The following is a 125,156-nucleotide window of genomic DNA, read 5'->3' as shown; positions in this document are numbered from 1 at the left end:
TGAAAACTTCCCTGGTCAAGTTTGGAAACTCCTGGGTGGTGATGACAGTGGAGGGGACGGCACTGTAGATTACAGTTCTTCCCCTGGGTTCTCTGCATCGAGATCTGAGATGGGGAAGCCACTGCTTCTTAGGCAAAACTGGGGGGTTTTACACAGTTCTGGCTCTTCCCATAAACTTTGAAATGTTAGAGGAGAGGTAAGGACCTCACTCAGAATTTGTATATTCTAGTTACTGAGCCATGAGGAAGGCAAACATAGAGAAGGAGAAAAATTTCTTCAGCTGCTTTTCTGGCAATGTGTAACTAGTTATTTTACCAACATGTTATACAGAATGATCTTTTACTCCGACTTTTTATGTCTTTGTTGAAAGAGAGAAGGCAGCCTAGAATGGTATAAAAAGCTTTTAAGTAGTTAGGCAGTGCCATGAAACTGCCATCTCTCCCATTTTTATCCTTTATGGTTAGGACTTACTTCCTCTTCAAATCTGATAGAAAATACAGTATTAAATTATATATTATACTGAAAATATATTATGGTTAAATTATATTTTCCTTAAAATTATCTCTTTGTCTGGAACAGTTGGTTAGTTTTATCAGAGAATTAAAAATTCTTATTGGAGTTTTACTTCTTTTTTTCAAGAGCATCTGTCTACTTTTGATCTGAAAATTCTCCCACTTTTCTAGCCAACTGTGCTACTATATTAAAGGATTTTAATAGCAGTAGTATCTGGAAACTAAAAATTACTAAGAACTTTTTTCATCATGAAAGTTTCTTTAATCTTGTGTGAGCTTTTTTTAGGTAACCCCTTGATTTGGAGAGGAAAAAGAAAACAGGCTTAAGATTTTGAAAAGCCTTGGGCTAGCAAAAAGGTGCAGGAATCTGTAGTTTTAGAATTCTTGTTTCATGGGAATAGTTTTTTTCTTGTATCTCCTTTTTTTCTGTTTATTGGGAAGACTAGTAAGTGATAAAAAATGCAGTATATAGAGAACATTAATAAAATGCAGAATCTCAAATCTATATGAGAAACTGTGAGTTCTGTGGCAGTGCTAGTCCAATTTGAGGCAGTAGTAGGTGTTTTTTAATGATTTGTGTGGAACAGCATGAGCTATAATGTCTGCCAATTTTCCTGCCCTATTCCTTTGCTCCAACACACTTCTCCGCTACCTTGACACAGACCACGGAGGCTGCAAACATGCCAAAAAATAAGTGGCTTCAAGAGAAAGTGTGTGCTTGCACACTCACAGCTTTCATCAGGAAAAATAGAAGATGCATGCAGAGACCATGAAAGTGCTGCTTAACCCTGTACAGGCTGTTTTGGTGGAGTATTTGTTTAGCTCTGGCTTTTTGATACTCTTTTGTGTTTAATTTCTAGGTAAAAGAGACATTGTGAAACTAATTATTTCACATGTAAGACGAAGGCATGAATAGCAGATTTCAGCTACCTCTCTTAACCAGTTGGTTAACTCTCTCAGTGACAAAACAATGAGAAGGTGAACTGAACCTCCTGCCAGCCTGCAGAGTGGCAGGTGGTCCCTTACAGGTTGCTTTTCAGTAGTACCAAAGGACCTCTGGCCTGACAGACAGCTTCACGTAGAATTTACATAGAGCACTTTGCTGCTACTCCTCTCCTTCTCTTTAAATGTTTGTAAGGCAGTTCTCTGTCAGTAGCTAAGCACCATTTGGTCTGACTACCAAATTTTGCGTGTCAGAAAAGGTGCAGTAAAAGTTTTCCTTTTTTACTGGAAATCTGAAATAGAAAAAATTTCTAGTGCTTTAAAGTATAACAAGACCAAGAAAGCCACGTGGATAAAAGAACAGAAGTTGCTCAAAATGAAAGTATTTCCTTCATGTAGAAAACAAAATCCTCAGAGAAAACTCTCCAAACTTAATTAGCAACCTGTTGATTCTAGAATTCTGCCTCTCCTAAGTGTTGCAGCATTTAGCATTAATTTGGTTTACTCTGCTTTACATTAAAAGCTTCAATGAGGTGAAAAGCAGTTTTGACTTAGATACTAGGTGATTCTTCATTAGGAGTTTAAACCCCTCATAAATACGTACTCCATTGTACTCCTACAGAAACATCACGAGATCTGCAGACATGTCAAATGTATTAACAGCGTGTTCGAGGCTGACTGCTACATAGGAAATTCTCCCACAAACAAGACTAGACTATGTATTTGCTTCCTCACACACTTCAGTGATGAGGAACTTGTGGGTTACCCTTTCCACCAGCTTAGTTAATTTGGATCACACTCCAGCTCTATGTTTCTCCTTTTTTTCTGACCATAGTTTGACAAATTCTTGGTGATTTGCTTGTAGAATATATATATATAACAGCAATTACATCATGAAAGAAAGGTACATGGAAGATATCATGAAAGATACATATATGTATATGTTTGTAAATATCTGTTCATGTGGGCTTGACATGAATAGCTACCAAAGTGAAGTATTGGGCTAATAATCAAACAGATCCATACACATGAGTTTTTATTATCAATGTCTCTGTGAAATTCTGGTATTAGTTTTCTAGTTTTCTGATGTTTTGAAAAATTAAGTTGCTGTAAGCTCCAGTATCCAGAATATGAAGGCAGAAATCAGGAGCATGATTTCTCCTCCAGCTGTATTAGCCTTAGTACTTTTCACCTGCAAAGTGCTAGATAAATGACATTAAGTAGGTAGGTTTTATGGCCTCATTTTACTGGTGAGGAAGCTTGGGATCAGACAACACAGGTAATTTTTGTGAGTACATACAGCATCATAAAAAGCCTCTTCTGTGTTCTACATTAAAACAGAGATCCCAAGAGAGATGGTGTCTTAAGGAATACAAGTTTTGTGGTGGGGTGAGCCAGTGTGCCTTTCACACTTACTGTGTTGTGAACTCATATTTGTGCTTGATGACCACTGAAGATGAGCATGAGGATAAAGAATAACAACCGAGTAACACTGATAGGTCAATGATTTTTGGTATTGTATGGCACTGAAACTGAAGGTTAGAAGCCGTGTCCCTTACTTGGAGCAACATAGTTGTGTGGGTTACAGACACACAGAGGCAGTTTTAGAAGAATCCTATTAGTGCTAGAAAAACTGTAATAGAGGAATTCTCTGATTTGAGACAAAAAAAGAATGTTAGACTTTCAGCCAAGTCACTTGGTTGAACTGGTTGAATTTTATCAGCCTGTCAGCACTACTGATTTGGAAATTCCTGTCCATGTTTAATCAGGAAAATACTTCCTAGGATGATATAATGCAAGATTCACCTGTTTTTTCAACCAAATCAGTTACAGAGCAAATTTACCATATTTGCTTAAGATGGGCTTTGTCTGCTTGTAAAGGTCTGAGCACATTACCCATGCTTTATTGGTCTCCTTTTCCCACATAAACCTTCATAGCATGTATCTTACAGGCTAAGAACTGTTCATCTTTCTTTGGATGTCATGGCTGTCTTTCCTTGGGGGCTTTATACAGATGGTGTTACAGGAAACAGTGAAGTCAGAAACAAATTAAGAGATTCATGCTTTACAGGACAGCTGCCCCTGATCTGCTGGAATGATGGACCTTGCCTTACATGGGAATCCACATGTTGTAGTAGAGAGAAAGGAGCAGAAAGCTAGCATAGCTGTTGGAACTGGTTGCAAAGATGCTGCCTTCTGGGGATCCCCACAGTTTGTACAGCAGTCAGTGTTGGTGCCTTCTCTCAGCTCTGTCCTCAGAGCAGCAGTGAGAGGGGATACCCCTGTAAAGCAGCACACAGGGTTGCATTCACCTCTCTGCTCTCTGGGTTGCAGGGAAGCAGGTGAGATACTATGGAAGAAAAACTTTGTTACCTTTCTGTTGTGTTTGAGTAACTGTTGTGTTATGACAGAGTGTGTGCTTCTAGGGACGGCCTTTTTCAGTCTGGATTTGGGATATCTCTTCTCTTGTTACCTCTGGTAGATTCAGGGTGGTAACTTTTTCAACCCAAAACTTCCCCTGGAGTGTGCCTGTATAGTTCTACCTATCTGTTTACTTGAACACTTGCTTTAAGACCCCAATTTAATTATTATATTTTTATAAGTACTTTCTTTGCCTAATCAGGTACTAGCCATTCACAGTGAGACTAAGGTGCTTTACTGTTGCATGGGAGGGTTGTGTAAACTGAAAGCATTCAATGAAAATGTATTCAGAAATTGGATTAACTGTCTGTGACTGAGATAAATTCATACAGATTTGAAGGCTGGTTGCTGCAATAACCAAAGTCCTCATTTTGTATGCAGCTGGAATGTGCTAAATTAGTATCTGTCTTATTTATTTATTATACATTTGCACACTCAATTTATAAGGCTGCTTTTGAAAGTTTAGTCTAAGTTATATAAGTCTAATACAGGTATTGCATCTGATAAAGCATGGTGAGAAAGTTTATAATCAAACTTTCCTCAGAGCCTCTAAGGAGTAGCTAAAACACCCTTCTTGGAGAACAACACCCTGTAAGAGGCAAATAATTTAACAACAGTCAGAAAGTAGTTTTAACACACAATACCTATATGTGTTGAGGAGAGGGATTTTACTGTATGCTATTATCATGATGTGAAGCCAATACACCAGCTGAATTTAATTGAATATGGATTAGGCTTTCTGGAAGTAATTAATGACTATTTAGAAGTCATCATTTCAGTAAATGTGAAGCTGCTGGTTTTGCCACAAGATTTTTTTATTTTATTATTATTACTGCTGTTGATAAATGATTAAGGAATGATAATTTCCAAATGCCTGAAGTATCTTTTCTTGTACATAAATGAAGAAAACACAGAAGCTCTGTGATGTCCTAGGCCTGTATGTTAATAATGAACTGTTTGGCATATAGGCATCTGTTCTTGGACAAAATCTGTCAGGTAGATATGAAAGGAAAAAAACTTTCTATGTGTTTGGAGATTTTCCTGGATAGTTTGTAATTTTTTTTTTTTTCTAAAACAGATGAAATATTTTATTTATTTTGAAACATAACTTAATATCTTGTATGTTGTGAACATTTCACAAAGAAACAAGAAAAGGATAAATAACTTGTTTGACTGAGAAAATTATATTCACTTCAAAATGTTGACAGCCTTGTCTATAAACATAAAAAAAGAAAAATAGAGTGAGTGCTTCTCACTCTGGCATCTGAGCAGTTCCTTTTTTGTCAGTGTCCTTTTTGGCAAAATGTGCTGTGCGTGAATGAACAGGATTATTCTCAAGAGCATATCCATATGTCTGTAAATTATATAACGTGTATGAGTACCTATTACATAACATGTATGAAATACAGATATATACACACACACCTAATTTTTATTGTTGATTTAGCAGCATGGCAAAAGATCAGAGGCAAATCTCTCAAAACTCCATGGAATAAAATGCTGACACTTTAAAATATGGTAGAATTATTTTCTTCAGGCAGGAGTGTAATGTCAGATCACTTAATCTCATTTACACTGCTTTAGGATTATTCCTTTACTTTCAAACTTTTAATTTACGGGATGTTGGTATTGTTTGAGAGCTCAGACTGCTTCATCTTATTCAGAACACTTTTGACCTGATGTATTGTTGTATTTAAATACAACAGGTATTTTAAAAAAAAATAGAAAACAAAACAGACCCCTAACAACAACAACAACAACAACAAAACCAGGCCAGTTAGGATTGCATTTTTGTGGTAGAATTTCCCTTTCTTTTCTTTAGTCCCTTTAAAGTTTTCTTCTTATAGCTAGGAATTTTTACATGATTGTTTTCTACCTTATCTCATGTATTTTTAATAAAAATTAATGTACCTTTAATGAATACTTGTGAGTGCTGCTGGCTGAGATGAGGTTGCAGATATCATAGACTTAGTTTAAATTTGGATGTTTGGAATTGGGGGTTTAAAGATTTTATTATTGTTTCTAAGGAGTTCCTCGTATTTGTTCATGATTCCTGGTCATAAATGACCTGATCTCAGGTGTCCCTGCTTTGAGGAGGATGTCATAACAGATGTCTTCCACCATTAGAGTTTTCTGTTTGTGCAGAAACAGGAAATCCACATCTGGGAACAGCTTAAGGGCTACGAGGCTACACCTGAGATTTCTTGCAAAGGCTGAGGAAGCTCACTTAGCAGTTTGTTCTGCAGACGTGGCAGTCTCAGGTGGCAGAATCAGCCCTGCAACCATATTTATCCCTGCAGTAACCCCAAAGGCTTCAGCCATGGTGATGCTCGATCAGCTTTGCTAGTTGTTTGTGTTTACTCATAGACTTCCTGATAACGTATTAATTAAAATTAGGTGTGCATAACAGCATGGATGTTGGATTAGACCCTTTTGCTGCTTGGAGAGTCAGTGAATTCTGTTTTATTCTTGTTTTCACTTTCTATTTTTTCAATAGAGGCACAATATTATAAGTATGATGCTTAAGAAAACAAGTAATTAGAAAGCAAGTTCATATTTCTTCATTATTTTTCACAAAACGGAAGCCAGATCAATTCCCTCTTCTTCCTTTTGCTTGTGGTTCTTGTCCTAAAATCTTAGTTTGGCATCTGGAGTGGTAGACCTTTACTAGTTCTGATTCACTTTCTGTGCATTTACTCCGTCGTTTTTGAGAGTTAGGATTTTGCCAAATACTGAGGCATTTCTTACTCTACAGCAGTTCAGTCATACATTTAAATTCTAAAATTGGACTTGAAATGAGAGATGTGAATGCAGAAAGGTGTATTAGCCCAGAGGTTCTTCGTAACTTTGCGCTCTACAGGACAGAGCTGTCTGCACAGAAAGGCTTTTGAAATATAGGGTGGCATGAGATCCTAGAGTAGATGGCTATAATAATTGACTAATAAGAGAAGTAGACATAAAAGGAATTCTTTCATATTAAATGACTTTGTAAAAAAATACATGTATTATTTAATATTCTGGATGCTCAAGCACAGAGGTAGTGCTGCTGTGTCTATTCATGCTATTCAAGGTTTCCTTTTATGGATAATAAATCTCAAAATTGTATTATCTTAACAGACATTTAATTTAATTGAACTACACACATACATGTAGCTGGTCACACTATAAAGCCTTTAAGAAAACATAAAGATAAGGTAATATAAATTACTAGAATAAGCAATGGGTTTTTTTCCTTCATTATTGAGGGTAAGTGTTCATCATTAAATGCAAAGGAAGTTTTTTTATTTCAATTATAGAACTTTTTGGGGAAAGGAGAACTGCATTTTAAGGGCAATATGGGTGTTGAATCTGTTTAGATTATTCTGTGAAGTCTTAAAAGAAGCAGATGTTTGAAAAACTGTCAGTAGCAGGTTCAGTAATATTCCCCTAAAGAGCTAGGTCTCTGTTTTTAGAAGTCTAGTAGAGAAAGGCAGGGCATATGCGTGCAGAATGCAGCTGGAACCAGCATCCTTCGGAGAGCTGCCTAGCTTACGATAAATACAGCTGACTTATGCATCAGTATGCAACTTTGTTTGATCTTGATTGAGCTTGTCAGTTAGTTCGCTGGAAGTGGACTTTTCAGAAGGACTGACGGGTGTGTTTACACTGTGGTCACTCCTATGGACACACCTGAGTTAAGCTATTGAAAGGGATGCTGCTGGCAGAACTGCAGCACTGAATGCAGTGCAGGCCACTGCACGAATGTTTACGCAGCTGGTGGAGTGGAAGGTTTGCAGTCTGCTGAATTTCGTGCTACCACTGCCACTGGCATGCAAATATTTTAAGGGATGTGGATGTACAAACACTGTCCAGCTGTCCAAAACTTGGTCTTGGTCTCCTTTGGAGGATGTGGAACTGCTAAAACTGTATTAAAATGAGTTGCAAAGATCTTCCATGTGGCACTGAATGAGTAAGTTTCAGAACCTTTTGACAATCAGTCTGAGAGATGGATCCGGTTAGCTGGGGTTAACAGTGGTAAACAGAATAATGTGGCTTCTGAGACCGGACCTAGAACCTAAACTCAAGGAGTAGTTATACTATTGACCTGACTGGTTTTCTTGATTCCACTGACAGACTAAGTGTAATTTTATGTAGAATTGCTTCAGAATAGCTGAGTGCTCCTGAAACTGCTGCCTTTTTAACTTTTCGAAGAGCAGCTACTTCTTCCATAGTGTTAACACCCGTCAAGCAGAATTTAAATCCTAATGCAACCTACCAGACTGAAATTTTACAGTGAAACTTATTGCAAATTCCACCCCTTTCTCACGATCTTCAACATGACTCTAAAAGATAGAAAACAGTATTTTGCAATCTCTTTTGACAGGAATCTACTGGTCTCATGATGCCCGCACCCATCATGGGAGCAAGTAATTCAGTTTTTCATTATCAATGTGGCTTGCACAGGTGATTGCCAAAACAAACATAGGGTTGTGTTGCTGAATGGAGAGATTACATCTGTAGGATTGTAACCACTCCCAAGTTTGGTGGTAGAAATAATTACTAGTGTCCTGCATGTGCACATCCTATTCTTTGAGGGGTTTTGGTTTGGATTTTGAAGTATTGTAGGGGCCTGAGGAGAGCAGAAACACTTGTCATAGGAGAATTGCCCTGGCGTCAGTGACATTTAGGTAAAATGTATCTTCTTTCTTAACATGTAGTCTTAGTGAAATCCGAGATCTCTATCCACGGATGGAGGTATTGCTTTATACTGAAAAACACTTTTGGGACATCTTTTTGTTGTTATACAACATTATATTGGATTCTCAACTGCAGTTTGGAAGAAATGCAAAAATACTGCGTAACTGTAGTCCATTTGGAGTCCATTTCAAAGGTACATGTTTGATGAAGGTCTAATGCATAAACATCAGCCAGCTTGCTCTGAGGACCTGTTTCAAACACTGGCCCAGTACTGACACAAAAGTGTGTGTCATTCTAAGACTATAACTACAATAAATAAGCTGCAATCTCTAATATGAGTATGTTGGACACACTTAGGTAAGCATTTCATAAGCCAGAAAATACTCTGGTTTACCTTTCTTACCTATGAGTACCTATGAGAATTTATTAGCTGGACTTCCCAGATCATTAGTGTATGACAGATGCAGGATAATTGTAGGTGACATACCCTTTCCTTTTGGAATCCTTTTTTATTTATAAATATTGGAAGAATGGGAGTATCTGGTGGCTTTTTCCTTAAACAGTGTGTCACACCTTTAGAAGAGAGTTTCCTTGATTTAGACTCTCATGATTTGTCCTAGTTGCAGTAAATCTGTGGGACCCTTTAGAAAGCACTGCAGTCTGACTGCATTCAATGTGTTTGTTACCACTGACCACCATTAATTGAAATATAGATTAAAGGAGCCCTTGTCAAGTCTCATATTTCTCTTAAATAAGCAGAATTAAAGTATTGGGAATTTTCTTTGGAGAAGTACTGTAGCTTTACTTTCCATTCTTGCTTTAGTAATTGTTCAGGAACAATTAGAGAAACAGATTCATCATGAGCATTGTTTAACTTGTGTAACCTACTTCTGTACACTTGTGTGTTACAAAGAAACCCCTGGGTTTCATTCAGATAGATAGTAAAGTCTGTTTGAAAAAACACATCAATTTGTTTCATAAGAAAGTCTGTACAATGTATATCAAATTGTCTCAAAAAAAGGAGCCAGAACTACTACATGAAAGCATGACAGCCAACATTAATGTACATTGTACGCTTCACATTATCTCAGTAACTTCTCATGCTTACTGGGACATGTTCTCTGTTTGCAATAACCTGATTTTTCTGTCTTACCTAACTTTCTTTCATTTTTAACCAACAACTAGCTCTGATACTAATCATATATAATGCTTCCTTCATTCATGATAGAGATCCTCTTTTAGCTGAAGTGATTAAATACTCAGGAATGCCTCCTTCTGAGTGTCTTGTCCTTATCTTAAAATTCTTTAATCTTAAAAATTAAATTCATTAAATACTTTGATTTAAAATCTTAAAATATTATCTTAAAATCCTTATCTTTAAAATATTTAAATACATTTTAAAATTCATAAACTTTCAATCACTTATATATTTGCTCAGTTTTATCTTGAAAATGTCCCATGGTCTCCTTCAATTTGAGATCCGAATGAAAAGTAAACACAGTTTTCTACTATCAATAGCACTTAAAGTGTGATGGGCTACCAATTAGAGAAAATGAATTAAAATAATTAATTCACAATTTATTGTAATGTATTAATAACATGCTGTGATAAGCAGATGCTTTGTGTGAGTGAGATCATGAGTTGCAATAAATAGCTGATGCCTGATACTGAATTTTTAATATTTATTTCTTCTCAGATTTCAAGACACATAGTACATCGTATAAAGCAGAGGGTAAAAAAAAGTTAGTTTTGTAATTCTGGAGATCTACAGACTTGAGCAATGGTACTTTGATTACTCTTACTGTGAAGGCATTCCTTCAATTTGGAGAGTAGTGATGGAAGTGAAAAAGTGGTGAAAGGGATTTATTGTCTGCAATTATTCTCATTAAAAGTGATCCTAAAAGACAGTGGAGATCCCTCTGGTTCCTCTCACTCTTGGCTTTTTTCTACCGTGCCTCTTGTCTGCTTACAAACCTCTGTAAGCGTATGGACAAAGGTAAGACACTATTTCTTTCAAAACCAGGGGTAGAAAACTGTTAACGCTTTTCCCCTTATGCAATCGTAAGGCTTTGTAAACAAGTTTGAAGGAGTTATGGAGTGTAGAGCCAAGAAGCAAGGGAAAAGAGTGAAGCAGAGCAGTCTGGAGCTGAAGAGGAGTTTTTCATTCAGCAGTGTGTGTCAGAGAGGCAGCTGGCTTCCTCAGTCCTTTCCTTGGAGACCACAAATAAGACAAAACCAGGTCAGGAGTCTGCTTGTGATCTTCTGTGGGATAGTGTTTCCCCACTAGTTGCTCATGGGGGCACCAATCAGTTTCCTCTTGTAAGGCCACTGTAATGGTGGGCTGAGTAAAACCTTACTGGGGCCCAGGATGGAGTAAATTGGTAGGGGAATAAGTCAACACGTGCAGAGTGCACACTACCTCATTTTATAATAGGTTCCCACATAGGAAAACTTGCACCTCCAAACAACACATGCAGCCAAGTTCTCTAGATGACTTCAGCTGGTGACAGCCTCGATTGTTTGTGCTCTTTAAGTGTGGTTCTGCCCTTGCAATCTTCTGCGTGGAAGAATAGAGTTGCCTCATTTACTATTTTTTCTGCTCTTTGTAGTCAGCCCTTTCTGACAGCTAGCTAATAAAAAAGTTCACTGTCTTTCTTCTGGTGATGCTGATGTATCAGACACAATTAAATGTAATAAATCAAGTGTTCTATGGTTCTGGGGAATAGGTTTTCCTGTGGAATAACTTACATACATACTCAGTGGTTTTTCAAGTATCAGTTGTCCCCACTCTCATTTCAACTCTTATCTTCTGTAAAATGTAACAATTACTAGGAAGACCAGATTCTCTACTGTACCTTATTTAAGTCTTCACTTTTGCATTCTGTTGACTGAGTGATACAAAAACCTATCAGGTTTGTATTGTAAAGACAACCTTTCTTATTACTGAAAGCATGGTGTAGTTCTTGCCTTCCCCTAAGTTGTTGCTATTTTTCTCTTATGGTGTAGATTTTTTTTCTTCTCTTATGGGTAACAAATATGGTTCAAAGTCTTTTAAATTCTTTTGAAGAACATAATCACTCTTTCATTTATGGGACCTATGGGAGAAGTCTTGTTTAGTCATGATTATTTTAATTTATGAAGTTTATACTTAGAATCTTCTGGAAAAATATTTATCTGCACATATGTTGACATGTTTCCCTTTAATAATAATTAACATCTTGCATTTGGTAACTGGCTATGAATTTGGGCATTTCCTGCTTTCTCAAGAGACAAGCTTATCTGAGATTTAAGGTTATGGTTAGTATCATATCCCGTAGGAAATGTCCTAAGGATGTTATCAAGAACGTCTTAAAGATTTCTACATTGGAAGAACAGATCAAGTCCTGCATTTTTACCCTGTAATTGCTTATTCATAGAATCTTTTGAGCTGTCAATGCATGATAAGGAATATTCTCATTAAAACTATAAAGTTATTGCCTATATATTTTAAGTGTTGTAGTTACCCTTTTAAGGTGATTTTAAACTACTTGAAGGAGGTAGATGATTTTCTTTCCACCCTTGAAACCTTAATGCATTTTCTTACTAATACAAATGATCCAAGAAAGGAGTTACTATTGATGCTAGCTCAATCCTTTTTTTACTCTGAAAGACCTGTTTCAGTTTGGATGGCTTGTTATGTCACTCGACTCAGCTGTGTGAACACTTCCAGCTGAAGGCTTTGTCTCGAGGAGCTTCAATACAGAAGCTTTTATTTGCAGTTCATTTTCTGTCGTATTCAATGAAATTCAACAGATTTCTGAGTTAGGATCAGGCCCACAGTTTATTTCAAATATTTTTCTTATGATCTGGCATTTGTGGTCTTGGAGGAAATGCATGCATTTTAACTACCAGGTGAAAAGAAAAATACGCTCCACAGAGCTGCAGTCTTCATCACCGTGTCTTGGTAATTAATGGCTTATTATATATACCTGGGGAAATTGCACAGTCCATGAAATATATAAATAGTTTCCAAATAGTTTCCAAAGCTGAAAGAAAATAACTACCTTTTGAATGGATATTGAACACCTTCAATCCTTAGCAACTTTTGCAGGACAAAAGAAGGCATGGCACAAACAGGAGATGCTTAATATCTTACAAGGTCAAATGGAATGAAATTAAAATAAAAGAAATACCTTACATAAATCCATCTAGACATGCAGTATCTCTTAGACACATTTTTGTCTATTTAATGAATCCAAGGATGTTAAACAAGTCAATGTCATCCAGTCTGAATTGAGATCAGTGATTTCTGTGTTTTACATTTCTTTTACTTGTGGCTAGAATTTAGCCTGCATGTCAATGAATACTTTGAGTTTTACAGAGTCAATGCCATATCATAGGTATGTCCTGTAGAAATGACACAAGCCCTGCACTGTAAACAGTCATTAGTGGATCAATAGTAAGTCTATCTTTGCTGTTTGCTGTAGCCTTTACTATCAATAATAATTCTCAGCAGTAAATTCCTTTATGCAGCACCTAACAAAAGGGTTTGGTAGTGATTTTCCAAATACAGTAGACAGAAGTTTTCAAAGATATCCAAATACGTTTGTGCTAAAAAAACCTAAATCATCCTGTGTGGCCTTTTTCAGTAAGGGCAATTTGTATAAATCACCCTGAAAATCATATTAAATTGGGTTAATTTTTGGCTTTTAAAAAATTTCACCCTAATTTTATTTGGATGTAGGTTTGCTTCTATCTAGAACAAAATTCTTTAGCACTTCTCTGTACACAGAAAAGGACCTTACAGTAACCGCAAATTAATGTGAAATCTCCCTTTAGCTGTGTACATACTGTGCTTTAGCTCCCTTTAACGTGAAAGGCAGAAATGGATGTCTTGGTGATTATAACTGAGAGGTCTTTTATAGAAAGACCCTCTCCTAAGTCTCCTAGGCTCTTAAGCTTCAGTGGAAACACAATAGGGAGCAACAGGTAGTTGTGCTTCTACATTTCTTCTAAAAACAATACTTGCCACCAGATTTTAATTAATAATTAAATAATTAATAATTAATTAATAATTAATCTGTACTTTGGAAGTTTTTTACCATTAGCATAGAGCTGTAGCATGTTTTTTCCTCAGAAGGCTTAGACCAGATATATGGGCCATCCAGTCCTCTGAAGAAAGGGTTTAATCTGAGAAATGCTCTCTTTTAGAGGAAAAATCAAGTGGAGTTTTTTCTGAAACAGTCTCTTAAACCAGTGTTGTCCACTTGGGTAAAAAATATGGAAAGTCACCTATCATGTGTGAGCCCTGTCTGAGTTTGCAAGGCTTTTTATGCAATCGGAAGTGTCCTTTTTCCGTACAAAAGGGGCATTCTAAAGCCTTGCTTTTATGAACATCTAACTGAAAGCATGTTTAGGAGACAAAGTCATGTAATTTAGTGTACTAGATTACTAACGTTTATCATTCCTCTGCCACCCCAAAACATGGTGTTTTGCTCTAAATGGCCTAGAGACCAAAACTAGTATTTCACCATGTGTTTTTCTGAAAGTAGCTTGAGTGGCCAAATATTTTAAAAGCATTTCTTCTTATGTCAGCAATCTGATAAAAAGCAGTTGTTCCAGTGTGGAGCTGCTGAGATTGATCAGAAGCAATAAACTTCTATCAAAATACATCAGTGAAGACACTGCTAACCAGGAGGCTCTTCATCCTAAAGAGGTGAACTTCTTTTCTGGTTCCTCCTAATTCTGATCACTGGCTACACCTGAATTATCTTTGTGGAGCCAAGTTAAAATCTATGATTAAACTGTAAAAGTTTGTATTGTCTGTTGCACCAAAGTCTACTATCCTGAATATTTCTGAAAATTTTAGCTCTTTGTACTGCTATATAAGGTTCTGCCTTGTTTTTTCATACTCTCATCAGCATGCCCTGGGTTAAGCTACCTGTAGCCTGCAAGTAATCAAACAGCTTTAGCCATAGAGGAAGCAAGGTTTCTGCTGTAGTTGGCTCTCTCCTTTTCCAGTACATTTTGTCAAGATGCTTCTGATGAAAGTCCCATCTGGTTATAACTGTATGGCTGCAAGGCAAAAGTCAACTCCTCCTGCTTTTCTTTCTTTTTTTTTTTTTATTCATTTCCCTCTCACGTGCCTCTTTGTGCTAGCTAGACAATAATCTTGGTATGGAGACTTCTCCTTTCACCCTGCAGCAGGAGAAAAACATTTCAGAGGCAGCACTTAAGGCAGATTTTTATAGCTATTAATACTTTAAGATCCTGCCGTTGGCAGGAATTTGGAAAGTACCACGTTCTTGGTGGGGCTGTAGGAGACAAGGTGGGGTTTCTTCAGCTGCAGAGTGATTGACACACATGCTGGAACAGCAATTACTACTGTGAGTTACCCTAGGGTTGAGCACCTGAACTAATAAACAAAAAAGCACTCTAAAAAGTCTTCTGCTTATAGATACAGGCTAGATTGGTCTATTTATCTATGTTAAACATCTGTATGCTGTAGTGAACGTATATGGGTCAGTTCCAGTTTTAAACCTGCTTTGAGCTGCTAATCATTGTGGATTTCCATTACAGATATCTGTTTTGATTTCTACATCTTTCATAAAATTATTATTATTAATTCACTAAGCTGCCACCTGCTTCTAATATCTGCCCATTCTGTAAGATTAAATTTATTGAGGTGCAAGCAAGGCATCTGCAGGGTGTTTTTAAAGGTGAAGGGTAGCAAGGTGTCCCTGTTTCAACTGATTTAACATTTATTGCATTGATGTGCTGTTGTTATGTACATGACTGTCATAAGAAAAAAACCCCTAAGACTAGATGTGACTGTAGACCATGTGGAGTCACTAAATATATATTTTATTTAATCTCTACTGGTTTCCTGATTACTGCTATCTGGAGCATAAGAATTGACCCAACCTGTCTGAGATTTTGCTGGTAAAGCCTGACAGATGAGATCAAGTGGCACATCTGTACATCCCCCACAAAAGGCCAAGAAAAGCTTGCATTAGGTATTCCTAGGTCTGTTATGCAGACACTGTACAACCAATTGTTCAGCCTTGGGCTTAATAAAGGAATGAGATCGTCTCCTGAATTTCAAAAGTGAAGCTAAGACCTACAGTAGTACACTTACTACACTTAGAGTAGTACACTTACTAATATCTAAGACGTTGAATAAAAGTGTTTTTTCTCAAATTACCTGAAGTATTTTGAAAAATATCATTTACTGAACTGATAAATCAGGGTGTAACATAGCTCAAGCAGAAGTGCATTAGCACTTTCTGTGCATTAGCACAGAAAGAACTTTTGTGATTTTTCTTACTGAAGTTTAAAAACAGCTGAGCAACTTTTTAAAATGTATGCATTCTCTTGTGCAATTTTTGTAGAAAAAAAGTTTTTCATATATTTAGAGTGCTTTTGGCTTTTCTACACAAAGGTGTGAAGTTATGCTTTTCAGAGTATGTGGCATACTGCAGCATTGTTTTCCTTTGTATTAAAAAGTTTGTTCCAAACTCAGAGGTAAAAAATAATAAAAGTGCAGCACATTAACAGATGTGCAGGTTTGTTTTTTTCATAATATCTTTCCTTCCAGAAAAGAAATCAGCTGCCAGATTGAGCAAAACATGCAGCACAAAAATTTTTAATGCAGAAAAAAAAGATTAACTTCTTTCTGGGTAAGCATTTCATTCTTTAGGTGTTGCAGTTAGTTTCTCCTGGACTGTTCATATTTATTTATTTGGAGTTTCATTTAAAGCCAAGGGCTTTTTCTCTCTTTTATTAAGCAGACTTTGTCCACAGAAAGATGTCTGCAGGTATTAGCTTTACATGTGTGATTACTACAGTTGATATGGAACAATGTTCATGCTGAATGTAGAGAGCTGATTTTTTTCTTAGAAAAAGGATTCCAGGAATACATAGTGAGTTTAAATGTACAAATTAGTGTTATTTGAGACTTAAGTACCAGAGTAATTTCCAAAGCCAGCTGTAAAATGTAAAAGACCCTGCTGATATATACACAAAGTCACCATCCATGACATGAAGGCAAATGGAGCTCAAGCTGAATAAGCATTAAGCACACATCACAACACACACAGTTATTTATTTGCACAAGTGAGATGTTTATGTTCAATATGTATTTATATATATTTATATATATTCAGTAGATATTATATTGAATTTAGTAGGATTTGTCAGAGGTGGACAACAGCAGTAAACAGCACCTGTTGTCATTTTTAACCGGAATCACATTTTCTCCAAATCATAGAGATCTAAATTAGATCACAAAATATAATATCCTATCTGAATATGGAATATTTTCTAGTGTGCATTTTAAACTAAACTGAGGGTATGAAATATGTGACCATTTAATCATTCTGATTCTGAAAGTACTTACAAATCTGAAGTTTTCAGAATAGCACCCTGGCCTGTTAAATATAAGTGTGATTTAAACAGTAAAGGGGATATAGATCTACATCTTACAGTTAGCAGGGATGAGGAAGGCTAGGAATAATTTCTTTATCATATTTTAAAAAAATATTCACGACCAAGGATATCTGCTCAAACCATATCAGTTTTTATATGAACCTTGTTATTTTTGCAAGTCTCTGCTGTTTAGTTGACGTGTTCAAAGTTATTAAGGACTTTGAGGCCAGTAACCTTGGATGCTAAATGAGGATAAAGTGAGAATGGACTGATCTTAATACTGTGTTTTAGGAAAGAAAACTACCAAAAAAGTCATGGAAGGGTAGGTAAATGAATGGATGGTTTTAAATTAATTCAAAGGTGCATTTTCCCATATCATAGGAAAGTTGAGAGAGATACTATGCTATATATAAAATTTTGCTCAAGTAAAAACCAGTTTGTCCTAAAATTGCTATAATCTTGGAATGTTTACTAGCACTGCCCTGAATATTTCCATTACCAGACATGCTCACAAAAAGACAGCAAAAATGCCCACATGCAAATATATATGATATCCATATTAATATTTTAGAATTGCACAGAATGGGCTTCAGTGCTCCACTTAAAAAAAAAAAAAAAAAAATCAAAGAAATGTTGCTCTTACCTTTTAGTGATGGTTGTTGAACTGTCTTTCAATCTGATGGCATTATTAGTGCTGGTTGTTCCTAAAATTTGCAATATACTTATTCTTCTGCTTTGTTTCCCATTCATGCTTGCATTTTGGCTGACCAGACAAATATGAACTGCAGACAGGTTCAGGTAGGTTTGAAATTGAGCAGAATGAGTCCATCCCTCCACAACTGAGAACTTTTGAGCCATGGCCTTTGGAGACACGTAATTATTAGTCAACAAGTAGTCCTCTCACTGGTGATTGATGTACTATGATCCTTCTCACTAATCCTTTCTGTGATTCTTCTAATTAATTGATGAGGGAGATTAGTAGAAGTGTTTATGGACCAAGGGAAAACCCAGCCTTAAGGGAATATATTTCTGATGTTTTCTTTTACCCTTTCTTTTTTCCTCTTTCATGTAACTACTACGTAGGAAGAAAATATTGACTCATATCCTCAGTTTGCCAGGTACAACTCACTGCTGTGGTTTTTTTACACCTACACCTGAATCTAAAGAATGACAAATTCTGAACCTATTGTCTCAGGAAGCAGATACGTTTTCATGTCAGTGTGCTGCTGGGTCCAGTTGAGGCACAATCAAACAAGAACAAGTCCAATGACTTTGGAATTACTCGTGAGCCTTTCTTCCTGATCCAAGGTCTTTGGCTGTAATCCTGTCCTCATTCAAATAATATTGGGCACATAGCTGCCTTTTTGTAAAACTGCTACTCAATATAGTGAGTAGCATCAGCTTTATGTATCATTAGTGATACGTGATATAACATAAAATTAGATTTGTGTGGATTGACCATACTTAATCTTGACTGCAGTCTTTCATACAAAATTAAAGTTTCAAAGTTTTCTGTATTAATTTGAACCAGCAGAATTGCTTTATACTACATCAGCACTTTGCCACATGTGACTGTATCATTTTTCATGTGACAGGAGAAACCCCAAAGACAAATTTATCTTTTTACAAAACCATCATTTCTTACATGAAACCATGGTACATGTTTTTCTCAGAGAGAAGTGTCAGCTTACGAGATGCAAAAGTTATCAGAGTATGTACAATGAGCCCATTTTCATGGTCTTTGAACAATTTACATGCTTGCTACACTGGTTACAATAGCTCTTTTACATCCTGTGAAGGTTTCATGTAATTTCCTACAATAGCTCTTTTACATCCTGTGAAGGTTTCATGTAATTTCCTATACCTGTATCTCCTTTTTAAAGTTTCTAATTTTGCAAGCTATACATGGAATATTTTTTCAAAAAAATAGCAGTAGATGTAATTTTTAAATGTAATATCTGGGAAATAATAGCTGGGAAATAAATAGAGAGAACAACTTACTTTTTATTATTAAGTTTCTCTTAAGAGGTAATTTTTTATGTGATGTAGTATCTCAGTGAAGTAGGCCTATTCTCCTTAAAGCAGAAGAGCATTTTCTGGTTAAGAAAAACCTTTTCTCCTTTGAAGGATTCTGAGATTTTCTGTTTTGCTTCACATGACTGCATGCTAGTTTGCATATTCCAAATTCAGAGTAATATGAACAAGGTGTCCCCAGCAGCTGGTCTGTATTCCCAAAACCAATACAACAGGAATAAATTTTATTAGATTTGAATTTGCTACTAATTTGGCTTTTGCCCATGAGAGGAGTGCAGGCAGTGGCTTCAACAGTATGGTATTCAACTTGTTTGTGCCACCAAAAATCCCTTCAGAGAGCTTCTGTCTAAAAATAACTGGTTATTATTGAGTGTTGGCTTGAGATCAGTGTTCCCTGCAGAGAATGTGGTGGTGTGTATGGGGTAACCATTGCTACACCAGAGATGAAGGAAGGAAGCTTGCTTAATGATATGGCTGAGATAAGGTTGTTGAGCCTCAGTCTAGGAGAAAGGAGAAGGGAAACAGGGAAATATGGCACAAGGACAGAACAAGGCTTCACTTCAAACCACTTCATTTTGAATGTATTGGGATTTTTCTGCTCAAAGCCTTATCTTTTAAGCTGTCCTGACAGCCTTCTCTACAGCTAGTCCCATCTAAGAGGATGCTGAATTATTCATTCTTCAGAACTGAATTTACAAATATATTTAATATATTTAATATATTATTAAATATAGCCATATACAAAAATATAAATCTGTCATCTCACAGGGATGTAAGGGACACAATGAGACTTCTGACTGGAAATATTTCAGCTGCCTTATTACCTAAACCTTCATTATTTACACCTTTACGAAGACAGTTATACATATGGCCTTGCAAGCAGAGGTAGAAAGATGGATTTGTTCTTGTTGCCATATGTAAAATCCATAGTCACCTCAAAAGCAAGTATTTTCAAGCCTAGCAATGTATGGTGAAATTATGACATTTTAACTCTTTCAGAGTAGATAGGAAAACAGTCAAGCAAAACCTGAGATACCAGATATTTTTGTGAGAAAAAACCAGAGTTCTAAGTGGTATATCCAATAATGGGGAACTAACTGAGAAATTAGACTTTACATCTTCAGTAGGTCTGGCACACTGGTGTCCCTGGAGCCAGAATCAAAACCATGACCATAATAATGAGTCCATCACCCAAAACTACTTGTCCTTTTTGCAGTGGGATAATCTGCATAGCTCTATTTCTGACAATCCTGACACTTTTTCATGCTTGGGATTCAAACTGTATCTGGAAAGAGAGGCCTGGCAATCTACTGAGACTCACAACAAATAGAAACACACTGAATTTTCTGGGAAAGTTGAGCTGGAATCAGTCTGAATCAGAGTTACTCCACAGCAAAGGGTACAAAAGGAACAAGAATGCTGCCAAAGGAAGTGATGCAAGGCCGGAAAGGCTTAGAGTCACTTTGCATACTGAACATTTGTCTTCTCCCTTCAAAGTAATGAATCAACATTAATTTCCCACACCTTTACATCTCATTGAGTTCCTGGGACAAGCGTTATCTCCCCTGATTTAAGGTTGTGCAATAAGCTGGTTAATGTGCACAGATACAGGTGGTTACACTCCTATTGTCACTGCCCTTAAGTGTTTGCTTTAAGCCCCTGTTACATTCAAGTGGAAGCCTATCTCTTTTTACAGGTATTAATCATCCCTTAGTCAGAAATCCCGGTGTGGGGGCAGGTGAGCTGTGCTCAGGAGGCATCGCCCTCAGCAAAGGTGTTGCCTCACAAACGTGTGCCAGTTGTGCCGCTGCTAGGCCCAAGAGGAGCAGTTAAAGGTAAGGCCCAAAATAAAGCCCTGCCTGGATTAAAGACACTTAGGCTTAATGTAGGATTGAAATTAGGAAATGAGATATTCATTGGCGGATGATGTCTCTCAGGAACTAGGGTGGAAATAGAGTTGTGCTACCAATACAACATGCAGTTGGGGTCTGTTGCCTCTGGTGGAAGAGCTGCTTGTCTTTTGCTTTTTGATGTCTTTGTGCACATCTCTGTTCCTGCTCTCAAGGTAGTGCATTACATGACTGTGACTTGAAGAACAATATTCATTCAAGGATGGCTGTGTGAAGGATGTTGTATGTAGATGTGGCTTCATGTAAGAAACTCTTCATAAGGTATCTGAACTGCCTGCTGGAAGAGATTCTCTATCCCCATTCACTGTTTATTTGTAAGCCAATTTTAATTTTTGACAAAGCTTTAGTGCTTTAGTACTTTTCAGCCACCTTGCATGTTTTACTGGGGTATTTTTGCTTCCTTTCATTCTATAAATATTTTTCCTCACTTTGAAAGGAATTAATTTATTTTAATTTATTATTACAAGTATGGTAGCACTGATACTACATTTGAATTGTGTTCTCTTCGGCCTCAGCAATAAATAGACAGTTTGGGGCAATGTTGTTTCGGCAGCAGTATTCCAGTCCTAGCAAAATCATGGTCCTGAACGGTTATTTTTAATACAACATGTGAGATCTGGGAGATCAGGACCAGCAGGCATAAAATGCATCCTCAGCAAGATGAGTGCTCCACTCTAAATGATCCTCAGAGCTTGACAATACCATGGCTACTCAAGATGTGGTAAGAACTGAAGCTGACCTGTTTGGCTGTAGTTCATGTCCTTTCAAAGTGTGAAGAATTTTGGGAGTTCCCTTCCAAAAGATACACTGGCTACAGAAAAATCAGACAGTGGTGTGAAATGTGAATAGTGGAAATCAGGAATCCTGTTTCCCTCTGAGTCTGTGCTTCAAGTCTGAGTCTTTAAGGACTGAGCTCTAGCCCTGAAAGACATAAGCATATTTTTTTATTTTTCTGTCCTTGAATACCTGTTACGAAAACTCTAGCAGTGTGGTATTTCTGAGGCCTCCGTCCCATTTAGGTTTCCTTGCACATTAATTCAAATGTTTTTCAGTGAAGTCAGACATGTTCAGCCCTTTACCCTGATTCCAGTGTACAATTTCCTTATGATTTTCTCAGTGCTGTGCACTGAAAAAATGTTGTTATACTTTTAGCTTCCCTTTGCATCCATCCTTCCTGCTTAGAAAATGAGAGGGATGGGGGTTTTTTGCTTAATAAAGGATCAAGAGATCTTCATCCACATTCATAAACCCTATTTGAGATCTTTTAGATGAGAATAAAAGGAAATGTTTGTAAATTTTTGTCCTGCAACATTCTTAGGAGGCTGCATTACACTGTACCTTAGAGTGAGATTTCACAGTATGGTTTCTGGGTGAAAAATCTAGTTAAAAGCTTTTCATCAGACCACTACCCTCGGTAACCTGTGGGGAGTGTGTTCTGTGCCAGTGAGTGAAATGAACTGGGTTGTAAACAGCTTTCTAAAATACAGAACAGAAACCTTGGCAACTCAGTCTTTAACGTGTTCTTGATGACTGGCTCGTCCTGAATCACAGGGGTATTTCTTGTGGGTGAAGTGTGTTTTGTAAGCTATAAGAAATCTCTGTCATTATTTTTGTTTGTTTGTTTCCTTTTTTCTCTTTCAGTCTTTGTTGTACATTAATTTTTTAGTCACTTTAATATCTGGGAGAGTTACAGTGTCTGACCTTCTCCAGAAAAATACTTTAATTATTTGTATCTTATTTTGATGATTGCTTAGTCTCCATATATAGTTAGTTAATATATAAAATAACAAAATAATAAGTCACATCTTTGTGATTTGAATAACAAATCAGATGCTTGTAGATTGGTCTCTAGATTGTCAAAATTAGTAAGAAATCTTATAAATCTTACAATCATAGAGTAATAGCACAAAATCTTACAAGCATAAGATGTCATGAATTAATTTACCATGCTCCCTTCCTTGTGGTCATTTATCAGTCAGTGCTAGACAAAATGCCACACAGAAATTATGTAAATTGCAGTCTTTGAAGCACATAATAATAACTTCAGGTCAGGAGTAAAGTAATGGGTTGTGTAAAGATATGTAAGCACATTATCTTGGATTAAAGAAATTGTTGTGAGGAACAAATTATTTCCAGTTATTTTCATTATTCCTCCTCCATGTCTTCAAACTCTTTTCCATTAAATATTTTCACTGCAAATGGCATGAAAGCAGGAAAAAAAAGAATGGTAGCAGAACGTTAGCTTCACAGGGAAAGCAGATGAATTTATCAATGGATGCCATAACTTCTCCATCAGGAGGGGCAGGGAGGGAGTCTCTGACAAAAGGTACCTGTGTGATAGCTCTTTTGAGGGACCCACAGCCAATACTGTCCCAGCAAAATGAAATCAGGAGCTCTCTCCTGTAAAACTGCAGACCTGTTTCTGCTTAAATAGTTCAACTATCACAGGATACATGGATTTCCTGTATGTGATGCTGTTCCTCGGCTTGTTTATGGGAGTGATGGAATTTGGGGGCTCCACTGCTACCAGACACAGTGACAGCACAATTATTCCTCTCTGCTCTTGATTTTTTGACTTAATTCACTGCACAACTTTTGTACAAAGAGCTTGCAATATTCAGAATTTCTCCCCTGTATTGTGAGATCAAGCCTGAAGCAGAATTTTCAAAACTGTATTCAGGGAGGGCCAAATAGGGAATGGGACATTATGCTCTGTGGATTGAGATGGTGAAGATTTATAAAGTACTTTTCTGAGCTCTTGTAAAAGTTCTGCAGTATATGCTTGAGATTCCCTGCTGTCACCCTGAGGAAAGCCCATATATTGCAACAGTTTTAACTCAAGGGCATCTGTGTCCAAGTCATTAAGCAGACAAAATACTCTTATGAATAGAGACCATAGGATCAAGCAGCATATGTAATATAACTGTCTCCTTTGAGAATTGGAAAAAAGTACTCAAGTTTTAACATTGGATGGGTGTTGTCATTTCTGACGGCAGCAGAGCTCTGGAATTTGTATTAATTGTCAAAAGTGAAATGACTGTACTGTTTTAACAGTTGGGATAAGGAAATCCTCATTGAGAACAAATGAGTCATAAAAAGAACAAGGTTTATGCACGGTAATTAACTTCTTGTTGTCCTAGCGTATGATCTATCAGATACTGGCACTAGGCCATCATGATAGAGGACATCAGAGTACCTGCTATGCCCATTTCTCCTTTTTAGGTGAAAAGAGCAAAAAATCTACACATCCTTAATATTCAAAGTTTTGGGTATTTTTTTTTTTTAGTTACAAAACCTTTTTTCCTGTTAGTTACAAAATCTAATACAAGAATAGTGACGAGAAGAAAGAATTCACTAAATACTGGAGAGAACAGCAAAAGTTCAATGCAGAATGTGTACAGGATAGGACATATATACAGTGCATTCAGTGTATTTCGTAAATCCTAACCTTTAAGCAAGTTCTAAAATGCGTGATTATACTGAGTCTCCCTCCTTGCAGAAATTTTATTGGCCTCTGTGAAATATCTCTGTGTGCAAGGAGGTAAAAAAACCTTGCAGGTCTATTTAACCTATTTATTTAATGGATATCTTTGGAATTGTAAGCAAAATTTCTCTTCTGACTACATTTAGCAGAGCTGAGGTGCTCTGTAGGGAAAGAGAAAAGGAATGTACGTGAAATAGGCACATAGGTTTCCATTTAAGACAACAATATTAATATAAATTTTGTAAGGGTAATATATTTTATAACCCCTGCTCACTGTTAGCAAATTAAAACAAGATATGTGATAACATTAAAATGGTGAGAACTTTGTGACTGATATAATTTTGCTGTCAAGAGATGACATACAAAAAAAAAAGTTGGATAAATTAATCTCATGTTTAAATTGTAAATATTTGTCTTAAGCTCATGCATTATGCTAGTGTCAAAAGTAATATGTGTGTGTGTTAAAACACCTTTTTATCCATACGGTGTGTGTGTATAGTTTCCTTATACTTCGTTAAGGAGCTAAACAACATGCTTCACTTAGTGTTTATTTTGAAAGCAAAGTCTCATCACCATACTTTGATTTGTACCTGTGGCCTGTCAAAACATGCTGGGAAGAGGTGGGTGAGAAAGGCCTGGAAGCATCCACTGGACTGGAAGGGTGTCCAAGCAGCATCACTGGCTGGCATGTGACCCAAGGGGACAGCAGCTACAGAGGTATCCATTAGCTAACCCTGTGACATCAAAATGACTCTTCCCAGACCCTTCTGGACAAAGGAAGAGATGTGTTATGCACAGCTGGGATTGCAGTAGCAGTCTGTGACTTTGGGGCTTCCAAGCCTCTGTCTGCGGTGCAGGTCCTGCTGCCAGCATCCTTGGCAGTGCAGCAGCAGGACCTCATGAGGGGCTGACCACCCCAAAACTGAACAGTATTTTCAGAACAGGGAGTAAATTTAGTGCTTGGTTGAAAGCAGTCAGAAAGGAAGTAGTGTTTTGTTCCACCCCACAATGCTTTGGGGTTTAAAATGGTTCCCTACTGACTTCTTTAAAAAGGGTTGATTTGCTTTCTGTTTGGTTTTTGGTTGTTTTGTTGGTTTGTTTTTGTTTTTTTTTCTTGACAAAGTACCCTTGTATAGGAAGATTGCATAAAGAAGTGAATGTCAGAGTAATTTTCTTTGTGGGTGAGCATTTTCCAGTGTGTGACTGAAATGTGTCCCGCAAGGTCCCCGGCATGTTGCTGCATATTGCTGCTGTGGTGAATTGGACTGCTATTGCCCCTAGGGTTATGCACACATTTATGTGCTTTGCTCAGTCAGGGCCTAATTTTAGATAATTTTTGGTTCTTTCAGCTCTCGGTCTACTGATATTAACAATACCCTTTATGAAAGGTAGCTTTGCTATGATTATGTCATGAGCCACACTATGGGCATGAAATTTTTGGAGTAGGTGGTACTTTTTTCTATATGACAGTTTATATTTTGTCTTACTCCTGACATGTTTACTCTTTTCCAATTAACATAGAAATGAAATATTAATACTTGGGATGAGTATAGAATTTTCTTCTTCATAAGTATTCTCTATATTGATGTTTCCCAGAGGAAATATTTTTAAAAATTAAGTTACAACAATAATTTTCTGTATATTTTGTTTCAACCCAGAGGTTTAAGACCCTGAGTCCCTTTTTTTTCTGTTTATTTTTCATTTTATCAAAAGAGTCATTTTTTAGGGGACTTACTGATTTTCCCATAACTGTGCAATATTCTCATAAAGTAACTATTTCTGTTGTTACTCAGACTTGGCCTTTAACTGTATTCTGGCATCTAGAAATGCCAAGTTAAACAAATTATTTGTCCTTTGCAGAAAGCTCTGCTTTTGGAAGGGTTCAAGGCCAGTGTGGATGTAGCTTTGAACACACTGGTCTAGTGGAGGGTGTCTCTGGCCACAGCAAGGGAGTTGGAACTGGATGATCTTGAAGGGCGCTTCCAACCAAACCATTATGTGACCTCTATATATAGAAGTATGCTGTAACAGACTCAGACCTATCTGACTGATTTCTCTCTTTCTTTTTTTAATCCATACTCTGAGACTTTCTGTTATGGTGTTTGGAACCCCCCATTTTGTTAGAAATATTTCTTTCTAATTATTAAAAATAATTATGCTGCTCTTAGTTAATTCTCTACTTTGTTTCTTTCAGCTTGAATGTTTGAGTACCGAGACATCCAGTCTAAATTTTTACCAAAGTTTCTAGATTATTGACTTCATTGATTTTTTTTGCATTTGTGGCAGTGTTTATATTGTAAGTGCTCTGAGAGACTATTTGCTTTTAAACTGGATTTTGCCTTAAATCACAAAACAGATTTTCATTTGTCCTAGGCACTGTAAAATTTGTGTTTATTAGCTGTCAGTTTTATATAAAGTCTCAACTGATTTTCCTAGTTCAAGGATCACAGATAAATTAGATGATGATCTATTCTTTTTTATTTTCTACCTCAAATAAAAAAAAAGTAAGAAAAAACAATTTTTAACGAATCAAAAGGGAGGAATTAGTACTAAAATGTATGTGAAATAGAAAAAGCAGAAATTGATGGAAATTGTGAATAGAATTCTTGTAAGGTACAAATAAATCTAGTATAGACTTTATATTTGTGCTCTAAGTTTGGAGCACATGTAAGAAGTTACGACCTCACTGAATGCCAAATCCTTCACCCACTCCAGAAGCCCTTATATAAGAATTACATTCTGGAGTGAAAAATTACTAAGTCATCAACAGAGAAAACATAGATTGGCGTCTACGCCTCACTTCAAGGATATGATGAATCTCACTGAAACTAATGCTGTAAAACAACATTAATAATATCTCCTTCATATTTAAATTTAAACATGCTTTAATCTGTGTGTTATGCAGTACTCTTTCCAAAAAGAAGTGTCTGTAGGTTTGGGATTTAATCGTGACTTTGTTGTGTAGTGCTATATATCCATTCCTAATAGCATGAATAACTTAATGATAATAAAGTTATCTTGTGACTGTTCTCTTTGATTAAAAGCAGGTATCCATTGCTTGAGAACAGTTCGTGTCCATCCCAAGCTATGCTAAGATTTAAAAACCAGAAACTAGTCATTGCAGCACCTAGAGTAAACTACTTGTGTTATGACTATTATCTGTTATTGAGGATTTTCTCATTTGGTATGCAGAACATTCATGTACTTTACTAAATTATAGGCAACAACTTTTTTTGGTTTTTTTGTTGTTTTTTTTTTTAATATAAGCAACCTGAAAGCAGAATAGGCACTGTCTTGTTGTGGTGTTTTTTCTTCTTGCTGAGTTAAATTTCTTTGCTGAGTAAAATAACAGACAGTTACTGTGTAAAATGCAAAAGAAGGGAGAGAGTTAGACCTTGAGGTAACAATATTCATGTGGACTACAGAAATCAACATTCTTTTTGAAGTTTATCCTTGTGTAGATCAGGCCTGCTTGTGTTACCCTGCTTCTTGGAGGAGTATGTGGAAGTGTAAATATTGCATAAATGAAATGCCATACCCTGCTCAGGCTTGTATTTTACTCACAGTTAGTATTTCAGCTCTGGAATTTAATATTTGCTTTTCTCGATCTTTTTCTTTTCCTACCCCCAAGAAAACACAATAGCTCATCTATAAATCCAAAATTAAAAGAGTGCTTAAATTCAATTGTTTTGAAGTGGTCCCTTCCACTAAACCCTGTCAGATTTTTTTTTATTCTTGTTGTACAAAGCTTGTTTTTGTGACCAGACAGAAAAAATTTCAATACTATACTGGTGCATGTTCTTGCCAAGTAAATGTACTAGTTGCATTCCTTATCATAATAGAGATTCCTATTCCCAAATGCTACGTAATACGCTGAGGAAAAGCTATGGATCTGTGCATTTGATTTCAATTTCCTAGTGCTCTTTAACCATTTTGTTTTATGCATAACAGGATTAACACATTTCCATGAGATAAATGAGAATATGAAGGAACTTTAAGACCTGTTAATGTGTTTTGTTTTTTTCTGTGCCTGCTCTACAAGAAGCCAAGTGGAGTTGTTGTTTTTGTGTTTTTTTGCAGGGCTGTGTTTAACATAAAGTGGTTACTTCTAAATGCATTGTGTTCATACGATAATCCAGACTCTTGCACAACTATACTGTTTTCTGCTCCTTGGAATGTAATTCAAGGGACTCAGTTTCAGAGGTTGCCTTAGCTCCTCCCAATCAACAGTAATTAATTCTAGAACCCTCACGAATCAGCAGAGGGGTGCGTGCCACTTAAAAGCAGGGACATGATGGTTGTCCAGTGTTTTTCATGGGAAAGCCCCATGGATTTTTTTGCCTCCGCATGGAACAGCCCCAAAGCTCCTTTGCTAAGGAATTTGCAGGAGTGGGCTCTTGATTATGTTAAGTAAGATGTATCACAGCACTGATGGTTCATTTATCTCACTCTGAATTCCAAATTTCCTGGAGACAGAAGGATGAGAAGGATTTTTGATATTGACAGAAAATGACAAGAACTTTGAAAGTCAAGAAGAACTAATCAAGTGACCTACTTGATGCTCTTTTTCATCAAGTGGTCAACTAATAGGGCTTGAATACAATTGTCAATTAAATTGAAAGCCTCATATACCTCATTTCAGCAGATGAGGAATAGTCAAACTCTAGTGTTCAATAAAATTCAGCTCTGAATTAGGTTCCATGAAGTGAGATGGACTTGTCTCACATTGTCTTTCCAAAGCGTGAGAAGGGAATGAATTTGTCTACTGTTTCTGGTTCACATCCATCTGCCTTAGTATTCATACATTTAGCAGAGAAGCAGGAGGTGATAGCTAACAAGAACTCCCACAGATTTGGGCTAAAAGCAGCTTTTCTAACAGCAAAAGACACAAAGGGGATCTGACTCCTTTCTCTGTCCTCCTTCTCTTTGAGTGCAACTTCACCAGCTCATGCAGCAGGGCCATGCTGCAGTCATCACACGCTGATATCTTCAGAAGACTGATACACGTTCAGACAAAGAGTTTGCTTTGTAGCCTCTTGTCTTTTGACATACAGCAGGTTGCAGCCTGTCCTTTAATAAGGTCCAGTACTGTTCTGCTATTTAACCAACCTATGGGTGGATGTACATGGTGACTTTTCCTTTTGATTAAGGTCACCTCTTCAGTTCGTTCTTGTCTGTTTGTTGGAAACTGGGCAAGGACAGTGGTTGTACCACTTATGGAGAATACATGGTTATAAAACATCAGAACTTTGTGTAATGACTTGTAATGGCATTTTTCTTCCCTTCTTTTAAGGCAGTAGTGGTCAAGCCTGGGGACACATTGTACCAATGAAGACCAGGAAAATTTCTACATTTCTTCTGAGTATGTTTTATATATTGATTTTCTGGAAATTCATTTTTTTTCAGTAGTCTTTGAGGTCCTACTTGAAACCTTGCGCTGGTGTTATTTAATACACTACCTACCAACAGTGAGGGATACAAACCTCTAGCGGATGTCTTGGACTTGAGGATCACAAAATCTGAATTTTCAGTCATTTTGACAGTGTCATTGCTTCCTTGCGCTGCCACTCACACATCTCCTAAATCTTTCTTCTTCTCTATGTCAAACAAACTCTTATTTTCACATTGCTTCCTGCACCAGTCCTTGATGTTCCCCTCCGTTTCCCCTAGGACAAAATCTGCCTTATGTCTGACTCAATGCCATGTTTTTCCCTCTCATGTTGAGTGTTTGTCCCACAGAACCGAGATTGTTTCCTCACCCCAACCCTTGCTTTGTGGCTGTACCCAATCTATTCCTCGTATTCAACCTCTCTCAGAGACTTCTCTATACCTCTTTGAAGATTACCCATCATTAAAAGTCATAATTAACATAAATGATAAAATAAGCATTAGTAGGAGACAAAACTCTTAAGAGCTGTTTCATACTGACTGTATCTCAGTATTCAGGTTTCTTCTGCAAGTCTAAGCAAGCAACTCAGTAAGCTCAAAGTATTTAATATTGTATATGTTGTTCTTTGCCTCGGTTTGCATTATTTGACAACCATTTTTTAGGTTTGTTTGTAAGAAATTTTCAGTAGTGCCAAGTTCTCTTGAAAACTCAGTACACTCCACTGAAGTACTTTTGAGTATGTGTCTGTGCATGTGTGACTACATACATACAAATATTATATATACTCCTGTACATGTATTTACCCCTCCAATATCTTGATGCCTTTTATATTTCCTTGTCTAAGGTAACTGGTGCAGATATTCAGGATAAATAGAGCAGTTGATGTTGTTTAAGAAACATGTTGTTTCAGAGTGATTGCTGATATATGTCAAACAGTTTATGTGGTTGCTAATATTTTAAAGTTAGTAATTATTATTTAATGAGGATATCTGGTGAGAAATGGCCAGAAGCGAACAATATCCATCATGATTGTTAAGCTGCAGGCTCTTACGTGTTATACTACCAGAAAAAGCTGCAAACTGGAATACAGCCTTAATTACAGAAATCCTCTTATTTTTTGTTTTTCTTCAGATAACCTTTCCCAGTTATTTGGGTAAAATTTTCAGTACTAAGAGCAAGCTGTTTTGTTTTCTTCTAAAAGGCACAGTTTGGTACTTGCTGACAGTGGATCTTGGCGCTTTGGGAATTTTTGCACTGTGGGTAGGGTCAGGAAGGACAAAAGAACATCTTCTCTATGCAAAGTTTGGGCTTTAGCGAGATTTCTGACTTACTAGGAATCTCTAATTATGGACTATGGACTTAAAGTTTTTGTGATACCTTGACAATACTGTAAGTTATTGTACAACTTCTGGCACATCACTCAAGGTTCTTGATAGGATGCAAATCTGGGTTTGCAAGAAAGTCCTCAAGGTGGCAAGGCAGAACTGCCCTCTTTGTTTCTTTCCCTTTTGTAATTCATTCATTCTGCTGCAAACTTTTTACAGAAACAAGACCCTTTGCATAGCATCCCTTATCTTCAAGAAAAGATTCTGTTGAATCAACTTCATCCTTTTTGTTTTCTGTCTCCTCTTTTCACACTCCTTGCTCAAGTGTTGGCTTGCTTAGCATGATTTAAGTGGACTCAGTTAAAACTCAGCTCCTTTTGTATATCACCTTGCAGTCTAAGGGAGACTTGTTTTAAAAGAATCAGTCTATTAGTTTTGCATTAGTTACCTGCAGGCATGAAGTCAAGTTTGCTTTCTTCCTGTGGTTAGTCTCTGGTTCATATTTATGTGCTATATTTTGATGCTACCTGATAAGAATTGCCAGTGTAAATTAAAGTAGCCATGGCACAGTGAATTCAACATCCACGCCTCTGTCCCCAAGGGACCACCCCAGAAGTGAGACTAGTCGGATGCCGTGAGTGTCTCAAAGGACATTCACCTTCACTGGCCCCTGACACAAAAGCTCAGGAGAGAGTGTTTAAAAATTTCCTATGCCAAAGGCATCATTTGATGGGTGGCTGAGGTAGGTTTTGAAATGTGTAATACCACTGGAGCTGGTGCAAAGCATGTGGAACAGACCCAAAATTAGCCCACAGACTTTAATTGCATGATGACTCAGGTAATACTTCTTGCAGATGAGGTTTTTCTCCTCCTACTTCCTCCCTCTACTTAAAAAAATATTGTACTCCATATTTTTATGTACTTACCAAACCCCAATTGCTTGCATTGAGCCATTTCAGGCTCCACTTTATCTTTATTTAGATTTGTATTTAATTTTAATTTCTGTTTTTCTAGGCAGGTGTCTAAAGAGCATGTTGGTTCTGAGTTAGGGTGGACATATTAATAGTGAAATTAAAAGACTTGTGTCTGGCTTCTCTTTTAGAAGATCTCTAACCTTTACTTTGCAATGACACAGACATAGACAAACCTACCTCACCTCATAGTATTTTCTAATCAGAAGATCAGGAGTATACTTTGTTAATGAACTAAGTAGCAGTTAATTTCTCCAAAAAAACCCCATTGGATTGTTTTTAAAAATAAACATTGAAAGGTAATAATGATTTCTATCATTAGAGATGTTTTCCTAGCATTGGAACTCTCCATCAGGTTTGACAACTTGAACACAAAAGGCTTTTAAGTTTAAAGAAATTCAATTTACTTACAAAGGCTTTTCTCAAAATTAAATAAAATAACCTTGGTTTCAAACATTCAAACCAAATGTTCTGGAAGGCTGGGTGAAAACTACATGAAGAGACATCATTTTCCTGGCAAATATTTGCTTTCAATGAATTGTCATTTTCTGATGAAACAGAAGCATTTTGAAAAGTTCCAAGCTTGATGCTTTCTTGATCAACCTGCCTCACAATTACACATAACATGTGTGTTTTTGAAACCATCCCTTACTAACTGGGAACTCCAAGTTCCTCTTTGTGTAGTCAGTAGGCATCAAGCTATTGCATCCATATTATGACACCTCTACCTGGAGGTATCTTGGTATCATCTGACACCATATCACCTTTTAAGTCTGACACTTGTTATACTGGGGCCATTTCTAGGGCCTCCCCTGCTTTTATAAAGATGCTAGTTTTCCTATCCAAACTCCAACCAGGTATATGGTTTCCCACAAAGCTGCTTTTCCTCACACAGCTGGTCTATCTAACAAACTCAAGAAAAGTCATAGATTTTCCAATGTCCTGCAGAAGGAGTTTAGTAAAATGTAATGTACTTTCCCATGTCCGCAGGCTGCTATGCATGTAAAATTCTTGTCTCCTAAACACCCTTCTGCAGGACTCTCAGCCTGCCTTGGTGACACAGGATTAAGCTCATTTGAGAATTTACTTGTTAGAGGTTGCATGCCAGGGATTTTCGTGGATATGAGTCACCAAGAAATCTCGTAGTTACTGGGTCTGTGATTTGTTAATAATGAGTAGATAGCCGGGGACAAAGAAAGTCTTGAAGCTCATCCAGCTCTTTAGATTTAGATTTCAAACTGGTATTCATGGTCACTTTCCCATCTTGGGCAAGCTTACTTACTTATTTCAAGTAATCACAGCTGAGAAGGTGTCATTTCTTCTTTCTGTGTAATTTCTGTCTTCAAAGAATGCCGATAATTGCAGTGGAGCAGTTCATATGTTATGTGTTGACAGCCAGTAACAGTCCTGTCTGTTGGATGTCAGTGGTGGGAAGGGAATGAGTTTGTTAACCCTGCCATTGAAAAGCAAATCACATCAATGGCATTTGTGTCTCTTGGCAGTATTTAACTACCAAGATGTACTGGGATGCCATAAGAAGAGAACAGTCACCTTTTGCAATTGTTACCAGATGATAAATTGTGTACACCTGGTGAGCTAACACAATCCCTCTTCTCCAAAACTACTGACCTATGAAACTGCACAATACCCATTGTGTAAAAAGGGGAACTGGAAGTTCACCAGCCCCAGTGCCCTGCCAGCTCAGCCAGGTCAACTGGAACATTGGGGTCTCCAACCACTACGGACCACCAGAGTGACCCTGAGGACAGAAGAATGCATGTGTAAAGGCGAGGGAAAACATGTTAATGAATTTGGGGAAATTATTATGTATATGTTTGGTCTGGGACAATCAATGAATATGTATGTAGAATGCATATAAACAGAAACTTCCCTGTAGTCAGTATGCATGGATTTGGAAGGATCTATTGTCCCATGCATCTGGCCAAATATAGAATGCCTGCTTCTTAATGCTATTGGTGTTAAGTTACCAAATTTTCAGTAACACAATGAATGAATGTGAGACCCTAAAGTATGAAAGAAAAGGCTTAGGATAACAGGTGTAATCTTATAGAAAGCCCCACTATCTACTCAATGTTGTTTGCTAATGGACACTGATAGATTATTTTAAGGGACACTTAAAGGCCTATTTCTGGCCTGCTAGGATTTTTACAAATAGAATTTTATGACTGTCCTGCCTGAAAACAAAGGTATCCAAAATATTTACTGCAAAAGAGATTTAGCTGCAAGTAAGAAAGATGATTTTTTTGCTGTTATGGTACTCTCAGGTGTTTGAGAAATGACTGGAAATAAGCAAGTTTTTCACATCTTCCACTCCACATAGTGGTTTTGAAGTCAGCCTGTGGGCAGCACGTCTAAGTGCACCTAATGGCCTCCCGACAGCCTAAATCCATCCCTCATGTGCCAGACAGACTCAAGGAAAGCAGTCCTTGCCTGGGCTGGGGACTGCACTGACAGGTTTGTTGCCTTCATATGCAGCTGATCTGGCCCTGAGAGTGGCCTTGCAGTACTCTCGAGGAGACAGCCCATGGATATTCACCAAGTCCAAATCAGAATTTGTGCTGCTCCTTCACAGGTGGGGAGCTACAGAGGGCTAATTTTGGTTATCACAACTCAGAAAGAAAAGGTTACATGCTGTTAGTGACAGAAGGAATCCCTGAAGCTACCACACTATGACCACCACCTTTGTGCACTGGCTCATCTCTTCACACAAGATGTGGCTCCAGATATGTGGAAGCATCTCCAGAATGATGGATATGTGCCATGGTGTTCTTTGGGTTGAGCCATGTGCCTTTTGGAGTAGAATCTGTCCTAGCTGTGGGTTTGTGTCTGTACATATATATTTCACATATATATATGAACTATATATATATATTTCTATATATTTCACTATATATTTCACATGTATTTTTTTTTTTAAAACATTAGATTATCGGAGGCAATTTGCCCTTCAGCCAAGTACAAAATCTCCCAAAGTCTTTTCATACAATAAATATTCTTCTGAAAATTCCACCATGTGCAAAATGCCCTTCCTATCTTCTTCCCTGAATGGCTGCTAATCAGATGAGGGGAATAAATATTCATATTTGGACTCACTTCCCTGTTGTCATTTAGTCCTGGCTGGCACTTATGAAAAAAAGCAAAAAAATCCCAAGCAACAACATCAACAAATGGTCACAAGTAACACAATTGCAAAGATTGGACAGTTTTTAGGAAGATTAAAAAGAAAAGGACAAATGAAACAGATGTTGGGTTTTCTCTGCCACTGGAAAGACAGCATTTTTGCCATCTCATCAATAAAATCTTTTTAAGGGAGAAAAGGCAATGATTGTGGTGCTAAGGATTGAAGGCCATAAGAGAGAAAATTCATGAACAGGTGAAGCAATGATTTACTTGCAGGCTTCCTGCTACCAATAATATTTTGCATCTTTATAAGCTAATAGATATGATGGTAAGCAAATTCGGAGACAGTACAAATTGGTAAGTTAGCTCTAAAAAAAGCAGCAGAAAAATGTGGTTTACTCTCTTCTGTAGAATTATGTTGAAGGCCCTGTTGATTCTCCCATGAAAACCCCACATTCTCGCATTGCAGACATTGTAGAATGGAATCACAGCCCACTGAATACATTAAAAAAGGGAGAGGGGGAAGATGTGCAAGGATTTATTGATAAAGCATAAATAAAATCCAGCCCTTCTTCCAAGGGCATCTGTAAGTTGTCTCATCACTGTGCACTGGCTTCAGAATTGGTTCCAGGAGCACCTCTGAGCACCAGCGCACAGCACTGAAGTTTGTTCAAAACAGAGAGGAGCCCAGGGCCTTTCCAAATCCACCTACACAGAAACATTTAAATGAGGAATAAAGACACAGTCTATCTGTAATTGAAATTGGGTGTGTTTACGGCAAACCTCACTACTAAAGAGAGACTGGTCACAGTTAGCAAAGCACCATGCTGGGATGCATGAGGGGTACCTGAGGAATGGATGGACTACTCAGAGTAGGCACTAGGGACCATGGGAGGCTCTTCCCAAGTTAAGTGCTGCTCTGGGACTGAAACTCAGAAAGATATCCCCTAAAAACCATGTGTAACTTCTGCTCTGTGTGTTTGAATGGAAAGGTCTGTGTTTGGCAGCCCTGCTCTGATGGACTGCCTTACTTTCAGTTATGGGGCCAGGAATTCCCCACTCACATCCCTTAGGGATCTCCTCCTCTGACTGATGGCTCTACCTGGGGCCTCTGTGTGTGAAGGTGAATATATTATATTATTTGCATGCGGTTGAGTCTGCGTCCCTGCATGTTCAGACTCAAGTCCTGCAGTTGGAGATGGTGAGTGGAAGCTTTTATTTCATATCTTAACAGATGACTCTACTGGACCTATAATCAAGCTAATAGCCTGCTGGTGAGAATGTCAGAGACATCAACAGACCTTGAGCTTAGCCGTAGGTTGAAATAGGGGACAGCAAGCGTCTGCTTGATCTAAGATCTAAATTAAAACGGAAAGAAAATCACTTTTTCATGAATGAAAAGTGAACGGGACTATGCCTTAGGGTGGGATCATATTCAGGAGGTGGTACTGTCCATAAGGAGGCCAAGAAAGGAGTTGTGACTGTCCAGTGTCCTCAGAAGCAAAAGTCCACGGTGGCCTTACCATCCTGCACTACCACCTGGCACCACAGATTCTCAGAATATACAAGGATCATCAAACCCAGCTTTTAAGTAAAGGGCCTAACAGGGATTGAACCCACAATCCTGGTCTTACTGACACCTTGCTCTAACCAACAGAGCCAGTCTCAGCTGCTCTTCAACATGGTCCAGCCTCCAGCTATGGTACACAAGACAAAAGTGCCCCAAAAACTGGCTTTAGCCTGTTTCCACCAAGTCTGATTTCCTGCATTTAATGTGCACACTTTTTTTGAGCGAAAAACCATTTTTACTGTCTTTTGACCTGTCCTGTTGAAATTATTTTCCTTTTGCAAAATTCTGTGGCACCCTCTTCTTCTTCCATGTTTTTGTGGAGAGGGTTCAACCTCCTCTTGAAAGTCTGATTTTCCACATGTGTCATTTTACTCTCTGCACAGTACTTTCTGTATTCTTCCTTCTCAGAGTCATCCACTGTAAGGTTTTTTGGAAACTGTGACAGTTTGTGCTATGTTTCTCTGTGATTGCTGTCTGTTTTAAAAATACATTTCTGTGATAAGGACATGTAGCTGCTCAGCATTTTGGCACTGCCTTTCCCTTAAAATATGTTACTGGAAGAGCAAACAGCAGAATGTGTCATTCACATTCTCTGCAGGTCAGAATAGATTTAAATTTTCTTTCTGTGCAATTGTTAAAGTACTGTTTACAATTCAGTACCTTGTGATATTTCTTTGTGGTTTTGTAATGCTTCTTAGAGGGACTTGCTGACTGGAGAAAAAATTAATATGCTGATTACAACTATCAGTTGGTTTTGGCATCTTAAGACATTACTGGATATTACAAAGTCACAGAATTGCCACTTCACAGCTGTGAATGTGATATTTGTAAAAGACACAAATATCCTCCCAATTCGAGAGTAACATTTGAACATACAGCATCCCAGTTAAATACACTTTTGGTTTTAGAGGAAAATACACCACTGGGATGATTCTGGTTCTTCTATTTAGTTTCTATTTACTTTGAATTAATTAAGTAACTTACAATAAGAGCACTATTTGCTTCTGTGGTGATTTTTAACCTCTGCCTATAATATGTATCAGAAAGATGTTAAAATTGCTAGAGATCTCTAAGTAGTTTCCATATTTCAAGTCAGTTAAAGCAATTTTAGATACGCTACAGAAGATAAAGCTATATTACAAAAATACATAGTATTGTGTACAAAATGGGGGAGGTGCGTGTTTACTTTGTACTTTTTTTTGCATTGAAGTGTTAGAGTCATTATCAATCAGATTTTATTTACAGAGTACTTGGAGAGCAAGACAGTTGGATTTGCCTGGACTTAACTTTTTGCTGCATTTGTGAAAATTGGAAGTGCCTCAGCTTTGATTTTTACTTTGTATTACTTGTCAGTTTGTGAAGAAACATCTGTGTTAGCCTGCAGAAAGCCTAAACTCCAGATGCTCATTGTGTCTATGGTAAAAAAGCACATAAACATTTACAGCTGGAGCACATTTTTTTTAAGAAATATAATACTACCATTTCAGTAATTCTGCACTTTTTCCATTTACTTATCAAAGAGATCAAAAAGTACTGCCTGCTGCTAAAATTTTAGCTTTCCTTCCTTTGTATTCAGTAGTATCTAATTTTTACCAATGAATTATTAAATCATTTACAGAAGTTATCCACCAAAAGCTCCTGAGCTATGTTATCTTACGTGGCTTCTATTTTATTCCTTCCACCTATTCCACAAAAAGATTCCAGATGAATTTATTTTCCAGCACTTAATTACCACCAGAGATCAGATGTTTGGCTGATTCATAGACAAACTTCAAGACTTCCTCACAGCTGTGGTTTTTCAAGTAGGAACTAGCTTCCTGATTTCACCTTCTTCCCTCTTGTGATCTGATTCTCTTTATGAGTAAGGGCTTCATCTCTCTTCATTCTTATATGACTGCAAGATTTTTCACTGTAGGTAAGGCTGGGGTTTACTTTTTTATATATATAGATTTATATATCTATGTGTGTGTATATATACTTTCATATACACACTGAGAAATTTTTATAAAAATATATTGCTGATTTGAGTTCTCTATAGATTTTTTTTTTAATTAGCTTGCTTTTCTTTTTAAGGTGGTGTGGTAAAAAATTGTAACAGGCCTTATAAGTAAAAGTGGCAATATTTTTTAAAGAATTCATTTTAGTAAAAGGCACTGTTATCCTTTGCATAGTAACTCTTGAAAGAGCTGACATGATAAAATTTTATAATAAGCATTAAAAAAACTGCAGTTTTTCAACTGTTTCCACTTTTTTCCCAGTTTTTCATATTCTTTCAAAGCTGACATTTTGTTGTTGTTAGGAAAGTAAGTAAGCACTGTGTTCTCTCCAAAGGAAATCAGGGGTAAAATGGCTTTTGAAAAGATCGCTGCCTGCATTGAAGAGTTGTGTAATGTGTCCTCTGATCAGACACCCTGATTATTTATTCTTCAATAATGAGCTTTCAAAGTGATAATCTGCAAAGGGTAATCCGATAATTCGAAAAATAATAGTGCTTCTACTAAACTTGTATGCACAGTTAGGCAGAAAAGCAACATATAAACTCTGGAGAATACAGTGAAACTCATAGCAGCATTCGTTTATTCCATCCTACAGGACAAAAAGGGATTGCATGCCTAAACCTCACAGGGTAATCTCTAAACTTTGCTGCTCAAACGGCTATCTTTATACATTACTTGCTTTTATCTTATTGCTGTCGCTCAGAGGTTTCTCTCCCACCTATCAGACATTCAAGATTATTCCTAACAAGCTTATACAGGATCCCCGACCGTACTGTGCAGATACAAATTTTTTTTTAAAAATCACTTTACAGATGGTTTGTTGGTTGGGGTTTGGATTTTTGGTGTTGGTTTGTTGTTTTTTTTTTTAAACGGCAACAGACTTTTGATACTTCAGCAGAGCCATGAGTTAATTACAGTTATTATTGTTGATAAGTGAAATAGAGCATAGTTGGAACATCGCAGTCTTCTGTGGGCGGCATAAATGGCTTTTGGTCTGGTGATTTTCATATCCAGAAACTCACTTTAAATAAGGGGTGGAGTGCTTTATGGCAGCTTTGCATTTGTTGTAACAAGAAAAAGACACAAAGCTCTCTCTTCAACACACAGGATCAGCCATTTAAACGCTAATGCTTTTCTTCCTTCATTCAAAGCATTTTTTCCTTGCATTTTTAAAGTACAAAATAAAGTAAATGAAGAACAATTGTGTGTCCGCTTCCCAAGGAGTCTCAGAGCTTCTTCCTTGAAGAGGTAGCTTAAACTAGACAAATCAAAACAAAAGTTTCACAGTCTTATTCTGAATATAAAAAAATGTCTGGTATTCTCAGAGGCTTATGTTTTTCACTTTATTCAAGCCAGCAACTGCCAAACCTCTGTGAGTTTTCTGCTGGCTGTAAAGTAATTGGTCCTGCTCTTCATTTGGCAAATGATTAGCTGACACATCTCCAAATTACATAGATATCCCTGACTCCTGCAGTCTTCCTCTTGTGCTCAACAGTCCTTCCCTGGAACAAACCCAGCATCTCTCCCCCTTTTCTGTCCCTTCACCTGTGTTCCCTCCCACCCAACCCTTTACAGATGTTCTGTGCCACACTGTCCCTTGCTGCAAGCATCATCTCTTCACACTGCCATGAGCTGCCTTCCTCGCTCCTTTCAAAATTAAGGCCAGAATGATCTTCCTTCTGCTGTCCATAGAGATTAGCTTTGAGAATGCCAAAGTTTTAGCCAGGAGAATAGTAGGAATGGTATTTTTTATGGCCCTCATCTGAAACAATGTTCATCAAGGGTTTCAGATTTTCAGCACAAATGTTCAGAAAGTAATCAGAAAGTTGGATTTCAGGGACACATCTTATGGTAACATTTTGCCCTTCCTGCTTTTTATAGAAACAATTTTCTACCAGTAGGGTGTTTTCCATAACCAGATAAATTAAATCTTTATGACACAATGGCAGGTTTTCTTTCATCCGTGTTGCTTACTGAGTAACTCAGATGAGCTTCCCTTGTTAATATTTCTGATACCTTTTCTCCTCTGCCACTGCTTAAAAAAATACGTGTCTATTGATAGGCATCAGTCAAAAAAATTACTTTCTCCAACCTAAAATGGTAACAGTTGGACATCTGTGGATTTGTACTCCTAGACGTGAAATCCAAATGTTAAATGAATGTATTAACAATGTTTATAGTTTTATTACCCTGTAATTATATCATACCTCCTGATTGTTTTTCTTTTCATCCCTGTCTATAAAAGGTAGTTGCCTGAACGTGTTGTGAATGTCTGCACTTCTAGTGTTAGTCCTAGTGATGTTTTGCCAGGTTCACTGGAAGAAAAGGCAGTTGTAGGCATGGAATTGTTATACTGGAGGATCTATCAGATGGTGAATTAGACAGCTGGAGACTTGATCTGGCCCTGTAGCTATGCTTGGCATCCTTTCTGCCAAAAGGCTACGTGGAAGGGGTCATTAAATGTAGTCTTGAAGAGTGGTGGCTGGGAAGTTACAGCAAGGCTAAGCTGTGTGGTATCAGGTAATTAACAGATGGCAATAGCACGGGGAGTAGGGAATTGTCAGGGTCTTCTCAAATGCAGAGTCATCTGAGCATACGGTTGACTGACTTTATGCTGTTGTTCTCTTTCTGCTAGATTCCAGGAAAAGCATCCTTTGCATATATCTATATTTTTTCATCTTCCTAATCAAAATAACGCTGCAGAAGTCAACATATTGGCTAATCACTGAAGCCTGAGATGAAACATTATCATTGTTTGATTGTAGCAAGGGAGTCCTTCTGACATCTTTGTGACAACAGAGACTGGGCTTGGCTTTGTTCACACCTGTGGTGCAATTGCTATTTCACTATAAAACTCTGCTTTCATGACAAGGAAGATATTTTGTACTAATTATTCCTTATTTCTTTAAAATGCCAACAAGTATTTTACTTTTATTTTCTGACTGCAATTAAATATTTATAAATATTAAAATATAGGTTATTCACTAATTATATTGGATGAGTGTCTGAGTTTTTACTGTTGATTTTGGACAGCAGTTTCTGAAATGAATGTTGAGAAGAGCTTCATGGAAAACAATCCCATTATCCACATAATTTCACAGAGGCAAGGAAGCATTTTGCCATTGCTACCTCTATCTGCTTCAGCTGCCTGTGGGATGGAAAATGGGAGTGGTTTGGCACCCAATCTATGATAATTTTTAGAAGTACAAATCAGTGTTTTCTCCTGAAAATAAATGCAGGATAGTTGGGCCAATGAAATAACAGAGATGTTCCAAGCTACAAGACATATAATGATTATTTGTAAGCAACACTTTTTTTTTGTGTTCCACCTGATGGTCTTGGAAATGTTTATGGGTAAGTTTTATAACTCCTGCTATATAGTTAATAGAAGCAAAGCATTGTCCCGTCAGATACACTTGCCTTCAGTGAGGACAACTGCCTTCAAGAGGGTCATTTAATAGAGCTAGAAGATAAATCTCTGAGTTCTGGTTAAATTAGTATGACAATCCTGAAATTGGAGGATACTTGGCTTTCTAGATTTAATATGATATTAGAGATTCAGTAGTGGGAGCTACAGCAAAAAATATAAACAGATAAAATTCCTTCTCTTCAGCTTCAGTTCATTTAAGGATGTTTTCAACACCTTGGTTAAGTTTTTCTACTAGTGTTCCTGAAACAACCTCATCAGCTGATTTGCATTTTAAGGGAGCCTATGGCTGAATTTAGTAGAAGATCCTGACTTACTGGAGAACTGGAGAGAGTTTTAGCTAATAACTGGTCATCTGATATATTCCCATAAGCCAGAATTGGTGTTGCTTAGCTGAAGGACTTCCAGCTCAAGCTGTCTGTCAGTTTTGGCCTATTGCATGAGAGAAGTCATCTGCACACTGCTGGAGACAGAACTGTCACCTGAATTCTTACAGCCAATCCGTGCTCTTTTCTTGATGCCTTTCAGGGATTGCCTGCCTGAAATTCAGGAATGGCAGAAATCAAATGTTGAGCACTGGGCAAAACTGTTGAGTAACTTGACCAGAGCTGTAGAGGGGTGGTTAGGAAGGATTGGTAAGCTGGTGAATAAAATGCTTCAGCAGAGGGAGGCCACATTTCCTCCTTTTCTTTTACCCCATGTTCCCCAGACAGTCCATCAGAGTCTCTCTAGCTAGGACAAGATGCAGAGAAATATCAAGATGTGTGCAGCTATTTGTTGCTACAAAAGACAGAAGACTCAGCTCTGCCCTTCACACAAGTGGCAGAGCTGCACAAATCTTAAAGGTGCAATTTCCATTGCTACCTGTGGGAATTTTACCATTCATTTACCAGGGAAGAGAGCAGGTCTGGGCCCAGCATATGAGATTGGTCTGTGTTGGTTCTGTTGACATTGAAGTTCCTAAAGAGAGATAACCATTATGATGGCCAACTGATACTTAACAGAGTTCTGTCTGGGCTTGCCTGGATGAGTGATTCACTTGAAATGCTTTTTACTTTGAGTCAATTGTACGGCTTTTGGCACAGAAATTTTTAGCAGAGAGATGAATTTGCTGATTTTGAGATCTTTTGAACATGCAAGTAATGCATAAATTTTTGGGGTCACAAACATAATCTTGGTGTGATGGGGAAAATTTTGCACTGTCATCTTAGAGGTGTAATGAACTTGAAACCAAGCATGGTAACTTTAAATGGTGCAGCTCAGGGTTGAGGTTCAGGAGCTGCTGTTGCTGCCTTGGCACCTCTATTCTTCCTCTGACAGCGCTCCAGTCATTATTGTGGAATTTCCTCTTTCCTCTCCTATAGATGTAGTTCTTGGCCTCAGATCCATCTACATATTTTGCATGGGAGTTACTGTGTTTGTTCCTATTGGACTTTTCATGTATACTTAAAGAAACACATGTGGTAGAGGCTTTGAGTCCCCAAAATCCCCTTACAAGGATGGCTACATTACCAATCAGAGCAACATGAGAGCTGCCAAACTGTGTGGCTGATGTACCACTAGTTAGATTTTCAAAGCACTGCATTTGGAGAGGTTTCTTCCTGGAAAATGAAATAGAAAAAAAGAGAATAAACAGATTAAAGAGAATAATGTGGGCAGACTTCACTCCACAACTGGGGTTTGGTTGATTCTTTGATTTTGGTTGATTCTTTGATCCACCTTCCAATTGCCATGTTAAATACCATTTATGCTGGGCATTAATATGAGAGATCTCCTATTTATTCCTTTATTGTTTTAAGGTTTGGAATGATTGTTCAATTAGTACCTTGGTTTGCAGGACTGTAGTCATAAAATAGCTATTGTCAGATTTAACTTATTAAGGACAAGGAATGGATGTGTTAATTAAATATGAAGTGTATGTAAAAATCACAATTCTGATCTTTTCTTTTTCCCAAAACCCAATCCCCAATTTTATACACATTTATGTATAACAATGAATGGATGAATTAACATGAATAAAATACATATTTATATGCTCATTTAATATAATTTTATTGCAATCCGATTTTTAAAAATAATGTCATCTGCATCCCAGTTTCTCCATTTTAAAAATCTTGCATAGCATCTTGTAGTACAACCCCCTTGTCAGTGTAAGAAGCAATAAAGAATCTGCCTTTCAACTCTTATATTTGGAATGTGATTCTAGATCCTGAACTTTGAATTTATTTGCTCATGAGATTTTATTTATGTAAAAGTGTCACTTGAAACTATTAAATGTTTAGGTAGCTAAGGGTTGTCCACATGCGATCAAATTTTCAGGACTGACGTTTTACTATATCCCATGCGAAAAACAAAAACGTGTTTGAGACCAATTTGCCCTATAGAGAATGACTGGTTAAAATCAAGTCTCCATAAATGAGGAGGTGCTTCCATAATCATTAACAAGTTTTTTTAAACAAGCATTTGGGGAGAGGTTGAGGAGGGAATAACTACTAAACAAAACTTGTCATTAATATTTATTGGGAAATTATTACATACAGCTTAATTTTTTTTTTGTTTTAACCTTTAGGCTGGAATACTCAGAATGGAAAAACTTCAGAAACGTTTATTTTTTACTTTCTTTGAATTAGTTTCCCGGGTTTGATAAAACTGAGACTGTGATCAAGAAACATTTCTCCCTGTTAGATGATAAAATACACAGGCACACTTCTTTCATGCATTCAGATCTTGAGCCAAAATTAACTGAAGCCTACGTCAAGATTCACATTTTCTTGACTGTATTTTTCTCAGATTTATCAGTGGAGAACATTTTTAGAAGTCTAGCAAATTATGCAAATGGAGCCCAAGCTGTGCTGCTGTAACTGTAGTGGTCCTTACTGTATCCCCAGAATCTCCTCAAACAAAAAGGTTTAAGATGCAGTGACAGAAACATAAAGCTGAAAGTCTCTACAAAAGACTATGCTTCTGTAAGTTTCTGTTAAAAGCCTCCATGGCAGCTGATCACACACTGCTTTGGAAAACTTATTTGACTGATTTCATACAGATTTTTTTTGCTGCTAATTAAGTCAATCTCTTCTTTCTGCATGGAGAGCGATTGATCACTTCATTAAACACTTCTTTACATATTCTCCCATCTCTGTACTTTTATATCCAAGTTAAACATATCCACTCATCTCACTTTTTCTATACAGCTTGTTTTCCCAGTCTAGATGTTACCATTCATATTTTTGGAGCACAGTGCAATTAATCTCTCCTTCAAAGTCAGATCCAAGAAAGGATACAGCAGTAAATCTGTAATGAATATTAGAATAATTAACTTCCAAGTCTGATATACACCACTCCTCTGAATAATATCCTAGGACAGGTTCCTTCTTCTCATTCTTTCTAGGGATTCTGTGCTCTGCTCCATCTCATTTTATTTCTGCCACATTTTTCTGAGCAAATGCTTATTACATTAATTCGTCAGTTTCAACAAAATTTGACTGATGAATGCATGAGTATCCATAATTCTTAAGAATTTTTGTGAAAATCTGTGTCTAGACAAGTAACTGAGAGTACAGCTACCCTCCTAGACACAAACACCTGACAGGCTGGGTGGTTAGCATGTATGCCCTGTCCACTCTGTTATTGCAATCCACATCCAGCTTCCTCTTCCTCTAGCATGTGAGGCAAAAAAGGGAGCAGAAAGAGAGGGATTTGATGAGCATGAGAGTATATTGCAAAAAATTTTGGGTGAAATTGATATTTAGGAAGAAATACCTGCAGGTTTTGATTTGGAAGAGGCTAAATACAAGTTAATATTTCATTAGTTTCATTCCACCACTGACAGCAATTTAGAGGGGATTTTTTTGTTTGTTTTATTTCATGTTTGAGTTTGGTCATTCGTTTGCATGTTGTTCCAAGCTTTTACCTGCTTGCTAATTTTCAGATTTCTGTGCACTGTAATTGTTATATGATTTCCTTCAATTATGCTCCTGGACACCTGGTGTTTTATGCCTTCTTCCCAGGTGCAGTTTGCATTTTGAAGTATATACTCTCAAAAAAAAAAAAAAAAAAAATTAAAAATTGGGGGGATTTTACTGAAATGCAGCATTTTTATGCACTTGATGGGAAGTTTCAGTTGTTGTACATTATAGGACAGAAAATAAAAATGTTGCAAGAATCATCTTCCTATACCCTCACTTTTTTTCAGAGGAAATCTGGACATCTTTTCAGCAGCTGGAGTTTACTTTGCCCATGCTTTTATGAAGTTTGTACTGAAATATTTAACTTACAGCATTGCTTGCTTATCCCAAAAGTTGTGCAGACTGCATGAAAACCCCTCTGAAATATGAATATGTTAGATCAGTCTGCTGAAAATTCTGTTGCCTTGAGGAGTGGAACCAACTGAGCAGAGAGGGAGACTGACAATATTCTCACTACTTTACAATGATCCCCTCTAACTCTGAGGTTACCCGTGCACTTGGAAGTGCCAGCAAAGAGTTTCACTTCGCTGTCTGCAAAGGACAGGTTGTTTGGATAGAGAATCCCAGCCTGCAAACATCAATATTTCCAAAAGGGATGGGATAATTCAATTGTTAACAGCAAAATAGACTATAAAGTCAACAGTTGCAATAATAGCACAGCTTAGTTGTTTTGCCTTGACATAAATTAACTGCTGGTTCAGGTTACTTATATTCTGCTTCATTTTCCACTCTTACCAGTCTGATGCTGTACTCATAATTCAGACAAACTAGAATACAATAAATGACAAAAATGGACTAATTCCAACTGTAAATATTAACATGTGCAAATGCTATATACAGCTGCAATATCTGCATTTACACTGCTTATGCATTATGCCTGAGTAGAACAAAAGGTGCACAGGCATTCTATTCGTGGCTTAATTTTGGAATGATAAGAAAACATTAATTTGAGTTTTGCTGATTTTTTTAATAGAAAATTAAAGCATTTCCCTAGATATTGGCAGGCTAGACATCAGTTCAAGAGCAAAAGAATATTTTTTTTTTATTTGTATGACTTGAAATGATCTACTTTATTATATTAGGTGCTCAGTGTGGTGCAAAAGTTGTTGCACTTTTTACATTGTTTTTAATGTCAAAGATTAATTTGAAGCATGTTACATTGTTAGAGGTGAACCTCTTGCTGTTTTTAAAAGAGCAAGCATTAGTCTGGAAAAATAACTTTGAAACTAGGCATCATTGCATGTCATGTCTACCTTGAGAACGAAACTGGGAGGATGTAAATGGCCAAAGATGTCCATCACTGAAAACAAGGTCTTCTACATGTGCAGTGTCACAATAATCCACAGGACTTTCACTTTACTTGTTAATTATGTTGGATAGAAGAACAGCAAAAATATGTGATCATTTAAGACTCATGCAATTCATCAAAAATCAAAACAGATACTAATGTTTAGTAAGCAGAGTGGGTATGCTGACTCTTGCTCCCAGGTCAAATCTCCCCTTAAACGGGAGTCACAAGGATGAGAATGTTACCTCTCCTTTATCTAAGCATACATGCATGCACATATCTGTATACAAGTGTATGGGTATTTCTATCTAGGTACCAACTTAAACGAAAGCACTAAAACCATATTTATGGTAAAAGGCCTCTTTATAAGCTATTATATCATCATTTTGTGAATGAGGAAAGGAGGGGAAGCTGGTATGTTTCTGTGCTTCTCTTTATGCACCAAACACAGAAATACACACATGAAAGTGTTTGTATTTAAATATAAGCATACATAAAATAGAAAAAAGTAAAGGCTTGACTGTAAAGTTAAAAATCTGAAAGCGAATGTGTCTTTTCCTTGAAGTGAGACTTTGTGGGCTGCAAAACCACTTTTTGTTATTTTTGAGTCATCCCGTGTCATAATGTTGGACATTCAGATTAGATTCACTTGTTATCTTTCCCCTTTGTTCTTGGGTCCTACATAGTGCTGAGAGGCACTTTGCAAAGAAAAAGGCAGCATATAAATCTTCAAAGAGATGGATAGAATCCAGAGTGGCAAAGGGAATCATGGCTTGAACAGAGCAACCTCCAGGCACAGTGTGGCTGTGTGGGACCCTCCTCACTGATGTCTGATACAGCTGTTGTATACAGCTATTTGTGTTACTGCTCTGCATGTCTCAGAGCCACCACGGGCTGTTGGGTTTGGACAAGTGGTATCCAAGATTAAATTACTCTTGCAGGTCTTTGGAAGAGAGTTCAGTTCCCAGACACTTTCCTGATTTTGGTCCACATTTTGTGTCCCAAAGAGCTATAGGATGGAGCCTGTGTTTTTTACATAATAGCTCGTGGTTTCTCTGAAGTGTCATAGCTCTTCCTCTTCTGTTTCTTCCACTTATGCCAATGCTCTTACAAACTTAATGTATTTGAAGCAGATTATTTTTCTTATCCCAAATTCAGAACACTGGGTTCTGGAAGAAATTAATTTAGGTAGTATTTTTGTTGGGTTTCTAGTTAGTTAGTTAGTTAGTTAGTTACTGTTTTATTCCTTTTTCTGCATAGACCATTCAGAAAAAACACACAGCAATGCAGACTTTTGAATGCTTTTACAGGGGAGGTCAAAGTCTTGGGAAAAAATAAATTTATCTTCTTTCCTGACACACTTAGCATATTTTTAAATTTGCACTTTAGGTCTCCCTTATTTCTACATTTTCTGCTATCACTAATGTCACATTTATTATTTTACAGGCTCTATTGTACTGAAAGAGTGTTTCTCTGTAGGTCTGATGAAAAATCCCTGGCTATTTTTTGGTTTGACAGATCTCCATAATTATCTGTAAGGCTATGTAATACTGCAATTGAACTTCATATTCATGCTTTAATTTGTAACATTTTAGGACATATTCCTTCGCACCTAACAAGTAGGCACACGGTAAACAAGGTAGTAATTTTATTTTTAAAAAAAATCAAAAGAGGTATAATTGCAGTGCCTCTACCATCCCTTTACACCAAAAACAGGTTGTTTGGATGAGTAAGAATGACTCACGAGAGCATACTGATGCTTAAAAAACCTGACATTACATTTAACCTAATTTATAACAGACATTATTAACAGACATTTCAGAAATAATTCAGGTTGCTATGGGATCCTTTATAAAAGCAGTCATGGTATGTAATGTCTGGGACTGTGTTACATAACTTGCTTAAGTCTTTTTCCTCCCTCCTGTTTATAAATTATTGGTGGGGTTAGACACAAAGGTTTCCACAAAATCTCTGGCCTTTCTTGGGGAGCTTGTTCATATCTTCTCAGTACTCTGTGTGTGTGAATTTACTGTGGCCTGTCCACATAATCAAGTTCACCTTGCCCACTCTGGCATCACCAGCTGCTTTCATTTTTTCAGTGAAATTCTGTGGAAGCTTGAAATAGGCTTTCTTTAGTAAATAACTTTTATCATGTGTGGTTGTTCTCTCACATGGCTTTTGAAAATTTCTTTACAGGCAGATAAGTTTCTCTTTTCCAATTATTACATTTTTTATTAGGGATTGAAATAGTTTTTATATAAGGAACACAGGCATGTTGATTGTATTGTTACCATTATCTATTTTGGGACAGAAAAATACCATCATGAAGTAAATTTTTAAAAATAAGATGGAAAAAATTGTGAACTACATATTTGTATGTCTGCTTGTGGGAAAAAAAAAAGTAATTTTTTTTAGTCATTCTTAAAACCATAAATCAGGAGGAACATTACAGAAAAGCTGAGTTTTGACACGTGAAGAGTGAGCCCCAGAAATCACACTTTTGTCTTAGGCAATGTAAAGAATATAACTCTAATTTCTGAAGAAAAGCACTCAGAGGATCGTATGTTACCTTTGAGTTTCCAACTAACACCCTGCCAGCCAAATCAACTGAAAGATTTTGAAAAACAATCAATAACATGACATGAAAGCAGGTTATGTAAGTAGGAGTGCCTAACTTTTAAGCAATGTTTATTAGTAAGCAGTAAGAGAAACATAGGCAAGTATCAATTCTGTTTGAATTCAGAAGGGCTTATTTCTGATTTTAGTCAATACATAATAAGCTCAGGCCCTTTGTAGCACAATGCTTTGATGCTGCACAGATCTGTTTTTGAAGCTGCTTCTACAAACTGTAATTAAAAATCAGAAAACAAACTTCCTTACAGTTAGGTAAAATTTACTGTATATACTTGTTCTAAAACAGCAACAAGTGCATTAGAATTCCATAACTATCATGTTATCATGAAAATAAATAGATTTCTTATATTGTTACAGATTTTTGCTCTGGTTTCTGGAAAGAGCAATTTATAGTATTCATTTGCCCAGGCATGCATCCAGAACGGTGATTTTCAACAAGCCAAATAATTCTGTCTTTTCCCTCCTGACTGACTATGTCTTGCCCTCACTAGGAAAATAAAAAAAAATAAATTATGTATTCTGAAATTTCATGCTGAGACTTTTTCATGACCAAGATGACCATCTTTGCAGATTTTCTGCAAACCTCAAAACCTGAAGAAAACAAAACATGTGCACTCAATGTTAAACATGACTCAAAAGAAAATAAAGATGTGGAGAACTGATGTAAAAAAAAAAAATTCAGAATCAGCTAAAAAGAGCTTTTTGGGTTTATCAAGTGTGGTTCTACGAAACAGTGAATTCTGGAAAATTGAAAAATTGATAGCTCTACTGTACAGTGGTGGTGACTGAAAGCAAGGGGATTTTTGCTTGTATATTACCCATTTCTTTATTAAACTCATCTGTCTTTATTAAATTCATCAAAGACATAAATATATTTATATTACCAATATTTTATATTTTATTTTTATGCATGAATTTTTAAAAATCACAATAGCATTGGAGTTAAGACGTCAAACACATACGAGCTGATTTAGGAATCTTGATTTTGGTAGTAGGGATAATTTGTACTGTCATACCTCCGTTCAGTAATGCATTTAAGCTCACCTTTGCTCCAAGATGAGCTGCCTGCAGCATTTGCCCATTAATTTGGCTCTGTAGTTTTTACTTCTCTTCCCTTAAAACCATTTGCAGCTGCTCATCACAGAGCATTGTGCTCTAATATGAACAAGAGGCTCTTCCAGCTTTTTTAACCTCTTCTTGGGTGCACACTGCTAACAAGAATAAAATTTTCACTGAAGATAATTGGAGAAAAACTTCATAATCACTGTAGGTTTTAAAATACTCAATAGCCACTAGGCTCCCATGCAATGACAGACCTATTGGTAAAAATCCTACTAAAACCTATGCAATAGAAATCCAGAAAATTAAATCTAAAGCCATTAATTTATTGTCTAGTTCCCAAGGCACTCACAAGTTTTTAAAAACTGCTAGTTAAAAACATGAAATTAAGGATTTTTGTCTTTTCTACATTTTTCTCTCTCTCTCTAGTCACAGGCAACTCATGGCCACATGAGACATGCTGTGAGCTTGTCCCTGGTGGTGTATCAGATGGCCTCAGCTGAAGGCTGGGTGAAGTGGTGGACGTTCTCCAGCATGTTTGGCAGCCCACCTTGGAGACTGCTGCTCGCAAGAGAAGGGAACGTGCCAGCTTTCGCAGATCTGTACTTGCAGGAGGAGACCTAGACCTGTGAGGCAGCACCCTGCCATCTGGCTCCTGGCTGGCAACCAGACTCTGTGAGTAATCCTCCAGTGGGGGAGGCTTTCCAGCTGGAGGGAGCCATCTCTCATTCCTTAAGCCCCCAGCAAAAACCCCAAATGAGCAGCTGTTTCCACAGGAAGACTTAGGGGCTCACTGGGCACATGGGGCTCCCATGATCTGTTCTTTGGAGGATTTTGAGGAGCACTGGTATCACCAAATGCATAGGTAGAATGGGAGAACTTCCTGTGATTTGAAGGAGTCAGGATTGCAGATCTCCTGGCCACCCTCAGCTTTTTGGGCCTTCAGCTGATTTCAAGCCCCAGCTGGATGTGAAATATGTGAAAAAGAGTGTGACACACTCTTCCTTGTCACCAGGCCGACAGCATAGAAGTGTAGACAGCTATGCTAAGTCCAAGAAGCTGGGAAGCCCAGGTTTCTGGTGCTCACCAGCAGTGTCACCTTGGTGGTCCGTGGGCAGGCTCAGCAGTAGTCATGGTGTGCCCACATCACACATAGCCAAGCCCAACATCCATAAGGCACATGAGGCAAACCTCAGGGCTCTGGGCTCCAAAGGTGAGCAAGCAGTTCAGCCATGCCAGCACTCACCCTTACGCCTGCAAGCAAAACTCTTTTTCCACATATTCTTTATTCCACTGCCAGTCCTCTGAATCACCATGTCATTCCTTGCTTCCCCCTCACTTGTAAGCACATCCAGCTTGCTTATGTTTTTTAAAAGACAAAAAAGGTCCAGAGTTTTCTGCCTACAGATGTTTTGGGACATTCCTGACTTTGCCAGTTTCATTGGGCAAGGCACACAGTGCAGCAGGAACGAAAACGTGGGTTTTTCTTGGGGTTTTTTATTTTGATTTTTTTCCTTGGTCTTTATGCTAAAAATTTCATACTAAACAGCAGAATTTTTTTTCAAAATACCAGGAAAGCAATTAAAAGAAAAAAACCCAACTTGACATGTAATAAATCATTTAACATCTCACCCTAATGCAACCTGCAGTGTCTTTCAGTCACGTTATGGGTGTACACTCATCAGTTTTTGTGGTGCTTTGCATAAATTTCATTAGTATGAACAGAGTAATATTAAAACACACACATAGACACAATTTTCTGGCTTTTCAGTTCATTATGAAATACTTTACCTCTGGGCAGATGACTAATATGCTATTAAATTTCTCTATCCTTGAGTTGTGTCATAGCCAAAAAAAGGGTGCAGTCACTCATAATCTTTATTAAATGAGTTGAATACACCCACTCAGGGAAAATGCTGTTGTATGAGTTTAATGTGTCCTGCAGCAGCATTAACATGCTTTTAGGTCATTCAGCTCCATGTTGTGAAGCTACAATGATAAATCCATGGTGAAAACTGGGGGAAATTCCCTGCCTGTTCTGAGTAGTTTGAGAGGCATTACCCAGATGATTTAAATTCCGGCTTAGAAGAAGGAAAATTTTGCCTCATGTTGTATTGTGAACGCTACAGACCAGTACAGATGAGAGCTGTTCACTGTCATAACAAGGCAGTTGCTTTTATTTGGGAATAAAAAAGAGGTCTGCAAAGTTGTACCCCAACATTAGCCAAATTTCCATAATCCTAGTTCAGATCTCCTCTCTACCAAAGATCCCTCATATAATTTTTCTTATTTCCTGGACTGTTGTTTTCCTGTATGGAAACCAGGATAATTAAATTGCTTCTTTTGCTGCTCTCACTTGCAGTGGATTGATGTGAGCCTGGTCTGCAAAGGCTAGCATGGCCCTTCTCCAGCACACTGGGGCTGTGCCTGGAAGTAGGGAGTTTGATTTGTACTGAGGTGTCAAGGTGCAGCAGCGCTGCAGCTAATTCCCCTTATGTTGATACATAAGGGAGGGACAAAACAATAAAACTCATGATGAGTTTTTAGTGTAGCAGGTCACGGCCGCAAACTACGGATTTTATGTATCTGTGAATACAGTGAACTTTAACAAACCATTTATACGGGACAATATAATTCTGAATAAATTTTTAGTTTTACCTGTTTCATGAAAAAAGGTTTGTTAAAAATTGTAGTCTTCTTATGGATTAATCTTTAGCAGAATAGACAATTAAATTTGAATTGTTTCTTATTGATTTTATTATTTGAATCTGTCTAGAACTAGACATGAATTGCTATGTTGTTTGCTATTTTTTTTTAAATTTAAATTCAATTTAAATTTTTTTAAATTAAAAATTCTAAAATTTTTAGATTTTTAAATTTAAATTTTAAAATTAATTTTTAAAAATTTTTTTAAATTTTTAAATTTAAGAACAATCAATATCAATCATAAATAGGAAATCCAAACGTTTACATAACATAAAAGTATGTCATAAAACCTTTTGTGAATATAATTTAGGCCAGAACCAGCCTATTTTCAAGGTGGAATAGAAAACATTTTACCAGCCATTAAAATGCCTCTATAAATATTAGCTGGATTAAGCTAGTAATTTCAACTGGAAAAGAGTTTTCTCCGGTAACTTGCAATAAAGAAATTCCCTTGTCACTGTAACTTCTTTGTCTACCCTTAGAAGTAGTCCTACTGAAAGTTGCATGAATGATCCAAAGACATTTAGAAGAACAACACAAATCTATTTGCCCATGCAGGAAATTTGGGATATATTCTGGTAGCTGACAGTGGCCACACTGGAAATTAATTAAACTTATGAGAAAACCTGAAACAGTGTCTTGTTCTGAATGGAGAATCATCTGGTTTGCTTATATTTAGGGGTATATTTTTGCTTGGTTAAGGAAATTGGTTTTAAGTTACAAAAAGCTAAAATTCAGACAGTTATTTCTAATTTTTGTAGTTTTTTTCCTTTCCAAGCCTGCACTTATTGAAATGAAATTGGAATATATTAGACATTTTATTCTGTAATTGAGAGGTTCATTATCCTCTCGTTGGGGCATATTCTAGAGAAAATGCTGTAAATTCTAGGAATAGATAATATAATATAATATAATATAATATAATATAATATAATATAATATAATATAATATAATATAATATAATATAATATATCATAATATAATATAATATAATATATCATAATATAATATAATATATCATAAAATGTAAAATATAATATGATATAATAATAATATGTAATCTCTAGTCATTCTAAGAAAAATCTATTGCAGCAAAAGAACAACATGGAAATTAAATATAGCTCTTTTCAAGAAAGAAAAAGCAAAATACTCTTAATAATTTCATCAGTAAGAACTCCTTCCTTTATCCCTACTCATTGTACATTGGATTACAGTAAAAGTGCCTGAATTGATGAAACAAAGGAACATGAACATGAACAGCATCAACAAAGGAACAGCTATAAGGATGATAATGAATCAAGGCCTAGTTAAAAATTGCTCTTCAAGATCCACATTTATTGTGAATGTCTTGGATTTATGACTTTCATCCTTAGCCTTACAATGATATATAATAAATCCTTAATTTTCTGTGCAGCAATGTTTCTCCTCCCATTTCTTGGACATAAATTGCCTAAGGTTGATCTTTGAGATCTAAAGAACTTTTAAAGTGTCTAAATGCATAATGGGGGAGATAAGAAATATGGCTGTGACTAGAATTCCACTGAGATAAAGATTAGATTGCTAAAACTACTCTACTAATGAAAGGCAAAACCACCATCTTTATCTCATTATGATTGTCACAACAGTAAAAGTTCATTCCACATTGCTATTTTAATTTATTCTTCTGTTTTAATAACTTGCAAATTCATTCAAAACAGATGCAATTAAAAATGAAACAAAAACTGAAAACAAGACAAACAAACAAAAAAAACCCCAACAATCAACCCCCCCCCCCAAACCACTATGTGAATCAAAACAAAGTAAATATTCAAACACAGTAAATATTTCAAATCCTTCTTTGTCAAAATCACTTGGTCTTAAGGGTTGTTAGTAAACGCAAGTGATTAAAAACCATAGTCCTATGAATAACTGTTATTTCATAATGCCAGGCTAAAGACCAAGCCAAGAGAGGAGCCATACAATTGTACAGTTCTTATTAAAGTAGCAAACCAGCAACTCATAAGCACATTAGAAAAAAGATGAATAATTTAGATGTCAAGCTGACACATACTGGACTAGCTTCCTTACCTCTTAAAATTCATAAGTCTATACAGGTCTTATAGGATGATTCAGATCTCATAATTTAATGAAACAAACTTAAGAGGCATTCATTAAATAACAATTCTGATAGAGAGATAATTAAGAATGACGAATTGAAAATCTACTTTCTTTTCCTCTATCATTCTGTGAAAAGTTCTACAAAGGTGTAATTTGCTAATTAAATCATGTGATCCAAATCAATGTTTCAGGCATGTAATTGCTTGGTGGTTTGCTCTTCTTGAAGAAATCATGGAAATTTCCAGAGAATTTCCAGAGAATTGAGAATGTACTTCCTTTTTGCTACTTTTTTAAACTATTTTCTCATTGAAGATGTTGATAACATCTTTTTCTGTACTGTCTTAAAAAGAAATGGAGAAAAAGCAGGAAACTATTTGGATTATATCAAGATTGGGTGTGCTTATAGTTGTGTATTTGCAAGAATCTTTCAGGAGTAAGCTGGTCTTTAGCTTAAGCACACCAAAGTACTTAACTGCACTCTCATTTCTATCCCTGTTCATGGAAGGACAAAAGCACATATTCTACATGACAGGTGTTATCTCTGCAATTCTGCACAGCTACTCAAATTTTGTTTTCCTCCCCTTTCCTCCGTGTTTTTACGTGCAAAATAATGTCTTAAAAATTAGTGAAGACTAATTGAAACTAGTGAACATTTTAGATGTTTTTGCTGTTTCTTCCTGATGCAGATAACTTCTGCAAGCATGAATGAAATATTATTTTGTATTGCATGCTGCTGTGAGTGGAGGTGGCTACTGTCTATCTTTGAGAAGCTCCACCATCAAAAGGTTAGTTGATAATTTGATTTGTTAAAAAGTACAGGATGTATTTAATATCTTTCATAGACGGATAGAATTTATCCCTCAAAACTGCAAATATGGCTGAGTGCAGTGAATAATTTTTAATGATAAGGGAAATTACAAACTAGAAATCATCCATTCCAGTAAAAAACTCCATAATCCTACTTTAATAACAGATTTTAAGGGATATATGTAAAATTTCTGGCTTATTGAAGAAAGGTTTCTAGTTTATTCAAGAACAGACATTTCTTACTTAAAGAGTGTATGTGTCCTGTGGTCAGTTCACTGCTTTTCTGTTTGTCTGTTTTGCTTTGGGTTTTTTTTGTGTTTCTAGCATTATTGTCATTACAGAAATCTGACACATCTAATGTGACATGTCTTTATGACACCACTAATAATAATAATTAAACACCACTAATTAATAAGAAGAGGGGGAAAAATCAATTAGACTCACATTTAACTATAGTTAAATCTTTATTACACAATTTTTTTTTACAAATTGCCCATATGCAAACCATTTTTCCAGCTGCTGGTTCCTACCATCCTGTTCCCCAGCTGGCAAATGGAAAAGCTAAGAACAAGTGGCACAGAGACTGCAGTTTCTGTACTTTCCCAGAAATTTTCTCTTTGTTTTAGTGCCTTGTATTAATACTTACTTTTTCTGATTTGTGATTAGCTACTTGTATACTCTATTATTTTCAGGAATTGCTTAGGCAGCCACAGTTTGAGATTAGCCCTTCCTTAGAAATGTGATTAGCAATCCAGTTGTAGTTATTTAGCTTCCAGTTGGTGGAAGTGAGTCAACCATTACCTTAGCAGCAGGAGTTCAATTCTGTGTTAGGAGGGCTCTCTGGATTTTCCAGTTTTCAGAAAAGTTTTCCAGAGACAATACTGCCATGGGCTGCAGATACTCAAGGAAGACAGATCTTCAACCTTGCAGCAATTAGGGTGTCATGCTGATTTTCACATGCATCCCTATAACTCAAAAATATTTAGCACCTACCCATCACAACTTTGCTCAGCCAGTGTTATTAATCCTTATCTGGAGAGCAGTTAAAATCACCTGTTTTGTACATGTGTTTTTGTTTACTGGGGCTGCTCTTCTCTGAGCAAAATCTTATGATTTTGCTCTAACATGTCTTGGTGGAATCATTGACTTCCTGAAACTTGGGAGTAATGGGATAACAATACCTGGGTATGCCTCTCCTCCATGTCTGTTGTCCTGGCTGTTTACACATGTGGTTGTCAAGCTGAATTAAGCACACCCTAGGAAAGTGTATTTGACTAGAAACCATGAAACTGGAATATCATCCAGTAGACATTCCAATTGCTTTACAGCTTTGCATTTTCTTTATATATTTATTTTTAATTTTAATTTTAATTTTAATTTTAAGTTTTATTTTATATATATGCTTCTTAGCTAGATGTAAAGGACACAAAACTCACAGACTTCATATCTCAATGTCTCCATACTTTTACAAGAGAGGTGACGTAAAGGCACGAAATCATATTACCATCATGGAAAATCCCAAGAACTTTGATTAATGACAGAATGAATCATTTATACTAAAGTATACATGGCTTCTACCACTTAAGTATCCATTTGTAAAATTTTCTTATCTGAAACTGTGTAAGCATGGTCCTATGCCCTGAAAAAAATCTGTCCCAGCTATCTCTGAAATTTCTGGGGTTAATATGATGGTGGCAAGATTAACAATATCAGATCATCTCCTGTTTAGTACGAACAGTGATAAACTCCTAAGTACTACTGGAGCAGAACTTTTATTAGACATGATCTGACCAGACTTGTTCTTCTATTGTAGCTCAAGATTAAAGCATTTGTTGCAACATTTTTTTAAGTAATCTACTCTCTGGCTGACTCATAACAGCTGTTAAATAACTAGATATTTAGCTTAAGATGAACTGAACCTATAAATTTAAAAGTGATACAATAACCAACCCCTTTACGCATAGCAAAATGCTTCTGTCATCATTTGAATGCTTTATGCTGACCTCACTGTCTACATCTGATTGAACTGATTTAATAGTGTAGTTGACAAAAGATGGTAACAATAGTGATTACGTACTTCTGATGCATTATGGAGGAGGACAGACACCACATATTAGTGAGAGGCACTGTCTGGTGGGAGATGGAAAAGTTGACATAATATTTTTGAAATGTCCAAAAGATTGTTTGATGTTTGTTGCTGAGTGTTTCAATGACAGCACATGCAAAAAAAGCACACATGCTTTGTTTTTCCTTATTTTCTTTACCCCCTTTGCCAGTTATCTGGTAGTCTCTTTCCTTCCACAGGACTGACCATTAAATCATACTTTTGTTATGAATGTAATGGTGGCATAGTCACCATTTTTTCTGCCCCCCAAGAGGTTCTGATTTGTCAGGAACTTCTTAACAGTAATACTACCTAGTGCTCTGGCAGCAGCTCATTCTTTCTTGACCACAGTGCCTCAGAAGAGCTGACTTTTTTCTGATGGGAGAGGCTGACACCTAGAGAAGTAAAATGACTTGTGTAGGGCAGATTCAGTCTTTTTATTCATAGCCACCCCCTGACTTACATCACAAGGAGTCCGCATGGGGTTTTTTCTCCAATGAAGAGACAGCTTGCATATAAGGCTTTTATTAAAACAAATCTATGTAAACACTCAACCAGATGAAAAAAAGCTTTTTTTTCCTCTTGTTGACTAAAGTAATTTGCTTCCTTTCCACATATTATCTTGGTTTAATTTGCATTGGTTCTAAGGTCTCCTTTAACCTTTGCAATAATATTTGAAAATCCATCATCTACTGTTGGAATTAAATCTAGGAAGTGAGAGGGTTTTTTTCTATGTGCACAGGTTTTATGAAGATGGAAGTAAAGTGACTATTTTAAAGATCACTGGCACATTCCTGAAACCTTTTAAAAAGACACTCAGCTTTAAGCCTGTGTAAAGTGCCTTAGAACTTAAAGGTTAATGATTTGAATAATGTGTTGTCTCAGTACAGACCTAAATTTGTAAGAAATAATTCACACACAGAAGTGAAATTGCTCAGTTTTAGTAAAGATGAGACCACCAGTGTTTGTGGGTACCCATGGTTTCAGGACAGGTAATTTTCTTCTGTTTTGAGCTACATTAGTATTGTTGGGAAGTCTAAGAGTGCTTACTTACATTGTACTGTGTGCAAACATAGCATGAAATAACAGATTTTTTGAGACCTGATAGAGCACAATAAGGCAGTGACACAGATGCGTCTGTCATGATACTAATGCGAACCAGTTGATAGTAAATCTCACTAATGTGATTTTTTTTTCTCCTCTGAGTGTACAGGCCAATCAGAGAGAAAGTCCGAAGATGTTCACCTGAAAATGATGTGGAGGAAATTCTGGCACTGTGAACTACCCTGCAGTATCAATCACCTTATTGTTAACAGAAAAGTAGAGACTGGTATGTGAAGAACCTTGACAGTGACAAGAAGTCACCTATATTTGGTAAGAAAGGCAGGGGAAGAAAGAAGCCTTGTGGTATTCCAAAGACCAAAGTCATCTAAGCTGCAATACGAGAAAGTAATATTTTGCAGCCGCAAAGCAGGAATGGAAAGAGCTGATCTAAACTCCTGCTTGCCAGAGTCACAGATAATGATGTTGTGATGAAAGTGTGGGATTTTAAGAAATCAAATATGTTTTTCCTAACAGCCACATCCCTGAGAAAGAGAAAACAGACAATGAGATGATCAATTCAATATTAGAGATTGAGAGTCTGTGAGGCAGGTAAGCATAAAGAAAGGAAAGGAGGGAAAGTCTGCCAAAATAGAGGGATGGCTCAAAACCTCCTGAAGAGATGTGAGAGACACAGAACAAGACATCATTTTTGAGAATGAAATTGGCCTAGAGTAGTCTGTGGTTGCCTTGTTTCTCTCATGTAGTCTTATATTTTTGTAAATTTGAGGATTAAATAGGAATATCTCATATAAAATAAAAAAAAAATTACAGACTTCTATCAGGTCAAGTGAACAGATAGACTTCAATCAGCTAATCAGACATAATAAATTTTTTACTCATTTGACGAGTGTGTGAAGTAACCCAATACAAGAATCCAGTGATGACAAGTGTCAGGTGCTCATAGATATTTTAACCAGGAGAAAATTAACTTGGCTATTACTGGAAGCAAAACCACTTAACAAAAGACATGGTCAAAATGGTAGTGGGGATGGAGAATTACATTCTGTCCTGGTCAGAGGAGTCCATGCCTGAAGAGCAGTGGATAGCCTCAAAGGGACACTGCAGCTCTTTGATCTCTCCTTCCAGAGCCACCCATTTTAGCTGTGCAGACACTGCTTCTGTATACATAGCCTGGTTTCCCTCAGGAAACTGAACTGAAACCATACTGTTTCAGCTGTAACAATGATGTTAGTTCCTCTCTTTGTCCATTCCTTAATAACCTGTTACAAAATCTGAGTAAATGCAACAAAGTTCAGAGATGTGTTTCGTGTAGGCAGAGGTAGGAGGCTGACAGTGAGGCTGCAGAGAGGGGCACCAACCATAACTTGCGGTTGTGAATGTAATGCTCAAGAGACCTCCTGGCCATGCACTGTCCTCTGCCCAAGCTGAGAGCAGGACTTCCATCAGAGCTAGGGGGTTTCCCCTCCTGGAAGAGGATGTGATGTTTTGGAAGGGGGCAAAGGGGATGTAGCACATTGCACCAATAAAACTGGCTTTTATTAGCTGTGTTTCTCACTGGGCAGCTGCTCCACAGCTGCACTCTTACAGCTCAGGGTGAGGATCTCCAGGGGGCATGGGCTCTGTTTCAGGGCTATGAACAGCTCAGCGTCCATCTGTGCAGTCTTCAGCCAGCTGTCATAAAAAATAAATAGCCACACAGCATGGCATCCAAGGGCTTCTGGAAGAGGAGGAACAGTTTTCTTAACAGACTTAAGCCTTCTCATCTTTCAACCTCTCTCTTTGCACACCTTTATCTTCTGCCAAGTGCCCCTCTTAAACAGATACACATCTTTGTCCCAGACTTAATTCTTGTCATCAGCTTCACTTTCTCTGCAATCATCATGCTAGTGAAATGTATGAATGTACAAAAATTTTTTTACAGTCAGACATGCATCAGGTTGGGTTACAAACAAATGCTTGGAAAGCAGAAATTTCAGTCCATTAGTGCCTCCCATTTTTGCTCTATATAGCAGCTGTGCTCATGTCATGGTCACTTGTGGCTTTGAAAGACAGAATATTTTTAGATTATTGTCACCAGAAACACAGGAGGGACTGGTTCAAAAGTCTGAGCCAAGCTCCATCCTGATCACTACTCCTTTGGTTCAGAAAGTGATACTTGCCTCCTGCTCTCCCCTCCACACTCCAGTTGGAGAATTCAACTTTTTTAACTCAGACAAAAAAGCCATGGTAAAACAGATACTTTTTTTATTATTATTTCAACATAATTATTGATCAAATTCACACAGATTTTGAAGGTCAGCAGAATGTCCAATGTCCCTTCTCGAAGCCATGCCCCCTTCACACTCACTAAACTGCATCTTGTACCTGTTTTTCAATAGACACATACCGATTCAGAGCTGGTGATGAGAAAGGTGAACAAAGAGAGGCAGAAGCAATGTGAGCCCAAGCATGAACTTGTGATGAAGGTGAAGTGTAGTAGTTGTTCTTCAGAATCTAATACTACTCTTTCCTCAGGAAGGACTTTCTGTCAAGAGAGCTCATAAACACTGGCAGGCAAAAAGGCAGGTAAGGAATAATTTACAAGTTGGAAAAGTCAGATGATATCAGAAGAGCTTTCAGCAGACAGTAAAACACAGCATAAGCTGCACGCCTGTACATTTGCATTAAAAAGTCTCAGTTTGCTACTCAGTGAGATGTGCAACAAGACCAATGTATTTGCCCCCAGACTGCTATGCCAGAAAGTAGTTGGGCTAAGAGTCTACTTGACAAGGAGAAAATTTTCCATGTTATTACAAATTTTTATTGTCTTTGTGCATCAAAACACAGAGAAATACTAGAGAAATAACACACTAGTCCAGAGAAACGGCATTTGAATATTGTGTTCATGCCAGTATTTGCAATTCTTCCATCAAAATAGGCTTCTTTAGTTACTTAGAACCATCGCTGGTAATCACAGCACATCTTCTATTACACCTTTTGCTTCATAATTTACTTTTTTTTTTTTAATTAGAATGATTTACATCTCCCTTTTTAGACCACCTGGAGCATTTTAGAGCTCATAACCTTGCTACAGACTGTATGCCCATTCTAGCATGTTGAATGTCACTGTGGATGCTGACACAGTAGTAGAGATGTAATTGACAGGTGACTCGAGGGGTAGGTGGAGGGAGCATAGGCAGAAATTTTTACAGAACTCATCCAGGAAATTTATTATGTTGCAGAGGTAGCAAGATAAGCTCTGGTGGTGGAGAGGCATGCACATGCAGAGGTATTGCCTAGAGAAGGAAAAAAGAGTTATTGATATGCCAGGTCTATATAATGATGTCTAATAGCATGTGTAGTGTAATATTTTATGCAACTGTAAAATATAAATATAATGCAAGCATGACAACAGTGTTTACAGTTATGGTGCAGCACTGTTTAATTCTAAGACAACTAAGAGATGACTTTGATGATGGCAGTGGGTACCTACACCAGCCTTAGCAGCATGCAGTAATGGAAGAATTAGCAGTACCCCACTACAGTTATGATTGCTGCATCCAAATCCTTGGATTTTTCTGGTGCTAAAAGGTCTACAAGAGCCTGCTTTTGTTTCTGAGCATCTCTGTTGATGGCTGAAGGTCTCAGGATATTGCATATATGGCCAGAGTAATCTGTTAAAGGGCGCAGCCGACGTAGCAGCTGATGTTCACGACCTGGTGGTGACATTGCTGGCCCTCTTCTGCTGACCCCACTGTTGTTATCCTTGGGCTTTGCATTTAACTACTTAGACAGCATGACTTATGGCTCTCAGGCCTTCATTCACTCCAGTTTCTGGACAGATTCATCATTACTGAGTCACTTGCTGAGCTGATCTAAAAGTGATAAATCATAGCATCCTCCTATTACCATGTTTTCATCCTGTAGCTCTTCCCCAGGGGAGACCATTCCCTGAAACCAATCACAGGTCAGAGGAGATCTCTGCTTTCATCATTGCTCTGTGCATCCTAAGCATGCCATTTTTGCACTTTTTTTTCTAAGTTTTACAAATCACATTAAATGAGAAAAAAAATAAATTTCTTCATGACAATGTGAGCAGCTTAATTGTTGTCATACAAATACATCAGTAAGGACAATAGAACAGAAAATATTTTACTCTGATGAGGACAGAACAAAATAGCACAGCTCTGCAGAAACAAAGGATGTAACTTTAGCAAAGAGAAGTAATGCAAAACACAATAGGATGCCATCTTAGCTTTGCAAGGCTGAAAAGCCAAAGTTATGCAAAGCAATGCTACTGCACTTACTCAAAATGAAAGTTGAGGAACAGCCACCTAAAAAGGACACTGGACATTGAAGACTGTTGGAGTCTGGAATACAGAGTGTGTGCCCTACTTTCTGATACTTAGTTTTAAGATCCAGAAAAACACTGAATTTCATACAACATGAAATTCATGAGCATGTTTTCATGGTAATACATGAGAACTGTTAAAGTTAGATAAAAAAAGATAAAATTTGTAGATTAGAAAGTTTTTTTAAATCACTGGGTGAAAAAGCTAGTTTAGAGAACAAGAGACAAGATGAAGGATTTAAGGTGTTGTCTCTTGTCCCTTCTTCTTTCCTCTTCATGTTCTTCTCCTAGTAATAGTAATAGTAAGTGATTGGACAGAAAATGCCACAGTGCAGCACAGAGGTGATGGGTCATTAAGAAAAATAATACACATGTCTATTTTTAATTGGGTAAAAATAGGTATAAAGATAAAAGAACTGCGTAATTCAGGGCCATTTTGTGCATCAGACATGAAGTGTGCCACAAGGCCTTGTTTGTACCATCAGAAAAAAGAAATATACCAAATTGCAAAGATTAACCTTGCGTAGTCAGTCTGGAGAGACCTGTTAAGTTTTGTGATGACCTTCTAATAAACATGAGAAACAAGATTCTAACGAGCTCGTGAGTTTTCTTCATATCATAAGAACTGAGATAAGCAGGGCTCCCCATGAGGGAGGATCCCAGAAGAATTCAGTCCAAAAGAGACTGAGAAATCCAAGAATAAAAAAAAAGAAAAAATACAGAAGAAATGTAGCAGAAACAGAGAAACAGAAAAAGGATTTTTTTAGAGAAAAGTTACAAAGACAAACCCCAAAGAACCATATAAGGACTTCCAAAAAGAGGGTGTGACTATGTAAAATGAACTAATACACATACACCAGGAGAGCAGGGATAGCCAATGAGTATGTCATCAGTGTGTATGACAAAAACCTCACCGTTTTGAGCATTTACCCAACACTCAGGGCACTCAGTTAGAAGAAGGGTTCTCTAAGTTAGAGGAAGGATTCTCTCCAGCACACCTCAATAAGGAATGCTGCTTTCTAATACTCAAAACTGTGTTAGAAAGTTTTGATCTGGCTGATTTCTGTATCAATGTTAAGGCTTTATGGTTAGATTGGGATAATGATACATTACTATATTAGTCTGTCACCACAGACATGTTTGCGCATCTTTGTGCACAGACATTCACTTGTGCATAAGTGAAGTTACATTAAGGTTTTATTGTGGGTCAGCTCTTCCCACTGCTGATGTGAGCAGAGACCCCCTACAGACATTTTGTTCTCCCTTCCATATTTTAAGATTTTTTTCTTTCTTTGATTCTTCCTGATATCATTTGCAATTTACAAGTATGTTTCATGTTATGAGCTGTGACATAGCAGGGACCATTTAAAGTTGGCCAAGAGTATTTTTTTTACTAAATATTGATAGTAAATCTGCTCCTACCTAAGCGGTTGCAGAGCTGGGGCAAAGCAGGGCAAAACACATACAACAGAATGTATAACTCATCAGGTTGGTTTTGCTAGGAGATGGCTATTGAGGCTCTGAGAAGGAGGACACGGGATGCAGGACCCCCATCCTGTCACTCTCACAGCTGTTTGAGTTCATTGAGTTCATAAGCTGATTGGTGCTTTTCCTCTCACCCAACCAGAACTCAGTGAGGCCAAGAACACTTCAACTCTGATTTCACCTACTTTTAGGTTGTATTTTGTATGCGCTCATTGATATTTTCGAAAAAAACAAAAAAACAACCCACCCTTATTTGAATGGAAAATATCTTCCAGATATTTATCCTATCTTACTAGGAGACAATACTTGAGCAACAGTTTCCCTGTATATGACCTTCCAGCATTCACATATTTGTTTTCTTGTTCTTCCAAGACTCTGTAAATTAATATCATTCCAAGCTGTTAATAGTAATGATCCCTCTGTGAAGCTAAATACAATTTCTAGAAGAGCAGTTGCATATCTACTGCATAAAGACATCTGTGTTTTTTCTTACTAGTATTTCTAATGAAGCAGTAAATAATTGTAAATTTTCCCCAAACCTTTTTTTCTCATCCCATTTCTGCAGAAATTGAGTGTTTGGTCCAGGCAGAACCCATAGCTATTCCATGGCTCCCATCACCTCTGAGTCACATTCCCAGAGGGCATTACAATTTGCATGATTGACTCCCTCTATTGCCTAGCTATCTTTTGAGTAATTCTATGTCTCCTATTCCTTGTCACAAAAACTCTTTTTTCCCTGGGAAGCTGACTCTAAAAAATTTGGTCCAAAAAAATTATCAAATTAAACATAAAATTGGTGAAAAAGGTAAGGTATTTTAACCAATAGCAGAGTGGAAAGTTAGGCCTATCCCAAAATATATTCTTAATTAGATTTTAAACTGCACATATGCTTCAAACAATTGTTAGCTTAATAAGATACATTTGATGGAAGTAGCTATTTTTTCAGCGTGAGGAATTTGAGCTTTTTTTTCCACTTTTCAGTTACAGAGTATTGTAGCCTTACTATGTTTATTTACACTTGTGTAGAAATATCTCCCTAACTTCTGGCGTTTGCATGTTGTTAAGTACATTCATTAATGTATGTGTGTGCCCGATTTTCTGAGAGGACATTAGCAGATCATTAATCATTTGCTTACACTTACTGCTAATTTGGGAATTGAATTTATGCCAGCCTTACCAGAATGAGCTGTCATGAAGCATTAGTCATTTTTTTTGCATTACACTGGTGATAGAGGAAGTGGAACTTCTGGGAAATACCCAAAGCTCTGTTAGTGGTGGTGGCAAGCCTGCTCATCTTTTAAGTACCTCCAGGAATGGTGACTCAGCTACTTTCCCTGTTCTAGCCTGTTCCAGTGCCTGACCACCCTTAAGTGGAGGGATTTTTCCTAATATCCAGTCTAAACATCCCCAAGTAAAACTTGAGGCCATTTCCTCTCATCCTGTCCCTTGAGAGAAGAGACTGACCTCTATCTCTCTATAACCTCCTTTTGTGTAGTTGTAGAGAAAATCAGGCTGTCCCCTGAGCCTCTTTTTCTCCAGGCTAAACAGCTTCAGCTCCCTCAGCTGTTCCTTATAACCCTTGTGCTCTAGAGCCTTTAATGCACTGGCTCTTAAATCTGAATTTACTGCTTTGTGTTTTTTTAAAGAATTCTATCCAATACTTTATCACTTACAAGACTCAGTAACCTCAAAAACTAAGCTGTCAATAAACTGGATAAAATGGGGATTATACCACTACTGATCCTCTTTTACCAATTAGTAATTAGGTCTCCACCAATAATTTCAACCCTTAATCATTGATTGCTAACACATCGTGATAGTAATAATCTGTGTCATGTAGGAAGACTTTCAGATCCTCCACATTTTCTTGAGCTTTATGCATTAATATGGAGGTAGCTTATATTAATTGCACATTTTCCTAGCAATACCATTTTACCATTCAATTACGATTATATTCTTTCTTCACAGATCTCAAGCTCCATCAATGTAATGAAACATTTCCTGCTTGGAAAAGTCATTCCAGATTTATATACAAAAGTAATCAGAGTATTAACTGGTAATTATGAGGTGAACATTTTAAGTAAATTTATTGGGTTTGCATGGCCTGGTTTTGGTAGCAAGAGACTACAGAGGTGCCTTCTATGAGAAGCTGCTGGAAGCTTCTTCCATGTGCCAGTTCCTGGTGGCTCCAAAGATGGACATGCCACTGGCCAAGGCTGGGCCAGTTAGAACTGATGGTAATGCCTCTGTGATGGCAGATTTAAGAAGATTTCAAAACAAAAAGGGGTTGTGCAGTTGCAATAGCAATGAGAGCAGAGTGAAAACATGTGAGAAGAATAGCTCTGCAGATACCAAGGTCAGTGGAGAAGGAGGGGCAGGAGGTGCTGGAGCTGAGGTTCCCCTGCAGCCCCTGGTGCGGCCCATGGTGAAGCAGCTGTGCCCTGCAGCCCCTGGGATCCACGGGGGATGCAGAGATCCACCCACAGCCCGTGGAGGAGCTCATGCTGGAGCAGGTGGATGCCTGGAAGAGACTGTGACCTGTGGAGAGAGGGGCCCTGCTCCCAGGCTGGAGCAGTCTGTCCTTGGAGGATTGCACCCGTGGAGAGACTCATACTCCAGCAGCAAACGGGGGGCTGGTGCCCATGGGATAGACGCACATTACAGCAGTTCACAGGGAGCTGTTGCTCCTGAGATGGAGCCATGTCAGAGAAGCTCATGGAGAAATGTCTCCATGTCTCCCACTCTATGGGAGAGACCTGATGGTGCTGCAGGGGAACTCCCAGAGCAGTGGGAGAAGTTTTGGGTAATGAACTGACCATAATAAAAATATTTGAGTCCATTTGCTTTTACAGAACAGTTTTCTTTATAAAAAGTTTTCCTTAAATAGTTTTCCTTAAGAATTGTTTTTCTCCTCATGCACAAAGTGACATTACACACATTTATGAATAATAATAATATCTTACATTTTACAGACTTTCATCAGGATATACTTATTAATCAACCAAAGACCAACTACTCATTCTGTTTTGCATTATATTATGATGTTGGCATGCAGCTGACAGCTAATTGGAGAGATAGACAGAATGTTTAAATATAAAATACATTTCTTCAGTCTAAACAGAAAAGTTGCTCTGCAGTAAGAATCATTTCCCACGCTGAAAGAAGTCAGCCAATTGATTGCCAGGTAAATTTGCTGAAAATTTGTCATACAGTGAGTAGTTTATTTGGAATCAGCATGATCAAATATACACATTGTTCATACAGAATCATGAAGTCACAGAAACTACACAAACTAAAATTTATTCCAGTGCATAATTTCTTAGAAAAAGCTTGTTGCAGAAATGTATTTTCCACAGTACTGGAAATACAATAAGGCATTGTGCATCAAATTGTTATCAGAAAATCTGGGGGGTTTCTGATTTTCTTAGGTGTTTACTTTATTGTTGTTACTGTTGTGGTTTTTTTCCAGAAATCTCAAAATAAATGTGGAAGAATTCATGTGGCAAATTGGAAAGACAGAATAAGATGAGCAAAACAGAGGCCTAAAAAAAATGAAAACGAGAAGTATAGTTTAATGGTGACATTGTTTGATGGTCATCATAGTGGTGATGCTAGGTTGACTTGATGGACTTGAGGATCTCAAAGGTTTTTTCCAATCTTAATGATTATATGAGTCTATAAGATAGGAACATATGATCTGAGCTTTACAATGAAAGTGAAGGAAAAATGTACAAAAAGCAATAAAATGTACTAATAGAAAATAAAATGTAGTGGGGTAAATCTGTACTCCTACTGCCCAATGATACGTTTTTCTTCCTCTTAGCTTGTGGGTTAAATCAGTAAGATTTTTTTTTTCCATTTTATTTTGTGTTGCCCAGTCATTACATCCTGCAGAGATGAAAAATGTTATCACTGTTCAGAAAGGGTACCAGCTGCTCCTTTGCCTAGAATGTAACTAAGAGAAACCTGAAGACTAGTTTTCAGTACTGTTTTTTTCTTTATTTCTTTTTTTTTTTAACAATAAAATGACAGTGCTTTAGCCTTCTGTTTTGGGAGAAGATGTTGGAAAGAATTGTTTATTAGCTGTCTCTATTCTACCCAGCCACATGTTTTCACAAGGAACCAGTATCTTTGAGACTTCTGTCTCCCTTGGATTGGAATGGCATTTGAAAGTAATGTAAAAAGCCAATAGGAGGAGGTGAAAAAGAAGGGTGCAGATAAACAGAGAGGCATAATGGTCAAATATGTCCAGTTCTCCTCAAGAAAATTCCCTAAAATAACTACGTGGAGCAATACTTAAAATTTTTCTATCCCCATATACCTCCTTGCTCTACCTTGTCAAGAAATGTAGAGGCCAAAAACTACTGAATAGCTACATTTGTCTGTAAGGATCACAAGCCTCTTTCTTTTCTCTCTCTGTACAAAGTACAAAGATCCTTTCACATGAAACCAGCACATGCTCTGTTTCCATAGGTCTCGTCGTCTTCCTCTGTGGTCCAGGACATCAGAGCACATGCAGTGCAGAGCATGAACTCATAGCAAAAGTACTTTGCTTCATTTTCAATTTTTTACTGGCTTAAAGAGACAACTAAACAGAAATTTCCCCTAGCAAGAATATCAGCTGAAAAATAAATTAGATAATTAAGTGAGTATTTGCTGTGTATTCTAGTTTGTTGCTTGCTTTTCTTTCCTCCTGTAGCCAATACCTTTTGTCTTATATAACAAGCTATGATTATTAGGCTAACTTCACTCAAAAGTCTGACTCAGCTATTAATAATACTAGAGATAAAGGAGCACTTACTGCTGGCTTTCAGATGGGTTTTAAGTTATTCTGTTCCCACTGAGTCAGAAACTCTTTGCCAAGAGTTTTTGAAATCCTCCATTTCTGCCACTTGAGCTTGTGCCTTTTTCACAATAGTAAGCAGCACATTCAGACCCTCAGAATGCACACCCACACCATGTCCTGCCTGCTCACACATCAATTTACAATTACTTTGTTACTCTGCCAAGCTTTCTTAATTCTACCAGTCATCCTTCCTTTCTGCAATTCAAATGAGTCATGGAATCCTGCGATCTGCTGTAGCGTAAGAAGTTTTCCTACATTCTTGTTGAAAATGGTTTCCCGAGAGCCTCACTACAGGCAGTGACTTTAAGTACTTTCTAAATAAAGTCTTGAGAATTATTTCTATAAATGTGTTTTCATTTAGCAGCTGAAGTACCCTAGCTCCATAATGCATCCCCCAACAATATTTTTGTGTTTTAGCTCCTATTTTAATTGATAAAATTTGGCATATCCTGTTTCAGGACTGGGGGAAATGCTCTTCAACCATGTGGTCCCTTAGACTGTAAAACTCTTTATTTGGTCTGGCAGAGTTGAAGTTAATTTTGCCACAGCTGTCCTTACAGTGCTGTGCTTCACATTAGTAGCTGGGAAGGCATTGGCAACACAGCAGAGTTTTGGCTGCTGCTGAGCAGCGCTGGCACAGCACCAGCCTCTCTTTTCACCATTAGGCTAGGATGAGCAAGATCTTGGGAGGGGACAAAGCCAGGACAGCTGACTCAAACTAGCCAAAAGAATACTTCATATCATGTTACGTGTGGTCAGCAATACAAGAATACAAGCTAAGGGAAAGGAGGAGGAAGTGGGGGGAGAAGACAACACTTGTTAGGATACTTGTGCTCTACAGCAATTGCACCTACAGAAGCTTTACTTCCCTAGAGGTGGCAGGACATTACCTGCTGATGGGAAGTTGAGAATAAATCTATTGTTTTCCTCTGCTTCCACCTGCAGCCATTGTTCCTACTTTATTAAACTGCCTTATTTTTGACCCATGTGTTTTTTTCCACCTTACTTTCTCCCATCCCCCAGTCCCCCTGAGCGAGGAAGTAAAAGAGTGGCTTGCTAGGCACCTCGTATGCAGACAGGATCAACCCACCACAAACTTTTAATTTTGTACAAACTCTAATCACAGGCCTTCTGTGAGCAAACCTAAAGGCACTTGCAATATGTTTCTGCATTGCTTCCCTCTAGACCTCCACTTTTTCCTCATGGCGGGACTATTAACACACAGCATTACAGCTGCAAGGTTGTACACAGGTTTTCAGTTTGCTAAAGCTTGTTAAATTCAAATGGTCATTCATTTCTGTAACAAGACACATCAATCACCACAGGATAACCCTGCCCCTTTCTTCACCTAAAGATTCCTATTAATTGCTTAGAAAAAGGAGTTGATCTTGTTAAATAAATCTACTTCTATTAAATGAGAAAAAATTAAATAGGAAAAAAAGGTGTTTTTAGAAGCACGGTGATTTCACAGGGCTCAGAAACCTGTTTAACAATTTATCCACAGGGAGGTTTTTAGGCTCCTGTTTCATTCAAGCAGATCAACTCTAGAGATAATCAGTCTTCTGCTGCTTTTCTTCTGCTTTCCAGAGTTGTTTGAGAATTCTCTGAAGTAATTAAAATTTAAATCTGTCTTATGCATTGTCCTAAGGGGAGATGGGGAAGGTTTGGCAAAGCCCTTGTCTTAAAAAGGGAGGGGTGCAGATAGTTGAGCTGATAGGAGTCGGGGGATAGTGAGTGCACAAAAGCATCAGGATGAATCCTTACTTTAAGATTAATTCAAAACTAGGATTTGGATGACTACTGCTTGTCACTGCTTAAGGAAGCTCAGAGTCTGTAATTTAGTCTGGCTCAGTGGAGTAAGTGTGGGATTAGGACAGATGAGACACGGGATTGTGTTTCCACATTTTCATTGCTCAAGTGTCTTCAGTTGCTTCTGTCTCTCATCTCTGCCTGTTTGGATCACCATAAACTGTAAGTTCTTTGAAGCAGAGTCCATCTCAACATATTCTGTGCAGTTACAAATCACCATCTTAACACTTTTGTTCATCTACACTGAAGATTTTTCCTACCAAAGATACACTGGTGGCTAGAGTTTCTAAAGAGAAACACCCTGCACATCAATACTCTTGTTAATCATGTTCAACTTATTTTAGCAGCTAAAAAAACAACAGAAAAGAATGTAGATACCAAGTACTCTGATCTTTAAGTTATAACTGTCTCTTAAATCTTGCCCAAAGACAAAGAGTGGAAATTGGATGGATTTTCTTCATAGATAAAATTTCAGCTGCTGAAAACTACTTCTGTCACACGAGCATCTGATAGATGTTGAATACACTCAGTGCGGGCAGCTCGGTGTGCAAGCTGCAGGGCAGGCTGCAGACCGAGCTCTGCCAGGATAGGAGCCCAAGTCTGAGCCTGAGCCCGAGGCAAGAGGTCATGAACTGATGACCCTTTGCATGCCAAAGGGTACAGGGACCTGTGGCACAGCCGGGTGATGGTACACTGAGACACAGCAGAAGCTGAGGGCTCCAGAAGAAAAAGGAGATTTTGGTGTGCTTAGACTGTTAAGGTATAAAAACCTAGGGATTCCTTAGTTCAGGGTCCCTCCTTGGATGCATCAGCTCGAGCTGCTAACTTGTTATTTAGTTATTGCACCAAGATTAAACTATTTTAAGGATCTGGACGTGTGAGACTTTGCTATGGGAAAGTTGGGGTTGAGCCAGGGAGGAATCCTGGTCTGACTGTGAGTGAGGGGTGTAGCTGTGAAGGGGCTTCAGTCCCAGCTCAGGTGGTGTTAATGTGACTGCCAGAGTGCTTCCTGGATGGTTGGACAGGGGAGCTTCCTTCCCTGTTACAATCAAAGGGATTTTTCCTTGTGCCCTGAACCTGGATGAGACTCAGATGCCTGGGCAATGATGTCTCAGGATGCACCTTGGTGATTGATTGAGAACCAGAGAATTGTCCTGAAAAATGATCTTGGGAAATTCTTTCCCTTCTTTTCAAGGATGTGCAGACCATGGCAGAGCTACTTGGTGCAATACCATGGCTCTCCTGCTCAGGTTTGCCAGATGACTTACACAGTAACAGGGACAGCATGAAAGTTACTCCTGATGTCTCTCTTGACATTTTGGGGTACTTTGATCTCACTATAAGGAGAGCAGCTCTCTCTATTAACTCATCACCTATTTAGAGACCTGAGTACCAGCTGAGATCTTCAGTATTTTGACACACTGACCTCTTTTTTTATCAAACCTTTAGCCTATCATTCATAAGTAGTTTTACCATCTCATTTGGGTGTTAGGAGATGCATTTTCAAAACATTGTATGTTTATAAACTACAATAAGATGAATTCTACAGACAATAGATACCAGCAGACATCAGCTCATTATTCAAAGCATTACCCCTTTTCTCAGCTAGAAAGTAACATGTTCGGTGATCAAGGTATTTATTTTACTCCTCTTATGACACCAGATCAACTAAAATATCAGGTATAAAATTTTAAATACCTCTTTAGCTTATTAAAATATTTGACAATTTTAAGCTGTCATCTTCTCATCTCAAGCTACTTTTATTATTCTGGAAGATGGCAAGATAAAGACATAAAAAAGGCCTTTTTTTCATCTAACATGCATAGAACTAATATTTAACTGTTATTTAAAGCTGAATGATGAACTAGAAGATGGCATACACCACAGCTTAGCCAACATTGCCACCCAGGCTACTTTAGGGAAGAAGCCACCCACAATAAAAAGGAGCTACTCTTCTGCTAGAGGTAAATCACATTGCTCAAGGACATAATCTGTACCTACAATGGATACACATGTAAGAGTGTTGTGGGTTTTATTTGGCACAGAACCACCATATGTTGGCTAGAAGCACCAGCAAACCTCAGAACAAAGCATTAAATGCTCAGAACCTATTCACCTCCACAAAGGACCTGCTGGACCAGGAATCTAACCATAGGGAAATGGTGCTGCAAGCCCACTAAATGGGAGCAGGCAGAAGCATGAAAAAGGTGAAGATCTGGTCCCATCCAGAGCACAGCTGTGTGGAATGGGCATGTAATAAGTGAAAGATGCATTAGGTTAGCAGTGAGTACCTGCATGCCCATGGCCGGGGGAGACAGGGAAGCAGCCTGCGTCACAGGTGTCTGAGTCACTGTGCCTCCTGGGCCAGTCCCCTGAGAAGTGGTTTACAATTACCAAGATCTACCTTTCAGTCATCAAGACAATACAGAAGTCTGAGCAGAGCCAGGGAAGGTACCTGAAGACAAGATGCAGCCAAAGAAGGGTTATGGGGAAAACAAATCCAGGCGGGGTTTGAATAACCATGCCTCAGCATAAACCAATGAAATATTTAGGCCACGCCTTTTCATTCTTCACCTTTTAATACCTGTGTGGTGGGAGCTAAGCTGATATGTATGTTAGAAAAAAATGCTAGAAGTAGAAGCATGTGGTAGAGAAGAAAATTCCAGCAAAGCCACATGGGAAGGCAGCTTTTGTTCTAGCTAAGTCTTATAAGCACTACTATGCACAGGTGATATGGATGCACTCATGTACTTCATGAACAAAAACCAATGAGCTGGTATGTGGACCAAATTAGAGGGAATCACTCAAATCTTAACACTAGCAGACCAATTGCAGCTATTAGTTAAAATAATGCTCATATTCTGTAAGCATTTCCTACTTGATCTGAGGTTTCGTTTTCTCTGTATCATCACTGAAGATAACGGGGACTTTGAGTCCATACATTACAATCAGGAAGAAAAGTATGACTGCATTAATTGCAGCATGGATTTTATTTCCTGAACTAGCTTATGTCAGTAATGTCAAAAGTCAAGTTTCTGAACTCCACTATCTTACCTCGCAGATTTTACATACCTGAGCTCACAGTGTGTGTTTCTTTGCATGGATGCTTTCAGGATTGTTACAACAGTAAATTATCTGTAAGATGAAAAATTCTCTTTCGTAAATGCAGGAGTTGCTCTGTCTATGGACTGTGCAATCTTCACTGAATTAAGGTTATTTAGTAGGACATCAAAGCTTTAAAGATGATGAGGTCATCTTCCTCACGGTTCTGCCTTGAAAAAAAAATCATATTAGAGAAGAAAGTTTCTGGTGTTTGTTTTGCTAAAATGGTCCCTTTGAGATACTTCCACTTGTTTCAAATTAGGGAAAGCCCAACTGCTCATTTTACAGATGGATGGACCAATGTAAAGTGTTACAGTTCCACAGCAGAGTCAGTGTAAAGGCAGATGTCTTCAGCTGCTGATAAAGGTCTTTTGAACTTCCTCATTTAGCCTTTTGCTGGCATGTTTTTGAGAGTTCACAGACCTCTGTGCTCCATGAGACATCTGTAGAAACAATAAACTAGTTTAGGTAGTAAGCTGTCCATCCACCGTCTGGACTGTGCCAAAACAGCTGCTCAGAGCAGCCATCTTCAGAAATTCCATCTAATGAAGCTTTTGAGCTTCCAGCTCAACTTTTCTCCATGTATCTATGTCATTAACAATCCAACATGAACAGTCTTTTCAGCTTGCTGCTCAGTGTTCAGATTTAATGCAGATATACAGGGAGCATTACGCAGAGCTGTACTGCTGCAAAACACACAAAGCCTCAGAGAATCCACAGGTATGAAGTTGGGTGTTTTAAGGAGCAGTAAGAACCAACTCTTAACTTCCAGTGCTTGAGAGTGCAAATACTTTCATACTACTTAAGCAACATGAACTGTCATATTCAGAAAGCAAATATACTGCACGTAACTGTAGTCAAAGAAGAATACTGCAACACAACTGACACAGCTTTTTATAAGCAATTCAGTAAAGGAGAACAGTAAGATCAAATAGAAATAATTGCCAAGAATTATTATTAAAAGATTTTGTACACTAAAAGCAGAACATATGCCTACAAAAGAACAAGAAACACATGGTCAATTTTAGTCGTATTATGGTATTATGGCTACTCACTGAAGCCATAAATAAAGTTAGCTACAACTTCACCTGAAAAACTGTAACTTCAACTGTTGAAGTTACAGCATCACTCATGTCCTTCTTTCTCTCTTTATATCATTATTTTCCCAAGTAAATTTCTTTTCAATATGCTCTGCATTTTTACCTCTATTAAGGTTTCAGCCTTGGCGACAAACATCCCAACAGTGCACAAAGATTGCTAGCACACATCAAAGACAGTGTTAAAAAAAAAAAAAAAAAGTTATTTTTTTAAAAAAAGAGTTTAAAAAGTGTTTAAAGCTGCACAGAGAGCACACTCCAGCTGAAGCATGGGTTCAGCACTAGCTGCTACTGCCTTAACTTATTGGGAATACCCACTTATTTCAGTGTACAAAGAACTGCCTCAAGATCTTAGCAGTAAAAATGTAGGACATATGTCCAGTGACAAATCTGAGCTTGCATTTACTAGCAGATTTGTGACAGTCTTTTTCTAACAGGAAGGTAGCACGGAGTGGCATGTCAGAATGGGATGTCTGAGTAGCCAAGGTATCCAGTAGATAAAGTTGCTTTAAAGAAAATAGGTCAAACACTTTTACAAGCAACTACTTCCAGTTACCAAGACAGAGGCTGATTTTGAAAGCTATACAATTTATAAATATATATATATATATATATTTGTAACTACCTATTGAAATAAAAAATATATTTAAAATATAAAAACTATTGATGTGTCTCAAAATGTAGGATTATGGTATGGTAAAACAAATGTTCCTCCTAAATGTATGAACTTGTAGCAACAAGAATAACAACACAGATAGGAAAAATTTAACTATTAATATACAATGAAAGTTTTTATCTTTTTCTATCACTTGAAGCTCTACTTAGCTTGCAGAGTTAAACGTGAAAACTTTCTATGTATATGTACTTAAAAAAGAACTATTTTTCTTTTTTGCAAAACGTGCAGATATATTTTTGGATACTGAAAATATAACCATTAATTTGGAGCACATTAAATCTATAATTTATTTGATTTTCTTTTATTTAAAACAAACCTCCTTTACTTAGTTAAAAATATTCTAAACTGGGAATTTTCATGTAGATTAGAGCTAGATTTTGGGTTCATTTTGCCGTTTCTGGCACTCCAGGGCTAAGCAGCCCTTTTTCGCTTCAAGTCGCTGTTTCATAGGATGCTTCAGGGATTTTGCGGTGCACTTTAGCTCCACCTCTGTTGGCAAATTCATGGATTTGAACGGGGAGGAAGACAAATTAACCACTGTGTTTCCAGGAATGTGGAAGGGTGGTCCGACTGAAATATAGACTCCCCTGAAAGCTGTTTTCAGAGACACCAAGCCAGGGCTTGGCAATCCGAGCACACAGTTGCACCTTTAAGCAGACGAATTATTTCAATCACACACGCGGCACCACTCCGACTTCACGCAGCGGAGGATCCCAGAGCCGCAGGGGAGCGTGCAGGTCGGAAGGATTTGGAAGCAAGCAAGAGGGGCGCCCTGCTTGCGAATGTGGCGGCACTGAGCAGGGCAGGGATCTCATTCCCCTCACGCTCCGGCTCCCCGGAGCCGCCCGCGCGGCGCGGGCAGGCGCTGCCCCCTGCCGGCGAGGTGCGCCCCTCCGCGGCGGGCTGAGCGCGGAGCGCGCCGCGCCGCCCCGCCCTCCCGCAAGCATGGCCGCCGCCGCCGCTTCGGTGCCCGTGAAGGTAAGCGCCCTTCCGCCCAGCCGCGCCTCAGAAGGGAGAAGGTGGCGTCCCTCGCCGCCCGCAAACCCTCCCTGCCGCTGTCTCGGGGCGGCTGCAGGAGGGAGATGGCGCGGCTGGCGCCGCTGCCCTCTCGGCGCTGCGTAGCGCAGGCAAGAACGCTACCTTCTTTCCTTCCTTCCTTCCTCGCTCCGTCCCTCCTGCCCGCTGCGTCCTTCCCTGCTTCCTGCCGCCTTCCCACCTTCCTCCTGCGCCGCCTGTCGGGAACGCGGCGGTGCCGCTGTGGGGGGCGGCGCCCGCCCGAGCGCTCCCTTGCCCAGGCCCGTGCAGCAGGGGCGCCCGCGGCCGTCCCGGAAGAGAAGATTGATTTTTTTTTTTTGATTTTTTTTTTTTTTTTAATTTTTTTTTTTGATTCGGAGAAATCTCCTTTTCCTGGTATCTGACTTGCATGCGGTGTCTTGGGTTTGTCAGTGAGAGGGAACGTGGCGGGTCTGTAGCTGTGGGCTCTGTTTTTAAACGTGCGCGGAACTCTAAGCTCCGAGCGAAGTGAGCAGTGCAAAGCTTTCTCCCGTAAGACTTGTCTCCTGTGTGTTTGAAGAGCTGCTCAGTGGTGGCACCAGGGGCGAGCAGGCCGGTGGTCAGGCTGAAATTCGAGTTTTCACAATTGTGAGAAACGAAACCCACGCCTGTAAAATTTTAAGAGTTTAAAAAATAAAAATAGGGGACAAAACATAAAGCAAAAGTTACAGGCTTGAGTGCATGGCAAGGCCAGAGCCACATGAACTTTTTCAGCAAGAAGTTTTTTATACTTTTTTCAGTGGTTTTACTTCCTCAAATTTTCTTGCCACCTTCCCAAGATCATTGAGCACAATCTTGCTTCAGATTAGCACTTCATTGCACAATTCCTGTCAGTCCAGGGTGGTCTTCTGATACTCTTCTGATGCCACTTTAGGCTTGGTGCTTTTCCTTTACATCTTGCTTCCCCTTTTTACATTGCCCACAAACAATTACGAAGGTAACTATACTTAAAAGCAGTTTAAAGGTTACAAGAAACAATTACAATTCTTAATAAAAGCAGACAAATTGTAGCAAAAGCTAACTACTACACAGCTGTTTATAACACAATGCATTATTTTTCTGCAGTGAAGCAGAAAAATCCCAGTCATTATGGTGTCTGGAAAACACTGTGTCCAGATTTATTTTCTTAACTGTAAATTATATGCAGCTCAATATTTATCTCCTTTTAAGCAAAATTGTTTGTAATGCCATCCTCACCCCTTTCTCAGTATCCCCAAAACAGAAGAAGGGTTTATTGGTGGTTAGTTGTCAAAAAGACCCGTAGGTGATAATCATGTGTACTGGTGTTTAAGACCCACAGATGAACAAGTGTAGGCTGTTACTCCATTGATAACTCTATGCCTTTTGCTTAAACCTATTTGACAAAGTTCACCAAACATCAGGTGAAGAAAGGCATACACTTCAGTGTGATTGTTACTTGGACTTCCACAGAGAAATGGTTTTGAGTTTTTGCAGTTACTGGTGTGATAACTTTTTTTAGGTTTCACTTCTGTTGCTCTTCATCCCAATGTTTGAGATTCACTCTACTGTAATGCCATTTTACTTGAGATTTAATTCCAGATAACCTTTAATACAGCCTCCATTAATTTTTACAAGTTACATCCTTTGTGTCCCTTTGTAGGATGCAAAGTCTGAAGTGGAGAATAGAGTCTTACATCTTTCCATTATTGAGGTCATTCTTAGGTGTGAGGTCAGTCCTCTGGCTTTTGAGGAAAGTGGAACTGTTCTTCCTTGGTTACATCCTGTCTTCCCATACATACAGTGCCTGGGCTGGTAGGTGGAAATAGAACTCAGCTACCCTGATGGGGGTGTTGTGCTTTAGACGTGGTGCTCTCCAATTTTGTGTTTCCACTGAAACCGCTCCAAACCACACATCTCCCCAGCCCCTGTAGCAGAATGAGAGGAGAGTTGGAGGCACAGAAGGTGAAGATCATGGGTTGAGATAAGAACAATTTATTGGAAACAAGAATGAGATAAGAAAACAAATAGTAACAGTGACTATACGATTGAGAGAGGTGAGCAGCTAATGTGCAATTGCTCACCACTATGTGGAGCCCAAAAATGCACGCCTGTCATGCTACCTTGTCTCCAAGCTCCTTCTCCTGTTTCTGGAAAATGATACAAAGTCATAGAATAACCTCTAGGTTTTAGTCTCCCAGGCTACTGCAGAAATTAATCCTGTCCTGGCCAGAACCAGGATGTAGGGTATCTCTCCCATTGAGCCTAGAACATCTGCATTCATTTTGATAATTCACTAGAAGATTTGGAAAGCAGAATTTAATATACAATCAGATGTTTGTCCCTAGTTCCCAGAGGAGAAGATCATGTAAACTGGAGGAAAAATAATTGTCAGGTAAAATTAATTTTAGGGTGAGAGCTGCCAGCTCCAAGTTGACCTTACATGATTGGAGAAGCAGCTACTTCAGAAATCTCTGCTGGCTGAACTTTCCTTCCACTGAAGTAGCTCTCCGGTGAGCCCAGCATTTCTCTAGCCAATGTTGCCTCAGGTGGCCTGAATGTTGTCCAGACTGCCACTGAGGTAACTTTGCAGTGGGTAAGAAGGCTCTTTATTGGGTAACTCAACGTAGTCTAAGTCTTCTGTGCTCTGGGTTCTGCACCCTGGGATCTGTGAATATTTTTCTAGCTCATTGCAGTCTGCCATTTCTGACAGCATGGCTATTGGTGTAAAAGCCTACACAGGCACTGAACAGTGCAGCCAAAGCACATATTGATGCTGCTGCAGCAACACGGTTATGGAGCCTGAGAAAAATCTGAGAGCAGCCACACCAGGCCTTGCTGCCACAGGCCTGGTGTGCTGCTTTCTGTACAGGAATAGTCTGTTACTGTGGTGGATCTGTGTATTTATAATAACGAGAACTGCAGTTCCAGAGTAACTTCTATGTCATGCATCTGTAGCTACTCTCTCCAGCATTGCACACTTTTCCTCAGTCCCAGCAACTTTCACTTTGCTAGATGTAAAAGTTCAATTCCCTTTTGAATCCCAAGTCACAGGGCACTAGTAAAACAAATGCTGTACCCAGCTAAAACTAGCACAGTTGGTGAAGGAATCTTTTTTTTTTTCCTAGATTGAAAAAAATAATAAAGGAAGCATTTTGGTCCTGTCTTCTGTTAATGTAGCAATCATCAGTGTTTACTGAATGTATGTATGACCAGTGTTAAAGATAGTCTTTTGCTGATTTTGAGTTTTGTGGTTGCTCCTGTTGCATACCTTCCACAGTTCTTAAGGCAATTTGTTATTCATCCTAAAGAGTATGTAGTTTTCAGTATTTTCATGAGCAGTCCAAGTCAGAACCTTTGTGATAGCTAAGCAACACGAGTAACCTGAGAACAGGTCATCAGTACTACTGCAAATAATGGTCTATGTCTTCCCTAAAGCCTGCGTGTGTATACAGGGTCGGAGCATGTGGGTTAGTACTGCTGTTTTCCTTTGCACTTATTCTCGTCCTCCACATGGGGGTAACAAAAGGAAGTAGGAAATGGGTTAAAACTATCGTCGTATCAGCATTTACACCGGTTGCGGAAAGCTTTGTTAGAGAAGTGTTTATACCTGATGAGCAACACAGAGCCTCATCTTGTTGAAATGAAGTGTCTGATGAGCCAGCTAATACAGTGGTTGAACAGATGGGGTCGCTACGAATGTGAAAGTAAGAAAAAGCTAGAGTAACAGGCAGCTCTGTGTGTGCTGTGAAAGGAGGGTGTTGTATGTTGAAGTCTTTTACTTGGGAAATTTTCAGACTTTGTGGTAATAAGTTATGTCAGAATGGTTCAGATTTTGTTCTTCCCTGATAAGCAAACCAGTCATGATATGTATTCTTGAAAGTGATAACAAACTTTGCAACAAGTGGTCACATTGAGGAAAAAAAGAAGCATTCGTTTTCTCTGTGTGTGATAATTGGTGACATCACTTTTAAATACCTTAACTAAGTTTGCAGTTGTGAAAAGCTTGACGGTAACAATTTTCTCTGAAGAATTCTGAACTCAATAAAAACTTGACTTGATTGAAAATTTAACTATCCCTAGAGAGAAAAAAAACCAAGTTGTTTTTCAGTGATTAACTAGAAACACGAAAAATCAGATGCATTTTTCTTAGCTGGAATATGCAATCACAGACAAATCAAAACACGACAGGGATTTTAGTTGGGAAATCTCTTGGATTTTGTCAAGTCAGCACAAAAGACTAATTTTTTCCCAAAAGTTTTTTTTTTCTTTTAGAGTTACAATACCATATAGAAATGCCTGTGTCCTCGTTACAGCTATAGTAAACTTAATTTCCCCTCAGTAGCCGTTCCAGTGCTGTGTTTTGGATTCAGAGTGAGAATGGTGTTGCTAACACACTGATGCTTTGGGTTTTGTTGAGTCATGCTAATCCTAAACCAAGGACTTCCTTTTTTCCCTGCTGCATGCTCTGCCAGGGAGGGGGTGGAGAGGGTGTGCAAACAAAACCAGGAGGGAGCATAGCTGGGACAGCTGACCTAAACAGATTGAAGGGCTGTTCCACACCATGGGACGTCATGCCCACTATAAACTGAGGGAGTTACCCACAAGGCCAGTCTAGGTCTGAGAATGGGGGTCTGGCATCAATCAGAGGTGGGAGAGCAATTGTCTTGTGCATTGCTAGTTCCTCCCTTTTTTATCATTATTACTATCATGTACCCTTTTTACAACATTTTACTTTATTTTCAGTTATTAAACTTTTCTTATAGCAACATACAAGTTTTACTTTGAGTCACTCCCCATTCCACTGGAGTGCAGGAAGAAAGAAGGGGGGGTATTAGTAAGTGGCTACGTGGTGCTTAACTTCCAGGTGGGCTTAAAACCATGACAGCCTGATATTCAGTATGGTGGTTATAGGTAAGACTTTTTTCCATATAAACAAGAAGCCTTGTTTTAATGGGCTTTCTACTTGTATTTCTCACTAATTCCAGGCATCCCCAAATAGTAGTCTTAATTTTCATATCGGAAATAAATGTTTAATGGCACATCTTTGTGCATTTTTCTATAGCTTTTTTTTTTTTTTTTTTTTTTTTTTGGTATCTTAAGGAGGAGAATCATGGGGTAAGAAATTGGCAAGCTAAATACAGTTGTTTAAAATCAGGTATTTGAAATTTGCGTTCTGGAAAAGTGTGGTGGGCATGTTATAGTTTGTTGATCTGCAGTCTAGCCTCATCTTGAGAAGATGATACATTTTGTAGCTGCGTGGTTAGTTTTTCAGACACACAGTTAAATATGAATTGCAAGAAGACTAATATATACTTTCTGTGTTAGATTGGAATTATTGGTGGAACTGGCCTGGATGATCCAGATATCTTAGAAGGAAGAACAGAAAAATATGTTGACACTCCTTATGGCAAGGTCTGTATAACCTTTTTATTTATTACTGAAACTTCTTGCCAATTGTCACGATGTTTGTATACTGTAAGAATTTTCAGACTGGTAAATGAATGTATAAAGGAGGTGCTGGCACAACTGATTTTAGTTGCTATGTATTGTGGGATTCTTGGTTTGTAAGAAAAGTAAGAATTATTGCAAAGATTATGTGCAAAGGAGACTATACATATTCTTATTTGTAGATTGGAAGACTTTAGAAACTGCTGAATTTACAGTCAAGGGATAAAACTTCTCTTTCAAATTTGTACTGGTGTGTGACCTGTATTATCTGTCAGATCGGTCCAGGAACCTTTCTGAATTGCAGAAAACTGTCCTCTGAGGTAAATGAGACACCATTTTCCCTGTGACTAATGGATTATGTTTTATGTGCCAATGTAAGGTCATGCTTATAGCCACATAATTTGAAAATTATTTAAAAAGGAAGCTCTGAAACTGTTTTTGTGACACTGTTACACCTGAACAATTCTTTACATTACATCTGTCCTTTTCCTCAGCAGAAGGGTGTGGTGGCTAGGGCTGTTTCTCTATACATAGCACTGGGTGTGTTTTGAAGGATAATTCCTGGCACAAAGCATTTAAAGGAAAAACAGGCAAGACAAAGGACAAGGGAGTTTATAGGCAGGAAATCAAGGGGTAGAGATGTTCTAGTTGTTACATGAAACTCATAGAAGAATTGGATCTCTGGTAATCGTGTTGTAGGACATGGGAGTCTGGGCGCTTTATAATTGTCCTTAGAATTATATTTTATGCAGGCTACCAGTATAGCGGGTATACATTTTAAAAAAATCAGGTAGCAAGTGCTACTTCTGGAAGCTTGCCAGAAAACTCAGTGATGTGGTGTCTTATTGAAAACTGAATACATGCCTTCACTTAAAAATGGTTTAAAAAGGAGAGTAAAGAGCAAGAGGAGTGTGTATCCATACCATTCAGGAAGGGGAAGAAGGCAAATATTAAAGGAAGTGAAAACACAATCAGATGAATGCATTTGACTATTCTATCGTCTTTCAAAATTAGTTAACAAATTGTAATAGAATGGAGGGAACTTACCTCCTTTGTTTTCTGTACTCTGGTTTCCAAAGTAGCCAGTTTTGGTCTGAAGGAGAATCCACTGGCTAAACCAAGCCAGTTGCCATTGCATTCCCACTTTCTTGAAATGTTCATCGCAGCATGGATGTGTTTGGGGACTGCTGACAAAGCAAAATTAATACTATGCTTGTAGCAGCTATTAACTGAAGCTTTCCTATCTAGGATGTATGGAACACTTCTTCCTCACAGGTTTCTGTTCAGATAGAACAGAATTCTGTTCAGGGCACGGTGCCAGCAGAGCATTTGTAAAGTCTGTTCTGTCACAGCAGTAAGATGCCAAAGGATTTGTAGGATGCAAATTCTGCAGGGCAGTAGGTGGCCTACAGTAGGGTTCAGTATTCCTGAGAAGAGTAGGAGTACTTTCAGTATAGCTCCTGCACAAAGGAGTGAAAAAATCTTCATTAGCCATGCACCTTTGATCAGTATGGAAGGCTTTTTTCAACTAATAAGAAGCTTATCTAGTGTAGCGTTCTGGGGCTGCAGGATCATGTCCAGGCAGGCTACAGCTACCAGCGACCCGCATGGGACTCCCAACGAGACGGGCTTCTGCTCAGGAAACCATTTATTCCACACGGGAACAGATCCAGAGACAGACAGCCCCGAACAGAGGCAGGGTGATGTGGGACAGAAGCAGGGTGGAGTTTAAGGTCGGGAACTAATAGGAACACAGCAAGGGAGAAACCCCAGGGGCTCAAACCCAACCAGAACTCACTGGGCTGCTGCCCCATGAGGGGTTTGGGGTGCAGCAAATCTTCCTGGGCTCACAGGGCCCTGAGGCAGAGGAATGGAATCCACTCTTCCTGGGCTTTAAAGCCACTCCTCTCACTTTAACAGTGCTTATCTGAAACTAAATCTTTGCCTCCCTGGGCGGAGGGCACCTCACAATCTATTATCTTCTTTTTTTCTGTGTTCTTCACCGAATGCATAAATAACTAGCAAAAAATTAATATTGGTGCCTGTTGTGGTTTGTGAGAGACCTTGATCAATGGACTGCCGCCCGAGCCTGCATATTATGCATTGAGCATAGGCTGAACTTAAAAAAAAAAGAGCTCGTGAATATTTTTTTCTTTGTGTAAGGGGGACAAGAATACAACCGAGACACCGTGGTAAGAATCCAAGCATGAATTCGAGATAATGTCCTGAGTTTAACTGGGACTACTAAGCTGACCTGAATGTAGTCAGGCCTTTTTCTTTTTACTTATAATGGCCTGTCTCTCCTCTCTCCCTGTAGAAATGAATTTCTGATAATCAGGCCATTGACCTGATCAGTGTCTTACGTAGATCTCCTGGAATCACATTTACTTCAGGGACTGAAGGCAATTTCGGTTCAGCAGCTGAGGGGTCACCCTTAGTGTCAGAGGCGCAGAGCTTAGTCCACAAGTTACAGTTGCACCAAGTGCAATGGATTTTGACTGAAGCAGAAGCAAGCCTCAAATTCAATTTGTATTATTAGGTGGATCAGTATTCACTTTGCTGCTGAGACTCTTTAGTATTCAGGAAGGAGGTATTACACAACCTACCTTTCATTTTAGAACTGCATAGCTGAATGCAAGTGGGCAATTTTATTTTTATTTAAGTGTGCCTGAAAAAAATTAGAAGTTTATGGTTTGTTACTATTTTTTCCTAAAGGTATATTCTGTTCTTGGTTATTACTGGAATAAAACCAAATTGGGACGTTTCTGCCATAAAGATACTTTTTATCTTTAGATAAAAGAGCTGTGATATCAGTAAAGAGATAAACTGCCTGAAATTTTAAGAGGTAGAGGACTTAATTTAAATAAACTTCAAACATTTGTGATATTTTATTTCCTGAGAGAAACTCAGATGAAACATCAATCTATTTAGTTAGGCAAAACTAGGAAGAATGAAAATGAATTAATGTCTGAAGGAAATTGCAAGGCATAGTTACTAGAATGTATGTTCATTTCCTTCTGTGATGTAAAAATGCAAAGCATACAATTCCACTTATCTGGGTTGGTAATAAATAATAAGTAACAAGTGATATTTACTTATCACTTTACTTATATTTATTTATAATTAATCCTTATAATTAATTCTTAACTTTCTAGGCAAAGAAACTTGTGCCAAAAGATTTTTAACTGAAAATCTTGCTGGAGTAGATATTCCTTGGCACCTTTGACATTTGACAGCAGCAAAATAGATTTTTCTTTAATGAAAAATGCTGTTTTATTTTAAAGGATTAATAATAGCTTACATTTTCTTCATACAGAATCCTTGAATTGTCTTCTGCTTTGGCCTCTTGAATACTTAGAATCATTTAACTACAAAATTTAGCATTTGGGAATGTGGGAAATATGGAAAAGTTTAAGGGAAACTATTTTGACAATTTTTTGCTGTTCTGTGTGTTGACATTGGTCCTCCTATGATCTATCAAATTACATTAGTAATAGTGAAATGCAGAACAGTTTTTTTAAAAACTAAGTAAGCCTACAGCTCCTAATATTCCAGCCATCTTTTCTCCTTTATCTTCTTCCACCATTTGTAATACATCAAAAATTTGGCATTCTCTGGAAAATATTCCAAAACCTTTTGAGATTCTATCTTCAGATATGGAATATATTAGTCTCCTACAGGATAATAGATCCAAGCAATTTTATCTTCATCACTGAATTTTGAAGCTCCTAAAAAGCTTTGTTCAGAATATATTTACAGTTAGATTCCCTTCCTTTCTGTGTGACAGATCTTGGTTCTGAATCACCATCCTTGGTGGGAAAGAGATCTTCCCACTCTAGAAAATTGTTCTAGGGGCTCCCTGTCTTTTTTTGGTTATAAATATATCTGGCAAACAAAGCAGGAGGTAGATCCACCTTTCAACTGAGCATTTTTTTCTTGTATCAGGAAAACCTGGCCATGTGACATAATACCTAAGCTCCTCTTCTGCCTCCCCAAAACAATGTACATTGTTTAGTTCTTAAAATAGGTCACGCGTAGTATGGAAGCTTGCAGAACTTCTGAAATACTTTTTCTTCACAAGTGTTCCGTGTTCATTCTTCTTTCTCTTCCAACTAGCCTTTAAGATGAGACCAAGGGAAAAATGAATTCTGTAGACACCACATGAACATACATTTATATTATAACAAAAGGGGATTTATTCTGATTGTTTGTCATTGTAATAATTTGGGGTTAATTACTCAGGGTTCTTTCTTTTCAGTTTTGCAACAGTGAGTAATATATATCTGATTTCTATTTTGTTAAAAGAGGATAGTAGTAAAATAGATTTAAGAACTTTTAATGTTTGAGGACTTTTTATTGGACCTTTTATTAAATCCCCCTTTAAAAATACAGCATTAGAGCTTTGATTTCAAATTGTTCCATTGAAAGTTTTTATTGTTTTATTATCATGCCTGGCTATTATTGAGATAATAGTAGAGAGGCACAGCACTTGGAAATAACTTGTGGGAGAAAGCAGGCAGAATGAAAGTATACACTAGCTATGTTACATGGTTAATACATAGTTAGAAATGTCTGTTTCTATAACTTTATGCACATATCAATAGTTGGTCCATTCTTATTAAGTCTCTTTATCAGCAACCTGGATGAAGGGATAGAATGAACCCTAAGCCAGTTTGCAGATGACACAAAAGTGGGGGCAGTGGCTGACACACCTGAAGGCTTTGCTGCCACTCAGAGGGACCTTAGTCTGGAGAACTGGGCATAGAGAAATCTGATGGAGTTTAACAATGGCAAGTTTAGAGTCCTGCACCTGGGACAAGTACCAGCACAGGCTGGGGTGACCTGCTGGAAAGCAGCTCTGCAGAGAAGAACCTGGGGTGGTAGATGATATGTTCACCCTTGCAGTCAGGAGGGCCAGTGCTGTCCCAGGGTTCCTAGAGTGTGGCCAGCAGGTCAAGGAGTGTGATTTCTCCTCTACCTGGCCCTGGTGAGCCACATCTGGAGTGCTGTGTTGAATTCTGGACTCCTCAGTACAAGAAAGACAAGGAGCTACTGGAAAGGGTCTGGCAGAGCCATAGAGGTGATTCAGAGTCTGGAATGTCTATCTTGTGGGGAAAGACTGTGGCAGCTGGGCTTTCTTTGTCCAGAAAAGGGAAAACTGAGAGGAGATCTTGTCAATATATATATAAATATTTCAAAGGTGGGTGCCCAGTGGATGAAACCAGACTCTTTTCAGTGATGCTCAACAACAGGATAAGCAGTAATGGCCATAAACTAAAACACAATACGAGGAAGAATTCCTTTATTTACACTGAGGGTGGCAAAGCACTGGAACAGGCTGCCGAATGAGATCATGGAGCCTCTTTTGCTAGAGACAGTCAAACCCCACCTGGATGTTCCTGTGTAACCTGTTCTATGCAAGCCTGCCTTGGGAGGAAGGCTGGACTAGCACATCTCCACAGGTCTTTCCAACCCTAACAATTCTGTGATTGTATGATCTTTATTTAATGTCTTTTAATGAACTGTGATGTAGTTTCTGCAGTTCTTCTGTTAAACTGTCCATTCACCACTTAGCAGTGCTCTCTTTGTTCCAAGTATTTATTTTTCTCTTCCATTTTTCTAGAAATCATGTGCCAAAAAGATATTCAGTATATCACCTGGAAAATATGCAGAATGCATTTAATGAAAATTAGTGCGAAGGGGTCAGGTGTCTTGCCCCCAGACAGTGCTCTGATATGAGCAGGTAGGAAAGGAAACTTGGGCTGCAGCAACTAGATTTTGAAGCCTGTGAATTTCAAAGGTGTTATATTCTTTCTGCATCATCAATGTATGCCAGAATTCAGTGGAGTTCTGTGGTGGGAATGAATATAAAACTACCCCAAGGCTTTTGAAAATGGATATAAACTTAAAACTACCTTTTGCAATTAACTTGAATCTGTTACTTATAAAGCAAAGAGCCCTGTCTTCAACTTACTGACCTTTTTGATGGGAGGCAAGAGCTTTTGCTAGAAATCCTCTTTAATTTTTAAGAGTATTTTTGTATTTTTTAAGTAATCTTTTGGGGACTTAAGTGCCCGATTTTAATAAGTGCTTATTACTTAACACAGCAAATATGTGTAAACAAAACAAAATTCCAGATGCTAACTTCAGTGAATGTTCTTTGTTATGGAATGCTGGAATTGCAAGTTTCCTTGGCCACTAGACAGCAAGGCCCTGTGTGAAATTTCACTCTTAAAGCCATGTTTGTTTGAGAAGAGTATATGTAAGGTAAAGATTAAACACTTAAATATCAATGGTTTAATATTAAATGGAGACTTCAAAAAAAAATAATAATAACTACAGTTCTAAACATAAATTTTCTGGAATGTTCCCTTTTTTAAAAAAGAAGTAGTAAATGTCTGCCAGAATTTAAATATAGGTGATTGAATAAGTTATGGTGCTTTGGAGAGCTTTCACAAGAATAATTACCAAAAAGATCTGTGCAATAGGAAGTAGAAGGTGATGTTTTTATTAGAAATGGGTATCTTTAACATGGGATTCTCATATCTCTTCATTTCAATCTCTGCTAATTTTCAAGAGTATAATAAAATCAACTGTAAAATCATAATCATATAATAAATAATAATATAATACTATAATAAAATAATAATACAATTAGTATCTAATAATATAATATATATGTTACAACATAATAGTATAATAAAATCAGCCGTAAAACTAAATGGAAATTGAAGTCTTGCATCTAGCATTATAATTTTATTTGTTTTCTATCAAGTAACTGGCAACAGAACATTTCTAAACGCAAATACGAAGTCAAGACACTTGCAGACTTGTGATCAGCGAATAAACCATGATTTTATTAGTAGCTGTTTTAACAAAAAGGAAAGCTATGACACAGTATATTACAGGTCCCTGAAGGCCAGGAGCAGAACACAGCCCACAGATCAGTTAATTTATTGTAATGGTGATTGATGACTTGAAGGCTGCCTCTCATGGGCAGGATGATCCATCTCTGTGGCAAGGTACATGTTCCAGCTGGACAGGTAAAATCAGAATGGTTTGTTGCCCTGGCTGGTGAATAGTCAGGAAGATTGTATTTTCTTTTTGTGTAGCTCTAAGAGGTGTAACTGGGCTGAGCAAACACAACACTGCTTGTGCCACTTATGAACCAGAATTTGTCTGCTATATCACATTTCATTTCCCAAAAGCAGGACTCCCAGCAGCAGGGAAGAGTGAGTTTTTCAGGAAGCCGGGGGTGAATGAGGGATGGGTTGAAAGAATCACGCCTTCACACCCTGTTGTGAGCCCAGGCTAGAAAGAGGATAGAGAAGAGAATTGCAAGTGTTATGGAAAAGCACAGATTAAATGTTCTTTATGTTGGAAGTGGGCTTTAGTAGAGAATGGCACCTATTTAGCAAAAATAAACTGAAGTTTACAAGAAAGAGTGAGTCATGCTAACCAATTTGATGGTAGCATGTGCATGCTACTATTTTTTGTGTTTGAAATGTTCTTTTAATATATTAGAAAGTATCATGGTTTCAAACCCCAAGTAAAGAGTTGCAATGTTAATGTTAGTATGAACAGAGAAAATTTGTGGTAATCCTTCCTGTCTCAAGTCTGATCTTCCTGTTCCAGGCTGTTCTGCTTATCTGCCATATCAAATTACAGAGCAGAGCTCAAGAAAATGTGAGAGTACAATGGTAACTAGTATTTTGTTCCATAACTGTTGCACTTATTTTTAGGTAGTAGTAAATGTTTGTAATGTGATTGTGAGATGGTAACTCATTCTTATATGCTTGTTTGCAGCCATCGGATGCTTTGATTTTGGGAAAGATCAAAAATGTGGACTGTGTGCTCTTAGCAAGGTAAATGAGCATTTTCAGGGGGTTTGTGTTAAGCTTCTTAAAGTTTTCTCTGAATTTTTTCTCTTTTCATTAGGTGAACTGAATTTCTTCTCTGACATCATCTTGCTCTGTGTGGTTGCTAACAAAGTCCAGCACAAGTCTGGGTTTTTTCATAAGCAAATTTGATGCTGCAAGGACTGAGAGTATTAAAAATGCTGTCTAGCTTAGATAAAAAAAATTCAGTGGGAGATAAACCCCTAGTAAGAATGGCAGCCTTCAAGGCCACCTGCTCTGATGTTAGGTAGGTGATGCTTATAACCTTTCTAATGAATTCATCTGCTCACTATATTTGCAGATTTCCTTTGTGAATTAGAGAAAATGTCTGCTTCCAGATTAACTGTGTCTCTGATTCCACTGTAAACTCCTCCAAATTATTGAGTCCTCTTTCTGTTAAAATTAAATGCTTTGGGGCTGCATACCCTGCAGTTCTGCCTGCCTGTGCCATTTTTATGACTATACTTGAAGAGACTCTGGAAGCAGGATCTGCAGATGAATGTGTGGAAATTACACGCTGGTGTAACCATGGATGTCTAAGACCAACATGGTACTGGATTAAATGTAAGAATACATACACAGTTTGTGGCATCTGGGCAGAATGGACAGAGCAGGTGCTGATGACAGGGTCTATCAGCAGGCCAAGTCAAGGTAATTAGTCAAGCACAGTATCCATCCAGGGAATCCAGGCAGGAACCATAGGAGGTGAGAGATAAGGCTGTAGCATATGTCTAAAGCCCAGCCCACTCTGGAGACAAACTACAGCATAGGTCTGAAGGCTGTGGGGAGATCGGGCTGGGGACTGGCACACTGTGACATAGCTCAGGCCAGGAGTAAAGACTGGGTTCTGAGCTTGGAGGTGGGAGCACTCAGGCTCACAAGCATCAGGAGTTTCTGTGGAGGCCCAGGGTGAGACTGGCTAGGGCACTTAGGACCCAGTGGTGCACTCGGGGCCCCAATTCTTTTCATTCCAGTGTTTTTCCATTAAAGCTGCTTACTGCTAACCATCTCTGCAACTACACTTCTGTCTGTGGTTTTGCTTTTCTTATCTTTCATGGATTTTGTTTATATATTTCATTACACCTAGACAACGTTTTTCTCATTTTCTCAAATGAGCTGCTAAGTCCAGTTCTCATAGCTGTACTGTTTCAAACTAGACCTTGGACCAGAGATGTCTGAAAAACTTGGTTGTGGTCTACTTTCTCCCTGGGGTTTATGACCGTTCATATAGAAACCTTGTGAGTTCACTTTTAGGGCTAAGGTACCTGCAAATTTTTCTTGGTGTTTTGGCTTCTGAAGCATATTGGAAAAAAAAAGGCATGTATATTCTATAAGAAGATTATGACAACAACTGCAATAAAGCAATAAATCTGTGTGATTAGTAGATTATCAGAAATGCTAATGACAACATGGGAATCCTGACTGTCATGTTGCCTGCAGTTCCTGAATGATCAAATTCTTAGGGCTTTTTTGGCTCTGAAAAAAATAATTTGAGAAAGTAAGTCCCTTCTTTTCTCTTACATGACTGAAATGATTTTCTAATGTGTTTAATCATGTAAATGATGTGCTTCTGTAGCAGAGATAGCACAAAAGCTCATGCTTATAAGAGCAAGTATTTCCTGTCTTCGTGAAAAAGAATACTACAGCAGTGTGAAATCATTCTTTTAATTTATGAAAGCTGTCAGATCACTTAAAGAACAATGAGAAAAATGTGATGATTCTATTTTTCTTTGGAAAGATGACAGATTAGAATACAACGTTCTGTGATGTGCTGCTTGTTGTGTGGGAGAATACAAGCAGTGCTTCTGGGCAGATTCTCCTTTCTTCAGCAGAAAATTCATGGAGGTGTATATAAATCTTAAGAACCTCCTGTAGTGTATGGAAAAGGGGTATGGAACTGACTTCGAGGATTCAGAGAAAAATGCTTATTTTAATCTCAGAGCTGCTGAAGTGTATTTGAATTGTATTTTTAAGATTCTTTTCATTACAGTCTTGAACTTAAAATTTTGCATTTAAAAAGAAAATTACACCACTGCTTCTTAAATTGAATTCCAAGAGAAATTCAATATATTTAGGAAAACAAAATATACCAGAAGTAGCTGAAATAGTCAGTTCCACTTCCAATATTTTTATGGGAAATAAGTTTCTTGAAATTCTCCTTATTGGGAGAAGAAAGGCAACTTCAGTCTGATTTATTTTACTGTCTTGCTTCATGTATCTTTGCAGACATGGAAGGCATCATACAATTATGCCATCAAACGTCAATTACCGTGCCAATATCTGGGCATTAAAAGAAGAAAATTGTTCTCATGTATTAGTGACTACTGCCTGTGGTTCATTACGAGAGGAAATACAACCTGGTGATCTTGTCATAATTGACCAGTTTATTGACAGGTGAGTAAGAAGGAGAAAAATTAGGACAAATGGGGTTAAACCATATAATAACATGTTCATGTTAAATTAAGTTCTTGTAAAATAAAACGATACCCTCGGTTCTTCTGTCAAAAAGTGAGATTTGTACAAGAAAATATGATAGGAAATGGGAATGTGATTGTAAGAAGTTCCATTCTAACAGACACAGAAGCACCAGGCTTTGAAGAATGGCCATGAATGAGCTAAAGTATAGCTCTGTGGGAAGACTGTTCAGAAGTAAAAAATCTTCTATTGTCAGATGTGGGATAGAAACATGAATAAGAGCACAGGCTGTTCCAAGATTTATGAAGAGTCTGAAATGAAATGTACAAGAAAACATAGTAGGAATCATCTAGGAAAATATATGTTATAATAATGAGGTCTTGCACAACAAAGATAAATGCAACACAGTAGCAAAAGAGAGGAGGTTGTTTTAAAACAAGAATAGATGCTTGCATATCTGATTTGTTAAGAATCATAAGGAAGTAAATTTGTTTCCAAAGTCTGTACGTCAGTCGGTCCTATCCTCCTTGACTATCTGACTAAAAAAATTCAAGCAATGCTGGGGACAAAATAAAGCTACATTTAAAGATCACCAGCAACACCAATAGTTCAAAGATCTGGTTGCACATTTTAAAGGTAAATTTACATTTAATACTTGGAGGTGTATTATATCTTGAAGTCTTATTTGGGTATTCCACCTAATTAGAAGTATTTAAAATGGCTTATGCAGCTTCTTAGGGCATTTGTGGTGCTGCTGGTAATATTTCATTGCCAACGGAACGTGTAGACCTAGATTTGTTACCTGCACTGCAATGCTATTCAAATTTTGACATACTGACTTTTTTTTTTTCCATGTGTTTTTCTTATAAGAGTAGGTTTTAGATACAGCACGTCTAAATTACTAAGTACCCTGCAAGTGCAAGCCCCATATAAAATGCTTCCTGTTAAACTGGAGTTGATTTATGGGTGAATATCAGCTATATTGCTGACAGTGCTATTTTTTTTTTTTTGGTATTGATACTGATTTATGTAGGAAAGATATTAAACAGACTTGAGGACACAGTTTGGATGATTGTGAGTCAAGCACCAGTTATTTAGACTGCATTATCACCTGGCAGACTCCTGGGTAAGTGAAGGGAGCCTCTGTTTACCATTGGTGAGCCATACCTGGAGTACTGTATCCTGTTCTGGGCTGCACAGTGCAACTTGGACATGGACATACTAGAGAGAGCCCAGCAGTGGACTACGAATATGCTAAAGGACTGGAACATCTCTCCCAAGAGGAGAGGCTCAGACAGTGGGACTGTTCAGCCTGGAGAAGACTAGACTCAAGGGTAATATCACTAATCACTAATAGAAATACCTGAAGGGAGGGCATGTAGAAGAAGCCGGGCTCTGTCCAGCAGCGCTCAGGGTTGGAGATAGTAGGAACAGACTGAAACACAGGAGGTTTCCTCTGGGCATCAGTGAACACTTTTTACTGAAGGTTTCTGAGTACTGACACAGGTTGCTCAGAGAGGCGGCAGAATCTCCATCTTTGAAGATACTCAAAGCCATCTGGTTATGGACCTGGATAGCCCATTTTAGGTAGACCTCCATGTGACCTTGAGAGGCCACTTCTACTCTCAGCTGTTCTGTGATCTATGTTTTCATTTAGAGTTTATTCAGATGGTCACCAGTTGTAATGGTGTAACCTATTTATGAGCAATGTGTTGTTTGGGCATGCAAGTTTTCATTTTGATGTAGGCAAGTGGAAACTTGTTGTGACTTGTTTAATGGCACCAGGAAATCAAAAAGCTTCTCAGAAAAGCATATGAAAAAGTTTCACTGTGGAAAATTGTATGTAATATGAATTTTAAAATAATCTCAAACTTGCAGTTTAATTCAGCAAACTGATATATTGTAATAGTCTGTCTCTTGACAGCTGAATTCCTGTGTCATCTTTTTCTCATTATGTTCTATGCCAGGGAGTGTTAGACTGCCGGGTCTTTGGAGACAGAGTCTGCATTTAGCCCTTCACAGCAGTCTAAGAGTGATTGTATTATATAAGTCATTATGCCAACAATGCTACTAGGTAGGAAGGTATTTTCATGGGACAGAATATTTTAGTTCTCCACCAAAGATCAGGGTCATGCAAACAGTGTTAATAGTCTTGGAAAGAGGGTACTGGTTAAATTTGCAAAAACAGTCAATTATTTTTCTTGAAAGGTATTCTGGATTCTATATAGTGGTTGACCCGTGCCAGACAGTACATAGGAAAGAAGTTGTGGTCTAGATGGCAAGGATTTACTCAGGCCACAATTAAAATCAATGACTTCTGGTGTCCAGGTACCTTTTAGTATCTGGGTTCTATCTGTATATATTCTCCATACGGAGAATTCCTGTTCTCAGTTCTCCTTACAGGTGTGAAGCAAAAAGAAGGAATAGTGAATAGGAGTGGAAGAAGAGCTAGAACTGAGCAGAAAACTGTGGGCAGCTACTGTAATTTGTTCTCCTTCAGCATACACACTGTGAAATTAATGGTGGGATTCCAACATAAGGAGTTGTGTAGGACTTCTGCCTAGCACGGGATTGACTTACAGTATGAAACACTGAATAGGTGTAATTAGAACTACATAAGATTTCAAAATTTTTGAGAGCCTAATTCTGCAAGTCATTACCACGGCTAGTCTTTGATTCCGTATGTAGTCTCTGCTTTCTTTATGCTTATTATTTTGTGTATTTAAACAATAAAATATACATTTTATTAAATAAATAACAAAAATACATGTATTGTGTTCTCCTTGCTACCAAATCCAAAAGTAGCCACTTGCTACTCTAGGCTGCAAAAGCTGTTCTCTTCTTTAAAAAGGTACTTCAAAAACATAGGATATTTTTTTTCTGCCTTTGACTCCTGTTAGTAAATTGTAGTACTGTTAATCAGTTGAATACATGAGACTAATTGGGGGCTTTTGAATACTTTTTGTTTGGTTTGCTGCTGATATTTGCTAGGAAGAGAAGAAAAGACTGTAACTATGTTACTTGAATGACTGAGCTCATCTTGGGAGGTGCAGAAAATAATGTTACTCGCCTGTAACAGTTGTGTGTTTAATTGTTTCTGTTCTGTGTCACAACTACAATTGCTGCAGTTATTATTACTGCCTGTAAATTTTTTTGTATCATTTTCTTTCAGTGTCCCTGAAGATGCAGAGCATACTGAGACTGCTTTTTGTATGCTTATGCCAGTCTGAATTTACATTTTGTTCTTTAATTACCAATATTTTGATAATTCAACACTACTGGAAGAAGGAGGAAGGTGATGATGGAAGTGGTAGAGAACTGTTTGTCACAGATGGAAATGACTGGTTTGTTCATTTATTGAGCTGTATTTTACTTCCTAGAATCAGTAATAGTCAGAATTGCCAGAAAATCTAATGTTACTGTCATAAAACCAAAATGAAGGGGCAAAAGCCAACTTCTTGTCAGAATAAAAGTGTGGCTGTTGCTGCAGATACAGGGGTTTAGTGGGGTTTAATTTCCAGGTGGGTTTAAACTACAATAGATGTAGAAGATAAATTATCTAATGTCATCCATTGATCGAAGCAGTTACAGGTGTTACTGTTGTTACTTAGTGTCATGCAGTTTGTATGAGTGGTGCTAAATGTAGTAGGATTTCTTTATGAGGCCATGTAGTGATGTGGTCACTCTCTTCAGAGAACACAGGATATCCGAAAGTCAGATATTAATATTTATGCATATTAGATCTTTCCTTGGGCTTTTCTGATTGAAAGTGCCTAACAACGTCTGAAGTACCTTAATGCAGGAAATGGATTGTGACTTTTACCATTTCCTCCAACTCTAAATAATTCATTAGCAGACAAAATAGAAAAGTGTGAAAAATAGCATATATGCTATTTGCAGCATTTCAGTATCCCATAAAAGATAATTGATTTTAGTGTTTCAACTGATTTTTTACAGCTCCATCCCATTTTCCAGATGGTTTTAATTTGTCCATCTCTATCCTATTTTATAATCACATTCTTAAGGCTACTCTATTGATGCATTTTTTTGTCCAAAACTACTCTTAACATGCAAGTTGTATTTAAAAACCTTGTTTAAATATTTCCTAGTGACTTTATTTGGGAGCTGTTATAAAAAGTATTACCAACAGATACTTTGTATTTCAACTGTGGATTGAATTTGGCTGTTGTCTTTATTTTCTCCTGTAAAGGACAATATGTGACACACTGTAGGGAAGCAGGGAGTGTCTGAGAACATTGTTCCAGAGGATTTGCGCCATCCAATTGGGTAGATTTGCTTGAGGCAGTGCATTTGAGGGTAAAGTGGTAGTGGGTAGCAGATACATGGGTTCCAAAATGGCATTCTGGATGGTAATTCCAGCATGTTTGATCATTTCCATCCATTGAAAGAAGAGAAAAAAAAGTGTTCTTCTACTTGGAAGCTGCTACTGCATGTGTGTGTGATCTTTCTAAGAACATGAAGACATCCTGTTCCAAGGTTTTTCTGGTTGAATTCACACTTCCTTCATGCTGGAAGCTGTTCCTATAAATTCCCATCCTTTCAATATAAGAATGCAGTAATATGAGCAGCCTTGTGGTAATTGAGATTTTATTCCTTCATTTTCTTAAAGCTTACATTTTTTTCCAGAGGTTACATGCCTGACTGTTAAATTAGGGATTGTTTTGCAGTAGAATCGCATCACAATAGGGCTGTTTGTGTTATTTAGGAACAAATCAGCATTTCACTGTCTTGGTTAACGAAAGGTTTTCATAATGAATTGACAATGCACTAGTGGAGTAACAATTTTATACTCATCAGCTCAATTCTCAAAGGTTTGTACAGAGAACGAACAAGATTACAGGTGGTCGCTAATATCATACTGATTTTTTCTTCCTCTCCCAGGGATGCTGTGTTTTTTGATTTGTATCAATTTATTGCTTTATTTTTCTGTTTTCTCTAAGCAAATTTTCTGCTTTTCTAGGACAACTAAAAGACATTGTACTTTATATGATGGGCAGCATTCCACTCTCTCAGGAGTATGTCATATTCCAATGGCTGAACCGTTCTGCACTAAAACCAGAGAGGTTAGTGAATTCTGTAATAGCATTAAGAAATGTTGTTTTTATGGCACTTATTTGTGATATATTAGTCTAATTGTGCAGTCTTAGAGTACAGAGGCAATATGCACCTCTTTATCCTGTTTCTCAGATACATCATGGTATTAAGGATGAATGTAACATTTGGAAGGCATGGTAAATAAAAGAACTTGTGTCTGTCTTCCTAAAGGAGGTATGCAGAAGAAATCAGTTGGCAATATAGATTTTCTCAGAGTCATAGTAACAGGACAGAAGATCCTTATTTATTGAGTAACCAGCCAAAAAAACAACAAAGTGAACAAAGCAGTTAGAATTAGAAATTAGTTAAGTATTTTTCTGAATAAAGCTGCACCTATGGTAGAGGTGCATTAAATATGTCACCTTAGTGTATTCCTAGAGTTGAGGAAAAAGGAAGGTGAAGATTGAGCTGCATATTTTGTGGTGGTGTGGAATGCTCTGATCAGTAGTAGCTGCAAGCACATTCTTCAGAGGAGCAGGAGCACTTACAGGATCAGTCATACTCATCTAAGAGACCTGCTCTCTGCAATCAAGACCAAGCTGAGTTGTGAAGCAGGTGGCACAATCTATACCCAGAGCATGTACAAACATTTGGACTACTGAGCTATTCTGCTTTTGTCACCAATTCGCTTCAGTGTCATTATGTGCTGTTTTTGTTAATTTGCCACACTGTGGTTTAGAGACATCCACACTAGGAACCAAGGTGTTGTACAATGAGCTGAAGATACTTTAGGTCTCATGAAGAAACAAACTACTGCATATTATACATGTGCATGCTTTTGCCTTTCTGTCATTGAACAGTAAATTATGCAAAATACTTTCCATTTTTCTTGCTAAAAGAGCCTAGCCACATGCTCTTACCAAAGATTAGTTGTCATTTAGTTTCTTTCTACTGTGAGCATGACATCATGTCACAGCAGATGCAAGGAGTTTATTAAGGATTAAAAAGTGTTATTATTTTGGTGATTGGATGTCCTTCACATTGTCATTTGTTTAAAAAAGTAAGTAATCATACATAAGACATTTCCTGAGACTTCAGGAAACATATGCCAAGACTAGTTTTCTTTCAGTTGATAGTTAGAGATGTTATTTGGGTTTTACATTTTTTGAAAAGCCAGCAGAGAAATGTGCCTTTTCAAGCAGAGAAAAAACATTTAGGTACTTCCCAGTCTCACATGTGATCATTATCTGATTAGCCTGTGCATTCTAATCAGCCTAAGAAATATTTTAGAGAACATGTGGATTTTGAGCTGTGTGTGAGATTGAGAAGGTGTATATTCACTTTATTTGAAAATACCAGATAAAAGTGATTTATATTTTTTCCTGAAACCATGTCTGAAAATTGTTGGGTTAATTTCAGCCCAGTTTATCCCAACTCAGAGGAATTTCATAAATAAATCCAATAATAATAAAAAAGCCAAAATCATGAATGTAAAATATTTAAGGAATTTTGCATCAAACATCTGAAACCTTCATACCATATTGCATTTGTGCAAATACATTAAAATGATCTGTTTAGTTGGTTTATGCATGGTAAATTAAATGAAAATCTAAATGGAGTTCAGAAGTTCTGAATAATATAGGGTATTTTGGGTATTGCTACTTCTAGAAACTGTGGCTCAACACAACATCTTACAGTTTACTGCTTTACAGCAGTAAAGCTGGAATTTTGTGACGAGTTTCAGAAAGGTACTGCTCAACTGTGGTTATGTCGTATCAGTTGGTCTGTTGATTTATTAACAGTGTAATTAACTGGCATTCAGTTAAATATATATTCAGCATCAATAGCATCAATAAATCAAAATATTAGGTGTGATTAATATTAGATCAACTTACAGCACAGAATTAATCATAGGATTTTAAGGGGTTGAAGGACCTTAAAGATTATCTAGTCCTAGCTTCCACTGCCATGTGGTGGAGTATCTTCTGGTAGAACATGTCGTTCAAGGCCTTATCAACCATGCCTTGAACACTCCCAGTGTTGCAGCATCCACAACTCCTTTGGCAGCCTGTCCCACTGTCTCACCACCCTAAATTAAAAATTTTCTTCCTAATATCCTAAATTTCCCTTCTTTCTATTTGAGGCTGTTATTCCTTGTCTTATCACTATAGTTCCTGACAGAGAGTCCCTCTCCACCTTCCCTGTAGAACCCTTCAGATATTGGAAGGTTGCTATGAGGTTTCCCTGCAGCCTTCTCTTCTCCAGGCTGAACAGCCCCAACTTTAGCAGCCTGTCTTCACAGGGGAGGTGCTCCAGTTGTCTTATTAATTTTGTGGCCCTCCTCTGTACTTGTTCCAACAGTTCCATGTCTTTCTTAAAGTAAGGGCCCCTGAGCTGGATGCTCTGCTCCGGGTCTCACCGGAGCAGAGCAGAGGGGTAGAATCCACTCCTTCACCCCGCTGGCCACACTGCTTTTGATGCAGGATGCCATTGGCTTTCTGGGCTGTAGGGGCACACAGTCAGGTCATACTGTGTTTTTCATCATCCGTTGTCCCCAAGTCCTTCTCAGCAGGGCTGCTCTCAATCACTTCTTCCAACCTGTATGTGTGTCAGGTGTTGCTACAACCCAGGTACAGTGCAGACTTACCTGTTTATATGCATCTGCAGTGGAAGATGTGGGTACTCAGGCTTTATGTAGTTGTGCTGCTCCACAAAATCCGCTGCTCCACACAATCCACTGATCCATATGATAAGGAGAAGGCACCCCACAAGGTCATGTAACACACTGAGCTGTTGCTGCTTGTTGCATCTGTTTGTGTTGAGTGTAGGCATCTCAGTGTTTTGCACAGAAGCTGCTCCACATGGAGTAAGTCATGAGGCTAAGAAGTTACTTCTAGTGGTGTCAGACTAGGTTTTTCACTGCTTCTGTGTTATGAAGGTCCCTCCTGGCCTACCACAATTTTTGGTGGTACTCTCCTCCCTCTCCCTCTCCCTCTCCCTCTCCCTCTCCCTCTCCCTCTCCCTCTCCCTCTCCCTCTCCCTCTCCCTCTCCCTCTCCCTCTCCCTCTCCCTCTCCCTCTCCCTCTCCCTCTCCCTCTCCCTCTCCCTCTCCCTCTCCCTCTCCCTCTCCCTCTCCCTCTCCCTCTCCCTCTCCCTCTCCCTCTCCCTCTCCCTCTCCCTCTCTTCTCTTTTTTTTTTGATGGCCATTTTAAATAGATGTCATAATAGTTCCTTTAACTTTCCTGCTCAGGACAGTGATGGGTATCCTAGTCCCATTTTCCTAGGCTAATACCCTCTTATTCCAGCTGCATCAACTGATGTTATCCAAGCCAATTACCAAGAGAGAAAGTCAGGACTATTCTGCCATATATGTGGTTCTCACTGGAACTAAAATACTGATGGGAAGTACGTGCTTTATGTCCAGTGTACAGCTCAGCCACTCACATAGGAAAATGTAATAATTTCTGCACAGATTCCCAAGGTACACTGAAGTATGTGCTTGTGGAGTTTTACTTTCAATATGTGAATTTCTTACTACTGTTTTCACTGGCTCAGCTCCACCATGTGATAATGTAGTGCTCAGCGGAATACTTTTACCTGCAGTTCTGTTTGCATTGGAGACAAAGTCTAAAGGTGAAAAAAAATTCTGTTTCCCTGTCTTCTTGGTCTGCATTGAAAATAGTAATCCATCTGATACTAGCAAAATCCGATGAGTTCAAGTTCATCCCTTTTGGAAGGACTATTAATTTCTTTGTTGGGTGAGGAAATCATCTTTGGTTTTGGAAAGTTTTTTTTCAACACATGAAAAATGACTACTTTGTATAGAGCTAACTTCTTTTGTTTGAAAGTTTTTGATGGAATGCAAAAGCAGTGTATGAGGGGAATTATTTCCATTCCTCAACAATGGCATGCTTTGCAGGTTCTTATTGAGACTGCCAAGAAACTGGGGCTCCAGTGTCATTCCAAAGGGACAGTGATCACAATCGAAGGCCCACGTTTTAGCTCTCGAGCAGAAAGCTGCATGTTTCGCAGTTGGGGAGCTGACGTTATCAACATGACTACAGTGCCTGAAGTGATTCTTGCAAAGGAAGCTGGAATGAGTTATGCAAGTATTGCCATGGCAACGGATTATGACTGCTGGAAGGAACATGAAGAAGCAGTGAGTAAAGCTTTTTTTCTCTGGTGTTGTCCTGAGGGATTTGGGTGAGAATGTGTAGGTTTTAATAAGAGATGACATACTGTACTAAATCTGTTCTTAATTACATTGGTATCCCTGAGTTATTCATGATTAATGACTTGTGAAAGTAAAAATAGAGTCAATTGTTGCTATCTCATTTATTTTCATAAACCTGCCTCACTACTAGCAAACCTTTTGTTTCCTGTTGTCTGAGCCAGGAGGTCTGTATGACGCTCATTAGTTCTGTGTGTGACTTGTCTTCCTGTGATTGGTCTGATTGCAGCTCTGTGCAAAACAATGTACATGCTTTAGCTCTCCTATTTTTGATATGGAAGTATAAACCATACACACACAGAGGAAAAAATAGTTGTACTGTCTAAAAAGACTGATACTCTAAGGCTTTGCTTTTACACTTCTTAGTTAAATTGATTTGGGTATTTAAAATGTGTGCAGTCAAAATTGAGAGACACCACTCAGTTGTATTATATTTCTAGGTTTCAGTGGATAAAGTTTTAAAGACACTGAAAGGGAATGCAAATAAGGCTACAAGCATACTCCTTACTGCTATACCTCAGATAGGCTCCATGGAATGGACCAGCACCCTGCAGACTCTGAAAGTAAGTATAAAAATGAGGCTGATGAGTAACAGGGACATGTGTATGTGTGTCAAACATAACCCAAGTGTATGTTACAGGGTGGTTTTGCTTAAATCAAAATATTTCAGAGTAAATGCCTCAAGAAACCAAATTCATTCAAGAAGGGTGGACAGATTCCACATGATTCTTGCAAGTTTTATTGCCAAGATCTTCAGCTTTACAAGAAGTTTTGAGAAAGGTCAAAAAAACCTTTTGAAGGTTTGTTTTTTAAAAAACAGATAGCTTTATATGGTTGATGAAGTGAAACATCATAGTGACCATACGTGAACAACAGTGAACATAAGGTGTTCATATGACATAAATAAATGAGATACAAAGTAAGATACAAATATATGTATCCAAATGAAACCCTGGTCTGGGATCTTGGCACAAAGAAGAGTCAAGTAGAAGAGACTGAACCAAACCAAAACTATTATGCTTACTTTAATATGTAGTAGAGGAAAAGTTATAACTAGTTTGAAGTTATTAGAATTGGGTTCTCCATAGTTTTAAGTCCAAGGTGCATGAAAAAATATGGAAAATAAAAACATTTCAAAATATATTGGCAAGGGAGTTCTTAAGCAGAATTTTTGTTACACAACGTTTACTTGTGTTTTTTATCTCCTGTATTTCACTGGTATACGTGAGATGCATTTGTGGCTATAAAAAGAGAGAAAAAACAATGTTAAACAGTTTGGATGTTTATCCAGCTACTCAGCAAGCGTTTTTTTGACTGGGTTGAGATAAGGACAAGGAGCGATTATTCATCAAATAGTGTCATGAGCAAAACAGGCTCAGCTTAGCTTATATTAATTGAATTTGTTACTAACAAAATCAGAGCAGGATAATTCCATCCCAGCCTCTATGAGTCACTTTTTTAAGAATTATCCTCAAAAATACACTCAGCATATAATCCCTAATTAGAACAATAAAAAAATTACTAAACTAAACAGAAGAAAAAATTCTCTACACAAAATCTAAAGCATAATCACTACACAGAACCAATAAGAAAATTACACAAAAAATCCACCCCTAGATTTTTCACTACAATTACAATACAAATTTCCCACTATCATTCTGCTTAATTCTGTAATTTAATACTTGTTTTGCCCATTTCCATATTTCAAAGTCCTTATCCTTTCATTCTCCACCAAAAATATTGCAATTTTGACACTGGCCAAACGCCAGTGCATTCACAAAGAACCATTCACTTATTCTCCTCTGCTACAGCTAAGCAGAGGAGGGGAAAAGAAAAAAAATATTATTAAAAGAACTAAAACAGAATAATGAGAACTAAAGCCTTTAGAACATCTTTTCTTCTTCCCCACCCCCCACCACCAAGCCCTTCTTTCCTTCCCACTGACAGCACAGGGAGACAAAATACGGGGTTTTTAGTCAGTTTGTCACCTCTAAAAATCTTCCTTCACTTTGCGTAGGGACGGGAGTCTCTTTTGCTCTGCCATGGGGTCCTTCTCACAGGAGACAGTTCTCTGTGAACTTCTTCAGCATGGTTCTAATTTTTATGAGTAGCAGTTTCACCCAACCTGCTGTGAGTCCCTCCCATGGGCAAACACAGTTTTCCCACAACTGTTTTTTCATGGGCCATTTAGTTGATTTGGTATTGTCTTTTAAGGATGAGCTGTTCTAGTCTGGGAGTCCTCCTCCTCTATCTCTGGAAGCAAGGGTCCTCTCTCTCTCGTTTCAAGCCTGTCACTGTATCACAGCTTTTCAGCATCCACACACTCCAGTGCGAGCACCTCTTTCTCATGGGCTGCAGGTGAATTCTACATCTCCCCATGCCCTTCATGAATTACAGGGAAACAGTTTGTTATATTATAGTCCTCACCACGGCTTGCAGAAGAATCTCAGCACTGATGCCCGGATCACCTCCTCCTCTCCCTCCCTCCCTCCATTTCATCGACCTCAGCGTCGCCATCTTGTTCTCCTCACGTGTCTTCACCTTTCCCTTTTCCCTGATCCGGGAGAGAATCGGTGTCTGTGGGATTGTCTGTTCTCAAGTTCTGCCAGCTGAAAAGTTCTTACAGGGTTCCGCAGTGCTGAAAAGCTGATCTTGTCCAGGCTCTGCATCAGGGGATTGCTTGCCATTCCTTGTGCTGCTGGCCACATGGTCCCCACTGGCACCACAGGGGCTGCACCAGCCACCACAGCACCAACTCCATTTAGTGCCTCTCTACATACAGAGCTCTGAAAAGGAGAAGCAGCTGCCCACACTTCTGTCCTTCTGTTTGCAGTGTGGCAGGCTAGAAGTTTCCAGGTGCGCCAAGTCCATCACTGGCTGTGCCAAGACAGCGGCACCCATGTGGCTCCTCCTGGCCCTGGCCCCTCCTGGTGTTCTCTGCAGGGCCACTCCTGGCTGTAGGGCTTCTCTTGGCACCTCATGGCATGGTCCGGAAGCCCTGCCGGGAAGGGGACTAGTGGCCCCTGCCACCACCCCTCCCGGAGAAGAAGAGAAGTGAGTTCCCATGTTTTTGTTCAGTGTGTTATCATAGAGGCATTACCAGCTTTTCTAATTAACTTAGCAGTGTGCCTGTTCTCAGAGCCAGACAGTGATTGGTTCTGCCAGGCACAGAGGAAGCTTTTAGCAGTTCCTCACAGAAAATCACTTCTGTTGCTGGCTTCTTCTCTCCTCACCAAAAATCAAGCCATGCAAAACCACAGTCATTCATCAAATACTGTCACAAGCAAAACAGGCTCAGCTTAGAGATATTAATTGGATTTATTACTAACAAAATCAGAGCAGGGTAATGAGAAATAAAATAAACCCTTAAAAACACCCTGCCCCACCCCTCCCTCCTTCCAGCTCTGCCTCCTACCCCAGCAGTGCAAGGAGACAGGGAGTGGGGACTGTGGTCAGTTTATCACCCACGGCTGCTCCCACTGCTCAGGGAGAGGAGTTGTTCTCCTGCTGCACCCTGGCATCCCTCCCACAGGAGACAGTTCTTCATGAGCTTCTCTGACTTGGCTCCATCCCATGGGCACCAGCCCCCTCAAACTGCTGCGGTGAAGGTCACTCTTCCACAGGTGCAATCCTCCAAGGACAGGCTGCTCCAGCCTGGGAGCAGGGCCCCTCTCTCCACGGGTCTCCCATGGGGTCACAGTCTCTTCCAGGCATCCACCTGCTCCAGCATGGGCTCCTCCACGGGCTGTGGGTGGATCTCTGCATCCCCCGTGGATCCCAGGGGCTGCAGGGCACAGCTGCTTCACCATGGGCCGCACCAGGGGCTGCAGGGGAACCTCAGTTCCAGTGCCTCCTGCCCCTCCTTCTCCACTGACCTTGGTATCTGCAGAGCTATTCTTCTCACATGTTTTCACTCTGCTCTCATTGCTATTGCAACTGCACAACCCCTTTTTGTTTTGAAATCTTCTTAAATCTGCCATCACAGAGGCATTACCATCAGTTCTAACTGGCCCAGCCTTGGCCAGTGGCATGTCCATCTTTGGGGCTACCAGGGATTGGCTCTGCTGGGAATGGAAGAAGCTTCTAGCTGCTTCTCACAGGGCCTATAGCCAGCCCCTTGCTACCAAAACCAGGCCATGCAAACCCAATACATCGTATCAGTGATTCTTATCTCTAGTTTAGTCAATGTCATGAAGGGAAGATATATTTAGTAAAATTCAGCTCGCACTTTTTAAGCATAAATAACCAGGTCAGGTTTGTAGAATTCTAACCCAAATTCTTGAAATTAGTCTTTTGCCAACTCTTTACTGAAAAAAACTACTTTTCACTAGGAGTGCCTGAATTATCTTCATTAATCTTCCTCACCTGGTTATCTGAAACAGTTCCCTCTGTGAGGTAACTGACTTTTTCCTTGCTCTTTCACATTCATTAGGAAGTTGTATCATGGATGGATAAGGGAGGTAACAAAATGACTATTGTTTCTTCCCTCTGATCCACAGAAAACATTTTCATAGGTTGGGATTGCACTTCTTAATACAGATGCCTACGTATACAGCAAACTTGGAGTTTGAACAATAATGTAAAATGTGCTAGATATTCCTCAGGCACTTTTTTTCATACTGGCATGAAAGGAAATCTCTATTATGCTGCTTAAGTACTGATGAATCTGCCTTGGTTTCTGGCGGGCATAGTTCAGTGAGCAGTGTCCTCTTGTGTTCCTATGCTTTATTGTCTTGAATCTTCATTGGGAGTGAAAGAGAGCTGGCACTACATTTGCAGTGTTCCCCTTTAATGAATGCCAACTGTTCTTTCAGTTCATTGTGAAGTGCTTCTTCCACCTCAGTCCCCTAAGTACTGTTCGCTGAAAGAAGAAAATGTGATGCACCAGAGGAAGAGTCACTCTGTCCTAATGTCACTTCTTAACACTTTTTTTCTTAAATACCTACTACCTCATGTCAATGATGAATATTGAGACAGTTTCACTTGCAATTCTTAGGTGTTAATGTTCCTTGCAGATAGGTTTGAGTGATAGTGTAATGAGAAAGGGAGTTGATCTGAAGGCACTGGAAGAGCTGGAAACAGGCAGTGGGAATTGAAATTTTATATCAAGAAAGTAGGAGCCGTAAGTGTCAATGACTTGAAAGAACAAGAACTCTGGAATAGTGAGAAATTCTGAAGCTCCAGAGGCTTCCTTTAATTTTATGTAGGAACATCAGGAAAGGCTAAAAATCTTCCTGGTTGGGGAATTCAATGGTAATAAAACAGATGGACTGATGTTAATGAATGAGGGAGGCAATTTTGCAGGGAAGCAAAAGGAAAGGTATGTGTATGTATGTGCCTCTGTACAAGTGTGTGATTGAACAATAAAGAGTTTTTTAAAACTATTGTCTTGTAGTATATTTCAGTATATTTTATAGTGGGAGTTTTGAAGGCCAAATGATGGAAGTTTTTGTATTAATTTGTTTTGGAGGTACCTTTTCCTAGAGCTTGAAGGCAGCACCTCTTGCATGCCCTGTGGAAATGTGTTAAGGAACACAGACAAGGAGCAAGCTGAGTAAGACTTCAGCTGGTACACTACGATCAGTGACAGGATATATCCAGGCCACAGCTATGCATCTCAAAGGTGCATTTGCAAATGTCTGTTTCAGTGTTGGGGAAGCCCTTGAAACAGTAAAGTTCTACATAGGCACAGCTTTTCTTTTCCAAGATCTGTAATCTGGCTTCTATGACAGGAGGAACTTCACCTGGCAGGAGAAAATGTGCTTTCAGTCTCTGTCCACCTGTAATTACTCTGTCTCCTTCCATACAGGTATTCATTCCAGATTAACACACATGCCAGTAGTGTCATCACTGAATCTCACAGTAGTCTTTAGGAAAGACTGCAGTGTTGAAACAAAATGTCCACAGGCTGTTTTTTTGTTAAAAGATAGGCTGCTTGATTTGCTTCTCTTTCATGTATCATTTAATCTGTGATATGTCAGTGACTGTACTTTAAAAGTTACTATTTCTTAACTGTCTAAGATGTCTTTAGGCCAGTATTTCATGCCTTTCTTGCTGTAAAAAGATAATTTTCCAGTGTCAGATTAAAGCCCTCACTCTTGCAGGGCAGGGTATGGTCACATGGTATTTATGTCATGTGTCAGGAAATGCAGATAGTGCTGTTGGTCCAAGTGGTCCAAGTGATTTCTGGTTGGTGTCAAGGAAATTTCTAGATAGGCTGGTCAGTCATGGGTGATACACAGCTGGGTATGCTGTTAACTGAGAAGAGTAGATGGAAGTGCAGGTATGTTAGGGATGCTTTCAGGAAATGGGAGCTTGTCTATAGTTGACAATGGGAAGAGCTGTCTAAGGCAGCAAGAGCTGCACCCAATGCATTCATAACAAAAATTGATCATGTAAAACACGGGCTCATTGCCCATGAAGTAAATGAATTGGTGAGAGCAGACAATTTCATATAGGAACTGAAAAAGCAGACTTTTTTGCATCTTTGCTAAGAAAAGTTTTAGTTAGGAAAAGAAATTGTCCTGTTGGAAAGAATTTTAACTCATCATAACTGGGAATTGAACTCTGTACCTTCATGAGGCTTAACCCCATGAGTATCAGGAGGGAATCTGTACTATTATGAAAAAAGGAATGTCCTGTTAGTACTAATTTTTTTTTACAGTGTGGCTGTAAGATCAGCTTGTGGTACGGTGTAAGAGCTTTTTTGAGTGCTCCTCAGGTAAATTTCTTGTCTCTCGGGGAAACCTGCTGGTACTACCTTCTTTTTTCTTGAACTTCTGTACTAGCCTTTGAGAAATGGTATTTGTCAGATCTCCAATACAAGGAATAATGCTGTGTTTTGGGAGCTGTGGTAAGTGAATACTCTAGGGTAGTTTAGATTGGGTAAGGTAAATGCAGATGTGTTTCAGTACACTTCATCAGGGAGTCACTTGGGCATTTATGTGATTTGACAGGTGACAGGTAACAAGTTGAAGGGCATAAAAATTTTTTTAGTCATTTTTTATAGTCTATCTCGAACTGAAACTTACGTTCCTAGGTTCTGTATGTAGAACTCTAATCTTGTAAATATTTTTGAGTAATTTTCTTCCTCAAGAAGTGTATCACTGAAATCAGTGAATGTACATAGGTGATCAGAGTATATTGGCTCATGTGAGTAAAGATGAGTAGGAAAATTCATGAAGGCTTCACTTCAACTGAAGTTGCATTGGTCTAAGCGCAGGGGTACGTTCAGGCCAAGGTCTTCTCACAAAAGCTGAGATCAAAATGTTTCCCTTGAATGTACCTAGTGTCAAAGTTGCCTGTCCCTACATAACTTGAGTATTTCATTCACTCACAGTCAGTGCCATCTGTCTGGTTTCTGTTCCTGATAGCTGTACTTCAGAGTTGATGGAAAGTCATGTAGAAGTCACAGAAAGCATGCTGCACCATTTTTCATTTGTAGGCTGTGAGCCCAAAGTCCATAATGTGGTGGTGTTGCAGTATGGTCATTTTCTCCATACCCATAAGCCTATTACATAGCATTGCCAAAGTTGTAATGAAAACTCCTTGAGTGTGTATGCTTTCCTTGTAATTATATTGACTTCTGTGGTGTTGGAGAAAGTTGGAGATACTATGCACATGAAAGGAGTTACATCTGTTTGTAACCTAAATGGAAGCTACATAGTCTGCCTTTACAATGAAAAGTAATTCTCTCTGCATTGGCAAAAGAAGCAATTATCTCCTGTGACTTTGTATTTCAGACAATGGTGCAGTGTTCAGTCATCCTGCCAAAGCAGTAACAACCTGGATGGACCTTGAAGTTTCAGTACTTTCAAGGAAGAGTGGATCACTTTCGAACTTTCAGAGGTTATATCTTCAAAAATTGTTACAAGCTTAAAAGAATGGACTAAACATTGACCAATGATCATGTGTAAGGCTGCTGTTAAATCTTTGTCGGTTTGATCACATATAAGACTGTTAAAATTAGATTTTGAGTACATTTTCAACTATAAATAGCCCTACTGATAAACTGTATCTTACAGTGCTCAGAGGAAAAAAAGTCGGTAACCTCTCTTCTGTCGTACCTTTTAACTGATGATAGAAAAGGAACATCTAAGTAATATTGTTGCAGTTTCATAAAATATGATCTAAGAAAGCAGATTCATAGGCTATTTTGTGTTGCTGTTTCTACCTCCCATCTTTTCCTTCAACAAGGCACATGGTTACAATTCACTTTGGAAACATAGTAGAAATGTAACAGAAAAACTGGACTAACAATTTCAAATTAAAATTATACTATTTTTCTACATTATCCATATTTTTTATTCTAGTGGTTTTTTTAAAAGCAGTGTATTTGTTTTGTGTACTAGAAGACATGGTTTAATAATTGCGATGGTTCTGTCACAGCAGCAGTTTTTTAAGGAGTGTTGGAGATTGAAGTAATGCCTAAACCAAATTTGTGCTTGAAGATGTACTTACATGACTTACAGAACTGTACAGAAAAAGTGCTTTGCTGACAGTGTCCCAAACACTCCGCTGGCCATTTTCTGTTTCGTTGAACAGCTCCGATTTTAGTTCCTGTATTAAGTGATGAATGTGCTTGAGTGGTTCGAATGTATGCATTTCAATTTTTTAATACAGTTTTATTTTAATAAAATAACCTGCTACTCTTGTCTAGTAAATAAAACAAATGAAATGTATGCTTCTCCAAGATGTGTGGAAATTGGGGGGGGGGGGTGGGGAGGGATGTTTATTTACCTCTAGTCATTATGTCTCACAATGATTTTTGCCATTCATGGAACAGGTTGGTGGTGATAACTTTTAAACAACACTTTCAGAAAGACACTTTTTATAAAATACTGTGCTGCTCAGAACTTAAGGTTCTAAGTCCCTGAACAGCAGGGATTGCTGCGGAAGTGGATCACAATGCAAAGAAAAGATCAGAAACATGAATGGTAAGGGTCTTCATAGTACTGTTAAAAAAAAAAAATACTAATCCTAAGGAAAATACAAGAAAGCAGGTACACAAGCACTTTAGCTTCCTAGTCTTTTTCTTTTAGACACCCAGTGTCCTGCTGTGAAAGCTTTTAGATGTGGGTGTATTCTTCCTACCAAAACCAGTAGAGGTGCTTTTCAGGTACTGGGAAAAATAGCTTAACCAATTTCCTCTATTTCCTGGTGTTTTTTTAAGAACTTAGATTGCAGGAGCCAGAGCTTGAACATACTTTTCATTGCCTTCCACTAAGAATATATATATATATATATATATATTCCATATACCCAGCCTTAAGAATTTCCACGTTTATCTTTCTTCCACAAGCAGTTTTGGAGAAATGCATCAGAGCCAGGGATTTCATATCTGAGTGTTCTAAGAGAGCTTTTTCTGAGTATCCATTTTCAATACCCTTGGGTTTATCTTTCTGCATTTGGTAGTGGCATATAATGGTTAATTGTTACACAAATTTTTTTTTTTGTTTATATACTGAGTACTTAGTGTCCCAGCAAAGTGGCACAGAGCAGCTCCATAAATAGTGGGTTCTGTTACAGATTTCTGTTACAAATTCTGAAAGTGACAACACTAGGTAAGGACGGCTGCATCCAGAGTTACAGTCAGTAGCTCAGTATCCAAGTGGAAACCAGGAATGGGTGGTTTCCCTCAGAGGCCTGGGACCTGTACTCTAACTGCAGTACCAATATTGTGTAGTATTTTCATCAATTTAGTAAGATAGTGGGATTGAATTTGTGGAAAGCAAAAGGACCAAGCTTTTGGTCCTCCTTGGAGTGAGGGAAGGAATGCCACCCAGAGGGACCTTGACAAGCTCAAGGAGTGGGGGTTAAGTTCAACAAGGCCAAGGAGAAGATGCTGCATTTGACTTGGGGTGAAGGTGATTGAGATCAGCCTTATGGAGATGGACTTTGGGGTGCTAGTGGATGAAAAATTGAACATGGGCCAGCAGTGTACACTCACAGCCCAGAAGTCCACTTACATCCTGGGCTGCATCCAAAGGAGATTGAGGGAGGTGATTTTGCCCCTCTGCTCTCATGAGACCCTACCTGGAGTATTGCATACAGCTTCTGTAAGAAGGATGTGTTGGAGCAAGTCCAGCAGAGGGCCACAAAGATGATCAGAGGGGTGAACCACCTCTCTGAAGGGAACAGGCTGAGAGAGTTGGGGTTGTTCAGACTGGAGAGGAAAAGGCTCTAGGAAGACCTAACAGGCCTCTAGGGAGGCCTTTCAGAACACAGAGGGGACTTATGAGGAAGATGGAGAGACTTCACCTGCAATGACAGGACCAAGGGCAACAGTTTTAAACTCAAAGAAGGTATGTTTAGATTGGATATAGAAACGGTTTTTATCATGGGGCTGCTGAGACAATGAAACAAGTTACTCAGAAAAGTTGTGGGTATCTTTGGAAGTATTCAGAATGAGGTAAACAGTTCTGACCAGCCAAGACTAGTGGAAGGTGTCCCTTCACAGTTGTCCTGTGATGGGAGTATTGGGCTGTATGTCATTGATGATTTGGGCTGCAGGAGACCTTTCTGTGATGTTTACTTGCTCTGTTAACACAGGCTTGGTACCTAACAATATCTCATGCTGAATTTGTACATGAAGTCTGTAAAACTCTGGTAGTGTGTAGTGGGTTTTTTGCAAACTTCAGTGTATACTTTAAGTATAAAATACTTAAGTAATACTTGAAGTAATTTATCCATAGTACTACAGACAGAGATGGTAACTGGCAAGAAAAGCATTGGATAATGTTTAATTATGTAAATATAGGACTAAATATAAGTTATTTTAATTGTATTTTCTAAACAGTCTTAAGAAATGTATAGTATTCATTGTAGGCAGGACTGCAGGTCTGATAGGAAGTAGATAAAAATTGTATGTATCACATTACTAAAACCAAGTAAACATTCTAACAAAGAACAATGGCCCTTTCTTGGACTTAGAATGTGTCTGGTTTCACAAGAATGAGACAGTGATGGTCAGAGGACTTCACTGATAAAAAGTTACCACACTTCAGTTTGTGTTTCTCCATGACAATTTTTTTTTTTCTTCTATTTTTTTTTTCTTTCTCTTTTCATGGCATCTGTTATTCAGTCCATTTGCTTTGAAGGATTTGAAGTACTGCCTTCTGGTACAGAGTATTGATGTTGCTCCTGTAACATCAGAATCAGTGTTAGCAAGTACAAGTTGAGGCTCTTTGAAAATTGCCTCTTGGTCTGGTAAATGGCTTATCAGGGTATAGGATGGTAAATTGTGGCTGTTGCCTAGTTTTCAAACATCCCAGGTTCCAAAGTGTGGCCTCCCAGCTTGACTGATATCATTGCTCATCTTACAGAGACTTCATGGTTTCTGGTTGATAAGTATGAAATTAAGTGTAACATACAAGTTATACACTTCTAGTTTTACACTAGCATCTCTTACACAAAATGCTGCCTCCTAGAAAAATTAACGAAGCTTTCAACAGAAAGCCTGTGTGCTTTCTATGTGTATGTTTCACAGACCACCTTAAAGCCTCTTCTAAATACTGGTTGCTTCAGGACAGGTATCTAAATAGTGAGCACTGAAGCAAATGAACTAGCTTCTCTGTGGGTAAATTATATGTCATAAAAGATGGATGAGAACCATGGAAAGCTTAATAAATTATTAACTAGTAGAATTTTACCTTAAGTTTGCCAGGTCTGCTTCTCATTCTCCAGTGGAATTGTCCTAAACTTACTGATTTGTATGGCCTGAATGCTCTCTCGACTTTGGGTTGAAGAGAAAGGCCCTAGAGCTAGCAGGAACTGCTGAAGAAGAGATAAGTCTGGCATGCTTCTCTGCAGGCTATGCCTTGGGGGAATAGAGAAATGCAACTGAGAAACGGTATGTTAGAAATAAGTGATCAAAACCTAATTTTCTTTCCCATGTACACAGAGGGGAGACTGAGTGGAACTGCGTGCTTGCAAATAGCACAGATGCACAGAGCAAGAGGCATGCCAATATTGGGCAAGGACCAGGGAACACAATAGCCAGCTGCTTTCTTTGTCAGTTTTCAGCTGGCATCCAAAGTCAGAGATTGGAACTTATTAAACATCCAGATCTACACAGACCACATGCAGAAATGTCGCAACAAGTTAAATTCAGTGCTCAAATTAAATGCAAGAGAAGCCATACATCCACTCAGAGGAGCTTTTGTCCAACTTTCCTTCATTAGGAGTTCTGCTTCATCTTGGCACAGGTGTCCCAGGCAGCAGAACTCCTTCTGCTTTGAGTGAAGAGACTTCTCTGTTTGGACTCAGTAACATTCATCTCCCTTGTCTGATTTGTATCTTTTGATACTTATTTGTATTGTGAGCACTTGGTCTCTGAGTATGGACTTCCTGTTACCTCCTACCCCACTCTTCACTCATTGTTTGGATGTTGTATTTTGCTTAGTCCAGCTATCCATGGTTTTTTAAAGTGCTTTTATCTTGAGATCTCCCTTTATTTTGCTCAGAGCATCCTCCAGTGTGTGTATTAGCAGTATGATGTACTGATGGCAACGCAGTACTGTGGGTTCAAATATGGCACAAACCAAACCAGGAGTCTGGCCATTTACTCATTTATTTACTCATTTTCTCCTTTTTCTGTTTTCTCTAAAGCATTCTTTGCAACCTAACATCAATCTATCTTGCTAACATGAGATTGCCCACTCATATCTCATTTTCACTTATCTAACACTTCACATTCTTTCATGCTAATATCCAAAGCATCTCTCAGAATTTGCAGAGACATCAGAGCTGAGTTTTCATATTAGTATTCAAAACAGATCTGAGAGAGTTGGTGTTCCCAGAACGAACCAGCAAGATTTTGTCTATTGAAACCAGCTGAGTATCAGTAAGAGGAGAAATTAATTCAGGGTTGCTCAGCACTGGGCAGAATCAGCCTTCTAAGGTGGAAATTCTGACTTAACTGTTTTAACGACTGCTTCCTCTCCCCGATGTCATTGCAGTGTTGGCTGAAGTAGGACAGTGCAAAATAATTGCAATTTACATTTGATCACACTCTTTGCAAAATTTTGCCATTGTTTATTTAGATGATGGTCAATTTTCCCACCACCTTTGCTATGAATTGGCTAAGGCAATTTGTGTTGCAAAGACCTGTGTGATTAGGCATACATGAAAGTATGTTTCCAATCTGAACATCGGGTGTCATAAATGAGATCCAGCTGAAACTAAGAATAGTTACTGCCTATCGTAAATTAAGTGTATTCTAGATGACACATGAAATCTGGCCAATTGTTTGGTTTCTTACAGTGTGGTTCCTCTAGCTAAAGGAAGACATTTCATCTGAAATATTTTAATGTGACCTTTGAATCTTAATAGTTAGTGCTTTATAGGAAGCAATTTCTGTATTCTGTATATAAATGGGCTTTTATCAACTGTATAAGAAGTTTCAGAAATACATTTTTTGTGTTTTCATAACATTGCCAAACATTAAAACCATTCTTTTGCCTGAAAGTAAATCGGCAATATAAGCTAGTAGGAGCATGGTGGTGGTAGGAGTTTATTTCCCCTTAACTGCATGTGATGACAGTGGAATTATCTCTGTCCTTGGATCAGTTTAGTACAAATTCTCCCCTCCGTGGACCTCCGTAGTACCTTGGGTTGACTCTCATTTTCTTCTCTGGCCCTTAGGCTGCTCGCCATCTAAAGAGAAAACAGATGTAAAAAAAAAAGCCATAAAGCTAGCAGTGTTCAAGTGCTTGTTTTGTATAGGCAAGGCAATGGGTCTGCTGTCTGACTTTAAATGCCACTGCTCCTCAGCCATATGCATTGGATTTCTGCAAGGATGAGTGTTAAGAAGCCAAACAAAACCATGGACCCAGGCTGACATGGAGTGGGGTAGGGGTTAGTGTCCCTGGTGCATCCATAGCAGCCGTGTTTGTCTCTGCTTTCCCCAGGCAGCTTGCTCTTGAGCTGGACCTGTGTCTTTTCTCCCCCGTTCTGGATACACTTCTCCCAGCCCTCAGCACGTCTGTTTTCCTACCTGTCAACAACCAGCACCATGGAGAGAAAAAGGTGCACTTTCCCCACCTGGGAGATCAAACTCTCATATTCTAGATTGCCACTTAGATCTTCAAGTAAGAATGGTAGAAATCATGCGGGAGGCTGCTTCCTGAAAGGAGTGGCAGCAAAAGCTACCTAGTTCGGTGGTAGGAAGTAGGGTATTTCTAATAATTTCTAATAAAACAGGGTGTTTCTAATAAAACATGACCCCTGCTGATGGTGTCAGCTAAACCCTAGATGTTTTGTCCCCTTGGTGCTTATTTGCCTGGAGCTCTAGGTGTCAACAGGGCTTCTCACAGCCTACTCTCAATCTGAGCTAACAATAACAAGAGCAGTGCCAAATCCAGTGGCAGTCATCTGTGTACCTTTCTGGGATGCAGCCTGGCACCTTTAGTTGGAAGATCATGGTTTTCAACTCCTAAGGACCACCTCTCCTTTCCCTGCGTCTTCTTGGACTTTCTCCAGCACAGAAACACTGTTTGTAAGCATTTCTACCAAAAAGCATAAAGATGCTTACAAATACATAGTAAGAGACAGGAATGTAGAGACATTGGTCCTCTGGGGATATTTCCACAAAGAAAAAGAGCGTTCTGTCTTCTGTTCATACAGTATTTTAAACTATTTCTGCCTCTTTTTACTGTGTTTAGGGGAAAAAAAAAATAAATTTATTTACTTGAGTGAGTGTTGGTTTAGTATTGATTGAAATCTGATTAAAAAATAATAAAAATAAAATGACTAGGTATATCATCTCTTCCCTAGGAGTGATGGCACACCAGGGCACTTAGAAGACACAAATGTCTTCAGAGGTTCCCTCTCTGGCACTTGGTACTTTGGCCTGCCTTTCCCATCTTCAAATCTTCACTTTCTTCTGTAAGAGCTCTGAGCATTTCCGTTTTCTTCCTGAGATTTACAGAACATGAGACTTATTTTCTGTGTAAGTAGGCAATGAAGTTAATGCTATTTCTACACCTTTGTTCCAGGCAAGGGGGGAGTGGGGGGGTGGGGGGGTGGTGACTTCCTTTTCTAAAACACTTTGTTTTTCCTGTTTTACCTGAAGCTTTGAAAGACTTTGACCACAAGATTTCAAGCCTGTGGACCCTTAGACACAATAAACGTGCGTGAATTTGGAGGAGATGTTGCCTGTTGTAGCAAAGAAAAAACAAGAACAACAACCAAAAAAAAGATAAAACCTTGGGACTCATGTTCTAGGAGTAATTTTTCGTAATTATTAATGGCAAATGGGTGCATATTATTATATAATAGTGTAATAGCAAACTCTGTTTCTTTAAGTGCCAAGGTATTTTATTAAAGTTCGGCAGAGGAGTCCACAATTGAAAAATAATCTGGTCAAATTATTCAGATGCTGGCATTTGCACACAATTGAGGTGTGCTTTTTGTACCACACAGCGCTGCCGGCTCCTTGTCTAAAGAATGAACCACAATTACACCGCGTCTGAAATTACCGTATATAGCTCCATGCCTAGAACTTTACATCCTCTTCAGGTAACTTCCCAAGGAAGGCCTGGAAAAAGACCAAAGCCTCTGGGAAGGTTACACTTTTTTTGGCACAGCTTTTCCGAGTGGGACGAGGCTGGTGAAAACCCCGTGGGCATCCATGTATGAATGCCACTCCCTCTGCCATGTTTCGGACGGGACTCGCCGGAGCCCTGGCCCTCCTTCCGCCGGGGTGGGCAGCCTGCAGGCGGGAGGGCAGGCGGCAGGGTCCGGGACGGCGAGCCCGGAGGCTGGGATGGATGATGTGTGAATGGATGCTCCGCGCTCGCCGCGCCGGACGAGCTCTGCCGAGCACCTGTCCTCTGGCCGCAGCCCGAGAGGCTGAACTGGGCTCCCGCCCGCCTGGAGGGTCGGGAGAAAAAGCGAAAAGCTCGTTCACAGAATTACAGACCATTCTGGGTGGGGAAGGGAGCCACAACCATCACTGAGTCTGACTGGTCCCACCCGCCCTGCCCCAGGTGGGTTTGCTCCGAGATGCCAAGCATCCTCTCTGGCGGTGCTCGCTCTCCATTTATCCCCCAAAGAGCTAAGAAACAACCGAGGGGCTTTTTGGTTTTTTTGGTTGGTTGGTTTTGGGTTTTTTGTTTTGTTTTGTTTTGGGTTTGTTGGTTAGTTTGTTGGTTGATTAGTTTGTTTTGGTTTGTTTGGGTTTTTTGGTTGTTTTTTTTTTTTGAGAGGAAATTGATTCTCCATCCCTGTTTCTATTTTAAAGAAATGGGTCTGGCTCTGCTTAAAGACCTGTGCCCAAACCAGAGGAAAACCCTCCCACTTTTAAAAATAGCTCATAAAGTTACACAAAGGAACAGAGATCAGGTGAACTTTCTTGTTGCTCTTTAAGTGTTGTTTTCAATAAGGAAATAAACTATTTGGGTATATTTAATTTGTGTGTGTGTGTGCTTAAATAATGAATATATGCAAAAAGTCCTGTTATCCGACTGGCATCATTATGTTGTGTGTAACCATATTTATTTATGCAGACACACACACAAAAATTGAAAGCAACGAACAAAGTTGAAATAAATAACACCACCTAAGTATTGCTGCATACAGAATCATTAAATAGTCGAACACGAGTAGTGACTTATTTTTAAGCCAATGTTTTTCATGTTTTATTATGCAATAGCAGCAGATATTTCATCATGCATAAGAGGTATGAGCATTGAGTAGATGATAGAAATTACATAGGAAAAACAGAAAACAAAACACGAAAGTTTGCAACAATCCAGATCTATAACCAAATGCAGTCATTTGCTGTTGTTTCCAAATATCTGGTTTAGAGACCCAGAAAGATGTCTAAAAAGAAGAAGCATGTTTTCCATATCTTCAGAGCAAATGGGGTCTACAAATGCAGAAAAAGATGCAGTAACTAATTGATTGGCAGTTGTTTTCTCACACGAATTTCTGTGAATACAGCTACACAAAATGTTTGTAGTTCCCAAACTGTAATGTTGATCAGCATTAAATTTTTTACCATTCATTCACTGTTATATTTCGGTGTTAAAACTGTGTGTTGAGTGGGCTGGTGAGGGGAGAAGATTTGGGGAATAATTAAATTTGTCAATGATATAGCTAAAGTATTTCGTAGCTGTTTCAGAGTGCGACAACATAAAAAGATCTCAAGGAATAACTAAAATACAAAGCCTTGCAGAGCAGTGGACCAAGCCAGTAAGGGAAGTATAGCATTCTCACTTCTCTAAGCAGTTTTACTGTAAAAAGAAAAAAGGAAAAAAAATGGGGGGGGGGGGGGGGGGGGGAGGGAAAGAGGGGGAGGAGGGGGGGGAAAACTGATTGAGTTTTGTATTTTTTTCCTCTTTTTCTTAGGAAATTGAGCCGGAGCCCGAATGCCCAGGAATGCCCATGACGCGCTGGACACAACTGGCAGTCGGATATCGGGAGCGCCGCCAACCGTGATGACTCAGAGGCAGGATATTCAAGGGGGAGGCGGGCTGCAGGGGACGAGGGGACGAGGGGACAAGAACTCAGCGGGACGGCCGGGGCGGGTCAGCGCTCAGCCTTCTCGGCGGCCCCCGAGGGGGCTCCTGGAAGGGGCGGCGGGTCGCGCAGGTATCGCCCCACCGCTCCGTGCGCGCCCCCCGCCGCCACGTGGAGGGGCAGGCGGCCGCGGCCGTCGGGCAGCTGGAGGTGCGCCCCGGCCCGGTGCAGCACAGCCAGGGTCTCCAGAAAGCCGGCGCGGGCCGCGTCGTGAACCGGGAGGCAGCCGGTGCGAGGGTCGGGGCGATTGGGGTCGGCTCCGCGCCGCAGCAGCAGCTCGGCCACCCGCGGGCTGCCCAGCATCATCACCTGCGGGGAGAGACAGCGTCAGCGGCCGCCCCGAGCCGCACCGAGCACCGGGAGCCACCTCCGGGGAGAGCCTGGGGAGCAGCCGGGGCTGGCGGCGGCCGGACCAGCGTCTCTATCGGGGAGTAATTCTGCTGCGTCGGCCACTTGTAGTCGTGACCTGCATGTATTCCGTATGGGTCCCTTCCAAGTCGAGATAGCCTATGATTAGATGATAAATTAAAAATGTTAGCTAGTGGTTTCCAGATTAGGTATAATACATGTGTATGTTCTGCTTCACGGTTATACCATTGATATACGCCATGGTATAAATGGTACTTGTGGTGTGTGTATATTTATGTGCACACAGACGTTTATACACAGATACAAACACAGTTATGTGTGTGTGTGTACAGATATATACACACAATATAGATACAGTTTATGTAATGTACCATTTATTATATAATAAATAGTGCAAGTATATATATTATAAATACATTTAGACATTTACATATATTAAAAATATATTAACTATATTTATACACAAAAGAATTTGTAAATATTTATACCGCGTATACACACCATGTATTTTGTGACAGCCCTGAGGGACCTTTCACTGAGGTTGCTGTCACTTTGAATGCATTACCGATTTATCAACAGTCAGCACAGCAATGGGGCAATGCAGCTGGCTGTGGCTCTTTTGGCATTCCGTGTGGATATTTCCGACTTTTCCCCTCCTGACGTTGGGATGAAGATGGTTCTTTCTTTTTTTTCTCTCTTTTAGCTCTGTCTTATTCTCAGAGGTGTGAGAGCAGCTGCTTAGCACTCATGAACAATGCACAAAACTTAACTGTTGTAAAATTCCGAATGATATTTTGTGTCTAAATGGCAAATTCCTGACATTCTGCTTATCTGCCAGCTGCAGAAACTTTCAGCGATGTTTGATCATACACAACTGAGCAAAACCCACCCAACAATAAACCCAAATCAACCAAAAACCAAAATAAATTTGCACATGGGGTTACTTCCCTTACTGTCTTGGTCATTTTCAGTGGAATTTTAACTGCCATAAATTTTGACTTAACACTTCGAAAAAGATCTTAAGACTGGGTTTTTCTATCAATTTATTTATCGGGACTTTGATTTGGTTTATTTATAGTAGAAGTGTGAAAATACTTATAAAGGTCATAATATATAAATTCCCGATATTAATCTTTTCCAGAAGGAAAAAGAGAGTCCACGTATTCAAGTGTCGGCCATTTTACAAGTTGCTGGCAAGAGAAAGAGAACTTAGTCTGAGATGAGGAAAGAGATAATTTATAAGAGTTTGGAGATCTTTTTCATCTGTTATTTGAACATAAAACTGAAATAAAACGAATAAATTTCTGACAGCCTTTCTCTGAAATATACTTCAGAAAAATATTTCTTTTTTTATGTAAAGTGCAAGGACCGAAATGGCTGCTCAGCTTAGCTGATGAATCATTAAATATATCTCTTCAAATGGCAACTCGAAAAATCTTCATGAGATACACCACTCTAGTTTAAATCACAGTTTATTTATGGTCCAATGAATATTTTAAAAGTGTTTACCTAAGTATGTCGATTAATACAACACACTTTTAACTCTCAGACTGCCTGGAAAGGAACTCTACGTACTGGTACTTCTAACATCTATCAGTAAGTGCTGCCACTATTAATGGAAACAGAATATTAAAATTACTACTACTAAAAGAAGAAAAAAGGTGGCTACTAATATATACCTAGTTTCAAGTTACAATTTTTACCAGCACGGTTTCTAGGTTCTTTGTTCATGAATATACAAGAAAGGGACCCCACTTCGATTTCGTTGGGGAAAAAATACCTGTTCGTGCCATATTAAAAAAAATTATTAATTTGCTCGAAGTGCCGATAATTCCCCAAACCTATCTGGGTCGTTATCTGGATGCGGATTTTGCAGTCCCACTTCTCATTTTGGGTATCCCCTAGAAAAATTCGTTTGCTGACATCGGCTTCTCACTAAATCCCATCTTGGATTTTCAGGATTTATTGAACAATAAAAGGTCCATTTGAATTCAGACAGCTGCGGTTGGAATACGATTCCGATCCTAACAATAAAATTCATTCTAAAAAGGAAATACCCATCCTTCCCCGCCGGCGTGGTAGAGCACAGCTTCGCCCCTGCCCCCGCTCCCCCCCGCTCCCCCAGCTGCCCCCTTCTCCCTCTGCGCTCCGTACCTGGAGCGGGGTTCTCCCGAAGGCGTTGGTCCCGTTGGGATCCACGCCAGCGTCCAGGAGCTTCTTCACCTCTTCGTGGTCCCCGCGGGCGGCGGCACTGCACAGGCGGTCGACGTCGCCTCGGGGGGATCCCTCCATAGCCCCCCACCGACCTGAGCCACACGGCTGCCCCTAGCCTTCCCTATTTTCTAGCTGCGATCTGGTCTGACGCAGTTCTTTTTTATCCTGGGGCAGCGGCCTCTCCCCCCCTGTCCGGCCCCATGTCCCCTCCCCGCCCCGCGCATTGCTCCAGCGGGACAGGCGGTGCGGCATCCGCCCTCCCCCGGCTCCCCGCGGCCGCGGTAAAACCCGCGCAGCCCCGGGGCGGGGGGGCAGAGCTGGTGCGCTGCTCCTCAAGCACGGCACGTCGGGGGGCAGACCGGTTTCGCCGCCGCCTCAAGTGCGGGCGGCTTTCGCGGCGTTTTCCTCTCACCGGGGAGAAGGGATGGGGGCGGCAGCCTTGTGCCCCGAACCTCTCCCCATACCCGGGCGGGTTGCGAAGACAGGGGAGCGGGGCGCAGACCCACGGGCAACCAGCTTCCAGGGCTGCTGCCCCGCCGGGGCAGGTGGGACGCGCCACGCGAGTATCTAACGCGGGGGCTCGACGGCAGGGCGAAGGGGCCTGAACTCCCCCAGGATAGAGAGAGACTTTCCGTGCGAGTGACGGCTCTGATTTCTGCCTCCGAAAGGGGTCCTGCCCGGGCGCCCCCGAGCTGAGGGTCGGGGGTCCATCCCTCCATGCGGCGTCTGCTGGGAGCTGGAGGAGCCGGTGAGGAAGGGAGCCGTGCCCGCAGCAAGTCTGCGACCAACCTAATGGCACGGGATAGGAGAGGATCGCTTCAGCCTGGTCCTGCCACCGCCTCCCGGGAACAAACAAACGGCGGCTGGAGCCCGCCAGGGTAAGGTAGGCAGCCGGAGGCTAGACGGAAGAATGTCTCCTTGCAGCGTCACGCTCCTCAAAATACAGGCATCTGGCTTTTCCTTCACTTAGATTTCCGCTAAGGGTCGGTCTCCCCGAGAAGGCGTGCAGGTCCCGAGCATGCCGGTGACACACACGCACACCCCCGCCCCAAGCGAGCCCCCCGCGGCCGTCGAGGCGGAGCGGGTGGTCGGCACCCACGACGGTCGGGGCCGTGAAGTTTTTATTCTGCCACTTCCAAGATCCGGGCAGACCTTTGTAAGAGGCAAGGGGAATAATAAGAGTGCTTTTCAGGGTTCTGTTTTCCTTTTTTTTGCTGGTTTTTTTTTTTTTTCCCCGCCCCTCCCCCCCCCCCCCGCCCCTCCCACCCCTCACCATGTCAGTTCCCTAATCTCCTTTTTTTTAAATTGCAGAAGACCGGTGCGACGCCACAGGAGAAGTATCCGCTGTGCAGATGCAAGCCCCGAAGAGCTCTGCATAGCTAAAATAAAAACACCATGATTTTACGCCTACGTTTACTATTAGCCAAAAGTAGAAACATCCTCAGATGAGAAAAAATAAACACAGATTTTTCCCTGAATAGACAAGTCAGAGGTTAACTAAAATACCTTCATTTTGAGGCTTTTTTAGAGCCTCCCTTGCAAAGTTTCTGGGGCAAGTGCGGGTCCAACATTTGATGCAAGACCCTTGCTTGCCGGGGACTAGTGGTGAACTCCCACCACACCATGGCTTTTCTACAGTGCGTGGTGAAAAGGAGCCCTCGGGACAGACAGACAATTTAAAACACATAAACATAATAATATATAAACAAACA

At 38.9% G+C, this 125,156-nt stretch overlaps 2 protein-coding genes and 2 long non-coding RNA genes across 6 annotated transcripts; 2 read left to right on the top strand and 2 right to left on the bottom strand.

Moving 5' to 3' along the window:
- Positions 1–62,159: 62,159 nt before the first annotated feature.
- LOC111941191 (uncharacterized) lies at positions 62,160–78,557 on the bottom strand. 3 transcript variants are annotated; one of them, XR_015280160.1, is made up of 3 exons: positions 78,418–78,557; positions 75,475–75,674; positions 62,160–63,207 (listed from the first exon to the last, which is right to left on the bottom strand). It is a non-coding gene; the product is annotated as an uncharacterized LOC111941191 (long non-coding RNA). The 3 variants fall into 3 exon arrangements; XR_015280159.1 differs by lacking the exon at positions 62,160–63,207 and adding an exon at positions 68,948–74,857; XR_015280158.1 differs by lacking the exon at positions 62,160–63,207 and adding an exon at positions 68,948–69,289 and having other exon boundaries at positions 78,418–78,556.
- On the top strand, positions 78,121–112,019 carry MTAP (methylthioadenosine phosphorylase). Its single transcript, XM_086867181.1, has 8 exons — positions 78,121–78,255; positions 83,617–83,703; positions 91,546–91,604; positions 93,864–94,031; positions 99,034–99,136; positions 103,027–103,266; positions 103,779–103,901; positions 111,081–112,019. The coding sequence occupies exons 1-8, from the start codon at positions 78,223–78,225 to the stop codon at positions 111,117–111,119; spliced, it is 852 nt and encodes a 283-aa protein (XP_086723307.1). The 5' UTR covers positions 78,121–78,222; the 3' UTR covers positions 111,120–112,019.
- A 6,097-nt stretch (positions 112,020–118,116) lies between these two features.
- On the top strand, positions 118,117–120,340 carry LOC147648333 (uncharacterized). Its single transcript, XR_015280157.1, has 2 exons — positions 118,117–118,288; positions 118,412–120,340. It is a non-coding gene; the product is annotated as an uncharacterized LOC147648333 (long non-coding RNA).
- Positions 120,341–120,630: 290 nt separating this feature from the next.
- LOC147648332 (cyclin-dependent kinase 4 inhibitor B-like) lies at positions 120,631–123,581 on the bottom strand. Its single transcript, XM_086868275.1, has 2 exons — positions 123,385–123,581; positions 120,631–121,170 (listed from the first exon to the last, which is right to left on the bottom strand). Exons 1-2 carry the CDS (start codon positions 123,520–123,522, stop codon positions 120,871–120,873), a joined length of 438 nt encoding a protein of 145 aa, XP_086724401.1. The 5' UTR covers positions 123,523–123,581; the 3' UTR covers positions 120,631–120,870.
- Between the last annotated feature and the right edge of the window lie 1,575 nt (positions 123,582–125,156).

Source organism: Cyanistes caeruleus, chromosome Z (assembly GCF_971803275.1).
Source record: "Cyanistes caeruleus chromosome Z, bCyaCae1.hap1.1, whole genome shotgun sequence".
Lineage (NCBI taxonomy): Eukaryota > Metazoa > Chordata > Aves > Passeriformes > Paridae > Cyanistes > Cyanistes caeruleus.
The sequence above is the reverse complement of the archived record's forward strand: the minus strand, read 5'-3'. Positions and strand labels throughout refer to the sequence as shown.

What these genes read in the sequence shown, in the direction of transcription:
- LOC147648332 (XM_086868275.1), bottom strand. Translation starts at nt 123,522, where the DNA reads ATGGAGGGATCCCCCCGAGGCGACGTCGACCGCCTGTGCAGTGCCGCC. An exon ending in TCGGGAGAACCCCGCTCCAG is followed by an intron (nt 121,171 to 123,384) that starts GTACGGAGCGCA and finishes CTCTCCCCGCAG; the next exon opens with GTGATGATGCTGGGCAGCCC.
- MTAP (XM_086867181.1), top strand. Translation starts at nt 78,223, where the DNA reads ATGGCCGCCGCCGCCGCTTCGGTGCCCGTGAAG. An exon ending in CCGCTTCGGTGCCCGTGAAG is followed by an intron (nt 78,256 to 83,616) that starts GTAAGCGCCCTT and finishes TTTCTGTGTTAG; the next exon opens with ATTGGAATTATTGGTGGAAC. An exon ending in GACTGTGTGCTCTTAGCAAG is followed by an intron (nt 91,605 to 93,863) that starts GTAAATGAGCAT and finishes GTATCTTTGCAG; the next exon opens with ACATGGAAGGCATCATACAA.